The 144,179-nt window shown below is 41.8% G+C and overlaps 1 protein-coding gene and 2 pseudogenes across 5 annotated transcripts in view; 1 reads left to right on the forward strand and 2 right to left on the reverse strand.

Moving 5' to 3' along the window:
- Positions 1 to 28,930: 28,930 nt before the first annotated feature.
- LOC309653403 (diacylglycerol O-acyltransferase 2-like protein 6) lies at positions 28,931 to 48,147 on the reverse strand (annotated as a pseudogene). Its single transcript has 8 exons — positions 48,112 to 48,147; positions 44,215 to 44,314; positions 34,788 to 34,892; positions 34,189 to 34,264; positions 33,616 to 33,820; positions 32,027 to 32,201; positions 29,532 to 29,742; positions 28,931 to 29,085 (listed from the first exon to the last, which is right to left on the reverse strand). The product of its transcript is annotated as a diacylglycerol O-acyltransferase 2-like protein 6 (transcript).
- A 5,463-nt stretch (positions 48,148 to 53,610) lies between these two features.
- LOC309653419 (immunoglobulin-binding protein 1-like) lies at positions 53,611 to 89,948 on the reverse strand. Of its 3 annotated transcripts, XM_082448033.1 has the most exons (7): positions 89,724 to 89,947; positions 89,043 to 89,336; positions 80,643 to 80,838; positions 78,982 to 79,061; positions 78,151 to 78,263; positions 61,832 to 61,914; positions 53,611 to 54,081 (listed from the first exon to the last, which is right to left on the reverse strand). In XM_082448033.1, exons 1-7 carry the CDS (start codon positions 89,912 to 89,914, stop codon positions 53,767 to 53,769), a joined length of 1,272 nt encoding a protein of 423 aa, XP_082304159.1. In that variant the 5' UTR covers positions 89,915 to 89,947; the 3' UTR covers positions 53,611 to 53,766. The 3 variants fall into 3 exon arrangements, with proteins under 3 accessions (XP_082304159.1, XP_082304161.1, XP_082304160.1); XM_082448035.1 differs by lacking the exon at positions 61,832 to 61,914 and having other exon boundaries at positions 53,786 to 54,081; positions 89,724 to 89,945; XM_082448034.1 differs by lacking the exons at positions 61,832 to 61,914; positions 78,151 to 78,263 and having other exon boundaries at positions 53,786 to 54,081; positions 89,724 to 89,948.
- A 49,548-nt stretch (positions 89,949 to 139,496) lies between these two features.
- Positions 139,497 to 144,179, forward strand: part of LOC309653404 (acyl-CoA wax alcohol acyltransferase 2-like) — a 15,811-nt pseudogene continuing 11,128 nt past the window's right edge. The window contains exon 1 of the transcript in view: positions 139,497 to 139,581. The product of the transcript in view is annotated as an acyl-CoA wax alcohol acyltransferase 2-like (transcript). The remainder of the gene's footprint in view (positions 139,582 to 144,179) is intronic.

Here is a 144,179-nt window from a genome sequence, read left to right on the forward strand (position 1 = left end):
TCTGACAACAGTGACAGTTTTACTTCTTATTTTGTGATTTGGATTATATTTCTTTTTCTTCTCTGATTTGCTGATGTTAAAACTTCCAAACTCTGTTGAATAATAATGGTAAGAATGGGCATCCTTGTCTCATTCTTTATCTTAGTGGAAATGTTTTCTGTTTTTCACTATAGAAAAAGATGTTGGCAGTGGCTTTGTTATATATGAGCTTTAATATATTGAAATATGTTCCCTTTATGCTTACTTTCTTGAAAGTTTTTATCCTAAATGAGTGTTGAATTTTTTGAAAGATTTTCTGCACTTATTGAGAGGACCATATGGTTTTTATTCTTCAATTTGTTAATATGGTGTAACACATTGATGATTTTCATATGTTGAAGAATCTTTGCATTTCTGGGATAAACCCCACTTCATCATGGTGTGTGATCCTTTTAATGTGCTTTTGGATTCTGTTTGCTAGTATTTTATTGAGGATTTTGCATCTATGTCCATCAGTGATATTGGCCTGTAGTTTTCTGTCTTTGTGAGATCTTTTTCTGGTTTTCGTATCAGGGTGATGGTATTTTGTAGGGAGAGTTTGTTAGTGTTCCTCCCTCTGTGAGATTTTGGAAGAGTTTGAGAAGGAGAGGTGTTAGCTCTCTCTAAATGTTTGAGAAAATTCACCTGTGAAGCCACCTGGTCCTGGGATTTTGTTTTTTTAAAGATTTTAAATCACAATCTCAATTTCAGTGCTTGTGATTGGGATGGTTTTATTTTCTATTTCTTCCTGGTGCAGTCTCGGAAATTTGTGCTTTTCTCCATTTCTTCCAGGTTGCCCATTTTATTGGCATATAGTTGCTTGTAGTAATCTGTAGCATCTGTTATTCACTTAGACAGGACTGGTTAAAAGTAGAGCTAATTAGGGTGCTCTCGCTCACTCAGGCCAGGGGGAAGAGGGGTACAGAATGTAGGGCAAGCCTTGGACACAGTGGTCAGCATGATGCAAAATGAATGCACAAAAATCTCTTGAATTCCTATACAGTAACGATGAAAAATCTGAGAGAGAAACTAAGGAAACAATCCATATTACCATTGTAACAAAAAGGATAAAATACCTAAGAAGAAACTTACCTATGGAGACAAAAACCTGCATGCAGAAAACTATAAGTCACTGATGAGAGAAATTAAGAACCACACAATCAGTTGGATAGATATACAATGTTCTTGGATTGGAAGAATCAACATGGTGTAAAGGGCTATACAAACCACAACAATCTATACACTCAATGTAATCCCTACCAAACTACCAATGGCATTTTTCAGAGAACTAGTAGAAAAACATTCACAGTTTGTATGCAAACGCAAAAGACCCTGGATAATAAGAGCAAACTTGAGAATGCAAAACGGAGCTGGAGGAATCAGGCTCCCTGGCACCAGACTATACTCCAATGTTACAGTAATCAAGACAGTGTGGTACTTACACAAACACAGAAATATACATTAAGGGAACAGGAGAGAAAGATGGGAGTTAGGCCCAGGCATGTATGGTGAGCTTATCTTGGATAAAGTAGGCAAAATACACAATGGAGAAAAGACAGCTGATTCAGTAAGTTTTGCTGGGAAAACAGAACTGCTACATGTTAAAAAGTGAAATTGAGTACTTCCTAATACCATACACAAAAGTGACCTCAAAGTGGATTAACGACATAAATGGAGGTGCAGACAATTTAAAACTCTAAGAGTAATCTCTAAGCAGAACACTCTATCACATAAATCACAACAAGTTCCATTTGACAAACCTCCTAGAGAAATGGGCATGAAAACAAAACAAACAAATGGGACCAAATGAAACTTAAAAGCTTTGGCCCAGCAAAGGAAACCATAAAGAAGACAAAAAGAAAACCCTCAGTATGGGAGAAAATATTTGCAAGTGAAGCAACGGACAAAGGATTACTCTCCTTTGTAATAGTAATATAATAAATATATAAGCAGCTCATGAAGCTCAGTATCCAAACAAACAGACAACCTAATCCAAAAAATGACAGAAGAGATAAACAGATATTCTGCTGAAGAAGATATACAGATTAAAAAGAAACACAAGAAAGGATTCTCAACATCATGAATCATAAGAGAAATGCAAATCAAACTTAATGAAGTAGCACTGCACATGCTCAGATAAGCTATCCTCAATGTATAAAACACGAATGCTGGAGAGGGTGTGGAGAAAGGGAAACAATTTTAAATTTCGAATGAAGTTAAAGACAACTAAGTGCTACTAGAGCCAGTGTATGGAAAAAACCGAACGAACTTTTTGGCCAACCCAATAGTTGGTTAATTTGAATCAGGATCTAAACAAGGCCCACTGATTTTATTTGGATGTTACGTCTGTTAAGTCTCTCTCTTTAATTGTTCATTGTAAAATAAAACCCAGATACAGAAAATCACCTAAAACAAATATGGCTTAATGAATTATTATAAGACAAATACCTTCTGGCCACAGTTAGGTCAAGAAATAGAAGTTTTTCACCCACCCCGGAAGCCTCCCATGTGCCGCATAACAGTCACAACTCTCTTTCTCCTCCCAAAGGAACCATTATCTTTGACATTTAGAGGAATCGTTCCCTTGCATTTCTATGGTTTTGTTACCCAAACACACTTCCCTAATGACTATGGTTTAGTCTTGTCCATTAAAAAGATTATTATAACCCTTAAAATTTCTTTTTTGTAAACGTTTTATGTGAGAATAATTTTAGATTGATAGGAGAGTTGCAAAGATAGTGTGGAGGGTTGCCTATACCCTTCACCCAGCTTTCCCTTATGTTACCATCTTATGTAACCATAGTATAGTCCTCACAACTAGGAAACCAATATTGTAACATTACTGTTAATTTCACACTTTATTCGAGTTGCACTAGTTTTATTCTACTAATGTCCATTTCTGTTCCAGGGTGCCATCAAGTCCCATGTTTTATTTAGTCATTGTGGCTCCTTAGTCTTCTCCAGTCTGTGACAGTTTCTTGGTCTTTCCTTGTCTTTTATGACTTTGGCATTTTGTAAGAGTTTAGGTCTGTTTTAGTTTCCAGCTTCCCCTTCCATCCCTTTCTTTTCCTGATCATTTATCTGTTGAACAACCCATATTTGACCTGGAAAATCTCCCACAGCCTGGACTCTGCTTGCTGCATGTCTGTATTTCCCCCAGATTGGCAGTTGGATTTAAACACTGGATCAGACTCAGGTTTGAGCCCTTCAGCAAGATCTTCATTTACTTTTAATACAGAACAATACCACTTCCCACCCTCCTTTTTCCCCTGCCATTGACCTGTCAAAGCCTGTTCTCCCTTGGAGTTAGCCTGTCTTCCAGACCTCAGCACCACCTCCCATGAGCAGGGGTGAGCCCCACGTACAGGCCAAAGTGGGGGGGGCGCGTAGCAAAGCCCTCATTCTTCTTTCTGACTCCCATCTCTTACCTTGTTATAACTTCATGCCCAATGAAGCAAATTGAGTTGTTGGTTTTTTTGTTTTGTTTTGTTGTTTGTTTTTGTTTGATTTTCACACCTGAAGTTGGTATGCTTCTAAAGGGATATGGACCATATCTTATTTTTAAATGCATCTTCCTATAATGCCTGGAAAGTCCTAGGCCCTCAGTATTAAATAAACAATCAGTGAGTGAGTATCTTAGTCTGAGGTCTGTGGTTTCTTCTGGGTAATGAGATCACAGGAGTCCTATAGAGGAATGTGTCCTGGGGACATGAATGGGGGGACAAAAGGCTGTGCAGAAATAGAGGATAAGGGGTACGTTGCAAAACAGGAAAAGAAGAATAAGAGGAAGGAAGGCAAGTGTTGACCTTTGAGTCGGTTTGGCAAAAGACAGAGTTCTGCATACTTTGCCTTGTCTGCACCTGGAGGGCTGTCCCCACTCCAGCTCCTCCTGCTAATTGAATATCAGCCTGGCCCTGTAGCAAGCTTGAGCATTCAGGCATTACAGCATCTCCTGCAATCTGTACTGACATCCCTATGCTTGAAGGTGAGGACTAGCCCCTAGCAGTACAAGGGAGATTAGCATTCTGTCTTTCCAGAATAGGATTTTCTGGGGCGACATTAACTCCCTCTCCATGTCCTCTCGTCCTTGTAAATTGTCTCCCTCAGGACTGATCCTAGATTAACTTTTAATAATTTGTGCATTTTCCATTTTTCCCCTTTATTTCCTCCTACCCCCTCACCCCCTCAAAAAAAAAAGAGGTCAGTTGTTGAGAAGACACTCAAGCTACAGAGTGTTGATCTGTACACATATTTTTTTTCCTTCTAACAGCAGATCACATCCTTTGTTTTCATATTTTAATGTTTAAAATGTCATAGACTTCCATATAATAATAGTTGTATTTTTAATATCCATTGATTGAGAAATATATAACAAATGAAAGCACTAAGGCTGTACATCATGACAGTATACATCGTGATATTTGAATGAAAAATATGTGTAAGCATATTTTTTATTCATTCTAGACAGTGCTTGGGACACATAGGGATTTCCATAACCCTTGTAATAATTAAGTTACACCCTGCTCCCCACAGTGGTTTGCTGCTTACAAGTTAGAAACAATGGCTTGTTTGCTTTTTTCAAATGGAAGTTGATTTATTATTTTTCCTGATTATAAAAATAATCCATGTAATTCATAAAAATTTCAGACTATGCAAGGAAACATAAAGGAAACAAAAGTGACTCATAATCTCACAATCCAGAAATAACAACTGTTAACTGTTCACATCCTGGTATCTCTCTTTCTTGACTTTTTCTTGTATGAATATAGAGATAAATATTTTGTCACTGTGAAGAGTTTGGGCTCTTGAGTCCAACATATCCCAGTCTGTACCTCAGCTCTGCCACTTAAGTGAACTATGGCAAATTACTTAACTGCTTAGTGCCTCAGTTTCCTCATCTGTAGAAGATGAGTATAATATCTACTGATACCATTGGGTTGTCATGAGGGTAAGTAATTAGTGTAAAGCTTTTTCTTCAGTGCATTGTTTATTTATATGCTCATATTTAAAGCTCAATAAATGTTAGTTATATGTATAATTTCTTAATCAAAATGAAATCATATTCTCTGTATTGTTTTGTAACCTGTTTTTTCACCCAAGAGTATATGATGGACATATTTTCATGTCAATTTTCTTCCATCACATCATCATTTCATTGTATGGATATGCCATGATTCATTTAACCAATCTCCTATTATGGAGGAAGCACTAATTTTTAGACATACCTCTTTCACTATCTAGTCAGACTTCTAGGTCTTTTAATGGTAGGTTAAAGGTCACTGATCAGAAACCCTCACTTACCCGCAGCCCCTTCAGTGGGACACTGCTCAGTTTCCTCTTTCCCAGCAGTTTTTAGGATTTACTGGTGCAGAAAAGTGGACCACTTCCTCAAGCCTCAGTTAACCCAGGTAAAGTCCAGGGACCAGGTAGTGTGGTCAGCAGAGTCGGTCTCTCTCTGCCAGGAAGTGACTAGGTCTGAAGAAAGGGCTTGACCCTCTTCTCCAAACAGCTCAAGAAACAGGTTTTTTGAAGACCCCCTATATACTAGACCTGGCAGGGCTGCTGCTTAGTTTCACCTCCACTCAAGCTCAGGAATGTTTAAACACAAGCCAAGTCCGGCTCTGAGGTGAAGTGTAGAAAAATGGGTCTTGAAAGGTGTGGATCACTGAGATCAGCCTGTACCCAGGAAAGATCAGTACAAGAAATCTGTTGTATCAATACGTTAGTTTCTATGCTTTCATATTGTTTTCTTTTCTTTTTGAGAAAAAAAAATTTTAATCTAGTCTCACCTGAACTAAGAATGAGAGTGATTGTAATTCCCTAGGCCAGAGACTTCCTTGGCATGTGGGTGGTCCTGGTCACCATGATTTGTATCAGAGAAAATGGAGTGATGGCCAAAAAAAATTAGGAAACCTGGGAATGTGAGAACTGATTGTTAGTAAGTACACCGGTCCTTTCTTTCCTTCCCCCACCCTTTTTTTAAAAAATGACCTCACAGAATTGTACTAATTTTAATCCTTGGTTGATGACGCACTCTCATTGTTTATGGATACCCCCTTCCCTCTTGTCTATCTATCTATCTATCTACCTACCTATCATCTATTTATCTACCTATTATCTATCTGTCTGTCTATCTATCTATCTATCTATCTATCTATCTATCTATCTATCTATCTATCATCATTTATCTATCTACTTTTGCAGTAGGAATTGCCCTCTTAAGCACTACACATGAGAAGTACTGTCTTGCCCCTGTGTCACAACTTAGCAGCTACTCGTCTGGTCTTGGTCTTCACTTCCTTCTCAGACATCTGAAGGTATATTCTTCTTCTTCTTCTTTCTTCTTCTTCTTCTTCTTCTTCTTCTTCTTCTTCTTCTTCTTCTTCTTCTTCTTCTTCTTCTTCTTCTTCTTCTTCTTCTTCTTCTTCTTCTTCTTCTTCTTCTTCTTCTTCTTCTTCTTCTTCTTCTTCTTCTTCTTCTTCTTCTTCTTCTTCTTCTTCTTCTTCTTCTTCTTCTTCTTCTTCTTCTTCTTCTTCTTCTTCTTCTTCTTCTTCTTCTTCTTCTTCTTCTTCTTCTTCTTCTTCTTCTTCTTCTTCTTCTTCTTCTTCTTCTTCTTCTTCTTCTTCTTCTTCTTCTTCTTCTTCTTCTTCTTCTTCTTCTTCTTCTTCTTCTTCTTCTTCTTCTTCTTCTTCTTCTTCTTCTTCTTCTTCTTCTTCTTCTTCTTCTTCTTCTTCTTCTTCTTTCTTCTTCTTCTTCTTCTTCTTCTGTTTATTTTATTGAAGTGTAGTTGATTTACCTTGTTGTGTCAATTTCTGCTATACAGCAAAGTGATTCAGTTACACATATATAACATTCTTTCCATTATGGTTTATCACAGGATATTGAATATAGTTCCCTGTGCTACACAGTAGGACCTTGTTGTTTATCTATTCTAAATATTGAAGGTATCATCTTGATGCTACAGCTTTGGTAATAGAGTTCTTCTTTTCCTTATCTTCAGTCCCTGACCTGGTAAGGATTCATGACAGCAGCATCAAATCCTTAAGTGAGTTCTGTCACAATAGGATGTGGATGGCAAATAGCCAAAGCAGGTCATGGGGAAGGATGGACAGGCATCAATATTCCCTAAAGCTGATGCCTGGTCCTATGGAGAGCTGGATATCAGAAAAGAGTTGAAATTCTAAGATCAGGGAAGTCAGCAAGGTGTGGAGGTCAAGTCAAGAATAAACCAAAAGGCAAGGCCATTCCAAAATGGCCTTATCTCCCAAGTGACACTGCCTGCCTCTGTCTATCTGCCTATTCCTTTCTAAGCGTGTTTTGGATGCTAAAAAATTGGATGAATTCATGCTGTCTGGTGTGTGCAGAAATAGCCACACTGTGGGTGGCAGGAATCAAGGATTTGTTTAATGCAGTGGGAGTGAAAACCAGAGTTTGCAAAGAAAGAACCTGTCATATCACTGAACATGGCTAGGCAGATGCTAACTAGGAAGCTGCTTCAGTTTCCCCGATACCAACGGACTCTGAGGGACTAAGCACTGATCATTCTGAAGAGGAACGGTTTATTGGTTGCAAACTTATGCCTAAGCCACCCTCAAGGGATTCTTTCTAACTCATAAGTCCAAGCACAATTATCTCATACTTCACATTTATCTCATACTTTATGTCCCTGATATGGTCGTTTACCTCGCAAGCCCCCGATGTTGCTGGAAGATTTTCCTTCCCCATTCCTTTTCACCTTTTATGCCAGAGAGTGATAAAGAATCATCAAATTCTTCATCTTATCTTCTAGGAGAAGCTAACTGGTGTGGCTTGACTTTTTCAAGGCCCCACCTTTGTCTTATAAGGTAGAGTACACTTGCTGAAGTTTCTGTAGCTGCTGGAAGGTGGGTGAAGAGGGCTTCCCTCCCTACTGCAGGGCAGTGGGGAATTACATCAGCTTGTGTTGTGCTCTTCTGTTCTAAAAACAAAACTTTGTATAAGTTTTGTTTGGCCTGTGGGAATGGCCAAACAAACCACGTACATGCAGGAGACATGGAGATGCAAGAGGGGCCAAGACCTACAAGATGAGCTACCAGGTGCAAACTCAAATGTCTCTAGGGACCAGGGGTACTAGAAATGAGGGAACGGGCTGAGAGTTATAATAGGGAATGGTGGGGATTATGGTGAACTAGAGAGGGCATGCTCCTTCTAAAGGCCTTCAAAGTTAGTTTTTCCAACTTTTTCTTGTAAAAAAAATAATCAAGCATACAGGAAAGTTGAAAGAATAGTATAATACACACCTGTATATCATCTACCTCTTCAAGTCAACAATTGTCAGTATTTCACATATTTATTTTATCTGTCTCTTTCTGTCTAGGAATGTATGTACATATGTATGTATATATGTATGTGGGTTTTCTTTTTCTGACCCATTTAAAATTTTAAAAATGACAATAACTGGACTGTCTAAACAAAACACAACTGCAGACAGATTTGGTCCAAGGGCTGCTCATTTGTGACCACTGGGGAAGGACTGGACACAGACCAAGTGTGGGGACCAAGAGGAAGTCTTCGGAGTCCAGTTAACACCCAGTTAACACTAAGAGCTCCTACGTGGAGCAAAGGGGGGACCAGCAGAAATGGGCATGGCATTCCCAATCCTCCCCTACTTTTTGTTTCTGAAAAGAATAGATAATCTTTTTCAGATGGGCTAGGGTTCTACTTTTTTGTTTCTACATGTTTTTGTGAGATGTATCATATGTATAAAATAATTGAAATAATAATGAAAATATTAGTATGATATATTGTTCTATATTACTCATTTTTATAATTATAATATATAATAACTAATATTTATATAATAATGAGGACATACGTGTATTTACCACCCAGCTAAAGAAATAATATGCTACCGGTAGCTTCAAAGGCCCCTGAGTGCCTTTCCATAATCTCCTTCCCCTCATCTCCTCCCCTACTTTGAATAACCTCTATGCTGATGTGTTTGTCTGTCATTCCCTTTCTTTTATTTGTAGTTTTATCACATATGTTGTTTAGTTTTGCCTACTTTTGTGTATATATGTGTGTGTGTATATATATATATATATATATATATATATATATATATATACACACACACACACATACACACATATATATGGTATTTCTCTCTGACTTGATTGTTTCCACTCAACACTAAGACTTTGAGTTTCATCTTTGTTGACATATGTAGTTTTGCTTTTTGTATTCCATTGTATGAATATGGGTGGATGTACCATGGTTTATTCATCCATGGTCTTATTTATGGACATTTGGGTTGTTTCCAGCTTGTTTTTGCTATTATGAACCCTGTTTCTATGACATTCTTATCCATGTCTTTTTTTTAAACATCTTTATTGAAGTATAATTGTTTTACAATGGTGTGTTAGTTTCTGCTTTATAACAAAGTGAATCAGTTATACATATACATATGTTCCCATATCTCTTCCCTCTTGCATCTCCCTCCCTCCCACCCTCCCTATCCCTCCCCTCTAGGTGTTCACAAAGCACCGAGCTGATCTCCCTGTGCTATGCAGCTGCTTCCCACTAGCTATCTATTTTACAGTTGGTAGTGTATATATGTCCATGCCACTCTCTCACCCTGTCACATCTTACCCCTCCCCCTTCCCATATCCTCAAGTCCATTCTCTAGTAGGTCTGTGTCTTTATTCCCGTCTTGCCACTAGGTTCTTCACGACCTTTTTTTCCCCTTAGATTCCATATATATGTGTTAGCATACTGTATTTGTTTTTCTCTTTCTGACATACTTCACTCTGTATGACAGACTCTAACTCCATCCACCTCACTACAAATATACAATGGAATATTACTCAGCCATAAAAAGAAATGAAATGGTGGTACTTATCCATGTCTTGTAGTCCTCAAGTGTAAAAGTTTCTCTAGTGTATATGCCTAGGAGTGGAACTCCTGGGTCATAGGTTCTGTGCAGATTCAGTTTTACTAGGACATGTTAAATTGTTTCCCAAAGTGATTATATCATATGCTTTCAGCAGAGTGTGGGTACACATTGTTCCATATCCTAACACTTGGCTTTAACTGACTTTTAAATTCTTGCCAATCAGTTTAGTGTCAAATGCTATCTTGTTGCAGTTTTAATTTGTATTTCCCTAATTACTAAAGAAGTTGAACATCGGTTCTTATACTTATGGGCTATATTTCTTCTGGAAAATATCTGCTTACATTTTTTACTCATTTTTTTATTGGTTATCTTTTGCTTAATGATATATAGGAGCTCTTGACATAGTCCATATACTAATCCTTTGTCAGTTGGGTGCTGTGAATATCAGTATACCAATTTACAATAAGGAATAGCGTACCTGGCCTCTAGGGACATACTGGGTTCAAATTCCAGCTCCACCCTTCACCAACTGTGTGATCTCAGGCAGTTAACCTCTCTGTGCATCAGTTTCCTTAACCTCACCCGTGGAGTACCTAACCCATAGAGTTACTGTGCCAATTAAATAAGTTAATATATGTAACGTACTTAGGATGGTACCTGGTCCCTTTTAATCAACATATGCATTTCAATAGACTGTTCCTTAGGGCCAGGGATTTTGTTTTGATTCGTCTACTCATTTATCCTAGGGACCATTAAGAGTGCCTGGCACATAGTAGGTGCTCAATAATATTTGTTGAATGATCTTTCTCCTCGTTCGTAGATTGTCTTTTCTCTTTCTTTAGAGATTTTTTAAGTTCTTAGTTTTAATGTGAATGTATCAATCCTTTGTGTGTTGTTTTAATAAAAATGTCCCCATATGAGAATATGAAGATATTTTTCTATACTTTCTTCCAAAATTTTAAAAGTTTGCTGTTCTTAAAAAAATTTTTTTAATAACTTTGGGAAAAAGACAGAGATGCAAAAATAGCACGTTTAGTTACTTACAGAAAACGTTAAATCTCCACAAAAGTCGATTTGCGTGCTTTTGAGTCTGTAAATGGGATTAGGCTAAGCCTCTTAGCTCCTCTTCAAGCTCATTCCTCCATGCTCTTAGCCTCAGGGCTGAGTGTTCCATTCTAGGCCTTCTCTCCTCACCTCTTTAGCCACATGTTTTCTCTAAAATTTCTTAAAGTCAATTACTCATAGAAGGACATAAGTAAAATCTATTTTGTATCTCATTCATTCATTCAACAAATACTTATTGTGTGCCAACTATTGTATACAGTGTTCTAAGTGCTGGGGTTTCAGCAGTGTACTAAACAAGGTCCCTGTCCTCATAATGCTTATATTCCAGAGAGGGATGACAACAACAAAAAAATAAATATATAATGCCAAATAGTGATATATTCTGTGAAGTAAAATAAATCAGAGTAAGGGGGATGGGGATGGGGCTGCCATTTTAGGTAGATTGGTCAGGGAAGGCATGTGGCTATCAAGAGGAAGAGCCATTCCAGAGAGAGGGAACAACAAATACAAAGGCCCTGAGGCAGAATCATACTTGTTCAAGGAATTTATTCAAGGAACAGCAAGCAGATACTGTGCCTGGAGTAGAGTTAACAACAACTAGAGAAAAAAGTAGGAATTGGAGTTAACAACAAGTAGAGAAAATAGTAGGAAGTGGAGTTAGAGAGATGGTGGTAAGGTTAACCATGGTAAGTCCCTGAGGAAATAAGTTATCTTGGATCATCAATTGCTACGTGTTGGGTAGAAGCAAAGCCTAGGGCTGGCTTCCTATTCTGGTCTCCTGTTCTCTGGTTTCTCTTCCCTTCTATACTACTACCCACTTAATCTTTTGAGAATTCCTTCTGTACTACCACTTTCAGGGGTCCTCTATTGTTTATGAGATAAGGGCCAAATTACACAGCCTCTGAAACCTTACTCATGCTGTTCCTCTCTCCAGAACACTCTCTCACCTCTTCTTTGCTCAAGGTCACATGATAAATACAGTCAAGACAGAAGCCAGTTGTTTTGACACCAGTCATAATAATCAGAGCATATTAGAATAAGAATGATTTGTTAATTAGGATGTAGGTTTAGTGAATGTGACAGAGATCCCAAATAAAATGTAGTTTACATAAGATAAAGATCTATTTCTCTCTCTTTCAGACCCAAAGATGAAGTGGCTATTGTGCCAGGTTACTCAGTGAAGTTTTCAGGGGTCCAGGCCCCTCCATCCCTACGGTTTTGCCTTTATGTGCATGATCCAAGATGGCAGCCTCTAAATGACCTCTCTGTTTTGGTATTTGTCCTTTTTTTAAATTTAATTTAATTTAATTTTATTATTTATTTATTTTGTCTGCATTGGGTCTTCATTGCTGCATGCAGGCTTTCTCTAGTTGCAGTGAGCGGGGGCTACTTTTCATTGTGGTGCACAGGCTTCTTATTGCAGTGGCTTCTCTTGCTGTGGAGCATGGGCTCTAGGCACATGGGCTTCAGTAGTTGCAGCACACAGCCTCAGTAATTGAGGCACTTGGGCCCACTAAAGCAAACAGGCTTCAGTAGTTGTGGTGTATGGGCTCAGTAGTTGTGGTTCACAGGCTCTAGAGTGCAGGCTCAGTAGTTGTGGTGCATGGGCTTAGTTGCTCCATGGCATGTGGGATCTTCCCAGACCAGGTATTGAACCCATGTCCCCTGCATTAGCAGGCGGATTCTTAACCACTGCTATCAGGGAAATCTGGTATTTGTCCTTTTAAATTCTATTTTTACAAGGCAGCTAGAGGAAGGTTTCTAAACTATAAGTCAGATTTTGTCATTCTCTTGCTCAAAACCAATAATGAGGAAGATTTCGAGACAGACATGAAGTGATTTCCAGGATATACTTTAAGTGAAAAAAGTAAGATACAGAATAGCATATACAGCTATGCAACCTTTAGTCAAGAAGAGGAGGGATATGAATATACATGTGTACATACAAATATATCACATAAATGCTTCTAATTGGAAAAAGAACTCTAGAAGGAACAAAAAACCAAATTAACCTTCCCCATAGAGGCAGGGAAGCAAAAGTTTAGAGGGGGTGGAGTTGGAAGTGAAGCTTATCAATACAGTGCATTATGTGAGCTAATAAGTGTGGACGGGATGATAGAAATAGGAAAACATCATTGTACAGCTTCTGATGAAATAATTGTGACATGTAATGATCATCACTGACTGCTATAGCCATGAGGTGAAAGTTGATGTGGAACGTTACAATGAAAAGATCAAGCTATCACCACCCACACTTCAGATTAATCTCAGAAGCACTTAAAGGGAGATAACCTCAATGTGAAGCATATACCCATTAAGTACTCTTACCTTCAAAACTGAATCTGAATCCAAACAAGCCTCTGGCTAACTTCCAGTTTACAGAAAATAGGAAGGATAAAGGAACAACTTAAAAGACGCCGTGAGGAAGCTAACAGACAAATCCAGAATATGGGACTTTTTATAGGACAATGGTCTAGTTTCTTCAATAAGTCAATGGTTTGAAAAAAGTGGGGAGTGGGGGGAGAGGACTGCTCTAGATTAAAATAATTGATGGGACATCATAAACAAACTGTAAAAAAATAGTTTGAAGGCAAGGAGAGAAATGTGACTACGGACTGAGTATTAGATGATACTAAGGAATCATAGTTAATTTGTTTTGGTGTGATAATGACTTTATTGTTATATAAGAAAATGGTCATATTTTTATATGTGCCATACATAAGGGTGAAATTTGTTTTAAAGCACTTCAGCTTTAAAAAAAAGAAAAGTTGGGATAGATGAAGCAAGTGGCATTATCTTAATAATTATGGAATCCAGAACTTCCATTTATGGAAGTTCATGATTACTATTCTCTCTAGTTTTGTATGTGTTTAAAAATTTTCATACTAAAAAAAAATTAAACCTTCCAACAACTTCTCATCTCATGTAGTAGAAAATCCAATGCTATCACATTGTCTTATGAGGTCCTGCTTGATTAGCCCCTGTCTACCTCTGTCACCTCAGCTTTCATTCTCCTGTTGTTCATTCCACTTCAACCAGTTACTAGGCAATCTTTAAAAAATTTTTTTTTTAAATTGCAGTATAGTTGATTTACAATGCTGTGTTGGTTTCAAGTGTACAGCAGAATGATTCCGTTATATATACATCTATATCTATTTTTTCAGATTCATTTCCCTCATAGATTATTACAAAATATTTAGTATAGTTCCCTGTGCTATACAGTAGGTCCTTATTAGTTATCTATTTTATATAGAGTAGTGTGTATCTGTTAATACCAAACTCCTAATTTATCCCTACCCCCTTCCCGCTAACCCCACTTTCCTCTTTGGTAACCATATGTTTGTTTTCTATGTCTGCCAGGCAATCTTGTTATTTCCTGAACATGCGAGGCTCTTTGTCCTTGCTGGTCCCTCTGTTAGAACTGTTCTCCCCCCCATGCTAATGTGACTGAATGCCTCACTTCATTCAAATGTCTGTTCCAACAACACCTTTCCAGGGAAGGCCTCCCTCACCACCTTAGCTGAAATAGAACTCTCCATCACGCACCGATCCCTTATTGGCTTTATTTTTCTTCATGGCACTTATCACTATCTGAAGATGCTTGCTTGCTTGCTTAATCTGCCTACCCTAACTAGAATGTAAATTCTGTGAGGGCAAGATCTCTGTTTTACTCAGTCCTCCAATCCTAGCATCTAGAACAGTGCCTGTCACATAGTAGGAACTCCACAAAACATTTGTTAAAATGGCAAAAGTATAGTGTCGTGACAGTTTAAAAGCCCTGAGTGACGTGGAACAGATAGCAATTCATGCTGACACATTTGCTGAACTGCTAATCCTCTAGGAACAGCGTGTGCTGTGATGCCCTGTATATGTCATATGGTAGGAGAGATCTTGGGGATAAGGAGTGAGGCATCTCCCAGATTCTGCTTGTCTTGAGGGAGGACTTATTTGAACAGATGTTTTGGGACTGTGTCTCCAGGCCGTTGGGTTTGTCAAGGGGGTGGAGTCCTCCTCCAGCTATCAGCATGTCTGCTCTGTTTTCTGACTCACCAGTTCCCAGTTCTGGGTCATCCCTAACCTCAGTTTTCTTCCAGTTACTGGGGAAATAAGGCAAACTGGTTATTGAGAAAAAGCACCAGGTCCTGAGGCCAGAGATTAGGCTCTAAACATTTCTTAGTTTTTCCTCAGACATTATGCCTTGAGACTGTGGTGGTTTTTGTGGAGGAATAAAAAGTGGGGGGGTCCATGTGATAGCCTTGGACCTGGGGGAAGCAGTGAGTCTGAGGGTCTCTTCCCACCCCCAACAAGGAACCCTGCCCCTCCTCTGTATGCCCTCCAACCTCTTTGCATTGTCCCTCTTGATACCCTCTTGTTATGCAGCCACAGGAGAGATGTGAGCTTCGGCCTGTGGCACTCTTGAACAAAGCCTGTTCAGAGATGTCTGTGCAGAGCCCCCATTCAATTCTTCAGCTCAACAAATTCTGAGGGACCATGGCCACTGATTTTGCTGCACACTCAGACAATAGTGTTTTACCATTGGGTTGAGGCCTAGCTTTAGCCTAGAAAGCACCACTGTCAAGGACAAAACTTCGTAGGCCCTGAGGAAACCCCCTCCATTTTCTCCCAGGGGAAGAGACCATGAGGGAACTGTAAACAGAGAGATGATAAATCCTGTCAAAACCCAAAATTCAACCCAGTAGATCTGAAGATATAATTTGCTTTATTACATGATTCATGAATCTGTCAGCATCCCATCTAGCAGCCAGAAGGAACCTCCCAGGTGCCATACAAGAGGGAAGACTTTTTCTAGGAGGAGGGTTAAAAAGGATCTTGCTGTGATTTATGTCATAGAGTGTTCTGCCTATGTTTTCCTTTAAGAGTTTGATAGTACCTGGCCTTATATTCAGGTCTTTAATCCATTTTGAATTTATTTTTGTGTATGGTGTTAAGGAGTGTTCTAATTTCATACTTTTACATGTAGCTGTCCAGTTTTCCCAGCACCGCTTATTGAAGAGGCTGTCTTTTCGCCACTGTATATTCTTGCCTCCTTTATCAAAGATAAGTTGTCCATATGTGCGTGGGTTTCTCTCTGGGCTTTCTATTCTGTTCCATTGATCTATATTTCTGTTTTTGTGCCAGTACTATACTGTCTTGATTACTGTAGCTTTGTAGTATGGTCTGAAGTCAGGGAGCCTGATTCCTCCAGCTCCATTTTTTGTTCTCAATATTGCTTTGGCTATTCGGGGTCTTTTCTGTTTCCATACAAATTGTGAAATTTTTTGTTCTAGTTCTGTGAAAAATGCCAGTAGTAGTTTGATAAGGATTGCATTGAATCTGTAGATTGCTTTGGGTAGTAGAGTCATTTTCACAATGTTGATTCTTCCAATCCAGGAACATGGTATATCTCTCCATCTATTTGTATCATCTTTAATTTCTTTCATCAGTGTCATAATTTTCTGCATACAGGTCTTTTGTCTCCTCAGGTAGGTTTATTCCTAGAAATTTTATTCTTTTTGTTGCAATGGTAAATGGGAGTGTTTTCTTAATTTCACTTTCAGATTTTCCATGATTAGTGTATAGGAATGCCAGAGATTTCTGTGCATTAATTTTGTATCCTGCTACTTTATAAAATTCATTGATTAGCTCTAGTAATAAAAACAAAAATTAAAAAATGGGACCTAAAGAAACTTAAAAGATTTTGCACAGCAAACAAAACCATAAACAAGACCAAAAGACAACCCTCAGAATGGGAGAAAATATTTTCAAATGAAGGAACTGACAAAGGATTAATCTCCAAAATTTACAAGCAGCTCATGCAGCTCAATAACAAAAAAACAAACAACCCAGTCCAAATATGGGCAGAAGACCTAAATAGACATTTCTCCAAAGAAGATATACACATTGCCCACAAACACATGAAAGAATGCTCAACATCATTAATCATTAGAGAAATGCAAATCAAAACTACAATGAGATATCATCTCACACTGGTCAGAATGGCCATCATCACAAAATCTAGAAACAATAAATGCTGGAGAGGGTGTGGAGAAAAGGGAACACTCTTGCACTGTTGGTGGAGTTGCAAATTGATACAGCCACTATGGAGAACAGTATGGAGGTTCCTTAAAAAACTAAAAATAGAATTATCATACGACCCAGCAATCCCACTACTGGCCCTGAGAAAACCGTAATTCTAAAAGAGTCATGTACCAAAATGTTCATTGCAGCTCTATTTACAATAGCCAGGACATGGAAGTAACCTAAGTGTCCATCAACAGATGAATGGATAAAGAAGATGTGACCCATATATACAATGGACTAGTACTCAGCCATAAAAAGAAAGGAAATTGAGCTATTTGTAGTGAGGTGGATGGAGTTAGAGTCTGTCATACAGAGTGAAGTAAGTCAGAAAGAGAAAAACAAATATCGTATGCTAACATATATATATGGAATATAAGAAAAAAAAAAAGATCATGAAGAACCTAGGGGTAAGATGGAAATAAAGACAAAGACCTACTAGAGAATGGACTTGAGGATATGGGGAGGGGGAAGGGGTAAGCTGTGACAAAGTGAGAGAGTGGCATGGACATATATACACTACCAAATGTAAAATAGATAGCTAGTGGGAAGCAGCCACATAGCACAGGGAGATCAGCCTGGTGGTGGTTTGTGACCACCTAGAGGGGTGGGATAGGGAGGGTGGGAGGGATGGAGACGCAAGAGGGAAGAGATATGGGAACATGTGTATATGTATAACTGATGCACTTTGTTATAAAGCAGAAACTAACACACCATTGTAAAGCAATTATACTCCAATAAAGATGTTTAAAAAAAAAAAAGAGGGAAGGCTTTTATAGAAAGGAAGTTGGAGAGAAGAAGTCATTAGCAAAAGAAAAGAAATGTTGGGGACTTCCCTGGTAGTCCAGTGGTCAAGACTCTGAACTCCCAATGCGGGAAGTCTGGGATCAATCCCTGGTCAGGGAACTAGATCCTGCATGCAGCAATGAAGATCCCGCATGCCACAACTAAGACCCAGCACAGCCAAATAAATAAATAAATATTTAAAATTAAAAAAGAAAAGAAAGGGTTATTTTGGACCAAGATAATTTCTTCTTTTTTTAAAATAAATTTATTTATTTATTTATTTATTTATTCATTCATTCATTCATTTATTTTTGGGTGCAGTGGGTCTTCGTTGCTGTGAGCAGGCTATCTCTAGTTGTGGCAAGCTGGGGCTATTCTTCATTGTAGTGTGTGGGCTTCTAATTGTGGTGGCTTCTCTTGTTGCAGAGCACGGGCTCTAGGTGCGTGAGCTTCAGTAGTTGTGGCATGTGGGCTTCAGTAGTTGTGGCATGTGGGCTTCAGTAGTTGTGGCTCATGGGCTCTAGAGAGCAGGCTCAGTAGCTGTGGTGCACGAGCTTAGTTGCTCCGCAGCATGTGGGATCTTCCTGTGCCATGGCCCGAACCCATGTCTCCTGCATTGCCAGGCGGATTCTTAACCACTGTGCCACCAGAGAAGCCCCCAAGACATCTTCTTTTTGTAAGGAAGGGAACTAGCAGACTGCCTCTTCCTACTCTTTTGGGGCGTGGGGCAGATAGAGAGGGCCCACATGATAGGTTACCTCATTGATGCTGACCAGAAAGTTTCAGACTGGTTGATTAAGATTACATTCCTGGGGAAGGTCAAAACTGCAATTAGGTTGGCTATCTTTGGTTTAGGTTAGTTTTGGCATCATGGGTTTTAGCACAAGTGATGCCATTTTGGGTCTGTGGTTTTTCTCTTTAACATTTCTAATTGGTTATTATTAGTATACAGGAAAATTTGATTGTTTCATATATTATCTTGTATTTAGCCACTTGATTGAACTCTCTTATCAATTCTAACAATTTCTTAGTTTATTCTCTTGAGTTTTTAAATTAAACAATCATATTATTTGCAAATAACTTGTAACCTATTGGTTCCTGGACCAAGTTCAGTCATTAAGCTGTCATAAGGTAAATTCATATCGTACTGGTGCAATATAATACATTCTAATTTGTTCCTGAAAACTCATCTGACACTCAAAATACAAAAATTGATAATGAAACTAAATGAAAAATAAAAGAAAATCCAAATATATGTTTTTAAAAGATCCTTATGAACTATGTAATAAAAAACATAATTAAACACTTTAAAAAAAGCTACATTATAAATGCTTTAAATGCTACATTAGAAATGCTTTTAACACTACATTAAAAATGCTACATGATAAATGCTTCTTTCTGGGGGAGGTTATTTTTTTTCATGGGCTGGGCTAAGATGACCATTGTGAATATATTAAAAAAAACACTGAATTGTACACTTTAAAAGGGTAATTATGTGGTATGTGAAGTATATCCTGATCTCTTAAAAAAAGAAAATATAGTCCTTGAAGTTTGGAATGAAGATGTCATATTTTTCTGCTAAATATCAAGTGAACATAGGCATTTTTTATGACTCTTATGACCCTCCAAGTGCATTTTAAAATAGGGTCATCTTTCTGGAAAGTTTTGTTGCCAATGAGCTGCATATTGACACATGGTAAATGTTTAGAGAGGGATAATTTCTATGGCAACTTGAACAGTGAACCCTTGCTCTCTTATTTCAATAAAATCTTCATGGCTGAGTTCCTTTGAGGACCTAACAATTCAACCACCTCTGCTTTATAGCCAGGTCTTGATTTATATTTCTTGATATTGGAGATTTGTGACAGCATTAGATTACAAAAATTCCTGCTTCATTGATATTAGACACCTGTATGGAAATAGTAGCCTTCCTCTTCAATGATTTCAATTAACTTTCCTGGAACTCCTTCAATGTTTCTGTGCCAGGACCTGCAGATTACCTCTCCCCCAATTCTTAAATCGTAGTAAAATTTATCTTGTTGTAGCTATTAAAACAGAAGTGTATTTTGTTCAGGATGAAATGTTTTCTTTTGATCTCTCTGCCTATTTTTATGTGTTCTTAAGAGAGACAATGTTTTTGTCAAAATTATTGCTTCGCTCATTATGCATTAATGGAGTCAAAATATCACATTTCAATTTTAAGTTATAGTCTCTCAATTCTTTATTGATTTGGCATTTCTTTTCTCATATATTGGCGAAAGGGAAAATTTTTTCAAATTTGAAGAAAACTGATTTAAAAAAGTGATAAAAAGGATCTGATATTGTCACTTCCTCATTCAAAACTTTTCAGTGGTTTCCCATCTCACTCAGAATATTTACCATGACCTCCAAGACCTTATGTAATTGAATCCCTGCCCACTCTCCCACCCTGTTTTTATTCTTCTCCTTGTTCACTCACACCTCAGCTTATTATCAATTGAATTTGTATCAGTGTAAATAGCAGTTTGGGTATTACAGTGGAGATTTTAGTTGTGATAAGAAAGGAATCACCTCTAAACATAATTCTGTTGCCTTCTTTCCCATATTTATTCCTCTCAATTCTGTTTTACTTGTTATTGCTTTCGCCAGGAATCTGAAAATAGTAGTAAGTAACTGTGTTGATAAAAGACATTCTTGGTTTGTTTCTGATTTTAAAGGAAATGTCTATAGGGTTTCATTTTATGATGTCGGTTATTGACCTGAGATAGGTAGCATTTATGATATTACAGAAGTATCTTGTATTCCTAGGTTTTAAAGAGTTTTTAATCAAGAATGGACACTTAATTTTATTTTATGCTTTTTAAGCATGTATTAAGATGATCATACAGTTTTTCTCTGTTGACCTATTGTTGTGTCTTAGGAATAGATTTCCTAATATTTAGCCATATTTGCATTCCTGGAATAAATCTTTCTTGGTGGTGGAGCATTCTGTTGAGGGAACTCTGAATCCAATTTATTCTTATTTTATTTAAGAGGTTTACACCTTTGTTTGTAAGTGATATTATTCTGTAGTTTCCTTTTTGGCATGTGTGTTGTCTCTGTTTTTAATCAGGTACTATCAATGAAAACACTTGAAAGAGATGAACCATCTTGGTGGCCTTCTCTGAGTAAATACAATGGTTGTATTTTCTCAGGGTGGCACTTTATACATAATCAAAATTTATTAATCCCTCATACTTTACACAAAAATTAATTCAAAATGGATCATGGGCTTAAATATAACATGTAAAATTAGAAAAATGTTAGAAAAACACATGGGAGAAAATCTTGGGGACCTAGAGCTTGGTGAAGGACTCTTAGACATGACACCAAAAACAAGATCTATGTAGTAGCATAACTAATGGTTAACCTTAAAGTGTCCATGTCCTAATCCTTGCAACTTGTGAATTTGCACCTTACGTGGCTGAGGACTTTGCATATATGATTAAGAGATGGGAAGATTATCCTGAATAATCTATGTGGGCCCAATGTAATCACAGGGGTCCATATAAGAGGGAGGCCAGAAGGTAAGAATCAGAGAAAGAGATGTGATGCCAGAAGCAGGGGTTGGAATGACATCTTTGCTGGAGGAGGGTCATGAACCAAGGAATTCGGACAACCTCTAAAAGCAGGAAAAGGCAAAGAATGAATTCTCTCCTAGAGCCTCCAGCAGGAATGCAACCTTGCCAACACCTTGATTTTAGCCTGGTGAGAGCCTTTTTCAGGCTTCTGACCTCCAGAACTGTAAGATAATATATTAGTTGTTTTAAGCCACTATGTTTGCTGTAATTTTTTATAGCTGCAATAGTAAACTGATAAAATTCATAAAAGAAAACTTTGATAAATTGGACTTTACCAAAACTAAAAATATTTTCTCTGCAAAAGACCTTGCTAAGGGGATGAAAAGACAAGCTATAGACTTGGAGAAAGCATCTGTAAACCATGTATCCAACAAAGGACTAGTATCCAGAATATATAAAGAACTCTCAATAGCAAAAAGCTAATCAACCCAATTTGAAAATGAGCAAAAGGCTGAAGAGACATTTCACTGAAGAGGATAGATAGATAGCAAATAAACACGTGAAAAGGTGTTCAACATCATTAACCATTAGGAAAATTGTAGTGTAAGTGCTTAATAATCAGCAGTTTTTAAATTGTAATGTAAGTGCCTGTCATTAAGCTTTTGATTGCTGAGGCATCCATTTCAAAAACATTCATCTTGAATAAACACATTGTCAGCTACAAAATGAGATAAAGAGCCAGGCTCTCCCACTCCTGTAGTTCCCCTTTTAGAAAGCTCTGGGTGACCTAGATAACTGAAAGGATGTGTGACCCTGCTTTTCTCTTCCTATGCTTTAATTCCCACTCTTATGTTTTAAATTCACTAATAAAGAATGAACTCGTGAAATCCTGGGCACCTCACCCTTAACCCCAATAAAGGCAGAACCCCAGGTTCACATGCTCTCTCTCTCTCTCTCTCTCTCTCCCCCCATGACCTCTCTGTGTGGCGCTCAGAGTTCTATGTACCATCCAGGACTTATGAGTAATGAACCTCGTTTTTCTAAATTTCCTTGATGGCCTTGCAATCATAATAAGAACCACAAGAGCCGGTCCAGCCACAACATTGGCTCTGGTTAGGGAAATGTCCTTGGGGCTCGCCCACAAATAGTAGAGCCCAGGTAAGTGCCCCCAGGCATTTCTAACTGATAGCATCACCATTGGTAGGCTGAAACTGACCCCCACCAAATGCAGATTAAAACTACAACGAGATATCACTACACGTGTATCAGAATGACTAAAATAAAAACAGTGACAATACCAAATACTGGCTAAGATGCAGAGAAACTTGCTCCCTGATTTATTGCTGATGAGAATGTAAAGTAGTGCAGTCACTCTAGAAAATAGTGTGACCGTTTCTTATAAAACTAAACATGCAATTACTTATATAGCCCATGAATTGCACTCCTAGGCATTTATGCCAGAAAAATAAAACATGTTCACACAAAAACTTGTACATGGATGTTCACAGAAGCTTTACTTGTAATAGTCCAAAACTGGAAACAATCCAAATGTTTTCCATTGGGTGAATGGTAAAACGACCTTTGATACATCCAGACCATGGAATACTACTCGGAAATAAAAAGGAATGAACTATTGATATACGACACCTTGGATGGATCTTAAGGACATTATGCTTAGGGAAAAAAGCCAATTTCAAAAGATTACATACGGTATGATTCCATTTGTATACAGTTGTCTCTTGGTATCTGAGGGAGATTGGTTCCAGGACCCCCCACCCCCCACATCGCTGCAGATACCCAAATCTGCAAATATTCAAGTCCCTTATGTAAAATGATGTAGCATCTGCATACAACTTATGCATATTCTCCCTTATATTTTGTTATTTTTAATTTAATTTATTTATTTTATTGAGGTATAGTTGATTTATAATATTACATTAGTTTCAGGTGCACAACATAGTGATTTAAAATTTTTATATGTTATATTCCTTTTATAGTTATTATAAAATATTAGCTATATTCCCTGTGCTGTACAATATATCCTTGTAACTTATTTATTTTATACATAGTACTTTGTACCTCTTAATCCCTTACCCTATCCCTCTTCCCTCTCCCCACTGATAGGCAATAGTTTGTTCTCTATATCTGTGAGTCTGTTTCTTTTTTGTTATATTCACTAGTTTGTTGTATTTCTTAGATTCGACATATAAGTGATAACATAACAGTATGTGTCTTTCTCTGTTTGACTTATTTCACTAAGCGTAATACCTTCCAGGCCCATCCATGTTGTTGCAAACAGCAAAATTTCATTCATTTTTTATGGCTGAGCAGTATTCCATTATATATAAATATACCACATCTTCTTTATCCATTCATCTGTTGATGGACACAGTTTGCTTCCATATGTTGGCAATTGTAAATAATGCTGATATGAACATTGGGGTTCATGTATCTTTTTGAATTAGTGCTTTCTTCTTTTTCAGATATATACCCAGAAGTGAAATTGCTGGATCATATTTAGTTCTATTTTTAGTTTTAGTTTTTAGAGGAAATTCCATACTATTTTCCATAGTGGCTGCATCAATTTGCATCTCCACTAACAGTGTACGAGAGTTCCCTTTTCTCCACATCCTCACCAACATTTGTTATTTGTGGTCCTTTTGATGATAGTTCTTCTAACAGGTGTGAGGTGATAGCTCATTGTGGTTTTAATTTGTAATTCTCTAATGATTAGCAATGTTGAACATCTTTTCATGTACCTGTTGACCATCTGGATGTCTTCTCTGAAAAAATGTCTGTTAGAGTCTTCTGCCCACTTTTAAATTAGGTTGTTTGTTTTTTTATATTAAGTTGTATTAGCTGTTTATATATTTTAGGTATTAATCCCTTATGGGTCATATCATTTACAAATATTTTCTCCCATTTAGTAAGTTGTCTTTTTGTTTTGTGGATGGTTTCCTTTGCTATGCAAAAGCTTTTAAGTTGAATTAGGTCCCATTCTCATATATTTAAAAATCATCTCTAGATTACTTATATTATAGTGCCTAATACAACATAAATGCCATGTAAATAATTGCTGGCTTGTGGCTAATTCAAGTTTTGCCTTTTGGAACTTTCTGGAATTTTTTTTCTAAATACACTCGAATATTTTTGATGAAATATTTTTGATCTGTGGTTGAAACTGTGGATGCAGAACCCTTGGATACAGAAGGCTGACGGTAATATCCTTGAAATGACAATGCAACAGAAATGGAGAACAGGTCAGTGATTGCCAGGAGACAGGGACAAAGGTGGAGGTATGTGATTATACAGGTGTAGTATGAGGGAGTTCCTCTATGTTGATGAAACAGTTCTATATCATGACGGTCATGGGGGCTACACAAATCTATATATGGGGTCTAATTGTATAGACACACATACCTGCACACATACACACACACACAAATGAGTGTGTATAAAGATGGTGAAAACTGAATAAGGCCTGTAGTCTAATTAACGGTATTGTACCAGTGTCAATTTCCTGTTTTGATACTGTACTACACTTATATAAGATGTCACTATTGTGGGAAGCTGGATAAAGGGTCAAACGAACTCTATTTTTGCAACTTCCTGTGAATCTACAATCATTTCAAAATAAAAAGTATTAAAATTTTTTATTGTGATTTTGAAACTTTAATATAGCTCACACTTTTTCCCTTAAACTAAAAGGCTAATTTTTCTTTGAGATATAATTCATATTGTAACCAAGCAGAACTGTGTGGGGCCCTCTTGGGGACAGACACCCCTCCCCACAATGTCCCCTGCCTGCATCTTATTTGTAGAAGAAGCTTGGCATCTTTGACTCCATAATGTATCTATCTCTTCTGCTGCTTTAATCTCTGAGTCATAAACCTCTGCTTAGCTCTACACGTAGACATGTTAATCATTAAAGGAATTTTGCTTACAGCTTAAGATTTGTGCAAACAGCCTCTCACCTGAATCTTGTTTCCCACAGGGAGATAAGGAAGTATGAACAAAAAAATAACGATTCTCTTGTCAAGATTTAAAGGAACATTGTGACCAGACTCACATCAACCCAAGTCATCTGACCAAGAACAAAGTTTTCACAACCATCCTTGGACCCTTGCTGGTGACCACATGTCACTTCGTGATCTTAACCCTTTCTTGCTTCCTTCTTCCCTACAATAAAAAAAGTTTGAATTCTACCTTGAATTAAGATGGTTCTTTAAGACATTAGTCCGCCATCTTCTTGGTTTGCTAGCTTCCTGAATAAAGTCATTTTTCCTTGCCCCAACACCTTGTCTCTCAACTCAGTGGCCTCTTGTGCAGTGAGCAGTATGAGCTTGAACTCGGTTACAATATATCATAAAATTCACCATTTTAAAACATGCAATTTAGTGGGTTTTAACATATTCACAAGGTTGTCACCACTATGTAATTCCACAACATTTTCGTCACCTCAGAAAGAAACCATGTACCCATTAGCAGTCACTGCCTATCACCTCTTTCTCCAGTCCCTGACAATGACTAATCTACTTTCTGTCTCTCTCTTTCTCTGTATCCACATATTTGCCTATTCTGGACATTTCATGGAAATGGAATCATGCAATATATGGCTTTGTGTTTCTGGCTACTTTTACTTAGCATAATGCTTGTAAGTTTCATCCTGTTGTGACATGTATCAGTACTTCATTCTTTTTATGGCTGAATAATATTTCATTGTATAGATGTACCACATTTTGTTTCTCCATCCATCAACTGCTGAACCTATGGGTTGTTTCCACTTTTTTGCTATTAGAGACTTACCTAGGAGATGTTGTGGGTTCAGTTCCATACCACTACAATAAAGCAACTATTGCAATATAGTGAGTCACGTGATTTCTTTGGTTTTCCAGTGCATATAAAAGTTATGTTTACACTATACTGTAGTTTATTAAATGTTCAACAGAATTGTGTCTAAAAAAATGTACATACCTTAATTAAGGAATGCTTTATTGCTAAAAAAATGCTAACTATTATCTGAGGCTTCACTGAGCTTTTGTAGTAACATCAGAGATCACTGATCACAGATCACCATAACAAACATAATAATAAAGAAAAAGCTTGAAGAGTTGCAAGAATTACTAAAAAAGTGATTCAGAGACACAAAGTGAGGAAATACTGTTGGGAAAATGGTGCTGATAGATTTGCTCCACATAGGGTTGCCACAAAATTTCAATTTGTAAAAAATGCATTATCTGCAAAACATAATAAAGGGAAGCACAATAAAACCAGGCATGCCTGTGTAAATAGTTGTGCTATGGTCATCCATATACAAATTTTTCTGTGACCATGTGTTTTCAGTTCTTTGGGTATATATGTAGGAGTGGAATTGCTAGATCATATGACAACTTTAACTTTTTGAGGAACTGCCAAGCTGTTTTCCAAAGGGGCTGTACCATTTTATGTTCTCATCAGCACTGTCTTAAGAGTTCCAATTTCTCCATATCCTCACCAATACTTGTTATCGTCTGTCTTTTTCATTATAGTCACCCTAGGGAGTGTGAAATTGTATCTCATTTTAGTTTTGTATTATATTTCTCTAATGGTTAACTGAACATTTGTCATTTGTATAGCTTCTTTGGAGGAATGTGTGTATTCAAATCCTTTGCCCATTTTTAATTGGGTCTTTTTGTTGTTGAGTTGTAAGTTATTTATATATTCTGGATACTAGACTCTTATTGGATGCATGATTTGCAAATTTCTCCTGTTCTCTGTGTTGTCTTTTCACTTTCTTGATAGTGTCCTTAGAAGGACAAAAGTGTTTAATTTTAATGAAGTTCAACTTACCTATTTTTTCTTTTGTTGTTTGAGTTTTTGGTGTCATATATGGGAAACCATTGCCAAATCCAAGGCCAGCAAACTACCCTATTTTTTCTTCTATGAATCTTACAGTTTAAGCTCTCACTGTAGGTCTTTGATCCTTTTTGAATTAATCTTTGTATATGGTAGGAGGTAGGGTTCCAACTTCACCCTTTTGCATGTGAATATCCAGTTGTCCCTGCATCATTTATTAAAAAGACTATTCTCCCCTCCCCACATTGAATTATCTTGGCACCCTTTGCAAAAATCAATTGACCATAAATGTAAAGTTTGTTTCTCGACTCTCAATGCCATTATGTCGCTATAAAAAGTTTTTTTAATTAATACATTATTTTCCATGAGGCCTAACCTAGGACCACTTGGAGTAGAATCCATGTCATTTTTACCCACACTTATGAACAAATTTAAGTAGGGTGCCACAGGACCACATTTAGGAAAATGAAGCTGATTACTAGGTCTCTGAGAAATGAGGAATGGGAGGTAACGTGGTTTTTTTGAATTAGAAACAGCTTTGGAATAGAACTAGCAAAACCTGGATTTTGTGGCTTTGGGCAAGTTACTTCACCTCCAGGAGTTTTAGCTACTGTGAAATGGAGATGATGGCAGTCTCATGGGGCTGTGTTAGCATTCAGAGACAGAGGCTGTGAAAATGATGGCATAGTCTCTGGTACTCAGTAGGCTCTTTTATTATTATTATTATTGTTATCATTATTATTTTGTCTGCACCACACAGCTTGTGGGGTCTTAGTTCCCTGACCAGGGATTAGACTCGGACCTTGGCAGTGAAAGCACTGAGTCTTAACCACTGGACCACCAGGGAATTCCCTGCAGTAGGTTTTTGACATAAAGTAGACTCACAGCTGGTACGTGGTCTTGTAGGTGCCCTCCCTCCTCACCCAGGGTGGTTATGTGGGATCAGGAGAGACAGGTTACTCAGGGCATGCCTGTGCCAGTTCCCATGGTTCTGTCCTGTCTCCTACACTGTGCAGCAGTTCTGGTTCCACTCCTCCACCTTTTCTGTCAGCTACAGAGTACAGGGTGGATAAAGAAGAGGAAAATGGCTCTCCACAGACTAGCTTTCTGGCTAGGTTTCAGGGAATCCCAGTAGTGAACCACACAGTAATTAGGAAATAGTCATATCCTGTCTTATATATCTAGAGCTTTGTTTCTATAGAAGAAGTTACATAATTATTTTTAATAAAGTTTTTGCCAGTGTAGAACTGTGTCACAGCTGAGGGAATCGTGTCTGCTTTGGATCAGGAAAGCATAGCTCAGGTCCCTGGTTTACCCTGTGGTGGCCCCCAAATTGTAAGGAAAGGGCCAAGGGCCTAGGAGGAAACAAACCATCCTTGTTCTCAACAAGGCTTCTAAGCTTCAACTTAAATAGTGATGGTGTCACTAAGGCTCAGGAAGAAAAGGCATGGTGTCCTTTAACTTCTTATGCCTCTGATCAGAGTTGGCTGGTGTCAAGGGGCAAAAAAGATCTGTGGACTCACAAGACTCTGCTTACTAAATTGGGTTGTTGCCCACTCTTCCCCATCCCTCAGGTTCCTTCCTCTAAGCTAGACTCATTAAGTACTTTCTGGCTTGGTTGGCCTCCTCACTCAACCCTGAGATCCTCCCCTCTCCCCAGATTCTTCTTTAAATGTGGCCCTACTTCGATCCCTTAATGTTTTGGGGGTTCAACAATGGGGAAATCCAGCTCCTGTTATATGACTGTCAGCTCCTGGGTCTCAGGGAGGCCATACTGTAATTTGTGCTGGTCAAACAGCTTGCACAGGGCGCTGATGTAGAGTGTGTGGTACTTGTCCACTGTCTTTTTGTTTGGCTTCTTAATCTTGGGAATTGGCAGGGGCTCCCCAGCTGTGGGGAAGGAGGAGAGACAAGCATCAGACCTTTCCCCCCACCCAACTCAAATTACCCATTCCTCAGAGGGAGCCACATACTGAGACTCAGTATCTGGGTCCTCTCCACTTCCTTTGTTCTTCCCCTCTGCTCCAACCCCATCCTGTCCCATGTTCTCCAAATACCTAATCTCGTGCATGCTTAAGAGAATGAGAATAAACTCAGAGTGCTGAAGGAATGTATACGAATAATGATGCCCTCATGGCAGCTGTTGAACTGAGTCCCTCGCATGAATGGCGACGGCTCTGATCTGTTTAGTTGTCCTCCCCACCCTGCCCTCAACCACAGCTACTGGAATTCCCATTGCCTGTCCCAGCTGTGTGCCAGGTTCCCTGAGACTTGAGGGATGACCTGGGTGGGGGGAATCAAGGACCAGAGTGGTCCAAAGATGCTGGAAAACTTACCAACAGTGACAGTGGGCCGATTGAAAGGCAAGAATCCCCAGGATCTCGAGTGAGGCCCCGGCCGTGGGAGGTAGAGAAACTTAGTCTCAGGGTTTTTTTGATTTTGTCCTGCAAGGTTTTTTGGAAGAACCTTAACCACGTGCCTTCAGGGAAGTTCTCTTGATTGTGAACCTCATTCTCTCTAAAGGAATAGGAGGGGACAAGGTATGATCTGCAAAGAGACGGGCAGAAGTGTGAGTTCTCCCAGGAAGCTCCCCGCAGTGAAACCCTCTCCAAGGTAGAAAACCTCTACAATCTCCCCATTATAGGACTAGAGTCCAAACACCCAAGCATCTCCAGCCTTGTGTCTCATTTTTGCTATGCTCCACACCCACGTCCCACAAGGGAACCCTTTGAGGTGAGTTGCTGCACCTTGTCTTGTGATGGGAGGAAAGTAATCTCAGGAAATCTAATTGCCCTTATTGTACCCAGCATCCAGAGTGATCTTCCTAAACTGTGCGTCTAGACATGTCACTCCTCTCTTTAAAACTCTTCCAGAGCTCCTCACTTTGTACCACACTGCTTAGCATGGACTTTGTGCTCTAGCCTTGTCTACCTGGCTAGCTTCCCCTCTCCTCAGCCTTTTGTTGCAATCTGCTTAGCCATACTAAGTGTGCCATGTTCTCGCTTGTCTATGCGTCTTTGTACATCCTGCTCCCTCTGCCAGAAATGTCTTTCCTCTGTCTTTACGTGGGTAATTCTATTTCAGCCTTCACTACTCAGCTCCAATTTCATCCCCTTGAACAACCTCCAGTTCTTTGACCCGCTCCAATTCCTTCCACTCCCACTCCCCGTATCTAGTGATTACCTCTTTCCTACACTAACACTACCCCAACTCTGTACTACAGTCATCACCTTGCCTGGCTGACTCCCAGTAGACAGCAAGCAAATCAAAAGGGGGAACTATGTCTTATTCATCTTTGAACCCCAGGGCCTGGCATAGTGCCAGACATCTCAGCATAGGCCTTCACTGAATGCCTGAGTTCTTCTCCCTTTTGGTCTGACTGGTAATGCCTACTAATACTTCAATTCACAGTTCGGATGTTACCTACTTATGAAACTTCTACTTTGGGTGAAAGGCTTTCCATCAATTGGTGCTCTCATAGTGCTTTATACATATGTCCATTATGTCACAGCTTTCATTCAACAAATAGGCATTGAGTTCTTTCTATGTGCCAGCACTTTTTTAAGCCCTGGGGACACATCAGTGAACATAATGCATTATAAAAAACTCTGTACGCGTGGAGCTTACCTTTTATTAAGAGAAGACAGACAATAAACAGTAATAATGAACAAATACAAAACCATATATGTAAAGAAATAAAATTGATGATGTATGAGGAGATAAGTGCAATGGGGAAAAGATCCAGCAGGATGGTCAGGATAGACCTTATTGAGAACAGACATTGAGCAAAGACCTGGAGAAGGTAAAGAAATAAGCTTAAGAGTTATTTGCAGGAATAATGTCCCAGACAGAGGGGACAGCTAGAGCAAAGACCCTAAGGGAGGAATGTGTGGCTTGTTTGAGGGATAGCAAGGAAGCCAGTGTAGCTCTAATAGAGTGAGCAAAGGGGAGGGCAGTGGCTGATGAGATCAGAGAGGTGGCAAGATGATTTAGGGTCTTGCAGGTCCTTGCAAAGACTTTGGTTTTGCTCGGGGTGAAATGGGAGCCACTGGAGCATTTGGAGTAGTGACATGATCTGACTCACACTGAATAGGATCATCCTGGCCATGGTTGAGAATAGACTCTTGGATGTGAGGGAGGCAAGGATAGAAGCAGAGAGAGCACTTAGGAGACTGTTGTAATAATCCAGGGGCGAGACGATGGGCTGGTAAACCACGGGGCAATAGTTGAGATGGTAAGTGGTTGGCTTCTGGATATATTTTGTAATTATATGTGAACATGTCTGTCTTCCATCGGACTGTGAGTTCCTTAAAGGCAAGGACTAGGTCTTATTTATTTTTATATCCTTAATGCCTAGTACTATGCCTGACACACAGTAGCTGTTTAATAACTGCTGAATGAATGCATTCTATTTCTCAAAAAGATTATATGCTCTTTGGGGGCAGTATACATGTCTTTTGCATCTTTGCAATCCGCTCAGCATCAAGCCCTGTGCCTTCCTTGCCCTGGGTAAGTTTTCTCGGCCTCACAGTTCATGGGTTGATATAGGCTAAAGCCCCACTTCCCCAGACCCCCAGCCTACCAGGCTAATGGGCAGAAGGTAAAGGTCTTTTACTGTTTTTTCTCCAACTTCAAGTTTTAAAAGTACCCACCAGAATGTGTCTGGAGGCCCAAACACCCTTAAGGCACAGTGTGAGCGAGTAGAGAAAAGCAATCAGAATGAAGAGGGAACCACCTCTAACAGGTTTCCAAGGAAGGTTACCATTCTGGAGAGGTGCTACAGAGGACCTATGGCACCCTGATGATAGGGCATCAGAACCTAGGGACCCACCCTGTCTTCAGTGCCAACCTCGCAAAACCTTTACACTGTTTAAGGAGGACGGTAGAGGCTCCTGGGTGGCACAAGAAGGCTTCAGCAGCTCCACACACCACAATAACCACAGCATTGCCCGAACCTTTCTTGGTCAGCAAATACTTCAAGGCCAACTCACTCACTGGGCACACACCTGTGAAACCAAAGAGTCAAGTGGTATAACAAACTTGGTGCTTGGGGACGGGATAAGGAGTTCCTCCAGGGTCTTCCTGCTGGAGACAGTTCTTCTGTCTCCTGACTGTGCTTGTTTCCACTCTTCTGTCTTTCACCTCCATATCCTGGGTTAGCCCTGAGGTTGGTCCTTAAGGTCAGCTTCTTGCCTTGCAGCTCTGAGCTACTACAGTTGGGGCTACATTGAGTTCTTCTGCCTAATTTCTCTTAACTCTATAGGATTTAAGCCCATCCCTTCCTTCTCTACCCAGGAACCACAGCTGTCTTCCACTCTCCCCAGGCTGATGGCAATTGAGGCTCTCCAGAGTTCTCTTCCCTAGGAGTAATGAGGAATAGCCACCACCAACATGTTTCCTCCTTAGAGCAACCTGGCAAAGGGAAGCCATTGGCTGGGGGTTCTGGAGAGCAGGCAGACCCAGAATCCTGTCCAAGCCAAATTGAAATGTAGATGAACCGTGGAATGAGGATGACATCTTGCTGCTCTACAACAGTCACAGAGTCTTTCCACACCTCTGTTTTCCAACTTTGCCCTGTGCAAAGTTCTGTTCTCTCTTGGGATGGCAGACATTGGCCCCAGGCCACAGTCCTTGAGATCCATGGTCATACCAACCTCAGAGGGGAGTAGAATCATCCTCTGGGACTCTAGTGGTCCCACCTGGCCCCTCCAGATATCAATGTATCTTACATTTAATGTTTGGCTTTGGTTGTTTTCTGGTGTCCAGAAGGATGGATATTCATCCAAAGAGAAGGACATTTGGCACAGTACCACGGCTTGAAGCCTGGCATGTGGAAGTTGTCCTGGATTCTGACGGATGCCTATCCTTTATCCCTTGATGTCTTATGCAAGTTCAAAGGGGTTCTCAGGAGATGAAGGTCATGGGCCAGGAGGGTACCAGCTAGTATGAAAGACTTAAAAGTGTCTTTGAGACACCCTGAGATGAGAGCTGCTAAATAAATGACTAGTCAAAAGAAGCCAGTTGACATCCCTCAAAAATCAGGCAAAGTTCATCTGAGCTGTCCCATTCATGCCTCATTTTCCCTCTATTTGGTTTTGATATTTGGTTTTTGCTTTCTGCTTTCCACTTTGGCTTTGATCCTGAACTCCAGGCTTCTGCTTCCTCCTCTGAAAGGATCCATGGCAACGCTTATGAATGCATATAACTTATCCTGCTGCATAATCAAACCCTGCCTCTCGGATCTTGGACAGAACCTGAGGCTTGGCCACATATTCCTGTTACTGGCCCAGTGTGTTCTGGACTAATTTTCTACTAAGAAGTCCTCTTCCAGCAGGGAGTGAGAACTGGACTGACTGTCAAGTCTTATAGAAGTTGGAGCCCTGAGGTAGGTCAGAGAATGGAATGATTTCTTATACCCACCCACTGACATCATATAATCTCACACAATTTGGATCCAGAAGATCCCTTCCAAGGTCCCTACATAAAGAGTGATGGCTGGGAAATTCTGAGCAAAGCCAGTGGCCTCAGTGGCAAAGTTGATGAAGACACCATAAGAGAGAATGCCGTGGGGGTGGTTGGCAATGATATAGTTGTGTTTGGGACAGAGGTCATGAGTCTTCACCAGCTGTTAGAGGGAGATTGAATCAGAGTAGTGGATAGAAGGAAGAGAGGACATGTGGACTCAGATCCCAGTAGGTAGCCTGTGTTGCCCTTGGGGAGCCCCAAATCCCTATTCACTGGGATGTCTTCACTGCCACAGGATTGCCAGGGATTATGATGCTCAGAGAGGCTGACCTGGGTCTGCCACTCTGAGGCAAGGTGTTATCCATTTGTCTCCCCACCTGCCCATCCATCTTAGGTCCCTATTCTGCAATATGCCTCTGGGCCTTTATGTCCACTGCTGGCCACCAAAGCCTTTGAAACCATGGGGCTGAATAGGGAGGAAGAGTCTGTGTAAGAGGGAATGAGGGTACTCAGAGGTAGCATTGTCACCTTTACTGGGAAGTAATTTGGAAATAATTCCAGAGCGTCCAGTTTCATACCCAAGTTGAACGCCTACCACCAGCAGGTATGGAAGGGAAGGGAAGACTGGGTGAGATCTTGCCAATCCCTCTACTTCTCTCGGAGGTGGAGGGTTCTTCCTAAAATCTTCAGGTCACTAGAGGGGCCTCCTTCTCACATTTCCATATCTTGGGCACAGAGCTATAGGTATTGTCCCTAAATCCAACTCCCAAGGAGACACAGGAAGGCCCGGCTCCTCTGGAGCAGTCAGAAAGGTGGGAGGGAAGTAGTAGGATGCTGGGAGCACCCTCCCAGAAACCAGGCTCAATTCTTCCTGGGAAACCTGGCAGAGACCTCTGTTCCTTGCTGGGCTTTGCCCTCCTGTCTCCCTTTGCCTTCCTGTGCTCCTCTCCCTCTCTCCTTCGCTTCGCCTCCCTGACCTCCTTTCCTTTCTCTTTCCTCTTCTTTCCTCTCCCCACCTCTTCTCCATCTGTTTCTCCCACTCTCTCCTTCCACCCCCACCCCATCCCTGTGGTTCCATCCTTGGTACATACAGGGACCACCACTCTTCCCCTGTTTCTTACCTGGACTGTGGGTGTTTCAGTCATAGGCGAGCCAGGCTAAGGCGAGCACGCACAGCATCCCGAATTTAGTGAACACCAGAAAGTAGGGTATAAGAAGAATAGGAATAGCTCCTGAGGGGACACAAAGGGTTCGTGCCCTTCAGTTCCCTTCAAGTTTAATACACCTATCATAACCCCAATCTCTGCTCTGTAGTGAAGGAGCAGGTCGAGGCCGGTGTGAGACTCTTCTCTCCTCATCACACCCCCCCAACACCCTACCACACTCCTAGCTCTGCTGTGGTCCGGGATGACCTCTGAGTCCCTGGATCTGGGTCCCCTTGATGGCTGGTATCTTAACTGAGGAAACATCAGATCCATGACGTTCTCAGAGGAGCTCCTCAGCTGGGGTCAAAGGACAGCACTACTTGGCAATTGGAAGGAAACAGCATCTTGGGCCGGTGGCTTACATCCCCATTCTGGGACCTCAGGAAGTCCTTTCTGAAAGCTCAACCCTCCTTCCTTTGTGCAAATGCTCTGTCAGCACATTCCAGTGGAGAGGGGCAGCCTGCAGTGTATGGGCTGTTTGATGCTGAGAAGAAAACACATATTAGAAACTGCTTTACTTTGTTCAATTTTGTCCCATTAGAAATCTCTCAAAAGTTCAGAAGGGAGAAAAATCATCTCTGTTAGCAAAGGGTCACAGCAGGCTGTGAAATGCAGACGTGATACATCTTACAGCAGTGGAAGTTGAATTCCATTTTAAAATCTGCATTCATGAGAATGAGGGGCTCAGTACAGATATTGTGAATTTAAAAATACCCAGCTAAAAGAATGACTTCTTTGACAAGATAATATCATAGTAGATAAAAGTTTCAGAGAAGGGGAAGAAACTCAAGAGTTACCTGCCAGCAGGTTTGTCTCTCGCATTTTGGGCTTAGATGAAAATAACAGGAAAAAGATGGAATGGAAATTAAAAAAAAAAAAAGTCGTGTTATGGAGTAAAAGAAACCTTAATGATAGGCTGAATTCCCCTTACAAGAGCTGGCTGAAGGGGTTGTTGTAAGCATACCAATTAAATAGGAAAAATAACAGGGGGAGGAATTTATGGGAAGATTGCCATGGATACAAATCTTGCTACCTCTGACCCTCATAAAAGATGAGAGTAAATTTGCTGGGTAAGCTTCAGAAGAAAACTTAGGTAAGGTTAAATATGAATCATTATTATTATTTTTTCAACTTCTTTATTGGAGTATAATGGCTGTATAATGGTGTGTTATTTTCTGCTTTATAACAAAGTGAATCAGCTATACATATACATATATCCCCATATCCCCTCCATCTTGCATCTCCCTCCCACCCTCCCTATCCCACCCTTCTAGATGGTCACAAAACACCGTGCTGATCTCCCTGTGCTATGTGGCTGTTTCCCACTAGCTACCTATTTTACATTTGGTAGTGTATATACGTCCATGCCACTCTCTCACTTCGTCCCAGTTTACCCTTCCCCCTTCCCATGTCCTCAAGTCCATTCTCTAGTAGGTCTGCATCTTTATTCCAATCCTGCCCCTAGGTTCTTCAGAACCATCTTTTATTTTTATTTATTTTTTTTAGATTCCATATACATGTGTTAGCATATGGTATTTGTTTTTCTCTTTCTGACTTACTTCACTCTGTATGACAGTCTCTAGATTCATCCATGTGTCTACAAATGACCCAGTTTCATTCCTTTTTATGGCTGAGTAATATTCCATTTTACATATGTGCCACATCTTCTTTATCCACTCATCTGTCGATGGACACTTAGGTTGCTTCCATGTCTTGGCTATTGTAAATAGTGCTGCAATGAACATTGGGGTGCATGTGTCTTTTTGAATTATGGTTTTCTCAGGGTATATGCCTGGTGGTGGGATTGCTGGGTCATATGGTAACTCTATTTTTAGTTTTTTAAGGAACCTCCATACTGTTCTCCACAGTGGCTGTATCAATTTACATTCCCACCAACAGTGCAAGAGGGTTCCCTTTTCTCCACAACCTTAGAGGGATTTTTTTTAGTAGATTTTAAAAGTATTTAATTTAATGGGATTTTCTACACAGATGATCATGTCCTCTGTGAATTAGGAAAGTTGTATTTCTTACTTTTCAATCTGTATGCTTTTCTTTCTATTTTTTTTCCCCTCTTGCTTTACTGCACTTGCTAGGACTTTTAGTATGATGTTGAATACAAATGGTGAGAGTGAACATCCTTGCTTTGCTCCCCATCTTAGGGAGAAAGCTTTCAGTCTTTCACCATTAAGTATGATATTACCTGCAGGTTTTTTTTTTTTTTTTTACAGATGCTCTTTAACAAGTTGAGAAAATTGCCTTCTATTCCTAGTTTGCTGAGAGATTTTATCATGGATTAAAGTTTGTCAAATGCTTTTTCTACATCAACTGATATAATAGTGTGTGTTTTTTCTCCCTTAAGTGGTTAATATGTTAGGCTGTATTGATTGATTTTCAAATATTTACACTTGCATTCTGGGACAGAGCTCACTTGGTCATGGTATATTAATCTTTGTTTGATTTGCTTGTATTTTTTTGAGGATTTTTGCATTTATATTAATGAGGGATATTGGACTGTAGTTTTCTTTTTTGTACTGGTTTTTGTCTGGTTTTGGTATCAGGGCCTGGCCTAATAAATGAGTTGGGAAGTGTTCCTTCCTCTTGTATTTTCTGAAAAAGATTGTTTAGAATTTGTTGATATATCATCTTTAAAATGTTTGGAAGAATATGCTGTTGAAACCAACTGGGTCTGCAGATTTCTGTTTTGGAAGGTTTATAAACTTCCAAAATTAAAATTTTCTTTAATTAATAGTTACAGGTTATCTATTTCTGTTGGGTGAGTTTTGGTTGTTTGTGGTTTTCAAGGAAGTCTTCAAATATAATTGTTAATTTGTCTATTTTTTTCCAGTTCTGTCAGGTTTCACTTCATATATTTTAAAGCTCTATTGTTAGGTGCCTAGAAATTTAGGATAGTTATGTCTTCTTGGTGAATTGACCCTCTTACCATTATGTAATATCCTTTTTCACCCTTGGTCTTGATTTAAAAAAAATAAATTGAAACCTGTACACCCTCACATTACTAATGATTACTAGCTTAAGTTAATGATGGTACCAATATGAATCTAAGTGGGTCCTTTCTTCAAATCATTTCTGATTCATTTTGCTTGCTCACTTTTCCCATATAGTAATAGTCAATATTTACTGTACACTCATCATGTAAAACTAAGTATTTTATAAGTGTATTTTATTTAATCTTCATAAAACACCCATTAGGACAATAATCATTCTCATTTTGTGAATGAGGAACCCAGGTTCAGAGAAGTTAAATAACCACTTAAGGTCACACAGCCAGCTAGTGGGTGATCCAGAGTTAAGAACTCACACTCTTCCTCCAGAGACTGTACTCTTTGCCACTGAGCTCTAATTATTGCTTTCCTTTAGTCAATTGTTAATTCCCGTCAGTTCTGTCCTCCAAACATCTTTCAAATTATTCTATTCCCCACCTCCATGCTACCATCCGGTGCAAACCACCATTCTCTCTCTCTAAGCTGACTGCCAATGTTTTCCCAACAGGTTACCTGCTTCAGTTTGAACCATGATGCAGCCAGCATGCTAAATGCAAATCTCTGTCCTTCTATAGTCTATAATCAAGAACATGGCTGGTTTTTCAAAGAGACATTTCTGTGGTCCTGTGATTACTTAATGGATCAAAATTAGTGATAAATGTGAGAACCTATGGGGGTTAATGGTAATTCAATAATTCAACAACTCACATGTCTTCCTATGACTCTTAGGATGCAGTCCAGTCTCATAACCTTGGTTCTGAAGGTCCTCGGTGATGGAGCCCCTGGCCATCCCCTGGTTCTCTGCATGCCACCATACTGTTCTTCTGTCAGTTTCTTCAACTCATTGTGTTCCCCAGTCTCTGGGCTTCTGTGCATGTTGTCCCTTTTGCCTGGAAGACTCTTTCCTCAGCTCGTTGCCTGGCTAGCTCCTATTCATATTTCAGGCCTCAGGATAAATGTCACAGTTTCAACATTTTGGAGCTATCTTTAACTTCTCTCTCTTTCCAAAAAAAAAAAAAATCTCTCCCATTCATCCTCCTGCCTCTGTCTCCATTGCCACTGCTGTGGTCCAGAACTTGATCTCCTCTGGTCTGGACTGCAGCCTCTTGTCTATTCTTGCCTGCTGGTCTCTTCCCCTCCAGTTTATTTTCCATGCCGCAAATATATTTTTAAGGCACAGTCATAATGTTGTTTGCCTCCTCTGAAACCTTCAGTATTTTCCCACTGCTAACAGGATAAAGTCCAAACATGTTAGCCTGCTGTTTAAGGCCCTCCATGGGCTGGCCCCACACACCTTCTTGGCCTCATCTCTCAGCACCAGCACTCACACCCCTTATGATCTAGCATGAGGTGATCATAACCACACTACTGTAAGGACACAGGGTGATCTGAAGTGGCTCATGGATGGAAAGTTATTTTAATGTGTAGTGAATAAAAGTGAATTCATGGTGGTAATGTAAAGTTTCCTGTTAGAATATATTAACTTAGGTTACAGGAATGAGTCAATTTGGGGAAAAAATGTTAAATAATAATAGCATAAGTGGTACTCAGCTGTGGGAAGAACCAGAAAGTGGGATGCAAATGGCTGAAGAATGGGAAACGGGGGTCCAACCACCTTAGTCTACTCCCCATTCTTTCAACTCACCGTGCAATTTCACCTCTCCATGCCTTTGGTGATGCTGTTCCCTTATTCTGACTACCCACTCTCCAACTTTCTGTCTATATCAAAATTCTCTCAGCCCTCAAAGCTTAACTCAAATGATACCTCCTTGATGATATTTTTGCTTATTCTCTGGTCAGAATGAAGAGTTCCCTCCTCTACACACCCACAGCACATTAATTCTGCATCTATTTGGCCCTGTTTTATTTTGCTGCTTGTGTAGTTAGCACCTTACATGGCTGGCCCTTTGCCTTTTAGACAGTAAGCTTCTTTTTTTTAAATAAATTTATTTATTTTTGGCTGTGTTGGGTCTTTGTTGTGGTGCACGAGCTTCTCATTGCAGTGCCTTCTCTTGTTGTGGAGCATGGGCTCTAGGCACGCAGGCTTCAGTAGTTGTGGCTCTCGGGCTCTAGAGCACAGGCTCAGTAGTTGTGGCGCATGGGTTTAGTTGCGCCATGGCATGTGGGATATTCCCTGACCAGGGCTCGAACCGTGTCCCCTGCATTAGCAGGCGGATTCTTAACAACTGCACCACCAGGGAAGCCCTAGACAGTAAGCTTCTTGAAAACAGCCTTCAGCACAGTGCCAAGCACAGGAGGATGACTCAGGATAAATATATTTGTTACATTCAGTTGTAGCACAGGGAAGTTTGATTTCAAAATTCTCCAAGTGACAGGTGAATGTTAACAGGGAAAGAAACCACCAATGACCTTATTCCAAATAAAGAAAGGCCTTCTGAGGTTCCAGGGTGTGCATGAGTGTGTAAGGCTATGGACAGCCTGTCATTTCTAGTGTAAAACGAAAACCCGGCGTCTTAATCAGTGGCTCAAAGCCTTCAGAAATCCAAGAATGTGGCTGGTTTGTCAAAGACGAGTTTCTGTGGCTTTGTGATTACTTATTGGATCTGTATTACCATAAATATGAGAACCCGCGAGAGTAAAAAAAAGATAACTTAGTAATTCAGCAAACATAGACGAAGCATACCTCATGTGAAATATCTGTGCTAGAAGCAATGGGGGCAGGCTTGGGGCCTGGAAGGAGGACGGTGAAAAGCATAAGTATGAAAATGATGAAAATAACTTAAGTATGGTTACTGATAAGTTGTAAGAGCATTTATTGTCAACAAGCACACTGTTCAGCACTTAATGTACATTAGCTCATTTAATCCTCTCATGACCCTGAAAGGTAGATAATTTTGTTATCCCCATTTTACATATGAAGAAACTGAGGTTCAGAGACATCACATATCTTCATTTCAAGCTTTGGGGAAGAAAGTAGGTAGCATTTGTTGAGTCTTTATTATGAACCAAGAGCTACTTTAAGCACTTTGTGTATGTTTAATTAATTTTAAGTCATATTAAGACATGTAAAAAATAAAGTTCCTGCTTTCCAGAAACTCATAGTCAAGAGGGGAATACTGACACTATAAATAATGGATATATCCTAGAGGGTGAGAACAATACAGTTAGGGTTCAAATGTCATTTTATGGGGACCAAAGTAGAAGGCCATTCTTTACTACCAGGCAACCTAGAAAGCCTTCTTGCAGAAGGTAAGAGTTAAATTGAATCTTGAAGGAAGAGTAGGGTTTTGACAGATGGATTTGTGCTGGAAGGGCCTTCCACGCACAAGGAAGAGCTCAAATGAAGGCCTGGAGATGGAAGAGTCCAAGGTCTGTGAGTAATACCATAACCTGCAAAAGTACAGGGAGCATGGGAAGCCATGGAACAGGAGATGACACTGGGAGAGAGCAGGGGAGCTCAGGTCCCATGTTGAATGGAATGAGCAGCCAATGATTGTTCTTAGCAGAGGAAGACCGTGATTATATCTGCGTATCAGTAAGATCATCTGAGACGACTGTACGAGCAGGAGAAACGGTAGGCAGAGAGGTCAGCTAAGAGTTGCAGTGACTTAGATGAGAGGCAATGGAAACGTGAAATCAGCCACTACTTCAGAAATCAATTTGAAAGATACTATGGAGGCAGAATTTTCAGGGGTTTGCAGTTGACTGGATGTAGGGGGTGAAGGAGAGGGAGTAGTGAATGATGCCTTGAAAGGGCCTGTGGGAATGCTCGGCAGGTATCAGAGTCTCTGTTTGCCTCATTTTCTAGGATCTAGTTACTCATTAGTCTTCCTGAAGGTGCAATAAATTTAGAGTCTAGGGTGCCTGTCTCAGAAGTGGTAGTCACTCTTCTGTTGATCAAACGTCTTCTAAGCTGGGGTGGTTGGGCTCTGATGTCAATTTCTATAACAGAAAGAAAATGAACATCTACTGAGGGTTTTCTTTCCTCTTTGATTTTCAGAATGGTCTTGAGAGCTCTGTTCTACAATGGTAGAGGGTGAATGACTTACTTGCACAAGCTCACACAACAAGTAAATGGCAGACCTGGTCTGTCTGACTCCCAAGAGTATGTTCTATTTTTTGTATTATCAGCAACCAGAGATAGGAGGCAGACACACACACACACACACACACACACACACACACACACACACACACAGATGTCCATGAGAGAGAAAAAAGAACAAGAGGTGGACTTAAAGGTCTTTACTGAGGAGAAGAAACCTGAAAGAATCAACAGTGTTAAGCTTGGTCTTGCAAGAAACATAACAATGACAAGACGTGGCTCCTGTTTCATGGAGCTTACTGGGTAGAGGAGGCATAGGGTATAAAGGCTGCTATGCAACCAATTTTTCCAAAGTGCTTTGGACTTTCAGAGATAATGTAGTCTCAGGTTGCCAGGAAAATGTTGCAGAGAAGGTATGACTTGAGCAATATCTCAAAGGAGGGGTTGTCCATGGATAGTCCAGGAAGGGTGTTCAGGGAATCTTTTAAGTGGAGGAAATAGAGCAGAGGTGAAGGAGTGAGAGAGTAAGTACCCTACACATTTGTTCTGTGAATAGATTGCCTGGAATATGAGCTTTGCCTAGGGGAAGAGTAGGGGGATGAGCCGGTAAAGAGTTCGAGGCAGAGAGTGCAGCAGTGCTTTGAATGCCCAGGATAACACATTTGTACTTCATCAAGTAGGCAAGGGAAAACCGCTGACTATTTTTGAGCAGCAAAGGGCTGTAATCAAAGATGCATTTGAAAGACTCTCCTGGTTGTAGGCAGTGGAATATATGGGAGAGGGTGGAGAATAGAAGGCCAAGAAAGAGGATATTGCAACAGTTTAGATAGATGGCAATACAAGCCCAGAAAAGAAGAGACAGATGGAGAGCCATCTTTTAACTGGAAGCTGGGCCTCAGAGGGGCTCTCAGGAGCATTGCCTAATTCCAAGGGTCATGAATATTTATATTCCACATCTCCCCCAAACCATCTCTTCATTCTTCTCTCCTCGCTTCTTTTCTCCTTCTTGTCCCTCTGCCTTTTCTCTCCCCCTCTTCCCTACTTTTTCCCCCATCACTCCCAGTAGTGTTCAGTAATCAGCCATGATTCTCAACATCATTCAGGAAGGAGGAGAAGCGCTGAGGGAGGCTCTGAGCAAGACAGAAAGAATGAAGGAAAGAGGGTGAGAAAAAGAAGGAAGAAATGAATTAGGAAGGAGGAAGGGAGGGAGGAAGGAAGGAAGGACACTTTTCTGTAAGGAGCATTTACTGGGAACCAGGCCATGGACCCCTTTGGCAGTCTGGTGAAGCCCTTTTCTGAAAAGTATTTTTTAATGCACAAAATAAAATACACAGAGTTACAAAGGAAACTCATCATAGTAAAACACCGTTATCAAAATATTGCCAAAAATGTCATACAGTAACATGGGCTTCTGATTTATGCATTAAATAAGCACACCTAATGGTAATTCCAATAACCTTTGGAATTTGGACGTGGTAACGAGCATAAATGAACTTTTGAGATGACTGCAACAACTGGCATGTGAAATGTAAATCTCTGTGATGTCTATTATCGACAAGTTCACAGGTATTTCTGTGGTTTGCTGCCTACATTCATCATTTCAATATGAAGTTAGTGAAAATAAACAGGTAAGTTTTTCCATCCAAATTCAACGTTGTCCCTCCCTGCCTCATTCTAGGTCTATAGGTCCTTAGTTAAGAACCACTGCTCTACGGGGTCATATAGCTTCCCACAGATTGGACTTGGCAGCCTCCTAACCTGTCCCATCCTTCAGGATGACATTTCTCCACGTCCAGTTTCCAAACTTGCCCCTGTAATTGGCTGCTCACAAAGCCCTGGTTTCTGACTGAGAAAAGCTTCAAGCTCTCAGCCCATTTGCCCAGCACCGATGACTGTCATTCTCTGAGTCCATTGAAGAACTGGCCCTTTCTCAAAATTCTGTCTAATGAGTCACTCATGCAGCCCACAGATTTTCCATAATTCTCTCATCATAGTCTTATCCTGGAAAATCACCTTACATCTACCAGTAACACCAACTCTGCCCCTGCCCCCGAATAGGTCTCTTTTCAGCTAGTTCACAGGGGACAGTCCTGAGAGAAGGTTGGGGTAATCTTTAAACCAGGAAACCTGCAGCCTCACTCCTGGTCTTCATGCCCCTCAGATGGGAGGAGAAAAATCTAATGAACTCAACAGTAGCCATCTCTCTGGGTGGAGAGGCACAGTCCTTCCCAGAGAGAGAGGACCAATGAAATGATCTCTTTGGAGCCCTCCTCATCTGGAGATTCCTGGTCTCTTTCTTCATCTGTTCTCTTGTGTTCTCCAGCCCCTGGGGTTCACTCACCTACAAAGACATAGGCTGGGATCCACTGCAAAACAGAGAGTGTTTGGAGGCTTTCCTGAAGATACCGATGGGAGAGAAAGGCAATGGCCACGGTGCTGTTCTGTTATGGTAAGAAGGCTGGTGCCTCCAAAGCTGAGCTGATTGCAGGTGCTTTGCTTTAATCTCATCACTGAGTCCTTTTATCTGCTGGAGGTTTTAGCCTTGACTTAACGTTTCTCCAGTCTTCCCTGTTCTCTTCTCACCTCAACTTCCTACACACACACACCAGGCTTTAGATCATACTTTCTAATCTCTCTAATATGCATCCTTTCCCCACAGATGCTCAATTGCCTCGGGCTGGTTCTAGCTGTGTGTGTGGGAGGTGGGGTGGGGAGGAGGGGTCCCTCACAAATTAGTGCAGGAAAAGGGAATGGCTTAGGCCTCAAATAGGATCTCTGAAAAGCAGTCTGCTCTGGTGGATGCTCTTTGACTCCTCCTGTCTTCTGCTGAGAGCCACCTAGTCGACTAGAGCCTTTTTTTGCATGAATATCTAGACTTCTCAGATCCCTCCTTGTGCCTCTGTTCCCAGGGGTTCTGTACCAGTGGCCAGTGGGAGAAGCATTGCACAGAGAGCAGACCTGGCTTTCGGTCCTGGCTCCGCCAAGTTCCTCCCCGGACGCTGTGGGGGAATCGCTCTGTTTCTCTAGATCTGTTGTTGGGAGGCATTCTAGTTGCTAAAGGCATGGACTTTAGAGCCAGATAGCTGGGGTTCAGATCTCAGCTCTTCCACTTACAAGTTGGCAGATCTCTGTGGCTCGGTTTCCCCAACTGTAAAATGGGGATAATAATGGCACCTGCTTCATAGGGTTGTTCTGAGGATTGAGTGAGTGAATGTAAAGCACTTAGCACAGGGCCTGGCACACAGGAGGTATTACTGTTAAGTGTTTCCTATTATTATTCTTCGTTTAATTAAATGAATGACTACTGAACATCTATTATGTTTCAGGCTAAAAGGCTTGCTTCTGCACACCAGCCTTTTCAAATTTAAAGATTGTCTCCAGGTCCCAGGCCTGTGGATTCCTTTTTTCGGTAACTATCTGTTGAGTGATTACCGTTTGCCAGGTTCTGTTCTAGGTGTTGAGGATTCATTGGGGAAGAAGATGGGCATGATTCCTGCCTTCGCTGAACTCACAGTCTAGTGGAGGAGACAGACATTAAAAACTTACAAAACTGTCTATACACTTGAATTTCTGATAAGCATCCTAAAGGAAAAGGCCAGTAATTCTCAGCATAAGGCTTCTAATGTAGGTGCTCAAAAAAATCTTTTGAATGTAATCAAAAAGGTTGCTAGGAAAATCAAATACAAAAAGGTATCAAGTGTCCTACAAGTACAAGGAAATATTGATTCCTTAGCCTTTTCCAGGAATATTAGTGGAACTCTGTCTCCCTCCCTATCTCCCACTCTGGCTTGGGCCTCCTCGATTAGACTGACTAATATGAATCTTCGGAGTTTAGCTTAGGGGATGGTTTTGGTGCACCTTGGGATGTATTGTCCTCCCCCAATGTACCCTCCATGGCCACTTGACATGCCACCCTTCCTCCTCTTCCTCTTTCTTTTCTTCCCCTTGGTTAGCTGGGGTTACCAAACTGCTTCTTGGGGGCTAGTTGGCCACATACAGGGTGAGACATATAAGAGCACATCTGCTCAGAATCTGCAGGGGAGAAGGGAGAGAGGTAAGAGGTGGGCCTGGGCTCTTCCAAGGCAAAGCACAGATGTGGGGAGGGCGAGAGTATCCTGGATAGATGAGTTCCAAAATGCTGCCAGCTCCAAGGCTGCTTACAAATCAGGTCTCTACCCCGCTTCACTTTCAGATGGGTAAATGGAAGAGGCCTAGAAAGGGCTCACACATGGTGCTAGATGCAGGGCAAAGACGCACGGATTTCTATTTCTGTCTCCCTATTGTCCGGTTCAGGGCCTGGTACAGTGTAGGCATTCAAGTAAATGCTTGTGGAATAAATAATGAGGTCTGGTTTCCTGGTTCTTTAAGCAAGATGGACTGGCAGGGCTGGGCCATGACCCTGATTTGCCAGCCATTTCCCCCCCAAAACAAAGAGCATACCATCTGAGCTGGAGCCTCCCTGAGCCAACAGGACAAGGATAACACGAACACCAGTGAATGTAGTAAAAGCAGGAAGAAGAGAAGTAGGTGACCAGACAAATCCTGAATAACCAGCACTCATGATTTCTCAAGTACAATCCAACCAAGCAATAAGCAAACCCTTAGCTGCCTCGGAGTAAACAGTATCAAAGGAGAGGTGGCTGAGAAGCACAAAAGGGTCTGGTAGTTTCCTTCATAGACATTTAGGGCTGATATGATTCTAACCCTCAAGAAACTCACAGTCCAACATGTGAGGTGGATGGAATCACAGACACCCGAATGGGGTGCCGTGGGGTGTGCAGACACAGATGAGAGAAGCATCCGCCAGCCTGAGGAGGACAGGGAAGCCTCTATGGAAGCAGAGGTGCTGCGGTGAGGAGAAAGGGTGCAAAAGGCATGGAAGGACAGCACGGGGAAGACTGCAATTAGCTCACCAAACCAGAAGCTAAGAAGCTTTGCAGGAACAACAGAAAACCAAAGAAGACTGGAAGGAAAAGGAGAGCAAGGGCACTTGGGAGCTCAGGAGAAGTGGGTGGAAGTGAGGGAAATGCTGAGAAAGAAGCAGCCCTAGGATTCCTTCTTCCTGGATTCTGAAGGTTCACCCTCAGCCTTCAGAATGACTCATTTCTAGAAAGCTTTGGATAGCTGAGGTTCGCCATAATGTGTTTTCTTCTGATCGTTCCCCTTCAATCATACTCTTACTTGTTTCGGTACTGCAATTTCAGCAATAGGAGAACCTATTTAATGCCAGTCAATGGGCTAGGTACTATACAAGGGACATACATAGTCCCTTCTTTCACCAAAGTTTTATTGAGGTTCTACTCAAGCCTGGCATTATTCTAGGTTGATAATCATGTGTGTGGTGGGTCAGGGGGCTGGCAGGGAGTGAAAAGTACACACATCATCAACACAAGGATTGGGGCCATCAGAGAAGTATAAAGAAGACGGAGGGGAAGGCTAGTACCTGTGTGACCTTGGACAAGACACTTCCCTTCTCTGAGTCTTGGTTTCCTTCTGTGGAAAAAGGGACTAATCATATTTATTTGCTGTGAGGAGTAGTGGTAATGTTTGAAATGTTCTCGGGCAGTGTCTGCCACTCAGAAGCTTTTCCATGGTACTGGTACTCAGCTGTGCGGGGGGGTGGCATTTGCAATGGGCTTCAACAGGCAGAGAAGTAGGAAGAGCGATCTGTCTTGTGGTGGCTGGGGAGACACAAAAGTCTGCAGGTTTGCTTTGTTAGAGGGACTAGTTTCATTTGATAGGAGCCTCAGGTTTGTGGAGGGGAGCAGAAAGACAGAAGATTGGACGTTGGCAAGTGGGGATGTCTTCCTCATAAATCCCTTTATGTCTGGAGATCAGCAGCTCTAGAAAGAACCTACAGAAAGTAAATGAACCCAGGAGTAGTGGCTGGAGGTGGGGACCGAGGAGGTAGAGGGTGGGACAGAACAGTGTATTTCAAAATCTCTTGGAAGTCACTGGATCACTTCTCAGGGCAGGCAGGCTCTGGGGAACAACAGCATATAGTGCCTTGGTTCAGGCTAGAATGACCAACTATGTCTATTTGCTAGGGGCTGAGGAGTTGCCCGGGACTCAGGACTTTCAGTGCTAAAACCAGGGTGGTTTGGGACTTATTGGGACAGCTTGTCCTCTAGTTCAGGCCTTTGTCACTGTCTCCTGGACTTCAGCAGGCTGCTCCCCACTGCTCTACCTCCCTTTGGTCCTTTGCTGCTAGAGGATTGCTATCAAACACAGCTCTTACCCTCTGCCCTGTTTCTAAGCCTCCAAAGGTTCCCATGGCCTCCGGGATCAAGTTTGAACCCGAGAGCCTGGCCTCCAGAGCCCTTGCTCCACTGGTTTCTGCCCTCCTTGAAAGTCTCACTTCCCATAACTTTCACACCACACCAGATACAGCCTCCTTTCCCAACCAGGAAGTGCCCTTTGCTATTCTGGGCCTTTGCCCACGGTGGTCTCTTATCAGCCTACGCATGCTTAGCATGTCCTACGCATGCTTCAAGTTGCTGTGAAAATGTCACCGTCTGAGATTCTCCACCCTGCTCTCTCCTCTGGATTCCCAAGGTACATTATACAGACTTTTGGGAGAGCAAATATTAGGAAGTTAGTTTGAGAGTGTAGACCCCACTGCTATATCCAGCTTCTAGTGAGATGCTTCATGTACAGTAAGCTTTTGGTATATATATCTTGAATAGTCAGCATATTCACATGATTCAAAATTCAAAAGGGTCTATGGGGAAATTCAGTGAAAAGTCTCCTTCCCACTCCTGGCCTCTAACAATCCCACACCCCTCCTCCTCCTCCAGGGAAATTTTATGCGTGCCCAAGCAAATAAGGTAATTTGCTTTGTTAAATGAATAAAGGAAATAACAGTAGAAATCTAGAAACAATACAAATGTTCAAAATCTGGACCTGGCTAAGTAAGCAATTATATAGGAATCTTATAGACAATCTGCAGTCATTAAAAGTCATAAAAATTATTATAAGGTAGACTCAGTAGTATATGACATGGTAAGCTTTCAAAGCAGAGTATAAAGCAGACCTCTCCACTGAATACACTTTGTGAAGTGATAGGATGAAAGGGGGTCTGAGAGAGAAATGATTGCTGCTTTAAGGTGAAGGGATTCTGGGTTTCCTTTTATGTAAAGTTGTTTGAATATGAAAAGAAAGAGGCTGCATTATTGTGAATCTGCCTGACGAAGAAGCATGATTCATGATGGGACTCATTCATTCAATAATTCATTCTGCAGACACTGAATGCTGGCTTTGTCAGGAGAAGGCCAGAAACAGTGCTGAGCTTCCCAGGAAGAGCACTAAGTAGGCGACAGGCCCTAAGAAACTCTAATGGAGCCAGAGGGGTGGGGAGTGTGATGAGTTCATTGCCAGGCTGTTGAGTTCGAGTTTTTGTTCATCAAGAGGAGTGGTGTGGTAGATAGATGATAGGATATGGGTCAGGGAGCTCAGCAGAAAGGTCAGGGCTAGTGCTGGCCATCAGCATACATGTGGTGTGTCATGGAAGCCGGAGGTGGGGTGAGCTCACCCAGGCAGAAGGTAGACAAGGAAAGGAGAAGACAGGTTCCATAAAGCGGGTGAGGAGTATTTCTGCCAATCTCTCAATGTCTCTGAGCCGGGGACAAGGGCACCAGGGTAGCAGAGGTGGTATCTGTTGCTGAGTGTGGGAGGGCCTCAGAGTTCAGGCAGAAATCCTCCCTCCCAGCCCCTGGCTGCCAAGTCTCATGCGCTCACAACCTGGGTCTGGTCTTAGTAGTCCAAGAGGGCCTGGTAGATCAAGAGGGGGGGCTTTGACGGGCTTAGAAAATGTGTAGGAACCCTTAAGTGAGAGGGTGGAATAGAGAGAGGGTTTAAAAGATTCACTTGTACCAAGATTGGATGGGGCTGGAAACAGGTGAGCCTGGCACTGGGAGCAGGAATGTTCTACAGGTTGAGGGATGTAGGGCCCCAGGAAGGGGAAAGTTCTGAGTCCGGGGTATTCCCCTAGTGAGCAGGTCTCATATGTGCCCTTAAAGGGCCTGGCCAGCAAAGCTGATAGAATCATTGCTCAAAATTTAGACAGAGAAAAGGGAGGGGTGATCCCCAGAGCAGTGTGCCAGTGTGGTATTTCGCCCACCTTCATATGTCCCCCGTGATTTGTGCTTCCCAGGGAATGTGGCAGACTGGAAGGACGTGGCCTGTGGAATCAGGCCCACCTGGAAGCCAGGCCCAGCTCGACACTTAGGGCTGAGTGATCTTTGGGAAATCCCTTCTCTGAGCCTCAAGTTCCTCATTTACAAATTGAGTCAATAATAATATCTACCTTGGGATGTTGTTGTGAGGATTAGAAATAGTCAACTCCTAGTATACAGTAGGTGCTCAATACATGAATTCTTGTTATTTGTGCTACCAAATGGGAATAGGATGGCCTAAGTCATTGCTGAGTTGTATTCTCTTGGGGGGATTTATTGCCAGTTGGGACAAGAAACTGAAATCTTTTTGTTTACCATCTTTTCACATATGTTTGTCAAAGGCGGTCTGGTGGGCAGATAAGTAAAAACCGTTCTCAATTTCCACTGCAGGTAACAATTCTCTCCTGTGCTGGTCATCTCCAGCACACAAAGAAAAGCATGTTCACAAACCTTTTCGCTGGTGGTGATATATATAGAAGACTGAGAAAGCAATAGGGGGGCAGGGGTTAAAATAAGTTGTGAAATACTGAATTTAAAAAACAATGCATCCCCTCCTCTGGCCGCCAAACTTACAAACATTTGCGCCATGTTTTCTAATTGTTCAAAGTGCTTTTCCATATTTTATTTCATTTGTTTCTTACTCTGGCCTGTGAGGTAAGTAGGCCAGATGTTGTCAGCATCTGGGAGGCGCTAAAACTGAGAGAGCTGGTATTAGAACCCATACCTCCTTGCTATGGAGCGTGAGTGAACTGAGCCAGGTTAAACCTTGGATGAATAGGTGAAAAGCAATCTGTGAGGAAATGATGTGCAGGTGTTGGAAGGAGCTGTTTTGCAAGGAGACAAAGGTCACAGTGCCATCTTGTTGTTGGGTGTCTGAAAGAGCTGGGTGGCAGTGTATCTTTTGTGCTGATGAGCAAACCAGAGGCCCACAGTAAGGAGAGGAGGACTTTGGAACTCAGTTGACATAGAGAGGTGGATTTGGGTTCAAAAGTTTTATCCTTTGCACGTTGTTTTAAATGACAGCAGTGACCCCGGTGACCTGGGTGGCCCCGGGTCACCCGGCTAGGGAGGGGCAGAGCACTGAGGATTGAGACTCAATTCAGAACCCTTAACTCCAACTTTTTGGGCTTGAAATCAGCTCATTCAGTCCCCTGCCCTGTCTTTCTTACAGGGGTGTTGAAAAGAATAAGAGTGGAAAGGACAAATCACCACATGATGGCATTAAAAGAAGTAGTGCCCAGCGTTCACCTTTTCCAAATAACTAACTGGCCTCCATGTGAGAGCTACAGAGGGCAAATATTTTGGCTACACTGATATGTTTGCACGGTCTACGTATTAGCCGTGTGCTGAAGTAAGTCACTCACTGTGTTTCCCCAAGCCAGTTTCTTTCCCTGTAAAACGAAGGCATCATCTCCTGCCTGACGGGTTGTGAGAACGAACTATGCAGCATACGTGAAATAAGCATAGCGCAAACGATGAGGCAGTACTGTTATCTGTGGAATGCTTTGAGTCCTCGCTTGCCGCAGTCCACCACACTCAGCTCACTCTAGGACCCTGAAACGGCTTCTTCTGGTAGGAGTAGAGAAGGTGGTTCTCTTTTTGTTTTCTCTAGCCGCCAGGCAGGCAGACTGAACTAGGGAGGAAAATGGAGGAAGATGGGTTTGCTCACCGCCTCTCTCTTCTTGTCCCCCATCTGAGGGGGAAATGGCAGGGGGGAAGCAGGGTGGCATAACCTTTTCTTCGGTGAGTCAGCTAAAAAGGAATTTCTAGAGCTCCAATGACATATAAGTGGTGGTTTGGGTTTGGATTTTTCAAGCTGCTCCCTCTTTTTAAGCTGCTTTGAGATGCACAACTAAAAGCACATGCAATTGGGAAGCACATGGAAAATGACAGAAGCACAGCTTGTTACCAATGTGAACTTGAAGAAATCACTCAGCGTCTCTGGCCCTGTTTTCTCATCTGCAAAACGGGGACGATGCTACCTATTTCGCAGGGTCATTGTGAGTATTAATAGCATGTGAAAGTGCCGGGTCTGGTGCCTGGCACAGAACAGAGTTTCGAACACCTACCTTTCCATTCCCTTTCCCTTCCTAGTGGACAGACCATAGTCACTGAGCTCAGAGGAAAACACTTATTATTCAGCCTATTATCATGGCTGCCATTATTCATTTAATTCTCACAACAACCCTATGAAAAAGCTCATCTATGAACATAGAGAAAACAGAGGAGCAGTTCAGAGAAGTTATATTGCCCAAGGTCACACAGCTTTCAACTTTTAAAGCCAGGATTCAAACCCACTTTGTCTAGTTTGCCTCTTCGATATCAGAATGTGAGGGGGCTTCATCAGGCTGGATCTTCTGGAAAGACCATCTTTAAATAGACTCAGACCAAGGGGATAACCCCAACCTGGCCCATTTTGGGAATGAGCTCAGGGTGGAGTTTCAAGGGCACGAAATAGGCCATTGCTAGGGACAGCCTGGCAACAACTGGAAGAGAACTACAAATGAATGTTTGATTCCCAAATCTGTGGGGAAGTTAACCTGTGCTCTGCCAGTTTCAGGAGCTTATGCTGTGAGGGTGACATGAATTCTTTATTAAGCAGTATATGTTTAGCAATAAATATATCATTGGTAGTCTTCTGTCATCTCTCACTAAACATAACGTCCTATTCATCGTCTGACAGCCCTCCATTTACCACGCTACAAAGGAGAGGGATCTGAGTCTCCTTTTCAAACCCCTGTCCGAAGCTAGACTGCAGAAGCTAGAATAGGAAGGCTGAGTCATCTTCTTAAAAGAAAATGAAGTGTACCAAAGCCACATAGAACAAAAGTATGTTTTCTATAGGTATCATTTGTTTTCACACATGGCTTCTTTTCTAGGGTATTAACCCGGGAGCTGAGGACGTGTCTTCTCTTTACCGCAGAAAGTAGGTACCTTTCCTTGTCATCTGTGCTGTCCCCCCTCTTTCACCCCCAGTTATTGGCATGACTGCAGGTACCTTATTAACTAGCAAAGTAACTGCCACGGCACACTGACCGATTGGGACTGTGCCAGGTATGGCACAGCACGGGCAAAGAGGGCCAAAATGGTCTTCCAGCAGCCCACTTAAGAGCTAGGCTATGGACTGAGCTGCTCTTACCCTCAGGGTTCTAGATAGATCCAGAGTAAAGGCCCCGGCCTCAGATGCTCACACAAAGATGGCTCTCATAGTGCCTTATCGGTTTCCTCATTTCTCATGGCTGAAGCAAGGAAGATTGGGTAGATAGGATTGTTATGTTCTGTTCATTCACAGCTGTAATTCCTGAAAATAGAGCCGTGTGGCAGGGCAAGTCCTGGCTTTTGTGCTTGTCCCTTGTAAAGCAAGTGTTGGGTTAGTTCCCAGCACTGGGGTAGAAAGGAGAAAGCAAGCTCCAGCCAGTCTGGGCAGCTCTGATGCTGGGTAAATCACTGCCCACATCAAAGGGAGATGACCAGGATCTCTCCATAAGCCCAGGGAACCACAGCTGACCCCCTCCCCTCACCCCCTGGAAGAAAGCAGCTGATACTCATATTTCTGCACAGGCTCACATGATAGAGGGGACTTTTCTTTTTCAAAGAGAATTCATACAGCCATTGATTATACAGAACCATTTCTTAGTACTCTTTTCTTTCCATTTAAGAAAAGTGGAATATACCATGATGAGGATTCTAATGCCAAGACAAGATTGCTGGCTCATCATCTAGGGTACAAATACACACTTAATTGTTTGACATTTTAATGAACGCAAAGCAAGATTAAGCATCTCTGCCTTCGTTGTACACAGCTGAACCAGGAGCCCAGGGAGGGGAAGACTGCACAGCTTTCCTTGGTGGGGAAGACAGAAGCCCCTGTAGTCCTGTCTTGTTGTGGGGAGACTAACCCATGTTCTGTCGGTTGCCATAGCCCCTAGGATGGGTGTCCTTCCAGTCATCCCAATCCCGAGCTCTGTGGAGTGCACATTCATCATCCTCTTCCTCCTGTTCCTGATCTTGTCGCTGAGCTGCTGTTCTGAACTCTGCCCAAGTGGAAAAATGAGAAAGCAGGGTGAGGCAAAGAGTGACTGATACGGGCCCCAGCTCCACTCTGAATACAACCACATAACAAGAGAACAAAGAATATATCCCTAGCTGCCTACCCTGGGGCCAGCAGAACTGGGAAGAGTACTTACTATTACTTAACAGGTGACATGTTAAATAATAGTGAGACAGGATCCTCTGAGTGGTTTTCATGAGAAGGCAAAAACATATAAGTTGCCCCTCAAAATGAATTCTATTTTGGGAAAGAATTCTTGCTAAAATGGCCAACCCCTCACAACAGAAAACAAAAACACCAACTGACCAACAGTACCCCAGCAAACCAGAAACACTGAAGTGTTTCCATAGTATAGTGGTTATCACACTTGCCTGACAAAAACACTAAAGTAAAAAATATTTATGGTGTTATGATTTGTGATTTGCCAGGGAGGTGGGACTACAGGTGACTTCTCCTTCATCCATTTCCTTTATTACAGTTCTACAATTCTGTGTGTGTATAAAATTGGAAATCACGTGGCAGTTGAACCTACCAGAAAAGAATGTGTGTTATTTTGCACGTTTGGAACAGGGTGTGAGGTCCAAATGGCACTTGTCATGCAGTGTACCAAATACTACGTCTCTTTTGCACGATTTCTTTCTTTCCTTTGTGAGGTAAAGGAACAATTTCCTAGCTACTTTGAATTTGCCCACGAGAAATACTCTCATTACCATGATAAAGGATGAAATATGTGGGGAATCTGATCTCTCCTTACAGCTTAAGAGTCTTGTGTTCTGCTTTATTTAACCCTTTATTGTAAAATATAAGATACTGGAAATCACACAAAAATATATATAACTTAAAATTTGGTAAGGAGGCTATACCTTTATAGCCTTCACTTGGGTCAAGATATATATTTTCTGTACCCATCCCCAAAGTTTCTCCATGAGCATCTACCAAATGACACACTGTGCTCACTGGCAGTTAATTCCCATTCCTTCCCTCCCTGGAAATCACCAATCTACCTTCTATCTCTATAGATTTGCCTATTCTGAACATTTCACATAAATGGAATCATGTAACAAGTGGTCTTTTGTGTCTGACTTCTTTCACTTAGCATAATGCTTTTGAGGTTAGTCTTACCCATTTTCAAATATTTTGGTATATTTTTAATCTACAGGTTTCTTCTTCCAGCCCTTTCTTTCCTTACAAGTTCTCTACTGAAGAGGCAGGGGCATTTGACCTGTAGTTTCCCCAAATCTGGATTTTGCTGACTGCAGTCGTGATGGAGTCCAACATGTTCTTCGGTATTTCTGCAGATTGGCAAGTGGACACAGAGCTTGATATGACTCAGGGTTGATCCCTTCGCATGAATACAGGTGGTGCTGTCCTCCCCCAGCAGGTGGCACATAGTATCTGTGTCTCCTATTTGTGATGTTAGCAGCTGTTGATGCTCAATGCCTAGATTCGTTAATTTTCCCAGGGTTTCAAAATGGTGATACTCTTTAACATTTCCTTTTTTATTAAGTAGAATGCTTTTTATAAAGAGAGGCTTTCCCTCATCTACTACTATTTACAGGAAAAGAAAACAAGATTAATGTTTGATTCTTCTGCTTTAATTTACCATTTCTCAAGGTAATAAATTGGTTCCGTATCATCCTCTGAAATCGAACAATTTTTGTTTTAACTATAGTTATGAACTCATGGATTTAAACATATTTGATGAGTTTCAATGAATTGCAATGATATCTAAAAAATATTCAAATAAGCTTTCTAATTTTAGTTTTAATTTACAGAAAAATTGAGAAGATAGTACAGAGTTCTTATACATCTGTACCCAATTTATTTTATTGTTAACAGCTTACATTCCTATGGTTTGTGTGTCATAACTAATGAACCAATACTGATACACACATAACAACTAAAGTTCATACTTTATTCAGATTTCCTTAGGTTTTACGTAATGTCCTTTTTTTTGGGTTCCAGAATCCCATCAAATATTCCATATTACATTAGTCCTCTGTCTCCTTCGTCTCCTCTTGGCTGTGAGAATTTCTCACTTTCCTTGTTTTTGATGACCTGGACAGTTTTGAGGGGTACTCATCAGGTATTTTGCAGAATGTCCCTCAACCTGGGGTTGCCTCATATTTTTCTCATAATTAGACTAGGGTTATGACTTTTGGAAGAGAATAACACAGTGAAGTTTCCTCCTTATCACATCAAACCAAGGCTACACACCACAAACCTGACTTATCACTGTTGATGTTAACTGGGATCACTTCAGGTAGTGTTTGTAGGGTTCCCAACTGCTCCCCCCTCCTTCTATACTATAGTCTTTGGAAGCAAGTAACTAAACATAGCCTACACTTAAGGGGTGAGGAGTTATGCTGCATCTCCTTGAGACAGGTGTATATACACAAATTATTCAGAATTATTCTGTAGGGGAGATTGGTCTCTTCGCCCCTATCTATTTATGTAATCATTTATTTCTATCACTATAGACTCACGGACACATTTTATTCCTTGTGTTATAATCCAATACTGTTATTTTCCTGCTCACATTCTTCCAGTTTTGGCCAGTAACAGTTCTTTCCAAAGGCCCTGTGTCACATTAACATACCTCAATATTTTTTTGTTTGTTGTTATTGTTTTTTGAGTGCTTCTTTATTTTCCAGTACTACAAGATATTTCAGGTTCATCTTGTATATTCCTGGTCCAGCCCTAGAATTATCCATTTCTCTAAGGAGCCCTTTAATTGGAGAATAGTATTAGAAACCAAGATTTGGGCACTAGATGTGCTCGTTGCTACTGGCAATTATCCTTTTTCAAGCCAAACTGTCTTTGGCCAGTGGAAACGTCTTCAAAGTGGCTTCTGAGTCCCTTTGACATGACCATAGCAGTCTTTGAAAGCTTCTTTCCTATCCTTTATGACAAGATGTTCCAAGCTCATCTTATTTATTTCCTGCTGCAAACTTGGAATTAGCTATTTCTCTAAGACATCCTGGTTTATTTTAATGGGAATGGTATTTCAAGAACAGAACCTGGGTTACTAGGTGTGTTCATTGCTTCTGGGCTGGTCATTGTTTCTAAGCCTTTTCAGTGGAAAAAGCAAAAGTGTGTGTGTGTGTGTGTGTGTGTGTACTTTTCAATAAAATGTCTCATGAGTTCATATTCAGGACTACAGGGGTGTTTTGTTTCTAACTCAAATTCGTTTGAGTTACATCTGTGTTCTTCCACACTAAAAGTCTTAGCTCTCAAAGACAGAGGATGATGGAATTTGAATATCTCATAATTACTCAGTTAATATTATCTCACATTACACAGTCCTGGAATAACATTAATACTGTTACCAATATAATTGCTGAGAACAGTTCTTTTTTTTGCATATTCTTTCCCCATTTCTCCATGGGGAGATCTACATTACCAGAGCACTGGGCATATAGGCATTATTACTTTCTCTCTTTCAAATCTCATTTAGTCTTAGTTCTACAAGTAACTATATATTTAATGCTGACTGATATTACTTATATCAATGTCTCTCACATCACTTTGGTTGTCTTAAGCTCATTCTCTAGCAAATTTCTCAGAAAGGGATCATGGGACCAATATTTCCTGACTTCGTGTATGTTGATAAATACCTGTACCCTTTATACCTAAAAGTCAGTTTTACCAGATATAATGTTCTTGGCTCACATTTTTTCCCCTTGAGTATCTTAAATGTTACTCCATTTTCTTCTGGCATAAACTGTTGGTGTCAAAAAGTTTGAAGATGATTGAATTTTCCTTCCTTTACAACCCACCTGCTGTTTTTGCTGAAGTATCCAAGGCATTTCTTTTAAAAAAAAGTCTAGTAATTTTATTAGAATGTGTCTTGCTGTTGGTCATTCTGGAGCAAAATTCTTAGGTACGCGGTGTGCTTTTTAAAAGCAAATCTAAAGTTTCCTCAATATTAGTTTTTTTTAAAAAATATCTTTATTGGAGTATAATTGCTTTACAATGTTGTGTTAGTTTCTGCTGTACAACAAAGTGAATCAGCTGTATGTATACATGTATTCCCATATCCCCTCCCTCTCGCATCTCTCTCCCTCCCACCCTCCCTATCCCACCCCTCTAGGTGGTCACAAAGCACTGAGCTGATCTCCCTGTGCTATGCAGCTGCTTCCCACTAGCCATCCATTTTACATTTGGTAGTGTATATATGTCCATGCCACTCTCTCACTTCATCCCAGCTTATCCTTCCCCCCCACCATATCCTCAAGTCCATTCTCTACATCTGCATCTTTATTCCTGCCCTGTCACTAGGTTCATCAGTACTGTTTTTTTTAGATTCCATATATGTGCGTTAGCATATGATATCTGTTTTTCTCTTTCTGACTTACTTCACTCTGTATGACAGTCTCTAGGTCCATCCAATATTAGTTTTAAGCATTTTTTTCTTTTTCCTTGCTTCGGTATCCTTCTTTAGATAATCTTATTATCTATATGTCAGGTCTTCTTTGCTATCTTTCATATTTGTCACTTTTTCTAGAAATCTGTTCATCTTTGCCTCTTTTTGATTTAAAACATTTTCCTTTTTACTTTAGAAAGGCATTTTCTGCTATATTCAATCATTCTTGTTTTCTTCTAGTTTAGCCTTCATTTCTTTTCTTTTATTCAAATTGAAGTCTAACTGATTTACAAGATTAGTTTCAGGTGTACAACATGTTGATTTAATATTTTATATATTATATTCCATTTAGAGTTATTATAAAATATTGGGAAGATGGTGGAAGTGTAAGAAGTGGAGATCACCTTCCTCCCCACAAATACAACAGAAATACATCTACATGTGGAACAACTCCTACAGAACACCTACTGAACGCTGGCAGAAGACCTCAGACTTTCCAAAAGACAAGAAACTCCCCACGTACCTGGGTAGGGCAAAAGAAAAAAGAAAAAACAGAGACAAAAGAATAGGGATGGGACCCACACCAGTGGGAGGGAGCTGTGAAGGAGGAAAGTTTTCCACACACTAGGAAGACCCTCCATTGGCAGAGATGGGGGTGGGGGGGGAAGCTTCAGAGCCATGGAGGAGAGCGCAGCCACAGGGGTGCAGAGGGCAAAGTGGAGAGATTCCCGCACAGAGGATCGGTGCTGACCAGCACTCACCAGCCTGAGAGGCTTGACTGCTCACCCGCCGGGGTGGGTGGGGGCTGGGAGCTGAGGCTCGGGCTTTGGAAGTCAGACCCCATGGGGAGGACTGGGGTTGGCTGCATGAACACAGCCTGAAGGGAGCTGGTGTGCCACAGCCAGCTGGAGGGAGACCAGGAAAAAGTCTGGAACTGCCAAAGAGGCAAGAGACTTTTTCTTGCCTCTTTGTTTCGTGGTGCCTGAGGAGAGGGGAATAAGAGCGCCACTTAAAGGGGCTCCAGAGATGGGCGTGAGCCAAGGTTATCAACGTGGACCACAGAGACGGGCATGAGATGCTAAGGATGCTGCTGCAGCCACCAAGAAGCCTGTGTGTGAGCACAGGTCACTCTCCACACCTCCCCTCCCAAGAGCCTGTGCAGCCCGCCACTGCCAGGGTCCGCTGATCCAAGGACAACTTCCCTGGGAGAACACACGGCACGCCTCAGGCTGGTGCTACGTCATGCCAGCCTCTGCCACCACAGGCTCGCCCTGCATCTATAACCTTCTTTGCCCCCGACCTCAGTGAGCCAGGTCCCTTGTATCAGCTGCTCCTTTAACCCCGTCCTGTCTGGGCAGGAACAGATGCCCTCAGGCGACCTACACACAGAGGCGGGGTCAAATCCAAAGCTGAACCCCAGGAGCTGTGCGAAAAAAGAAGAGAAAGGGAAATTTCTCCCATCAGCCTCAGAAGCAGCGGATTAAAGCTCCACAAACAACTTGATGTACCTGCATCTCTGGAACACCTGAATAGACAATGAATCATCCCAAATTGAGGTGGTGGACTTTGGGAGCAATGATATATATATATTTTTCCTTTTTCTCTTTTTGTGACTGGGTATGTGTATGCTTCTGTGTGTGATTTTGTCTGTATAGCTTTGCTTTAACCATTTGTCTTAGGGTTCTGTCTGTCTGTTTTTTGGGGTTTTTTTTAGTATAGCTTTTAACACTTGATATTATTGGTGGATTTGTTTTGTTTGGTTGTTCTCTTCTTTCTTTTTTCTTTTCTTTTACTACTTATCTAAATTTAAAAAAAATTTAATAATTATTTTTTATTTTAATAACTTTATTTTATTTTTTCTTTCTTTCTTTCTCCTGTTTATTCTAAGCCTTATGGATGACAGGGTCTTGGTGCTTCAGCCGGGCATCAGGTCTGTGCCTCTGAGGTGGGATAGCCAACTTCAGGACACTGGTCCACAAGAGACCTCCCAGCTCCACGTAATACCAAATGGCAAAAATCTCCCAGAGATCTCCATCACAACACCAAGACCCAGCTCCACTCAACGACCAGCAAGCTACAGTGCTGGACACCCTATGCCAAACAACTAGCAAGACAGGAACACAAACCCACCCATTAGCAGAGAGGCTACCTAAAATCAAAATAAGGTCACAGACACCCCAAAACAAACCACTGGATGAGGTCCTGCTCACCAGAAGAAACAAGATCCAGCCTCATCCACCAGAACACAGACACTAGTCCCCTCCACAAGGAAGCCTACATAACCCACTGAACCAAACTTACTCACTGGGAGCAAACACCAAAAACAATGGGAACGAACAACCTGCAGCCTGTGAAAAGGAGACACCAAACACAGTAAGTTAAGCAAAATGAGAACAGAGAAACACACAGCAGTTGAAGGAGCAAGGTAAAAACCCACCAGACCAAACAAATGAAGAGGAAATAGGCAGTCTAGGTATTTCTGAAAAGAATTTAGAGTAATGATAGTAAAGATGATCCAAAATCTTGGAAATAGAATGCAGAAAATACAAGAAACATTTAACAAGGACCTAGAAGAACTAAAGAGCAAACAGTGATGAACACAATAAATGAAATTAAAAATTCTCTAGAAGGGATCCATAGCAGAATAACTGAGGCAGAAGAACGGATAAGTGACCTGGAAGATAAAATAGTGGAAATAACTACTGCAGAGCAGAATAAAGAAAAAAAATGAAAAGAATTGGGGACAGTCTCAGAGACCTCTGGGACAACATTTAACGCACCAACAATAGAATTATAAGGGCCCCAGAAGAAGAAGAGAAAAAGAAAGGGACTGAGAAAATAATTGAAGAGATTATAGTTGAAAACTTCCCTAACATGGGAAAGGAAATAGTTAATCAGGTCCAGGAAGCACAGACAGTCCCATACAGGATATATCCAAGGAGAAATAAGCCAAGACACCTATTAATCAAACTATCAAAAATAAAATGCAAAGAAAACATATTAAAAGCAGCAAGGGAAAAGCAACAAAAACCATAAAAGGGAATCCCCATAAAGTTAACAGCTGATCTTTCAGCAGAAACTCTGCAAGCCAGAAGGGAGTCACAGGACATAGTTAAAGTGCTGAAATAGAAAAACCTACAACCAAGATTATTCTACCCAGCAAGGATCTCATTCAGATTTGATGGAGAAATTAAAACTTTTACAGACAAGCAAAAGCTAAGAGAACTCAGCACCACTAAACCAGCTTTACAACAAATGCTAAAGGAACTTCTCTAGGCAGGAAACAAAAGAGAAGGAAAAAAAACTACAATAACAAACACAAAACAATTAAGAAAATGGTAATAGGAATATACATATCAATAATTACCTTAAATGTAAATGGATTAAAGGCTCCAACCAGAAGACACAAACTGGCAGAATGGATACAAAAACAAGACACCTCCTTCAGACCTAGGGACACATACAGACTGAAAGTGAGGGGATGGAAAATGATATTCCATGCAAATGAAAATCAGAAGATAGCTGGCATACCAATTCTCATATCAGACAAAATAGACTTTAAAACAAAGACTATTACAAAAGACAAAGAACGACACTACATAATTGATCAAGGGATCAATCCAAGAAGAAGATATAACAACCATAAATATTTATGCACCCAACATAGAAGCACCTCAATACACAAGGCAAATGCTAACAGCCATAAAAGGGGAAATAGACAGTAACACAATCATAGTAGGGTACTTTAACACCCCACTTTCACCAATGGACAGATCATCCAAAATGAAAATAAAAAAGGAAACACAAGCTTTAAATGATACATTAAACAAGATGGACTTAACTGATAATTATAGGACATTCCGTCTAACAACAACAGAATACACTTTCTTCTCAAATGCTCAAGGAATATTCTCCAGGAAAGATCATATCTTGGGTCACAAATCAAGCCTTGGTAAATTTAAGAAAGTTGAAATCGTATAAGTATGGTTTCTCACCACAACGCTATGAAACTAGATATCAATTACAGGAAAAAAACTTTAGAAAATACAGACATGTGGAGGCTAAACAATACACTACTTAATAACCAAGAGATCACTGAAGAAATCAAAGATGAAATCAAAAAATACCTAGAGATAAATGACAATGAAAACATGATGACCCAAAACATATGGGATGCAGCAGAAGCAGTTCCAAGAGGGAAGTTTATAGCAGTACAGACCTACCTTAAGAAACAAGAAACATCTCAGATAAACAATCTAACCTTACACCTAAAGCAGTTAGAGAAAGAAAAACAAACAAACAAACAAAACCCCAAAGTTAGCAGCAGGAAAGAAATCATAAAGATCAGATCAGAAATAAATGAAAAAAGAAATGAAGGAAACAATAGCAAAGAGCAATAAAACTAAAAGCTGGTTCTTTGAGAAAATAAACAAAATTGATAAACCATTAGCCAGACTCATCAAGAAAAAAAGGGAAAAGCCTCAAATCAATAGAATTAGAAATGAAAAAGGAGAAAAAACTGACACTGCAGGAATACAAAGGATCGTGAGAGATTACTACAAACGACTATATGCCAATAAAATGGACAACCTGGAAGAAATGGACAAATTCTTAGAAAAGCACAACCTTCCGAGACTGAACCAGGAAGAAACAGAAAATATAAACAGACCAATTCCAAGCACTGAAATTGAGACTCTGACTAAAAACATTCAAACAAACAAAAGCCCAGGACCAGACGGCTTCACAGGCGAATTCCATCACACATTTAGAGAAGAGCTAACACCCATCCTTCTCAAACTCTTGCAAACTATAGCAGAGGAAGGAACACTCCTAAACTCATTCTACGAGGCCACCATCATGCTGATACCAAAACCAGACAAAGATGTCACAAAGAAAGAAAACTATATGCCAATATCACTGATAAACACAGATGCAAAAATCCTCAACAAAATACTAGCAAACAGAATCCAACAGCACGTTAAAAGGATCATATACCATGATCAAGTGGGGTTTGTCCCAGGAATGCAAGGATTCTTCAATATATGCAAATCAATCAATGTGATACACCATATTAACAAATTGAAGAATAAAAAAACATATGATCATCTCAATAGATGCAGAAAAAGCTTTTGACAAAATTCAACACCCATTTATGATAAAAACCCTCCAGAAAGTAGGCATAGAGTGAACTTACCTTGACATAATAAAGGCCATATATGACAAACCCACAGTCAACATCGTCCTCAATGGTGAAAAAATAAAACCATTTCCACTAAGATCAGGAACAAGACAAGGTTGCCCACTCTCACCACTATTATTCAACATTGTTTTGGATGTGTTAGCCACAGCAATCAGAGAAGAAAAAGAAATAAAAGGAATCCAAATCAGAAAAGAAGAAATAAAGCTGTTAATGCAGATGACATGATACTATATATACAGAATCCTAAAGATGCTACCAGAAAACTACTAGAGCTAATCAATGAATCTGGTAAAGTAGCAGGATACAAAATTAATGCACAGAAATCTCCTGCATTCCTATACACTAAGGATGAAAAATCTGAAAGTGAATTTAAGGAAACACTCCCTTTTACCATTGCAACAAAAATAATAAAATACCTACGAATAAACCTACCTAAGGAGGCAAAAGACCTGTACCCAGAAAACTATAAGACACTGATGAAAGAAATTAAAGGTGATACAAATAGATGGAGAGATATACCATGTTCTTGGACTGGAAGAATCAACATTGTGAAAATGACTCTACTACCCAAAGCAATCTACAGATTCAATGTAACCCTTATCAAACTACCACTGGTATTTTTCACAGAACTAGAACAAAAAATTTCACAATTTGTATGGAAACACAAAAGACCCGGAATAGCCAAAGCAATCTTGAGAAAGAAAAACGGAACTGGAGGAATCAGGTTCCCGCGTACTTCAGTTTAGACTAAAAAGCTACAGTTATCAAGACAGTATGGTACTGGCACAAACACAGAAATACACATCAATGGAACAGGATAGAAAGCCCAGAGATAAACCCATGCACATAGGTCACCTTATTTTTGATAAAGGAAGCAAGAATACACAATGGAGAAAAGACAGCCTCTTCAAGAAGTGGTGCTGGGAAAACTGGATAGCTACATGTAAAAGAATGAAATTAGAACATTCCCTAATACCATACACAAAAATAAACTCAAAATGGATTAAAGACCTAAATGTTAGGCCAGACACTATCAAACTCTTAGAGGAAAACATAAGCAGAACACTCTATGACATAAATCACAGCAAGATCCTTTTTGACCCACATCCTAGAGAAAGGAAGTAAAAACAAAAATAAACAAATGGGACCTAATGAAACTTATAAGCTTTTGCACAGCAAAGGAAACTACAAACAAGATGAAAAGACAACTCTCAGAATGGGAGAAAATATTTGCAAACGAATTAACGGACAAAGGATTAATTTCCAAAATGTATAAACAGCTCATGCAGCTCAATATTAAAAAACAAACAACTCAATCCAAAAATGAGTAGAAGACCTAAACAGACATTTCTCCAAAGAAGACATACAGATGGCCAAGAAGCGCATGAAAAGCTGCTCAACATCACTAATTATTAGAGAAATGCAAATCAAAACTACAATGAGGTATCACCTCACACCGGTTAGAGTGGGCATCATCAGAAAATCTACAAACAACAAATGTTGGAGAGTGTGTGGAGAAAAGGGAACGCTCTTTCACTCTTGGTGGGAATGTAAATTGGTACAGCCACTATGGAGAAGAGTATGGAGGTTCCTTAAAAAAGTAAAAATAGAACTACCATATGACCCAGCAATCCCACTACTGGGCATATACCCTGAGAAAACCATAATTCAAGAGTCACATACCACAATGTTCATTGCAGCTCTATTTACAATAGCCAGGACATGAAAGCAACCTAAGTGTCCATTGACAGATGAATGGATAAAGAAGATGTGGCACATATATACAATGGAACATTACTCAGCCATAAAAAGAAAGGAAACTGAGTTATTTGTAGTGAGGTGGATGGACCTAGATCTGTCACACAGAGTGAAGTAAGTCAGAAAGAGAAATACAAATACCATATGCTAACACATATATATGGAATATTAAAAAAAAAGTTTTAAAAAAAAGGTCATGAAGAACCTAGGGGCAGGATGGGAATAAAGACACAGACCTACTAGAGAATGTACTTGAGGACACGGGGATGGGGAAGGGTAACCTGGGACAAAGTGAGAGAGTGGCATGGACATATATACACTACCAAATGTAAAACCAATAGCTAGTGGAAAGCAGCTGCATAGCACAGCGAGATCAGCTCGGTGCTTTGTGACCACCTAGAGGGATGGGATAGGGAGGGTGGGAGGGAGGGAGATGTTAAGAGGGAAGAGATATGGGGATATATGTATATGTATAGCTGATTCACTTTGTTATAAAGCAGAAACTAACACTCCATTGTAAACCAATTGTACTCCAATAAAGATGTTAAAAAAAATTGGCTATATTCCCTGTGCTGTACAATGTATCTTTGTAGCTTATTCATTTTATACATAGTAGCTGGTACCTCTTAATCCCCTACCATCTTGCCCTTCCCTCCCTTTTCTCTCCTCACTGGTATCCACTAGGTTGTCCTCTGTATCTGTGAGTCTGGTTCTGTTATATTTTTTATTAGATTATTTTTTTGATTCCACATATAAATGATATCATACAGTATTTGTCTTTCTCTGACTTATTTCACTAAGCACTAATACCCTCTAGGGCTAATACCCTCTAGGGGCCATCCATGTTGTTGAAAATGGCAGAGTTTCACTCTTTTTAGGGTTAATACTTCACTGTATATATAAATATCTATATATTTTGGATATTAACCCCTTATTGGGCATACCATTTGCAAAATATTTTCTCCCATTCTGTAGGTTATCTTTTCATTTTGTTGTTGGTTTCCTTTGCTGTGCAGAAGTTTTTAAGTTTAATTAGGTCCCACTTGTTTATTTTTGCTTTTGCTTCCTTTGTCTGAGGAGACAGATCCATAAAGATATTGCTACGATTTATGTCAAAGAGTGTTCTGCCTTAGCTTTCATCTCTATTATTTTTATTTTTATTTTTTGGCCACACCACACAGCATGTGGGATCTTATTTCCCCAACCAGGGATCGAACCTGTGCTCCCTGCAGTGGAAGCATGAAGTCTTAACCACTGGATCACCAGGGAAGTCCCAGCCTTCCTTTCTCTTTTCTTTTCTTTTTTAACTTACTTGGCTGCGTTGGGTCTTAGTTGCGGCATGCTGGCTCTTTGTTGCGGCATATGGGCTCTCTAGTTGTGGCTCATGGGCTCTAGAGTGCATGGACTTACTTGCCCCACAGCATGTGGGATCTTAGTTCCCTGACCAGGGATCGAACTCACATCCCCTGCATTGGAAGGCAGATTCTTAACCACTGACCACCAGGGAAGTCCCTCAGCCTTCATTTCTCAAGTGATTCTTTCTTCTTACTTCCCCCAAGTTGTCACTACATTTCTGAGTTTTTCTAATCCTGCTTTGTATTGTTCTTTCATGTCTTATTTAATTTTCTTAATGTCTTCCAACTCATTTTTAAACAGTATATTTTAAATTTGTTGTTTTCTGAATGTGTCTTTCTGGAATTTTTTCCCCCTTTTTCTCTTTTTTTTTAGTTGAAGTATAGTTGATTTACAATACTGTGTTAGTTTCAGGTGTACAGCAAAGTGATTCAGTTATGTATATATATATATGTTTTTTCAGTTTATATCCTTTATTATCAATTACATGTGGAATCTAAAAAATAATACAAATGAAACTATATACAAAACAGAAACTGACTCAAAGACATAGAAAACAAATTTATGGTTCCCAAAGCAAGGAGGGAGGGAGGGACAAATTAGGAGTATGGGATTAAAAGATACAAACTACTATACATAAAATAGATAAGCAACATGGAATGCTTTTGATTCTCTCCTTTTTCTCCTTATAATAATTTTGTGAGGGATCTGACCTTGATTAATTTTCCATTCATTTTTCTCACAGTTTTATTGAGATATTTTTCACATACCATAAAATTCACCCATTTAAAATGTACAATTCAGTGGTTTTTAGTATATTCAGAACTCTGCAACCATCATCACAATCTGTTGCTCATTCTTATGTGTGCTAAACTTTCCTGAACTTTTAGAAAGAACTATGGTTCAGGGTGGCTTTTCTAACTTCACAGAGGCTCCCTTTGTGCTGTTTTTATGTATGTTAAAGGAATACGATGACTTGCTTCATTAGAGTTCTTGGTTCTGGTCCTCTCTCCCATTCTTATTGAGACCTTTTCTTTCTTTATTCTTTTTTGTCCCTGTTCTGCTCAATTTGAATTCTATTCTCAGCAGTTTCTCCTCAGTGTGAGACTGTGTATGAGTCGGGAGATCTGGTGGCTCATTTTCAAGAGTTCATTAAGGGTTAGCTTGCTCCATCCCTTTCAGACCTTCTGACCACAGGTTCTTTGTATTCATTCAGTTTTTATTGGAGGGCAAAACCCCTCCCATTTCAACTAATATTCTTAAACTGAACTGCCACACTTCTATTTTTTTCATTAAAAATGTTTAATTGAAGTATAGTTGACTTACAATATTTGTTTCAGATGTACAACATAGTGATTCTATATTTGTATCAATTATGTGTCATACAAAGTTAATTTAATATTATTGATTATATTCCCTGTGCTGTGCATTACATCCCTGTGACTTACTTATTTTATAACTGGTAATTTGTATCTCTTAATCCCGTTCACTTATTTCACCCATCCTCCCATTCTCTCAACCACTAGTTTGTTCTCTGTATCTATGAGTCTGTTTCTGGGTTTTTTAGGAGTCATTTGTTGTATCTTTCTCTGTCTGACTTATTCACTTAGCATAATACCCTCCAGGTCCATCCATGTTGTCATAGATTGCAAGATTTTATTCATTTGTATGGCTTAGTGGTGTTGGGAAAACTGGAGAGCTACAAGTTAAAGAAACTAGACCATTTTCTCACATCATTTACAAAAATAAACTCAAAATGAATTAAAGACTTAAATGTAAGACCTGAAACCATAAAACATCTAGAAGAAATCACAGGGAGTATTCTCTTTGAAACTGGTCTTAGCAATATTTTTTTTGATCTGTCTCCTCAGGCAACGGCAACAAAACCAAAAATAAACAAACGGAACCATATGAAGCTAAAAAACTTTTGCACAGCAAAGGGAACCATCAGCAAAACAAAAAGGCAACTTAACTGAATGGGAGAAGATATTTGCAAATAATACATCTGTTAAGGGGTTAATATCCAAAATATATAAAGAACTCATACAACTCAGTACAAACAATCTGAATAAGAAATGGGCAGAAGACCTGAATAGACATTTTTCCAAAGAAGACACAGAGATGGACAACAGGCACATGAAAAGGTACTCAACATCACTAATCATAAGGGAAATGTAAATCAAAACCACCTCAACTGCAATGAGATACCACCTCACACTTGTCAGAATGCCACGCTTTTTAGTGAATACTTGTTTGTTGTTTTGGAATTCTCCTGTTTGTCAGGCCTTTCACATGGTCTGTCCACTCCTTGTGCTTTCTCCTACACAGATGTCCATTCCTTGTTGATCTTGTGGCTATGAATGATTTGCCCTTACCTGTTTTTATTTTGTGTTTCATGAGGATACACTGTCACTTAGTTTTGCTGTAAATATTATCCATGAATTTTTTGTCTTTTTACTGAAATATAACATACATGCAGAAAAATACACACAGTATAGTTCAATCAATTTTCACATCTGAACACATCCATGTAATTGGTTACCCAGATTAAGATACAAAACATTACTAATTCTTCAGAAGTCCCCCTCAGATCCAGTTCCATTCATGATCTCCCACTAAGGGTGAGCACCATACTGGCTTTTAACCAGCATATACAAGTTTCAGCCATGTCTGAACTTTATGCTCTTTTGTGTCTGACTTTTTTTACTCAAATTATGTTTGTAAAATTTAGCTATATTTGTTACTTATAAGTAAAGAACTATAGTCTGTTTAACCTTATTGCTAAATAGTATTTCACTGTGTGAATATGACAAAATTTATTTATCCATTTCTACTATGTATGGGCACTTAAGTAGTGTTCAGTTTGGGGCATTACAAATAGTGCTGCTATGAGCATTCTTGTACAAGGCTTTTGAGGAAATATGGTCTCATTCCCCTTAGGTATATACCTGGGAGTGAAACTGCCAGGTCATGAGGGTATACACATGTTTGACTCTTGTGCAACAGTACAACCACCAACCCCCCCGAGGTTCTCAATCTTTATTGTTTCCTTTCTTCCATATACTTTAAGCTTATTTTGTTCTTGTTTTCTCCAACTTCTTAAGTTAGTACCTTAGTAACTGATTTTACCTTTCTTTTTTCTAATATAACTACTGAAAGTTATACCTTTCCCTCTCAGCACTGCTTTAGTTGTATCCCACAAGTTTTAATGTATTTCATTACCATTCAGTTAAAAATACTTAATTTTCTTTGTGATTTCTTCTTTGACTGATGGGTTATTTATAAGTATGTTGTTTAATTTTAAAATATTTAGGGACTTCCTATATGTCATTGATTGCTAACTGAATTAGACTGTGGTCAGAGAACATAGTGCAATTTCAGTCTTTCAGAGTTTATGGAGGGACTCCCCTGATGGTCCAGTGGTTAAGAATCCACCTTCCAATGCAGGGGACAAGAGTTCGATCCCTGGCTGGGGAAATAAGAACCCACCTGCCATGGGGCAACTAAGCCTGTGCACCACAACTCCTGAGCCCACGCATTCTAGAGCCCATGCGCCACAACTAGAGAGAAGCCCGCGCGCTGCAATGAAGAGCCCATACACCACAACAAAAGATCTCACATGCCGTGATGAAGATCCCACGTGCCACAACTAAGATCCAATGCAGCCAAATTAATTAATTAATTTTAAAAATAAATTAATTAATTAAAAAAAAGAAAGTTTATGGACACTTATTTGGTGGCCCAGACTATGGTCTAAGTTAGTGAATGTACCACGTGCATTTGAAAAAAGGTGTATTTTGCAGCTATTGGATATATTTTTCTATAAATGTCAAACAGGTTAAGGTGGCTGTGAGTTTTCTCCAGATCTTTTATGTCCTTACTGATTTTCTGTCCAGAAATTCTTTCAGTTACTGAAAGAGAAGTATGAAAATCTCTAACTATGGCTGTAGATTTGTCTATTTCTCCATTTAATTCTGTCAATTTTTCTTCATGTGATTTGAAGATTGTTATTAGTCACAAACATGTTTATGATTGCTATGTCTTCCAGATAAATTGCCCCTTTTATCAGCACTAAATGTCTTTTTGAAAGTCCAGTAACACCTTTTGTCTTGAAGTCTACTTTATCTGACATTATATAGCTTCTGCAGCTTTCTTATGTTTACTGTTAGCATGGTATATTTAAAAAATCTTTTTACATTCCACCAATCTGTATCTTTATATTTAAATGCATCTCTTGATAGGAGATCAAGAGGGTGGTGTAAGAAGATGTGGAGTTCACCTCTCCCCATGAACGCATCAAAAATATATCAACATGTAGAACGATTCTCACTGAAAACTAACTGGAAATTGGCAGAAAGACTCCTGTACAACCAAGGTTGTAAGAAAGATACACAGAAGTCCATAGAGAAACCTGGGCTCCACTCATGAGTACTGCATGGTAGATTGTCCCCAGGTAGGGTAGAGAAACCAGCAGTCTGCTGCCCTAGGCTACTGGTTTCATGCAACAGCCATGCTGTGCTCTCCAGCCAGAGTTGAAAGTATGTTCTAGCTCTGCTCACTTCATGCCACAAGCATGGCACTGGATCTAGGGTGGCCAGGACCTGAAAAAAGACTTGACCTTGAGATGGAGAGGTGACCTGGCCCTAGGGTGGAGCCCACGTGGGGCAACAGTGGTGACCATTGCTGGAATTTACTCAAGAGGTGCCCCAGAAGCAGCCCAGACTTCTGATGGCAGCAGAGCTACTGGGTTTCCCACAGCTGCTTTGCTGCATGTGTACCCCAGCCCCAGCTGAATGTTCTGGCCCTGCTCACTCCATGCCACAGTGTGGCACTACAAAAAAAGGAAAGTACAGGCCAGTATATTTGATGAATATAAATGCAAAAATCCTCAACAAGATATTAGCAAACCAAATCTAAAAATATATAAAAAGGATCATACACAACGATCAAGCTGAATTTATTCTAGGGTCACAAGGGTAATTCAATATATGCAAATTAATCAGTGTGATACACCACATTATCAAAAGGAAGGATAAAAATCACATGAACATCTCAATAGATTTAGAAAAACCAATGTGACAAAATTCAACATCCATTAATAATAAAAACTCTGAAAGTGGGTATCGAGGGAACATATCTTAACATAATAAAGGCCAATTAGGACAAACCCACAACCAATGTCATACTTAACGGTGAAAAGCTGAAAGCCTTCCCGCTAAATTCTGGAACAAGACAAGGATGCTCATTCTCCCCACTTCTATTCAACATAGTATTAGAAGTCCTAGTCACAGCAGACAAGAAAGAAATAAAAGGCATCCAAATCAGAAGGGAAGAGGTAAAACTGTCATTATTTGCAGATGACGTGGTACTATATCTAGAAAACCCTAAAGTCTCCACCCAAAAACTATTAGAACTAATAAATGAATTCAGCAAGGTTGCAGGATACAAGACCAATATATAGAAATCTGTTGCATTACTATACACTAACAATAAAATATCAGAAAACAAAACAAAAAAAATCCTGCTTAAAATTGCATCAAAAAGAATAAAATACCTAGGAATAAACTTAACTAAGAAGGTGAAAGACCTATACTCTGAAAACTATAAAACATTTATAAAGGAAACTAAAGATGATACAAAGAAATGGAAAGATATCCTGTGCTCTTGGATTAGAAGAATTAATATTATTAAAATGGCCATGTTGTCCAAAGCAATTTACAGATTTAATGCAATCCCTATCAAAATACACATGATATTTTTCACAGGACTAGAACAAATAACCCTAAAATTCATATGGAACCACAAAAGATCCTGAATTGCCAAAGCAATCTTGAGGAAAAAGAACAAAGCCAGAGGTATAATGCTCCCAGGCTTCAGAATATACTACAAAGCTACAGTAATCAAAACAGCATGGTACTCACACGAAAACAGACACACAGATTAATGGAAGAGAACAGAGAGCCCAGAAATAGGCTATGGTCAATTAATCCATGACAAAAGAGGCAAGAATATATAATGAAGAAAGGACAGTCCCTTCGGTAAGTGGTGCTGGGAAAATTGGACAGCTACACGTAAAACAGTGAGATTAGAACATTCCCTCATACCACATACAAAAATGAACTCAAAATGGATTAGGAGACCTAGATACAAGACCTGAAACCATAAAACTCCTAGAAGAGAATATAGGCAGAACACTCTGACATAATCGTAGCAATATTTTTTTTTGGCTCTGTCTCCTAAGGCAAAAGAAGTAAAAGCAAAACTAAACAAATGGGACATAATTAAACTTAAAAGCTTTTACACAACAAGGGAAAATATTGACAAAATGAAAAGACAACCTATACAGTGGGAGCAAATATTTACAACTGATGTGACCCATAAGGAATTACTATCCAAAATATTATGAACAGCTCATACAATTCATCATCAAAAAAACAGACAACCCAATAAATGGGCCGAAGACCTGAAGAGACAGTTTTCCAAAGACATACAGATGGCTAACAGGCACATGAAAAGATGTTCAACAAAACTAATTATTAGAAAAATGCAAATCAAAACCACAATTAAGTATTACCTCACACCTGTCAGAACGGCTATCATCAAAAAGTCTACAAATAACAAATGCTGGGGAGGATGTGAAGAAAAGGGAACCCTCGTACACTGTTGGTAAGAATGTAAATTGGTGCAGCCACTATGCAAAACAGTATGCAGGTTCCTCAAAAACCTAAAAATAGAACTACCATATGATCCAGCAATTCCACTCTTAAGTATATATCTAGAAAAACTGAAACCACTAATTCGAAAAGATACATGCACCCCGATGTTTATAGCAGCACTATTTACAATAGCCAAGAGATGGAAGCAACCCAAGTGCCCATCAACAGATGAATGGATAAAGACGATGTGGTATATATATATATACATATATATATATATATATACACACACACACACACACACACACACACAGAGAATGGACTATTACTCAGCCATAAAAAAGAATGAAATTCTGCAATTTGCAGCAACATGGATGAACCTAGAGAGTATTATGCTTAGTGAAATAAGTCAGACAGAGAAAGACAAATACTGTATGATATTACTTATATGTGGAATCTAAAAAGTAATACAAATGAATGGATATGAAAAACAGAAACAGACTCAGAGATATAGAAAACAAACTTGTAGCTACCAAAGAGGGCGAGGAAAGTGGGGAGGGACAAATTAGGGGTATGGAATTAACAGATACAAACTACTATGTATAATATAGATAATCAACAAGGATATATTGTATAGCACAGGGAATGATACTCATTATCTTGTAATAACTTATAATGGAGCATAATTTACAAAAATACTGAATCATCTTGCTGTACACCTGAAACTAATATTGTAAATCAACTATACTTCAATTAAAAAACAAATAAAATGAACCTCTTGTAGACAGCAGGTGGTTGAGTCTGGTAATCAATCTCTGATTTCTAATTTGAAGGTTTACTCCATTTATATTTAACATAATTACCGACATGGCTGTATTGGGATTTACCATTCTGCTATTGGTTTTCTGTTCATCTCATCTGTTTTTTGTTTCTCCATTCTTTCTTGCCTTCCTCCCTTTTAATCTCTCCATTGACTTTATAGCTTTCTCTCTTTGCATTATTTTTTAAAAATAGGCCTTAGTTTTAGAGCAGTCTTAGGTATAGAGTAAAACTAAATGAAAAGTACACAGCGTTCCTATATACACCCTGCCCCACAAAGACACAGCCTCCCCATACTATCAACATTGAGCCACAGTGGTACATTTGTTATAATCAATGAACCTACACTGATGCATTATCATCATGCAAAGTCTACAGTTTATATTAGGGTTCACTCTTGGTGTTGTACATTCTATGGATTTGGGCAAATGTATAAAGACATATATTCACCATTACAGCATCATACTGAGTAGTCTACCTGCCCCAAAAATCCTCTGTGTTTTGCCTATTCATCCCTTTTCCTCTAATCCCTGGCAACCACTGACCCTTTTACTCTCTCCATAGTTTTGCCTTTTCCAGAATGTCATGTAGCTGGAATCATACAGTATGTAGCCTTTTCAGATTAGCTTCTCTCACTTAGTAATATGCATTTAAGTTTCCTCCATGTCTTTTTATGTCTTGATAGCTCATTTGTTTTTAGCAATGAATATTATTCCATTGTCTGTATGTACCACAGTTTATCCGTTTGCCTACTGAGGGCATCTTGGTTGCTTCCAAATGTTGGCAATTATGAATAAAGCTGCTATAAACATTTGTGTGCAATTTTTGTGTGGACCTAACTTCAACTCATTTGGGTAAATACCAAGGAGCATGACTGCTCGATACCATGGTAAGAGAATGTTTAATTCTGACAAACTGTCTTCCAAAGTGTCTGTACCATTTTACATTCCCACCAACAATGAATGACAGTCCCTGTTGCTCCATTATCTATGCCAGCATTTGGTGTTGTCAGTATTTTGGATTCTGGCCATTCTTATAGGGGTGTAGTGGGATCATGGTTGTTTTAATTTGCAATTCCCTAATGACATATGATGTTGGGCATCTTTTCATATGCTCATTTCCCATCTATATAATCTTCTTCAGTGAGGTGTCTAAGGTCTTTTACTCATTTTTAACTTGGGGTGTTAAGGGACTTCCCTGGTGGCACAGTGGTTAAGAATCTGCCTGCCAACGCAGGGGACACGGGTTCGAGCCCTGGTCCGGGAAGATCTCACGTGCCACAGAGCAACTAAGCCCCTGTGCCACAACTATGGAGCCCATGTGCCACAACTACTGAAGCCCAAGCACCTAGAGCCTGTGCTCTGCAACGAGAAGCCACCGCAATGAGAAGCCCACACACCACAACAAAGAGTAGGCCCCGCTCGAAGCAACAAGAGAAAGCCTGCACGCAGCAACAAAGACCCAATGCAACGAAAAATTAAATAAATAAATAAATAAAATTGGGGTGTTTAATTGAGGCATTGCTTTACTATCTCTGGGACCCACTGTTTCAAATGGGAAGGTGACAACAATTCAAATCATTGTTCTTCTGTGTGTAATATGTACTTTATCTCTGGCTGCTTTCAAGATTCTCTTTTTCTTTTGTTTTTGGCAGTTTGACTACGATGTGCCTATGCTTGGTTTTCCACTGTATTTAAAACCTGCTTAGTTAGGGCTTACTGATATTTCTAAATTTGAAAATTTGTGTTTCACAGATTTGGGGAACATATCAGCCATCATTTCTTCATTTTTTTTTTAATGGCCCCTTCTCTCTCTTTCTTCTCTCCTACTGGTATTCCAATTGTACATATGGTAGAACTTTTTACATTGTTCCACAGGTCATTGAGGCTCTTCATTTTTTACCAATCTTTTTTTTTTTTTTTCAGATTGGCTTATATCAAGTTAACCAACTCTTTCTCCTGTCATTGCCTATCTGTTATTAATCTCATCCAATTTTAAAAAATTGAAATATAGTTGATGTACAATATGTTAGTTTCAGGTGCATTACAGTGGTTTGACATTTGCATACATTATGAAATGATCACCACCATAAATCTGGTAACCGTCTGTCCCTACACAAAGTTATCACAATATTATTGACAACATTTTTTATGTTGTATATTACACCCCTGTGGCTTTATTTATTTTATAACTAGAGGTTTATAGCTCTTAATCCCCTTCACCTATTTCCCCTCTCCAACCTCCCTCTCCTGTGGCAACCACCCATTTTTTTGTCTGTATCTATAAGTCTGGTTTGATTTTTAAACTTCAGATATTGTATTTTTCAGTTCCAGAATTTTTTGTGCAGTTTCAACTTCTCTGAGATTTCTTACCTTTTCATTCATTACAAGTATATTTTCCCCTATGCCCTTGAGCATAGAAATAAGCTGCTTTAAAGTCCTTATCTGCTAATTTCAACATCTGAGTTATCTTGGGGTTGGTCTTCATTGATTGCTTTTCCTCTTGACTATAAGTCACATTTTCTTTTTTTTTCTCCCGTACGTATAGTATTTTAGGACTGAATCCCAGACTTTGTGAACGGTTATGTTGTAGAGATTATGAATTCTGTTTTGTTCCTCTAAAAAGTACTGATTTTTCATTTTAGTTAGTTTTCATTTGTCTAGAATGAAAATTCCAAATTCTGTTTCCTCTGCATTGGGCAGTAGCTAGATTATCCATTCAGTTATTTTACCTCTATCGAGGGTGCTTGGCGTCAATCCTGTATAGCTTAGTAGTCTGCCAGAGATTTGGGCAGGGTTTATACAATTAGGGCTCCTCCTCTGTGGTTCTCTCCTGGGATATCTTCCCAGTTTTCAGTTGCTACAGTCACCCTGAACTCATTTCTCTCCTTCCTCATCCAATAAGACTGGTTTCTATCCAAGTTTTACCTACCTCCATATAACAGCAAGTGTAGCCTGCCCATGGGTGAAAAGCTATACAAATAACAGGAAACCTTTTCAAATGATCACTCTTCTCTTTGCTACAGTGGAAACAGCATTGGAAGTGGGAATTTTAGGGCCTGTATTAAGACCCTAGCCTGGCCACTTTCTAGCTATGTTTACTTTGGGTTAGTTCTCAGACACCATTTCCTCATTCTAAAATGGGAGTAAGAATGTTTGCTTCATGGTGTTGTTAAGAGTATCAAGTGAGATAATACGTGAGATAAGGAAAATAGGCTAAGAAGGGCTAGATGATGTCCTATCTAAGTGGTAGGAGTAATTGGTTACTCCAGATCTGTCCATGCTTTTTCTGCTATGCCATATTGCTTCCATCTTTCTAATGACTAGCAGCTCCACCTTTCCCTCCCAAAGACACTTCCAAGTACCTACCATGATCTAATTACCAAACTGAGCACCAAGAACACAGTAAGCCAAAGTCCTTGTCCTCAAGAAGTTCCAAGTACCGTTCCCTTCTTATAAGTGTTGACTGTCCTACAGTTTATGTCTGATTTTGGTCACTCTCAGTGCCTTCAGATAGCTGTTTTGTTATATTCTGTTCAGTCTGTAATTGTAATCTATAGGAGGGGTTGGCCTGATACAACCTATCTACTGTTACCAGAAGCAGAACTGCTATCTATGGATTTTTGGCTTTGCTATCTAGCTGCTCAGTCTGTTTTTATGCCATGATATTTAGAGAAATTAGAAAACTATGCTGTCCCACTGCCTCCATCCTCCCAAAATCATGTGCTATTTATTTTAATAATAAATGAAATAAAATACTGACTAGAATCTATTACTCAGAATCCTTGTCCAGATTTCTTTTGCTTCTAAAAGGCAAAAATACTTGGTCTGAATTTAATTGCTCCAGAGTTAGGGACCAGTAGTGTAGTAGTATAACTACCCTCCTCCCACCCCTCCATACCTGATGTTTTCTTGGCTATACCCTGATCGGGTAATGTTCCAAATTTCCGATGCTCTTCATACCAGTCATTCACTGTCATAGATGCCAGACTTGGGTAACAAGCTCCAAATACTCTGCAAGAATCACACTGCATTTAGAAAAGTAAACATAAATAGCTCTATTAAAAAGCCTCTTCTCTTTAGTGATAAATCCTGTGTCTGTTTCATCCTTGCTCCCCTACCCAGCTATCTTCTGGGGGATTTGTGCAAACTGCTGTTAGGATATGTAAAAAGAGGCATCCAGGAAGGAGAATTAAAGGCAAGAGCTTTCATGAGAAGATAAATAGCCCAGAATCATCTCTCAGTAAGCAATCCTGGAGGCTAACGCCCCACAGAGGAGTGATGATACGATGGAAGGAGTATTTATACTTGGAGGGTATAAAAGATACACAGAGGAAGAAGACTCTTCTGCCACCCTATGGAAAAGCATCCCAAAACTCAGAATTAAAACCTAGATAGGCAAACATGTCCTTTTGAGAACTGTAGCTGAAGGAAACAGTGGGAAACAATTTTAAGGTCTACAATTCTCCCTTAGATTCTTTACTTCTTTCTGTTTTTAATTAGTTAATTAATTAATTTTTGTTGGTTTCCTTTCTAGCCTATTTTTAAGCTCGAGTTTGTGAGAGAAATGTCTGATGAAGACAGACAGAGAAAGTATCAGAAGAGATAATATCCCTCTGATGAAAGAACAGCCTCCCCAGGTGAAGCCATTACCTTCTGTTACTCATGCACTGTAAATGAACCATAAAAGCATGGGGCTTGCAAAGGCAACCCACTTTTTAATACTACCTACTTGGCTTGGACCATGTTCCGAGTGAGAACAAACGGTTTCACTGGACGCCTGTCCTGACGAGATGAGTGAAAAGTTGATGCCTAAAAAGGAAATTAATTATCAGAAGTGTACTTGTCATTCTGCCCACCCCACTATGCAGGCTCTTATGTCTTTAGGTGCTTGAAAAGCCCTATTTATCAGTCTCTAAAATATATCTGCAGAATACTAATGGTGGAGGTTAGTTAGCTCTCCTGAGGTGGCCCAAGTATCTTGCTGGAAAGGAAGGAAGAGAAAGCTCTCCCAGGAATCATTTCACCACAAGTGAAAAATTACTTGACTTTAAAATACTCCCCTCCAAAGAGGAAGATTCCAAAGCCTTCTTCCATGTTCTATCTAAAACCCTTGAGCTGAATTTGAAGCCCCTTTCCTTAGCCTGGCCTTCAGTGCTAAAGCTGAATTATGAAGACCCTTCTGCTAAAACCTTGTCCAATGTAATTTTGCTATTAACTGTCATGAGCTCCCTAGGATGTTTTAGAAATGGATGTTCCTAAATGCAAGGGGGGGGGGAAGAATGGGTTAGTATCTTTCATATATAGGTGTATAGAAATGTTTCAAGGAAACTTGGCTGTCCAGGGGCACACCAAAACAAAGAAAAGGTCAAAGAAAAGATGTTCACTTGGTTCTAAACTCCATCACTTCCAGAGCCAATCCCAATACCAAATGAGAGAGCATAAAAACAAAAAAACTAAGGAGATGGGAGGATCCAGAAGAGTCCAGCCTCATGATGCTTGAAAACCACTGATTTAGATATGCCCAAGGGGCCTTAAGGCTTTAGAATACTAATTGTTCATTCTTTGATCCTTTCACACGAGAAACTAGGTTGATGTTACCCTGAGGCAAAAGCTCCTGGGCTAATCAGTGAAAATCGAATTAGCAAGAGGTTTCTCTGAGGACTTAAATGCCTGCGACTAGCTGATAAATTGAACTCAATTCATGTTATATTGTGAACCAAAAAAAAAGTGGCAGCAGAGCCTAATATTTTGAAGTAGCAGCTCCAAAACACATTTATGATCTTTAGAGACAGCCAAAGTGCCGTTACAACAAGTTTTCTTTACCAATATGCCCGACATTTTGTGCACAGAGATGTCCTTGCTGTGTTTCATACTTGGGTGACCTAAGGTGTGAGCGTGTATCATTGTGTAAGGTTAAATCCTGGTTTCTCCCCCAACCTAAACACATTCCATGTCTTTTGCTTTATCTTCTTTTTACTCTTTTCTCTTTCTCAAGTTACACTCTTCTTCTTCATTCCCATCCTATCCCTCTTCCTGTTTATTACAGTCAAGTACAGGTTTTCAAGGCCCACCTCCCTATGCCTTCCTTCAGCAGTCATGACTGCTCACAGCCCAAACCAATTTTCACTTCAGAGAAGCCTCTCTCCCTCCTGGCATGTCACAAAATTACAAAAGACTGGAAGTGTGTTACAGGTTAGAAAGCAGTGGGAAACAATACTATAAGCTAGAAAGAAAGCTATCCTAGTGAACCTTCAGCCTTCCTCCACTAATCTTAATAAGAACAATGATTTTATGGAGACTTAAAAGGATTTTAATTCGATTACTCTCCTCTAGAAGATTCAAATCTCTGACAGTAGCTTTTTTAGCAATATAGACAGTGACGAGGCTTACCTCTTTTGAAGAGTCTTTTCCTCTCAACATCTTTATCTCCTGGTCAATGCTCTCAATCTCTTCTAAGCTGATACAAATCCACCTTCGAAGGTGAAGGAGGTAATATTCACGAACACGCTCATCATCTGCTTGACCACTTTCCACAGCAGATTTCAGTGCAGACAACCTATGCTCCACCTCCTTCTTCTGCTTGTATCTGTTCCACAGAAACGCATTACCATGAACTTAAAAATAAAGAGGTGTTCCTTCAAAAGAAGGCCACAATACAATTTTAACGTTACAAATGACCGGGTACACCGATTTCCATTTAGGCAAAAATACAGATTCTATACCTCAGAATTTGCCACCAAGGCAGTTCTCTCAAGACTACAAGGCAAGGAAGGTATCAGCAGAAGCTGAGAAATACATTCTGAAACTAGAAAAATATCAAAGTAACCTGATCTGAGCAACTCTTCCCATCATATTTTGAGATGGGAGTGTCTTAGTAATTTTATGACATCAACCTTTACTAGGTTGGGTGCTTAGTATATACAATGTCTATTTGGGAATTACAGCTTCAAACAGTCATAGAATCTTAGGGGTCATTTACCTGCCATTGATGCAGGAATTCCTTGTGAAACAGCCTAAAAAATGGTCATCTCTTCTTTTCTTCTGGGCAAAACATTTCCAACTCCTCTAACTCATCCTAGTATAATCTGAAGACTCATATCCACCCTGCCTGCTTTTTTCAAGATGCCTTCTAGTATGTCACCTATCACTCACTGGACAACTATTTACTGAGTACCTATTGCGTGACAGGTACTGTTCTCAGTGCTTGAGACACAACAGTGCATACAAGAAAGTCCTTGCTCTCCTTAAGCCTTCAATCTAGTGTGAGAAGACAGACAAAAAGAAATAGATGAGTCAGGTGGTGGTGAGGTGCTCTGAAGAAGCAAAAAAAGCAAGGTAATGTGGATAGAGTGATGGTGCGAAAGTAGGGGTGATCAGGAGAGACTTCTTTGAAGACATGACATTTGAGCAAAGACTTCAAGGAAATAAGGATGGAAGCCATGCCAGTATCTGAAACAGTGTTCTAAGGGGGAAAAGCAAATATGAAGGTCCTGGGGTGGGAGAGTGCTGGCCTGACATGTTTGAGAAATAGCAAGGAGGTCAGTGTGGTTGGCATGGAGTGAAGAATAATAGGAAGTGAGGTCAGAGAGATAGTCAGGGCCATAATTTGTAGAACCCTGTAGGCCAAGAAGACACGAAATATCAAACGTCATGATATTTTGAGAAGAGAAAGCCACTGGAAGCTTTAAAATAGAATACATGAAATGAACATTTTTTTAATGGACTACTCTGTTGTGTGTAGACTTGAGGGGGTGGGAGGCAAGGGTGGAGCAGGAAAATCAATTAAGAGGGTATTGCCACAATCCAAGTGAGAGACAGTGACTTGAAATAGGGAGGTGGTGAGATGTGGACATAATTAAAATATAACAGTATTTGCTGATTTATTGGATGTAAAGTCTTGAGGCAGAGAGGAACCAAGGGAAAACTCCACAACTTCCAAGAGAAGTATCTTGAAATATCTATGTCTGGAACCCCACTCTAGACATCCAGAACCAGACGCTCCTCTGTGGGTGTTCACCCAAATCTGGAGTTCTTAACCTGAGGTCCATGGACAGAGTTTGGAGAGAGGGGTGTTCTTGAACTCCCCCAAATTTTGTATAGAATTCTACGTGTATGTTTCTTCTTCTTCTTTTTTTTTTTTTTTTTTTTACTGGGGAGAGCTTAAGGAGGACCACGACCCACAAAAAGTCAAGAACCTCCCCTCTGGAAACATTCTTTATTATAAAAACTTTGAGGCTCTTCTGCTTCTTTTAATCAACAAGTGGGCACTTTATGTAATGTTACAAATAACTGTCACAGCACCATCACAGGTGGCCTTCTGAGTCAAACACTACACAGGTCAATTCCTAGTTCATGAATGCTATTACAGATATCACTTGAGAACACTTAACTCTGGTGCCACTCCTACCCCCACCCTCTTTCCTGGATGCACCTAAGTCAGGGAAAAAAAACTATATATATATATATATATGTGTATATATATATATATATATATATATATATATATATATATATATATATATATATATATACACACACACACACACACACACACACATACACACACACACACACACGCACGCACATACATATATTAGAATGTATGTAATCAAGGGTATATTCTTGGTTAGTCTACTGGGCCTTTGAATAAGGTTCCTGTGCTTCCTTTCCCATCCTCTGCATGCATGTGGTCTAGTCACACTCTCTGGTCTTTCCTTCTTCTCTACTTCCTTTGTTTCTATGACTTTGCTCCTAGTCATCTTTGGGACTTCTAAGTTCCTGAACTCCTATTCTTTGAGGCCAGTATTTTTTAAACCTTTCTGTCTTAGCAGAAGAACCCTTTCTTCTTATGAGAGCTTATAGTAATAAAAAAAAAGTAATAAAAGATAAAATCCGCCCTGTTTAAATCAGAGGAGGGCTCCCAACATGCCCCCTACCCAGGCACTGTGGTGGAATCTTAGGGCTCGAAGGAACAGATTGTAAACCACTGTCCTAGACCTGTGTTACTGTTCTAGATTTCCTATGGTGAGACACTGCATGCGAACACTCCCTATCACCCTAGAATTCCCCACTGCCTGTCACCCTTCTGACTCTGGGCAACTTTCATCATTCATTCCCCTTTTCTGTCCCCAAGCTGCTGAAGAGAGGTAACGAATTACAAATTTGTGTCAAATGAGTCAACCACAAATTCATATGATCAAACTTCAGTGGAACGGTCACTCTTGTTCAGCTTTTTGTTCATCTTTTGTGGATTCCATGCCACCATCATGCTCACCAGATGGCCAGCCAATGTAGAAATTCAATTTCCCTTTTTACCTTAAAATCTCTATAGCTTCACCTTTCCTCCTCTCCTCTTGCCTTTAAGGAGCTACTGTTGTCTTTACCATTCCACTTTGGCTATAAATCCTGTCCCCACCCACATTCTTCCAAGCCTCACTCAATCAATCATCCGCCCTGTCATTAGCAGTTACAATTTTTCACTCTACTGGTGCCTTTCCCCTATCCTAGAAACACCTTCCCTCAATCCATGTTCTGCCTTTTCAAATGACCACTCTTCTCTCTTTTCTAAACAGCAATAGAACTGGGAATTTGAAGACCTGAGTTTAATGCCTGGCCACTTACCAGCCATGTAACTTTGGAGAAGTCAGTACTCAGAGCCTATTTCCTTATTTCTAAAATGGGATAATATCTGCTTCACGGGGCTGTTAAGAGGATCAAATGAACAATATTCATGAAAGTGCTTTGTAAGCAGCAATATATTGTTATCTGATGGGAAAAATTGACGTTAAGGAGGGCTAGATGATGCCCATCTACTAGGTGGCAGAAATTGGACTGGTCACCCCAGGTCTGACTCCAAAGCCCAGGCTTTTTCTGCTATACTATATTGCTTCCATCTTTCTGATGACCACTCTGTCCTTCCCAAAGATACCTCAAGTACCTACTATGATACAATTACTGGTTGGGTACCCAGGATATAATTAGGATACTAAGGATATAATTAGTTAAGGTCTCTGACCTCTAGAAGTTCCAAGTCTAGAAAATAACAGATTGTTATGCCCTTATAAGTAACATAAACTAAGTGCTACAGTATCTGGGAGGGGAGACAGGTAGAGAGAAGCTTCAAAGAGGACATGACATTTGTTCTCTCTCTTCCCCAGGCTTCTTTCTATAAGTACTTTTACCTGTATCTTGTTGAGTCTCTTACCTCTGCTCTTTCTTTCCTCTTCTTTCTCCCTTAATTTGCCCCAAGGTTTTGCCCTTGACTTTTTTTTTTTCTCTCTACATGTTTTTTCTTGGCAAACTATCCACACCCAGTGACACTCCTGAATTTTTAGCACTAGCAGCAAAACAGTCTGATAAGTTTTAGTTACACATTTACATCTGTCTATAGACATGGCTGTCCAGTTGTCACTTTAGGACCTAAATTCAGTAAATCTAAAACTAGACTCATTACTTACCCAGCTTCTACTTCTCCATTTCTGTCGAAAGAATGTAGGTAGAGTTAATCAAGACTTATGCCTCAAAGATGGGAATTAGAGTAGAGAAGATATGTGAAGAAACAGGTTTTGAGGGAGAGAGAGCACATACCATTCAGGTGTTTTATGTAGGATGGCCTCAGTGTGTAAAGTCCTGAGGTGGGGGATGGAGGACTTACAGAAATTAAATAAGGATTTGAACAATTTGTTTTCTAATCATATAAATGCTTCTTGCAAAACTAATATCTCTGATAGTTGTAACTTCATTTCTATCACTTCTTCCCAGTTGAAGTACTCTTATAACACGTTAACTTGTCTTTCTGCCCCTCTCTTCCCTTTCAATGTCCCATACACCTCACGTCCTTACAGTCCTCCAACCATACTACTCTTAGGTTCTGACAAATCAGACTATTCTCCATTTCCTGTACATACCTCCAACTACCCTGCCTTGGGCTTTTGCTCATATTGTTCCCCCCTGCTTGACAAGAATAAATACTTTTTGAGCACCTTCTATATACCAAGCCCTGTGCTAGACATACCACAGAGAACAAGAGAGAAATGGCTACTGCTTTCATGGAGTATACATTCCAGTAGGGGAGAAAGACAAAGCCCAGAAAGACAGATAAACGAAGAGCATCCCATGCAAAGAGAACAACATGCACAAAGACTCTGTAGAAGGAAAGGACTGGATCTGTTCGGAACTGAAAGAAGGCTATTACGGCAGCAGTCTAGTGAACAAGGGGAGTATGATATATGACGAGATTGTAGAGAGGCAGATGCCAGATCATCCAGGTCTTTATAGTTAACGGCTTGGATATTTCAGGTGAGAGATGCTGGTGGCCTAGAGGAAGGTATGACAGTGGAGAGAGAAACAGAAGGACATAAGGTACATTTTGTAGCTAGAACTGGCAGGCCTTGTTGATGGACTGGATGTGGCAATTCAGAAGGGAGGAACTGAAGCTAACTCTGAGGTTTCTGGTTTAAAACCTGGGTGAGTGGTGGTCTGCTTATTGAGATGGTAAAGACATAAGTGTGGGGGCACATTTGGGGATTAAAAAGCCAGCCGTTCAATTTAAGGCATGTTAAGTTTGAGATGTCTGTGAAACATTCACGTATGGTGTTCAAAGTCAGGAGAGGTCTGGGTTAGTGATATAAATATGGGAGCCATTAGCGAAAAGATAGTGTTGGTATCTCATCTGTCAGGCATTAAAAAAAAAAAAAAAAAGTTCAAAGATCAAGCTTTCTAACCAAAGAAATGCAAATCAAAACAATGAGGTATCTTTCCTGCTTGCCCATCTGGATTTTCTAAGTGTTGCCATTCAGTACTGTTGCAGTGGGACATACTTTGAAACTTTGTTATTGTGGAAAGCAATATAATTACCATCAAGAGTCAAAATATTCAAACCCTTTGATTTAGCCACTGGTTCTTCTAGAAATCTGTCCTACAGGAACAGTGACAGATGCAGTTATGTTTCCTCGTAACATTACTTAGAATAGCAAATAAAACATCAACCCATAAACAGGCTAAGCATTTGACAATATTAGTTTAAATAATTATGATATGACTGTTAAGCTGGAATACTATTTAACCATTAAATACCATGGCTTCAAAAGACATGGGGAAATCAAAACAGGATGTTAGGTTTAAAAAAAAGGATTAAAAAAATCTATATTTATGGTATTCTTCCGAATTTATTAATTATAATAACTATATATCCGGAAGGAAATAAATCAGATAGTTAACAAAGATCATCTCTGAGTGCTAGGATGAAGACTTATTTTTAATTTAAAAAATGTTCTGTTTTCCAACTTTCTACAATGAGTATTATTACTTTTACATTCAGGCTAACCTGTATTTTGCAATGTTTAACCATCCTTCTAGTCTCACCTCAAATGCCACTACATTCGGAAACCTTTTCCTTAACCCTCCAACCAGATGTGATCACTCCCTGGTCTTTGTCCATAACACCATTTGTATCTCTCTAGTGCATTTACAGTCTTTTTTTTTTTTTTTTTTTGGATATATTATGATTATTTGGATACCAAACTCACTGTTTAAACTACCTGTTATATCCCAAGGGGCTGCCCCTACCTTCTTACAAAGGACATGATACTGAATTCCACTTCATATCAGTCTATCCCATTTCCTCAAAAATTATTCTCTGTCACTCACTAGCTCTTAACCATACTTTATTATTCTTTAAAGCCCTTACCACCTAAAATCACATTTTTATTTACTAGCTTACTGTCTGCCTCCTCCACCAAAACAAGAGCTCCATGAGGGCATATGGACTTTGTCTGGATCTCCATTACTTAGCACACAGTAAAGTCTCAATAAATATGTTAACTGAATCAATCACTTTTCAGCTCTCTAGACCAGGCCTCTCCTCTGAGCTTCATGCTACAGATACCTTGACTTGAATGTCTCCTAGGCACCTTAAATGCAACATGTCTCAATATACAACTCATACTCTCCCCTATCTGTTCTTCCTCTTCTATCCCCCCATCTCAATGAGTTCCACAGCCAACCACCTACATCAGAAACGTGGACATCTTCCTTGCTGCTTCCTTCTACCCTACCTGTCACAACCAATTGATCGTTTTCTGCAGATTCAACCCTATAAATAAATATATCCCCTCCATCCCTTCTGCCATTGCACTAGTAAGGTCTCATCACCTCTGTGACCTACCCGGATCTAATCTTCTCCCTCAGAATGCTTCCTAACTGCTGCCAGAGTATGCTAGTTAAAATGCAAATATGACCTTGCTACTCTTTAAGGAAAAAAAAAAAAAACAAAAAACCTCCAGTGGATCCCTAGTCACCAAACAAATCTCAAGCTCTTTAGCATGGCCTAGTAATAGGTAACATTTATAGAATATTTACTAGGTAATACATACTGTGCTAGCTGTTTTATGTGGTTTATTTTATTAATGCCTCTTAACCCTATGAGATAGGTACCACTGTTACTTAGACTTCACATATGAGGAAACCTGAGACTCAGACAGGTTACATAAGTTACCCAAAGTCCAATGGCTTATAAGTAAAGCTGGGTCTCAAACCCAGGTCTCTCATTCCACGACCTGTACTCAGCTACAAAGATATGACAATAGCTGACTTTGAGTGCTTACTGTATCAGACAATGTAAGAGCTTTTTATGCATTTCTCTTCTATCTTATAGGACCTATTATTATCCAATTTGACATCTGGGGAAATTAAGGCACCGAGGGATTAAGCGACCTACGCAAAATCAGAATGATTAAATTTTGGAGCTGGGATTCAAACCCCCTTCCCAAGTTCTCAGGAACAAGGTCGTTCTTTCACCTTCCTCACACCCTAAGCTCTCCTTGGTCTGAACCCTACAAATTCTTCAGCATCATTCTTTCCCCTCCTTCACCACCCACTTTGTGTTCTAGCATCACCTAATTGCTTATGGTTGTTCCCCACCCCAGCACTGCGGTCTTTAATGTCCCTGTAGCTTTACTAATGCTATTATCTCTGCTGGCTAAAGCCCTCCTTTCCTCTTCCTCTAGATGATACTCCTATTTATCCTTAAGCAACTCATCACAGGAGTCACCTCGTCCAGGGAGACTTCTCCTCTCTCCTGCTCCCTCTTTGGTTAGGTGCCCCTCCTGTCTGCTCTCATGATACCTTGTGCATTTCCCTATCACATCATTTTATAATTTATACTGTTTCTATGCCTCTTTTCCTCACCACACCGTATGCTCCTCCAAGGCAGAGACCACCCATATTCATACAAACGCCCATACTCAGTTTGAATCCCCAGTGCCTAGCAGAGCTCCTAAACACTGTGAGCACTCTTTTTAAAAAAAACTAAACTAAGAGAGTAAGCAAGGTGTTCAAGGTCACATAATGAAGCTATGCCAATACTAAGATTAGTTCAGGATGTTACACATCTCATCCAGTATTGTTAGAACAGAGCTTCTCAATCAATTGACCATAAGTGGACTATAGCTACAAGATATTTGTGCCCTTCAGAGATACTTACCTCACTGTACCATGTGGGTATTGCTGTGCTGTGATGTGGGAGAGACTGGGAGACACTCTGCTAAACTACATTGCTGTTGTTGGCAACCATAAGGTGCTAGGGGTTTGACAGTTAGGTATGATCATTTCAACCAAGGCAGAGGTTTCTTGAAAAACTCAGGAGTTTGCTCTCACCAGGGCCTATGCTAAATAAGAACCCAAGAGTGACACACACCATTGTTTCCCACCACCCCAGGAAAAAAAAAAAAAACAAACATGCACCCCTCCCCCGCAACAGCACTGCCATTGGGCAGTCCTCAAATGACCCACCTCTCTCTTCTAGCCTGTCTCTGAGATGCCATAGCAACGAGGCTAGAATAGGGCAAGGAGGAATTAGCAGTGTTATTTTCAGCGGAGTTGGTCTTGGTTTTGGGCAGCTCAAACTCTGCCACATGATAGTATTGGCACTGAGTTAAGTAGTTTAAAAAGTGTTCTCGAGCCCACTGCAAATGATCTAGGCGCTTGCCGGGGTTGACTTGTTTCATGGCGAATGCTCCTTGAAATGCTGGCACCATCAGGTACTTCAGATCGCAGGAGGCAATCTCTTCCAAATCTTCATTTCGGCTGGAAAGAGCAAAGAGGAGGCTGTGAAGTCTGGCTGGGCATTCAAACTCTGGCCCTGGCTTCCTGGGGGAGGGAAGGGCTGGGGTGGATGTGGGGGTGGGACAAAGGGAGGAGGCACCGGGAACAGCTGCCAGTTTTCTTCATTGACAGTGGCTGAGCGCTCACACCCAGTGCCTATGCAAATAGCCAACACTAGGGAACCGAGTCGTGTGATATTAAGTATCTCGGAAGAGACGTGGAGAATGTAAACAATGTACACAAGGTCGCAGTGGGAGGAAGGAAAGAAAGGCTCCGGGTTTTAAAGTTCTCCTGCACCCAGGATCAATGGTTCCGCCCTTGGTAACTATTATTACCTACTTTCTCAGTCGTACTACCCTCTCCCCATACCTGAACAAGTCGAGCTCCAATAACATTTCGGCAGCCTTCTTCAGGAGGGCCAGTCCCTTGAACACCTTAGCTTGGATGATCTGGGAGCCGGCGGGTTCAGTCGCGACTTCCACTTCATCCAGAAGCTGCTTGCTGGTTTTGAACAGCTCGGGGAGCCGCGGCAGCGGTAACGCGCCTACGGCCGTTGCCATCTTGGGGCAAGGAAGAACACAGAAGACCTCACTTCCGGCCCTGGGACAGATGGGCTGGGCTGCCAGCAACGAAACCGGAAGGGGCGTAACATTGGTCCAGTGGCTCCATTGTTACCTAAGCGTCGGACAACTGCCAGAAGCCGCTGTTAGCTAAACCTAGCAACCGTTTCCATGGACTCATTTTACCAGGCTGCCTATTACCGGTAGTAGGCATCTGTTACAGACACACAACGCGCAAACAAACAAGCAAACCCTAGGTGCTGCTTTACGCGTGTCTACTCGTCGCCGATGTGCTTTCAATGTAAAATATACACCGGATTTTGAGAACTTATTACGAAAAAATAATGTAAAATATCTCAATAACTTTTACACTGACATGTTGAAATGCTAATGTTTTGTACATAGTGGGTTAAACATATTATTAAAATTAATTTCACTTGTGTCTTTTCACTTTTTTAATGTGTCTACTAGAAAACTTAGAATTACGTTTGTGGCTAACAGCTACTGTACGGCGCTGATGTAAAAATATAATTCCAGGACTTTGAAAGAAGGGACCTCACTGCTTTGAACAAATCAATATAAATATGTACTGATTACCATAGGACACACCCCCAGTTGTCCTAGGAGATTTAATTTAAGTAAAATGCATGTTGCCTGCCCTGGAAAATAAGCTTTTAAACTAAATGTAGTTTACACTATCATTGAGAAGAAAACAATTTTCATGTAAAAACAACTAGAGGGCAATATAGTACAGTATATAACTAGGGGATATGCTGTACTGCATAGGTTGTTGGAAACCCAAGAAATGACAAATCATTTTATGTTAGGAGTAGTCAGAAAGCTTCTTAGACATGACATGCAGTCACAGAATTTCAAAGTTGGAAGAGGATCTCAAAAATCAGAGGAAAAAATCCGGAGACCAGATAAGTGACTTGCCCAACGAGTTGTGACAAAGCCAGTGTCTTCTAAGTTCAATTGTTTTTACTCCATCTATCTTAAATTGAGTAGGATTTAAAAAGATGGAGAGGCCTTTCATGTGGGACAGAATGAAGCCCCAAGCTAAACCAGTGCTTGGCAAGAAGGAGAGGAGAGTGGGGCGTAAGTGTGGGTTGAAAAAGCTTCCCAGGTGATTCTAATATGCCTTCCCTTGCAACCTGCTTTAGAAGCTGAGGAGGAAAGGAAGCTCTGGTGAATCACGAATTTCATTTGTCTGGAACCTCTAATGAGTCTTGTAAACTGAACTTTCAGGGTCAGCCTTGGCCAAGAATACAAAGAAGAAAGATAGTACTTGTGAAGGAGACTTAGAAACAGTAATTGTGACACTAAAGATAATTCGTTCCTGCACATTTGCTTGGATTAAGACATAGTTTTACTGTTGCCCAAGAGAGAAAAAAAAATATGCAGAATTTGAATTTGGTCTTGAACTTTGTAAGCCATTTTTCTATGGCTTTCAAAATGACAGTCTTCATGAGAATCACCAGTTACTTTCAGAGTGCATATCATATATTCACATCATCATTTTAAGTATTGCATTGCATCTTACTGAGATAATACCAAGACTAAAAAGTGGTTAGAAAAAAAGTGATAATAAAAATGAGTCATTTATTGTGTTTCTGTGTGTAAACACTTTATCACATTAAATCCCTGTTGTGTATGAGAGATTTTTTTAAAAAAATCCTAGTTTAGGGGAACCAGAGGGGCCCTTAGAAATCTTGTAAGTAAAATGTCACTTAAACTTTTTGTAGTAGCAGAACTCTTTTTCCAAACCAAATTTTAGACAGGCCCATAGTTTTTAAAAGGGCTGCTGTGTTTGAAGTAGATACACAGAAGCCTGCCAACTCAGCCCATCTTTTCCCCAACTTGTGCAGTGGCACCGAAGGCACCAAAGCACTTCTGAGGGACACAAGGGCTTAAGTAGCACAGTATTAAAAGCACTAATCTAGCACAGCCCCCTCATTTAGCAGATGAAGAAACTGAGACCCTGAGAAGTTAAGTAACTTGCCCAAAGTTGCAGAGCTAGGATGACTAACTGGTCAACAGTATATAGAGTGAGTCGGAATGGGGAGAAACTAAAGTCCAGGAAAATAGTAGAAAGCATTTTAAGTAATCTATGCATAACTATAGAAATGAGATGACCTTTCAAGTATTTCCTATTGTGACTCCCCGATCGAAATGATGTTCATTTGTCATGTTTGGATGAACACAGATTTTTTTCTCTTAGATAAATTTTGTGAGTCATGAGATAAATGGTATAGTAGACATTTTCCTGCCTGTCTGAATTAAGGCGTTCGGCAATTTAGACCTTCTTTGGTCTACTGCTGTTTTGTCTTGAGTGAGTAATGTTCTACTGCTATGTGTACCTGTAATGCCAGCAATAACACTAGATGAGATCAAATTGCACACAGTGTAAAGCCAAGCGCAGGCTGTAACTTGCCAAAAATTATATATGGAATAATGACTTAATCCTTAGTGTTCAAACTATCTTCACTAAGTATTTCTGAGATTTGAATTTGCCTGACTAGTAACAAGAAGTTCATTAAGCCATGAAAGGAAAAACTCTAGTACAATGAAGACTGAAGTAAATGAAAGATTTAAATTCCTACTTTTATATCCAACTCTGAGGAATGTGGTAAAACAGTTAAAAACACTCTGGAGACTGATATTTGAGTCCTACCTCTGCTACTGAGTAGCTGTGTGTCCTTGCAGAATTCCCTTCCTTTCCACATTAGTTATGTGCTACCTAAATCCTAGGCACTGGAAATTCAAAGAACAAGACACTGGGTTTGAGCTCTTAAGGGGCCCATAGTTCAATGGGAAAGACCAGTAAACAAATAATCAAATAGGAATTTGGTAAGAATGGAGGGAATAACTTTAGCCCTGAGGGGGGCATTCTGTTAAAGGTCAAACTCCATACCTGACTTTCTGATCCTTTCTGACTTGCTGCTGACATCCTTTCCATTCTGTTCACCCGTGGATCCTAAGCTCCACATTTAGTGGACTCTCCTAGTTCTCCAAACTATCATGTCCTCTTAGGCCTTCATGCATTTACATGGGTCATGCCTTCTGCCTGCAATGTCCTTCTCTCCCTTGTCTGCCTGGCAAATCTGTATTTAGTACTGACACCTTAGCTGAAGGATCACTTCCTCCAGGAAGCATTTCCTGATCATTTACCTGCAGGTGAGGTGCCCTCCTCTTAGCTCTTCCAGCACTTTATTCATCTCCCTATGACAGTACTGGACTATGGTTTTCTTTATCCACAGTTGTCTCTCAGTAGCCTGAGAGCTCCTTGAGGTCAGGGAGAGTGTCTTGTTCGACTTTGTTTACCTCAGCACAGCACCTGACACTGTGGGGTCATTAGGTAGGGACTCAATGTTAAATGAATTACAAAACAATAATACCTTACTTTCTCTGAGTGCTCATTTCCTGCCAGATGACTGTGCTAAGTATTTTATGTGCATTTTCTCGATGAATCCCTACAACTGCCCTAAGAAATAGGTATTGTTATATCCTGATTTTACAGATGAGGAAATTGTGGCTCAGAGAGTTTAAAGTAACTGGCCCTTTAGTGTTCCTTTACCATGGGATTTGAACCCAACTCCATTGAATCCAGATCCTATTCCAGAGCCCATGCTTTTAACCACTGTACTATACTACAAAAGAGGGGGGAAATTACAGACCCAGTGAAGAATGAAAGGGGAAATGAACATGTAACAGGTTGTGCTAAAAAGTAAAAGGAAACAAGGCTGAATCAGTAGGCTGGCCCACATTATGGAAGATGTGGAGTCAGACAGAAGTGTGTAGACTTGATGTGCTATAAGCAATAGGGAGGCATTTGGTTTAATTCAATATTTATTGAAGACCTATTATATGCCAGCCACTGTGCTAGCTGCTGGGATATAAATATGCGTAGTCTTTGCTCCCGAAGCTCTAACTGCCAGGTGAGGGAGACAGACGACAAGTCAATGTAAAGTGGTATATGATTTTATAGTGATACATAGTGATACATTGAGAGTGATACATCTCAAAGGAGATGATGCCAAAACTGAGTCTTGAATGGTGATAGGATGTGTAGGGAACTTGAATCATTTCACTATTACTGGAACTTACAGTTGGATGCAACAAAAGGTAGGTAATTAATTCATTCAACATGTATTTATTGAATGCCTGCTATGTGCAAGACACCATTCTAGGCGCTGGAGCGAATGAGACAGACAAAACACCTGCCCTTGTGGATCGCAAGGCAAGCAGTAGCTACTGCATGCCCATTTGTACAGCACTTATTTCCAAAGAACTTAGATAATGTCTTAACTGTGCCCCACAGTAGCTCTGAGAGAGACTACAGTAGGTATACTGGTCAGTCTTTCCAAAATGTGGAGGCATACTGGTGATAGAGAGATGAATTTAGGTGGTACATGGAGGACCACTTAAAACATTTAAATAGCTCTAAGCAATACCCCTAGCAACCTTCTAGCATCAGAGATAGAAAGCTTCACCTCCCGCTGTTCCCTAGGTGACTCCACCTCTTCCCCATCTGTTGCCATGGAGATGAGTGGTTTCACTTCTCTAATTCCCCTACCTCCACCCCTAGGTGAGACTCAGAGAGCCCCCTCCCAATCTCCAAGGAAAGAACTCCATGATCCCCAACCTTTCTTCCAAATCACGTCCTGCTTCTCAGGCTGTCACCATAGAAACAGAAATGTCATCCCCATCCACCCAGGCATCTCCATGGTGACCCTCAACCTTACCCCCAGGACATAATCAGGATTAATCCCTACTAGAAGTCTAGAAATCAGGGGGCGCTGGAAGGAAGGTGAGGTTGACTCCCTGCTGTGGCTGCAGTCTTTGTCTCTTTCCCTCTGGCTTTGAATGAAGGCATGGGGACCCCTCTCTCAACAAACGGGTTAGGGAAATTACAGTTTATAAGTACCAGTTAGGTGCCAGGCACCGGGCTAGGCACTTTACATACTCAACCCATACATTTTACAGAGTTTAAGGGAGAAAGGCTCACAGAGGGGGAGGCACTTGACCTTGTTTCCCCTGCTGAGCCTCTTATCATCCTCACTGAAACCGGGAACCAAGAGGATTTTATTTCCACCATTCTTCTTTGCTGTATGACCTTGGGCAAGTAGCCTCCTGTCTCTGAGCCTCATTTTCCCCATCTGTAAAATAACAGTATTGGACTAATTGTCACCTTGAATATCCCCTTATTAATGTCAGATCATAAGTAGTTCTGATCTTCTCTTGAGGAATTGATTTTTTTCTAGGTATGAATGCTAGTAAATCTGTTAAGGTGTTTTTGTTTTTTTAAACGGACATAGTGGAGGTCTTCAAAAGTTTTTGACTGAATACTCTATAAGTTTATTGTTTAGAATCTCTAATGGTTTCTTCTAAGGTTTTTTGTTTGTTTTGAAATTTCTATTTTGAAGTAATTCACAGGAAGCTGCAGGGAGGACTTGTGCATCCTTTACCCCACTTCTGCCAATGTTGGCATCCTAACTACCAGTATAATATCAAAACCAGTCAACGGACATGGATACAATCCACAGAGCTTATTCAGATTTCACCAGTTTTACATGAACTCATTGGTGTGTGTGTGAGTGTGTGTGTGTGTGTGTGTGTGTGTGTGTAGTTCTAATGCAATTTTATCGCATGTGGAGATTCATGTATCCACAGCCTCAGAAGACACAGCGTTGTTCAATCACCACAAGGAATTCCTCGTGTTGTCCCTTTATAACCACACTCACCTACTTCCCTCCCTTCATCCCTAATCCCTGGCAACCATAAATCTGTTCTCCATGTCTACAGTTTTGTTATTTCAAGAATTTTATAAAAATGGAATCATATAGTATATAACCTTTTGGAATTTCTTTTTTCACTCAGCATAATTCCCTGGGGATTCATCCAAGTTGTTGCATATATCAAGAGTTCATTCTTTTTATTGCTGAATAGTAAGTATCTGATGGTATGGAGGCACCAGTTTGTTTAACTATTCACCTGATGAAGGACATCTGGATTGTTTCCAGTTTTAGGCTGCTATGAACATTCATGTCTTTTTGTGTGAGTCAAACATGTCTTTCATGAGCAAAATGTTTAATTTTGATGAGGTTCAATTTATCAATTTTTACTTTTATGGACTGTACTTTTCGAGTCAAGCCTAAAAACTCTTTGCCTAGCCCTAGGTCCCAAAGATGTTCTCCTATTTTTTTCTAAGAGTTTTATAATTTTATGTTTTATATTTAAGTCTGTAATCCATTCTGAGCTCATTTTTGTATAAGGTTGCAGTTTATTTTTTGCCTATGGTTGTCCAGTTGCCCTACTACCATTTGTTGGAAAGACTATCCTTCCTCCATTGAATTGCTTTGTACCTTTGTCAAAACTCAGTTGGGCAGATTTGTATGGGTTTATTTCTGTGTTATCTTTTCCACTGGTCTACGTGTATATCCCTGTCAGTGCAGAGCACAGGCTTTTGAGACAGAATGCCTAGTGCCAGTTGCTAGCTAGGGTGATCCTGGGCAAGTTACCCTTCCATGACTTCCTACCTCATTCAGTATATAAGAAGGCCTTCCGAGCCTCACCTGATCTAACCCCGGCCTACCTGTCTGTGCATATCTCCTATTACTCCTCCCCTTATTCACTCTGTTCCAGCCACACTGGTCTCCTGACTGCTCCTTAATCACATCACATATGTTCCCACCTTAGAATCTTTTCTGGGCTATTTCCTTATCTCAGAACCTTCTTTCCACAGACATCTCGATTGCTACCTCCCTTATCTCCTTCAAGACTTTTCTGAAATTTCATCTTCTCAGTAAGGCTTTATTTAAAATGGCAAAGCCTTTGCCTCTCCCCTTTCCCATGTGTTTTTACCTCCGCAGCATTCATCACCATCTAATACACAATATCATCTACATATTTATTCTTTGTCTGTCACCCACCACTAGACTACGAGCTCAAGGAGAGCAGGCATTTTTGTTTTGCTCACTGCTGTATTCCCGGTGCCTACACTGTGTCTGGTACAATACACCTTTGTTGAATGAATGAAGAAATGAGTGGATAGATGGATGGATGAATGAATGAGTGAAAGAATGCTGTGAGCCAGGGCCAGCTCACTTGAGCAGTCTCTGCCCTGTAGCTTGTGCCAAGACAGGGCTCCAGCCAGCCCCATCCACTTGCCTTTCTAAGGCTGACCACCAGGTGGCAGTTGGAGCCTGAACTCTGGCTACATTTGCTTGCAGCACCACCCCCACCCCCGCCCCCCACCTCTGGCTTTCTCCCTGCTGCCTGTCAGTCTTGCCCAGGACTGTTTGACCTTCTCTGCCAAGGCTTGGCCAGGGGATTTTGTGTGAGCTGTTGAAGTAGGCAGCATTAGTACCTGAAGCTTTGCATCTTTTTCTCCTTAGAAAGGTACTAGTTTCTTTCCTATCCCCTTCTGCTTTCTGTCTCAAATGGAAGAAACCATAGATAGTAGCCACTGGGCTGCTCCAAGATCACTGTCTGCAGCCTCTAGGACATCAGGGAACATGGACCTAAAGAGATTATATCTCCACTTCTGCCCAGCCCAGCAAGCCTCTCCCTTAAGTGGTGTTACTACACTCCTTAAAGGGGTAAAGGCTAGGTACTTTAGTGCCAGGGTTAAGCCTTTTGAGTCAGCCTGGGTTTCAATCTCTACTGTGCTGCTTATTAACCCTGTATCTTGGGTGATGTTGGGTAACTGACCCAGATTCTTCAAGCCTTGGTTTTTTCAGCTGTAAAATGAGGATAATAATGGTTCCAAATTCACTGGGTGGTAAGAAGATTCAATGCGATAATGTGTGTATACAACATTAGCAGAGTGCCTGGTATGGAAGAAGGCTCAATTGAAGAGAAATCAGGGGCAGCGGTGGGGATAAATAAGACCAAACATGACGAAAACTGACCAGGGAGTATGAGGAGGGTGCCGCTTAGGTTACTAGCAGGTTGAAGCCAAGAGAAGGTGAGAGATCCAGGAAGTCTTTGCATAAGAGACCATGTTTCAGCTGTAGCTCATAGGTCAGGTCAAAATCTGCCAGACAGTCAAGCTGGAAGGAGAGTCCCAGGAAGAAAGAGTGGTATGTGCAAATAAAGAAAGGCACAAAACAGTATGTGCATATCCCTGACTAACTGTAAGTAGTTAAGTATGGCTGAAATACATGTTTCCTGTGGGGAAGTGACAAGAAATAAAGACAGGGCCCAGATCACAAAGGGCCTCATGGAGAAGAAGATTGGGACTTGATCTGGCATGCAGTGGGGAGCCATCAAAGAATTTAAAACAAGGAAATGATGGTTACACTTGCTGGCTTGGAGATTCAGCTGCCTTGAAGGAGGGCAGAGACTGGAGGCAGGTGAGAGATTAGCTGGGCTTAGATTGGAGAAGATGTAGTGGGGATAGAGAACAATGGATGAAGACCATGGCTTTATTTCAGAGAAAGAAATCAGCAACCAGGTTTTTCTAAAAGCTTGCCTGAAAAAAGAAGGAGTGCTAGGTCCAGAGAAGGAAATTATGGTACAGTTTTTTTTTTTTTTTAATACAGGTGAGACTTGAGGCTCTTCTATTCCCCGTAGCACCTGACACCAATTAATTGAATGACTGGAGGGAGGGGCACATAGCCCAATACCTGCCAAGCGGTAGGGGCCTATCCCAGATTCAGTGGGGACCCCATCCTCTGACTTCCCTCTCATCTCTAAGCCGGAGTCCCATGACACAAGTGCTGAGAGGCTGGTGAATTTACTCAGAGCCTGGATTTCTCTTCCACTTAAGGGACTTCCCTATAATGGTCCCCAAGGACTGAGGGAAACTTATAAGCCAGCCAGAGAAGGTATCCCACTTTGTTCATTTCTTGGCACGTCAATATGTTAGGAAAGCCCAGCAATTCTCCTCTGTTTCTTTTTCACTTTCAAAGACCTTCACCCCCTTCTCTGCATTATCTTTCCCCAGGGAGAATTGTTGGTTCTTGATTTTCCCATCTTTTATCAATACTTCCTACTCAGCATGGGACTATTTAAAACTACCCAAGGTCCAGCCCAGGCCCACAGTTTGGAAGAAAACTAAAGGAGTCCAACAGCAAAGGCCATTCAGAACTCAGCCTGCTTTTGGCCTTGCTGTTTGTGCACCTCATGGGCAGTAGTAGAAATTCTGCCCCTCTGCCCCAAGGCTGCTATCTTCTCCATGCTGGGGACTTTTGCCTTCCTGGCCCATCTGGGGTGAAAATACAGGAGTTTGTGGTGGATAAGAAAGGGACAAATGAATACTTATATACGGGTACTTTGTGTTAAGTGTTTTGTAGATGTCATTGCATTGCATCTCCACAGCAACCCGATGAGGGAGGTATTGGTGTCATTATTTTATGGATGAAACTGAGGCTCAGGGAAATGGTAGAATTTGCCCAAGATTATTAGGTTAGTTAGTGGTAAGTCAGGAATTAAACCCATGTGTTTTTAACCTCAAAATGCATTTGTACCCAGTAAGTTATTTTGCGGGGAGAGTGGGGTGGGGTTGGGGGTGGGAGGAGAACCCCCCTGGTTGACCTTGTTTCTAAGAGAAAAGGCTAGAAATAGGTTTCTCCTGCCCTGAGTGGGTGCCACATCTCCCAAAATAAAAAAATTTTAAAAATTAAAAAAGAGTAACCAGGGGTAGGCAGTGTCTACCTAAGGAATCTATACATGGATTCATTGTTGCCTCTCCCTCCTTTCTTCACCCCCACTTGGTGAGCTCCTGGGGAACAGGGTGAGCGGGCAGACTCAGACGCAGGTTTGCTGTCCCCTCGGACAAGTCTCTTCCCCTCTCTGAGCCTTTTGTTGTTCCAGCTATAAAATGAGAGTATTGTCAGAGAGAAATGGTCTCTAAGGTCTCTTCCAGCTCTAACATTCAAGGATTGTATTGATTGTATTGTACTGTAGGATCGCCTGATTCATTCATGTATAGAAACAAATTTCCTGTTGCCATAGAGAACAAGGGCTTTTTGAACTAGAAAAAGATATGCTCAAGGAGGCAAGATAAATAGTGGAAAGGGCATAGGCTTTGAGTCAGCCAGACTTGGGTTAAAATCCTGTGCACTGGGCAGGTCACTTTGCTTCTCTGCACTTCTTTCATCATCTATAAAGCAGGAAAAACTACTCCTGTTTCTTGGAGTGAGGTAATGTATATGACAGTGCCAAGGGAGGTACTCAAGACCTTTTGTGTGTGTGTGTGTGTGTAAATGGGGTTTGGCTCTTCCTCCCCAACTCCACCCCACTCTGTCTAGCTCACAGGATATTCTTCTCTCTCCTCCTCCCTGACAGCCAGGCTGAGTGTTTCCTGCCAGGGCCTCGGCTTCCAAATTTTTCTGGCAGGGCTATCAGGAAGTGTGTAACAACTCGACCTCTCTCACAACCTTGTAAAAGCCCTAAAGGGGATGGTGCAACTGAGACCCGACCAAAGACTGGACTTTAGGTGTAGCTAGCTGGAGGCTCTGGCCTCAGAGGCCCTCAACCAGCTTTGTTGGCTCAGCTCCCTCACCCTGGCCTCCAGTCTCCTGGACCATAACTGCCTGGCTAATGACAGAGTGCGCCAGTTCTTGTGTCACCCTCAGGTTCTGGACCTCTCAGCCAATTGCCTCATCAGTGACATGACTGCTTACCAGGTGACCAAACTCAGCTCACTGGAGAGCCTAATCTCTCAGACAATCACATGACTCACCTGGCTTGGGCTGCCTTCTTGGATCCCCTTTCCTGTTGGGCATCAACCCGAGCAACAGCTACATTCTGGAAATTTGCTGGCTTGTCCATGCTGTAGGAGCTCATTTCGGCCAGGAATTCTCTTCATTGAATATCCACCTTCAGCCTCCCAACCTGTGGCAGCTCCACTTGAGCCCCAGTGGCCTGCAGTTATCCATAGCTGAGGGCATACTAGTTTCAGGTATTAGACCCGAGTCATTACTGACTGAGTACCTTCCCACTTCTACCCACCCAATACCATCTCCTCTATTTTAACCTCTTTGATGACTCCCTGGCCTTCCTAGAATCAAATCCCCTATCCCCAGCTTTGGGGGTTGCAGTTGGTACCATGATATAACATCCAACCTGAACGCATTATCTTGGCATATCCCACTTGACCTAAGTAGGCAGCAATCCCATGAGACTTCCTTGGTAGGCTTCTTGCCCTTCAGCACCTCATAATGGCCTGGAACTGTTTCCAGAATGTGACAACCCTCTGCCCCATGGCATCACCAGTTCTGAGGCCGGTCCCTACTTTTCCACTGTCCTTCTGCCCTTGACATCTCTGGATCTCTGGGGGAATATTATTTAGTCATTGCCCACCTGGTTCTTTGAAATTATGCCCAGGATGGAAGCCATGGACTTGAGGAACAAGGGGTTCACCTGTGTTGGAGGCATGGGGCCACGGGGGAAGAGCCCCTCAAAAGCCCCACCCCACCCCCTGCCCAAAGTCTTTTCAGGGCAGTCTTCCTAGTGAAGCATCTGGGCCTTCATGGAAGAAGCCCAGGGTCTTACATTCAGGAATCTGCCCCTGCCACCTTTTGCTCCCTGGATCTCTCAGGTAATACGGGGCTGACTTTAACTGCAGGGACATTCCGAGGCCTGCATTTCTGTTCATGGACGCTCTCTTTGTACGGTACGGCAATAGCATGACGGACTCCCAGGCACAGCCTCCCTGCCTCTAGGAGCTCAGTGCCTTGACTTCTCTGGCTACAAGCTGAGCAGCTTTCTCAACCAAGGGCTTTGGCTGTTATCCCTTGGCCAGTCTGGACCTTCATTACCAGAGCCTGCAAGCTGTGAAAGAGTGACCCTGAGGGTCGTGCCTGACCACCTCACAAGCTTGACCACTTCTAGCAATCTTCTCCACTGCTGGATGCTCTGCTTAGGGCCAGACCTAGAGGAAGGCCAGAGTATCTATCTATCTTGGTAGCAGAACAGCTGCTGGGCTTGACTAATGGGTGACCACAGTTTACCGTGTATGAGGCATGGGAGCCTTTGGACTATGTGGACCTGGCTGGTGGTGACTGGCCTGTTGGTCATCCGGTGTGGTCTGACCACCTTATTGAGAAAGAGTCATTGCTTGGCTTTTGGTCTGCAGTTCCACAGCAACAGTATCAGCCCAAGGCCTGAATAGGAAACTATGGGGAAAGACTGTGGGTGGGATTCTTTTGCAAGGCACGGCCCAAACCTCTTGGAGAGGGGTAAGAGAAATGAAAAACATGTGAAAGAAAATAACCATAAGCAGGCCACAGGGGGTTTCCTGTGTACAGACGGAGACATGTTTCTCTCTAGCAGCTGAAGTGTGGATTCACAGAGGACTTTAAAGGTATCACATTTGGGTCTTTTTTTTTTTAATTTATTTTTATCTGCATTGGGTCTTCATTGTGGTGCATGGGCTTCTCATTGCGGTGGCTTCTCTTGTTGTGGAGCACGGGCTGTAGGCGCACAGGGTACAGTAGTTGTGGCACGCAGGCTCAGTAGTTGTGTCTCACGGGCTCTACAGCACAGGATCAGTAGTTGTCATGCACGGGTTAATTGCTCCACGGCATGTGCGATCTTCCCAGACCAGGGATCAAACCCGTGTCCCCTGCGTTGGCAGGCGGATTCTTAACCACTGCACCACCACGGAAGTCCCCATATTTGTGCAGCCAGAAAATGGAGATGTGCCAGTCCGCTGGCACTACAAGAGAACTTTAGACACATCCTCCCCTCCCCCCTTCCTGAATGGTCATGCAGCCTCTGCTTAGACATCCCTCTCCCTTCCCGGGAAGCCTGTTCTAGCCATGGACTACTCTGAGTCCTAAGACAGATTTTCTTCCTTGTATTGAGTCCAAGTCTGCTTCCATTCCTGGGTTCCAGCTCTGCCCTCTGGGGCCACATCCAAATTCATCTGTTCTCTTGGACTCTGACAGAAGTCTGAAGACAAGAGACCCATGAATCCTCTCTTCTTCAGGCTAGACAGTCCTAACTCTTACAATAAATCTTCAGGTACTAAACTGTCACCAAATGTAACTTCTCTGTGTCTCAGTTTCCTCACCTGTAAAATGGGGACTAAACCAGATAATACAAGCAAAAATCTTGTAACAGTGTCTGGCATATTGGAAGCAGTTGGTGAGTGTGGGCTATAATTATTAAACTCATATTGCTAGATTGGATCACTCTGTGAAGTCAAAAGGCTGTGCCTTATTAATCTCGGCATGGCCAGTGCTTAGTCCAGTGTCTTGCACACAGTCAACACTTAATTCATGTCATCTGTGAGATGGTGACATGGTCTCGAGTCCCTGTTCCAGGCTACTCACTCTCTTCTGGATATATTCTGGTTTGTTCCTCTTAATGTATGAAGCCCAGAACTGAATACTGTCGGATTATTTCAGGTTCAAGTAAGTTACAGGCATAAAATCCCAGAATCCCAGAATCTCACAACAGGGATGGACTTTAAAAGTCTGTTATCTATTCCATCGAGTCTGTCTTCATCTCCCAACTCCTCCATCTGATTCTACCTGCCCCAGGAAATTGTCATCAAATGCGTGAATAACGCAGTGAGCCAGGTTCTGGGAGGACAGCAGTTTCTGTGGGAACTCAAGCCCTGTGATCTCAACACACACCAGAAGAGGTGTTGGGGACTTCCCTGGTGGTGCAGTGGTTAGGAATCTGCCTGCCAATGCAGGCAACACGGGTTTGAGCCCTGGTCCGAGAAGATCCCATATGCCGCGGAGCAACTAAGCCCGTGTGCCACAACTACTGAGCCTGTGCTCTAGAGCCCATGAGCCACAACTACTGAGTCCTCATGCCACAACTACTGAAGCCCATGCGCCTAGAGCCCATGCTACACAGCAAGAGAAGCCACCACAATGAGAAGCCCATGCACCGCAGTGAAAAGTAGCCCCCACTCGCCTCAACTAGAGAAAGCCCGTGCACGGCAACGAAGACCCAACGCAGCCAAAAATAAATAAATAAATTTAAAAAAAAAGAAAAAGAAAAAAGAAGAAGAGTTAAGGGGTTTGGTTTAGCATCCTGACTGAGGCAGCATCTGTGCTCTGGGCCAGATTCCTTTCCCTTCATTTCTAAGTGAAATTACCTTTTTAAATGTGTGGGTTTGTCAAAGGGAAAAAATGGGTGTTTCTGTATCTGGGCATGTGAAGTAAGCAGTGAAGAAAGAGTGAGAGAGAGGAGAGAGGACACACAGACAGACAGAGACAGAGCGAGAGAGACAGAGATGAAAAGAGAGAGAGAGGAGACAGAGAGAGGAATGAATAGTGGTGGAAGAGAAAGGGGGAGAGAAGAGAGACTGAGAGATAGTGATGCAGAGAAACTAAAGAGACATGTGTACATACATAGAAATGAAGCAAGAGAGGAGAGAGAGACTGAGACACAGAGAAAGACAGAAAGAAAAGAGAGAGAGAAAGGAGAAAGAGATGGTATATAAGTATACACACACTCACACACACACACACACAGTTGGAGACAGAAACAGTGCAAGTGAGAGACAGACAGAGAGACACACACACACACACACACACACACACACACACACACACACAAGCCAGTAAGAACAAGTGAGCATGAGATTCAAGCTGTCTGTGGAGCCTGGAGTCCTTTCCCACCTGAATGATGGTCCTGAAGCCTTTGGGGCAACCCAGAGATCAGCAACCTAGATTTTTCCACCTGGAAGGACTCCAAAGGTCAGTTGCAGACCCTGTAACTGGCTAGTTTCTGGTCTCTCTACTATCAGTCACCCACCCCCCCACCCCAAGTGTGATTCCTTCAAGTCTTGGTCAGTGGGTTGGTAATCATAGGGAGCGCCCAGATGGTCCTTTCTCCAGCCACCCCATGGCAGAAAAATATATACAGGCATCTCTAGTGATGGTGGCCCACAAGGAGTGTGCCAGTGTCCCAGACCAGAGTGATGCTAAGGTGCTTGGACCCACTGCCAGACAGAAGTCACCTACGCCTACATTCTGGGGAGCTTGGACTCACTGCCACATATTGGCCCATACACCACCTGGACTGGTCTGGTCTGTGGCTCCTAGATCTTTCATTCTCAAAGAACCCTTATTAAACACCTTGGCAGGGCTGGGGCTGGGGCAAGCCCTGCATGAAAGGAATCCAAAGCCAGGCCTAGGCTTACAGAGGGGAACCAGAAACAAACAGCTGAAAGGCTGCATGTGATTAACCAAGCGAACAGGTAACCAGGGCAGAATGAATAATCGACAAACACATCTACATTATGTACAAGAATAAGGATAAATCCATACCTGACAGCAGAGAGAGAACAAGAGAATAGGCAGGGCAGAGCCAGCAAATTGGCCGCTCTTCTAACTAATCAGGAGAGGCTCTCTGGATAAGGTGGAATTTCAGATTTCTGAGCATGTCTGCCCTCTCTGTAATGTGATTAAAATTGGTTTAGAAATTTATGCTATATTTCAAGTGAGTGCTGTGCTTAAAGTGTAATTGTGTTTGGCCTCATATCTGACATTCTTGAAATTAGAGCAGCTTGCATGCAATAAGGAAATTTGTTGAGAATGGAATTTGATTTTTTAAGCCAACACACAGAAGAGCAGTTGCAATCTGAGCCTCTGACGGATGGCTCCTTCAGGGCTCCCTCTCGGCTGTCTCTCTCTGTGCTGAACTTCCTGTTCATTCTGGAACTCTCCTCCAGCTCTCAGCAGGAGGGAAGCTTCTTCACCTCTGACTCCAGAAACCATATTTCTCCTGGCAGTCAGAGTCTGAGCTTTCGTGACTCTCTGATCCAGGCCTCTCCTACACATCTGCCAGCCTCAGACTGTATGCCAGGTTGGGCAATTAGGGACTTCATCTTTGTCACCCAGGACTTAGGACCTTGATCTGGGATCTGAAACACCCAGAGCTGGTGCTATGTGTATCCTGGCTTGCTCTCCTTTGTCAGAACTCAACAGAGCTGTTAGGATTGCTGGCTAATTCTCCCTCTCCACTATGGCAGAGGCTGAATGGCTGCTCAAGATTCTGTTACCACCTCAATAGAGATGGTGATGAGAAAGGAGAGAAATAGAGGGGAAAAAAAGATGTCATATTTCAGGGTATCCCAAACCCTGCTCAGATCTGACTCTGGCTAATTAACCATGGCCTTGCCATTGCGAGTTACAGAGGAACAGCCTACCTGTGTGACCCTAGAATCCTAAGACTGAGAGGGACTGCAGGCATCATCTAGTCAGTCAACAAATATTTTGAGCACATACCATGATGTTGGGGTTATAGAGCTGAACAAAACAGGCCTTGTCCCTCCCTCAGGAGCTTCCAGTCTAGAGGCGAAAACAGTCTTTATACAGAAATGTGCAATTGTTTCATTACTTGTCGGTGTGCAAAGTGCTCAGGGAAAGTACAGCTACTCTGCCTAGTTTAGTAGTCTGGAAGGCTTCCCTGCAGAATTAATGTTTCAGGTCAAGGCCAGCAGGAGGAGAGGTTAGCTAGGAGAAGGGTGGGGGGGGCGGTTTGTGGGGGCTCCATGCAGGAGGGAGCAAAGTTCCAACTACTTCATGGGCTAATTAACTTCACATAGGAAAGCCGCTCCTCAGGCCAGCTGTCTTGCAAATGACTGCTTTTGGTCACAAGAAGACCAGACTATGACAAGCCTGGCATAGAGGTATTACTCCCTCAAACATGCCCATGGATGGATCCAAGAGGATCAACTATGGATTTGATGGACAGGACACTGTTATGCTGGCAGGCAGGCAGACAGCAGCTTTGTTTAACCTTCTTCTGGTCTTATTTTTGTTTATTGGGCATGGTATATAGAGGCCTCCAATTTGACACCAGTCCAAGGGATAGGGCTGGCCTCTGTGGATCGCACCTGTCCTCAGTAAACATATTCTGCCAAGCCAAGGAAAGGGAAGAAACACTTATTGAGCACATGCTCTGTGTCAGGTGATTTTACAAATACCTCATTAAATCCTCACGGTACACTTAAGAGGCAGGTACCTCTCTGTTTTCACAGATAGGGAAACTGAGGCACAGAACAGTGAAGTAACTTGGTCAAGTTCACAGAGCTAGAAAGTGGGGGAGCTGAACTGCAACCTAATGGGACTGATTCCCAAAGCAAGCTTTTCCCGCAGTTCAACACAGTTTCTCTGCAACAGCTGGACGTTCCTACCAAGCAGCAGTCCACCTGGGAGTAGACCCAACTGGGTCGTTCTGGTTCTCCATACTGGGGCCTACCTTCATGCCCGGCTGGGGCTGCCATCACTATTCTCATCACACCTGTGCAGGGCCAGCTGGCAGACATCTCGGCTTCTTTAAGTTCTAATCAGCCTTGATCCAGCACAGAGGTGCAATTAAGGGGGAGGGTGTGGAGAGACAGGCTGGTAGAGGTCTCACTTGATGCCCCTGGGGGGACAGACTCCCCCTATGTGTCCAGAGCAAAGCGTGACAGGCATACATCCTAGAGCCTTGGAAGCAGTTTCTCCTTCTCCCCAGGGGAGGCAGCTAATTCTCCGAGTGCTTCTCCCTTCTTGCCATACTCCATGTTTCCCACTCTTGGCTCATTTGGTTCTGTGCCCCAGTCGTGTGCAATGATGGGCTGCCCACTCTTGAAAGTTAGCACAATCCCTTTCGGGGAGGTATTGGTGCTTGCATCATGAAAGAGCGCTGGGGGCCGTGTGAGAAAATGAAGCACAACATCCTGTCTCTTCTGTAGAATAAACTGGGTTTTACTCTCCAGTGCCACTTCCCAAGGGTACCAAGGGGGTTGAGGTGGGGTTTCCTATCCCTGATTATAGACCTGGGCTTAAGTCTGCTGCCATTTTTCTTACTGGATGGGCCTCTTGTGGAAGAACAATACTTTCACTGAGAACTGTGAATTCTAGCACCTGACCCTGACAGAGGCATTAGGCCTTGAAATCTTAAAGAGCTCACATTCCCTTAAGACTACCTTATACCCAGGAACTGAGCCCAAGAACAGTGTTTTCCTGGCAGATAAAATTCTGTTTGGGGAAGAAAGCTCACTCAGGAAAATAAAGGCCAACTCAAAAATATGTTTGGGGAATAGAGAAGACATTAAGGTGTTGCTGGGTGTGAGGTGGCAGTGGTGAGCTGGACTAACTGGCACTCTCTAAGATCTCCTCCATCTGGGAGATTCAGAGCAAAGGCAAATGTTCACAGGGATCCTTTGATCTGGCTTGACTGACAGCTTGAGAAATCATCATGTCCCTTTCCAAAGGAGTTTCTCTCCCCAAACCTATGGACAGAGTACTGGTCTGGGACTCTCCTGCGGCCCAGAGCCTGACTCTCGCCTTTGCCCAGTTCACCTCTTAGCTCTCTGACCTGGACTCTATTCTGTGGTCTACTGGCCAAAAATGACTGCAGCAAACCTTCTGTTTAATGTACATGTGGGGGGGGGCGGGGCTTGAAATAGAGACACCCATTGTGAATTGTGTTGAATGTAGAAAAATGAGCCCTCTGTTTTGAAGGGAGAAATTTGAGCAAAGTACCAAGGAGGCCTTCACTTGGGCAAAAAAGGGGGTGCTCTAGGCCCCAGGGAGTCCAGAGGCACCTGAAGAGCAACTGAATTCACTTTTTGTTCCCCTCTCAGAACCCCTGGGACCTCTACCAAGCTGACATCAAGATGAGAAGATTCTCACAAAGAATTACACACACATGTGGAGTGGATGTAGACTCACAGAGCTCCTGGACTGGTGGCTGCTAGGTGTTTACCCTTTGTAATTGGTACTATGCTGGGTCTCAATCGAAATACTTTAGAATTCATTGTCTTACATCTTCCTTCTCTCACCCATTTTTATTAATGCTGATGGGCATTTGAGCTTGCAACTCTTTTTTTTTTTTTCTTACAAGGAGGAGCCATTGCCTTCCTGGCCTTTTCTTTTCTTTTCTTTTCTTTTTTAAGACACCAATTGTACACCAATTGTACTTGAACATTTGTTACTTTTTTTTAAAAATTAATTTATTTATTTTTGGCTGTGTTGGGTCTTTGTTTCTGTGCGAGGGCTTTCTCTAGCTGCGGCGAGCGGGGGCCACTCTTCATCGCGGTGTGCGGGCCTCTCACTATCGCCGCCTCTCTGGTTGCGGAGCACAGGCTCCAGACGCGCAGGCTCAGCAGCTGTGGCTCATGGGCCCAGTCGCTCCGCGGCATGTGGGACCTTCCCAGACCATGGCTCGAACCCGTGTCCCCTGCATTAGCAGGCAGATTCCCAACCACTGCGCCACCAGGGAAGCCCTGAGTTTGCAACTCTTATTACACCTCTGCCACAGAACGATGAATGATAATCACAATGATAACTATAACCACAGCAACAACCCTTCAATTTGTATAATGATTTAGATCCATGGACTGGCAGCATCAGCAGCACCTGGAAGCTTGTTAGAAATGCAGAATCTCAGGCTCCCTGAACCAGAATCTGCATTTTATTTATTTAATTTTGGCTGTGTTAGGTCTCTGTTGCTGTGCACGGGCTTTCTCTAGTTGTGGTGAGCAGGGGCTACTCTTCGTTGTTGTGCACGGGCTTCTCATTGTGGTGGCTTCTCTTGTTGTGGATCCCAGGCCCTAGGTGCACAGGCTTCAGTAGTTGTGTCTCTCAGGCTCTAGAGCACAGGTTCAGTAGTTGTGGTGCACGGGCTTGCTCCGCAGCATGTGGGATCTTCCCAGACCAGGGATTGAACCCATGTCCCCTGCATTGGCAGGCGGATTCTTAACCACTGTGCCACCAGGGAAGTCCCAGAATCTGCATTTTAACAAGATCCCAGGCGACTCGATTCACACTAAAGTTTGAGAAGCACTTGTTTAGTAGACCATGGACAACTGCCATGGGAACTTGGTCAAAGTTCTTGGGCCTCTGGATTACCTGCCATATTTCCTGTTTTGTCACCTTCTATCATTGACTCTATACCCTAAATCCTAAAGTGCCTATGAGTCTGTTTCAGGGACAGCAAAAAAGCTGGGAACTAGAGCAGTGTATCTGACTTTGTAGGCAGTCTGGGCGGGGAGAGGTGATGGTAGCTAGAAGGGAGAGACACGAATGGACCCACATGGGGCCTACGACAAACTCACAGTGCTCCCCAATAACCATTCCTTAGTATATTTAGATGTGACCTGGTTATCGGATACTAAAGCAGGGTTAAGAACACCAAATGGTTATGGAATGAAACCAGGCTGTTGAACACAAGCACAGAACAAGTGTTTTAGCTGTAAAGTTTAACCAGACATTTCAGTGTTCTCTGCTATCAAGTTGTCATCCAATCTCAGCTTGCACTCCAGTGACAAGGAGCTCATTACCGCACAAGGTATCTATTCTGATTCATGGGTGACCAGTTCTGTTAGAAAGTCAATTCCTTGTGTTGAGCTGAAATATGCTTTCCCACAGTTTCTGTCCATTTATGGGTCCTGGCTCTGTCTCTTGAGGCCTGTACCCCATCTGCTCTTGCTGTCCTGTAACAGCCCTTCAGAGGTATGGAAACCACACTGCCTTTGGTCTTCTCTTCTCCAAGCTAAACAGCTCCAGCTCCTTCAACTGCTTCTCATGAGACCTGGGTTCCAGTTCTCTCCCCAGCCATCTGGGCTTCCCTTAACTGGAACCCTAGCAGGATTAAGTGCAAAGGTGCAGAAAGAGAGATCAAGAGGCTAAGCAGCAGCCTGAACCCATGGCTGAAGATTGGGATCCAAGTGCACGTCAAAGAGGCTCGGCTTAGAATCTAATGGCAGGCCTTTAGTCAGTTGAATAATAAAGGACTTTTGTTCTTTTGAGAACATTTTTAGAACCTGGTACTTCCCACCAGAGGCAAAACAAGGCAGGTTTTAAGTAGTTAGTCCTTGATGCAGTACTGGTTCCTATCCACCTGGAGAGGGTATACCAGCACTTTTATCTCTCTGCCACTCCCACTGCCCCCAGCGCCTTCCTTCACTACCTCTGTAGGATGTAGCTCCAGTACACCTGGTCACTGACTGTCTTTGCCAGCCAGGGACCCTAGTAAGACCCGCCAGGAGAGGGTACAGCTCTCATTTTGCCACTGTTTTCCTGTCTCCTCGTGAGCTCTTCTCTGGTCACAAGACTGTCTTTTCTACTCTTTGGGTGCTTTTCATGAATCTGCTTGAACATCCCATTGCCTAAGCTACTTTTCATAGATCATACTTTCAGTGGCCTTGGGCCCCCCCCAACTATGGTGAATAATAAAAATAGCAACATTAATAGCTAATATTTATTGAGCATTAAGTGTTTATTATGTTTCAAGCACTTTACATACATTAACTTATTTAATCCTCACAACAACCCTACGAAGTGGGTACTATCTATTATTAGCCCCATTTTTCCAGATGAGTAAATTGAGGCATGGAGAGGTTAACTAACTTGCCAAATGTGCAATGGGAGATATATAGTAGTATGCAGAATCTAGCTCCAAAGCCCACATGCTTAGTACTGTCACTATAGAGGCCAAATTTCCCCAGTGTATCCACAGACCACCTATATCAGAATCACTTGGAGAGCCTTAAAAAGTTCCAATCCCAGGGAAAACTATGCCTTCATGCTGTCTCACAGGGTGGATGGACCATCTTTCCTTCATCTTCTGAGGCCTGTGGACCTCATAAGCCAGTATGTCTCTCAAACTCAGGGTTTATCAGAACCCCCTTCAGAGCTTGTTGAAAACACAGGCACTGGGGCTCCACCTCCAGAGAGTCTGATTCAGCAGGCCTGAGGTGGGATCCAGAAATGAGCAATTGCCATCATTTTAACTGTCATAAACACTGAGTAATCCTCACTGCAGGTTTTCTCCAGCTTTCTTTACCCACTCCGGGCCTCCTTCTGGCTCAGCAAAGGCTCTCACTATCTCCTGATGTGAGGCTCTCTCGGCTCTCCACTGCACAGACCTCGCCTTTCTTCAGATCTTCAGGGCAAAACTGTACAAATATGGGTTCTTGATCCATCCCCTTCTGGCCTCCTGGGGGAGGACCAAGCACTTTTGCTCTCTTTCCCCCACTCTCTCTGTCTTCTCTCCTCGAACCATAAATACACTCAACCCTGCCTAAAACAACAGAAAAACAAAAAACAAACCTTTCTGCTTTCTACATGAATTACTGTTCTCTCTTCTCATTCACTATACACTTCTAGAAAGAGTACTTTATAACCTCCTTGGACAAGTTAACCACTCTTTACATTAGTTTCCTCATCTGTAAAATGAGGATTATGATAGTACATACCTCATAGGATAAGGAAAGATTAAATTTATGAATATATGCAAAGTGCTTTGAGTAATTCCTGGCACGTGGTAAGTGTTCAATATAATAATAATCAGCCATGTACATGGTAGCTATTATGATTATTCACAATAGCCAACAATCTAGTCTCAGTCCTCATCCTGAAATTCTGTGACCTTCAATTCTGTTTGACTTCCCTATTTTTGTTTTTAATATTATTTACTGAAGAATAACACACATACAGAAAAGTGCCCATTTCATAAGCGTACAACTCCATGAGTTTTCTCAAGTGAATATACCTGTATTGCTAGTGCTCAGATTAAGAAATACAGTAGTAGTATCATTACCCTCAGAAGCCTCCCCCCACTCTCTTAGACACTTCTCCCATTGTAAAAATTTATTTTTAACATTTTTGGTTTGTATATGACACCTAAAAATTTAGAAGGATAATTAATTTTCTTGTAAATTACCTATTTATTTGTATGGTCTCATTTTACAAATTACTTTGCAGCTTCATTTTTCTAATGAGTACTTAAAATATGAAGCTACTTTTAGGAAAACACTGAATTAAATTTTTTTTAAATTTTCAATTATTCATTATAATGATTTTCTGTGTTTCAAGAAAGATTTTAACTTTGAATCATGCTAGCTATTGTGTATGGAGGTAGCACTACAATACTGAAACTTTTAAAATTTAACATTTAGAACAAGCCTGTTAGGGAAGTTTTTATTCACTGGAAAAAAATCATTGCTAATTGGTTTTTTGTTAAAAAAAGAAAAGCATTTGCAATTTTAAATGATTTTTTTCTTAATTAAAAAAAGGTCTTTTGTTTGCAGAAAAAAATACTACAAAATGATTTTAATGAGTCTCTTACAGTATCTAGGAATCTTTATACTGATTTGTTTTTATTGAAATACAATATAAAACAAAACTTTAATATATGCGCACTGTCAATAATCTGGAGAAATTAAATCCCATAATTCCACTGGGAGAAAACCTCTGTTAACATTTTGTGTTTTTTCTTACCATGCCTATTCTACTCAAATAGAACTGTTAAACAAAGAAACAACAGGCCCAAAATGAAGTCGCTTGTGCTATGCCCCACATCAGTAAACCAAGACGTAACATGTAACCAAATTGCAGTTTTAGCCCATCCCATGAAAGTGTGACTTTAACCAGTCAGTCTGGAATTTCCTGGCCAGCACTAGTGAGGTAGTCTGCCACATAGACCCCTGCCTTCCCGAAAAGGAAGGTGACCTTGTCTGAAATAACCCCTTCTTTTGTTTATGACTTCTTTGTCCCACCCCTTCGCTGCCTTTCAAAACCTTCCATTTTGTACAGTTCCTTGGAGCTCCTCTCTACTTGCTAGATGGGATGCTGTTCGATTTATGAATTGCTGCATAAAGCCAACTGATCTTCAAATTTACTCAGGTGAATTTTGCTTTTTAACAGAACTTTAAGTGGTGCTCCCCGCCATCCTGTCTGTCTATCACTGTCCCCACCTTGGCCTCTGGGGACTTCTCTTCTATCTTCAAAGATCAGTGAGGGAATACATCAAGGCTAAAAATTTGACCCGGCTCAAAGTAAAAAATCAAAAAAACAAACAACAAAGCAAAACAAAAATTCTTAAATTTCAAAGTTTCTGTGGCAATTTCTTTGTGTCACCAAGGTTTAGTGGTTCTGCTTTTAGACAAGGCATTGTAGTGGGCCTCAGGTCTCTGCATAAGTAGAAGCAGAAGAAAGAAACAGGAACTGCTTTGCAAATGATGCAAAACTCAAAATCCATTGTGGGTCTGATTTCAGGAAAAAATTATACTGCTTTTAAAATGTGGAATTAATGATCCCCTCATCTTATCAATGAAGGAAGGAAGTGTCAGAGAGGGGGAGTCTTGGGCTGATGGTCACACTGCAGAATTCCACGGCTGACTCATCTGTGTCACTTTTCCCACTGCACTGTGCTGCTACCACAAGCAGCCTTGACATGACTGTTGTCTGTAAGTCAGGCAGAGCAGTCCCAACATAGCTTCTGGGGCCATCGGGAGGAATCCCTTATGAAACAGCCATAAATTCATCTATGAGATTCAAAGAGACCTTGTACATGCCCTCTGACAATGCCCATGTGTGAGCAAGAGACTCTTTATGAGCTCTGCAAGCCTGAAATCACCTTGTAAAGGTGGAGGGCAGGGCTGGAGAGGAGAAATTCCTGCTGTGGAACACACGTGCATCTGCCTCTAGTGCCTGCCTCCTCCTTGGCCAAAGCAAAGAGCCTGTTCAAGCAAACTCAAATGGATTTAAAGAAACACACTTATTTTTCCCTGGAAAAGTAATGTGTTCGGGCTTCCTTGGTGGTGCGGTGGTTAAGAAGCCGCCTGCCAATGCAGTGGACACAGGTTCAAGCTCTGGTCCAGGAAGATCCCTCATGCCACGGAGCAACTAAGCCCGTGTGCCACAACTACTGAAGCTTGCGCGCCTAGGGCCCGTGCTCCACAACAAGAGAAGCCACCGCAATGAGAAGCCCACATACTGCAACCAAGAGTAGACCCCGCTCAGGGCAATTAGAGAAAGCCGCATGCAGCAACAAAGACCAAATGCAGCAAAAAAAAAAAAAAAAAAGTAATGTGTTCATGACAGAAAAATTTTAAAATGAAGAAAAATGCAAAGAAAGTAAAAATCTCATAATCTCACGATTCAGACTTCACAATTCATTGTTGACATTTGGCTTATAGCTTTTTAGTGTTTCTTTTATATATGCATGTATCTGTATGTATATGTACTGTATAAATGTATATGTATACATATGTATATATTATATGATTCTTATTATAGTAAAATAAATACAATTTACCATTTTAATGAAAAAATGTGGAATTTAGACTTTATTATCTCTGAGGATTATTTGCTTTCCTTGAAAGCAGTGGGATGTGTATATGACACAGAGAGAGGCTGTGAACTGTGGTCAAATAGTTACCTACTAGAGAACTACAGGAGGAAGGATGTAGAGCCCTCCCTGTATTGTCCTGATGAAGCTCCTGTCTTATTATTATCAACTGAAAAATTCTGAGCTTGGTGACAGTACTGATGGGTGACGCACGCTTGTCTTGCTACTGCTTTTATTTATTTATTTATTTATTTATTTATTTATTTATTTGGCTGTGCCATGCGGCTTGTAGGATCTTAGTTCCCTGAGCAGGGAATGAACTCGGGCCCTTGGCAGTGAAAGTGAGGAGTCCTAACCACTGGACCACCCAGGAAATCCCGTACTGCTTTTATTCTTAAATTTTGATTATATAGTTAAATTTTTAAACTATATTTATATTTTGAATAATCAGTGCATTCACACTCTATTGTCAGCTGCTGAGTTTGTCTCCTTGGAGTTTCTTGTGTATCCTTTCTAAGATAGTCTGTGCTCACTCACACGCTCTTTTCAGTTTGGCTCAGATGTACAAAAAGCTTTAGTGTACAAAGGTTGTATACGTGAAACTGGGGACACTCTACTTGACTGGTAATTGAAGGGATTTTTAAGAGTCTATCTCAGTGGACCATTTCCTGAGTTACTCCAGCCAGAAACCAGGGAATCACCTCTGATCCTGTCTTTGTCTTTACCCTCCACATAAAACAAATGTTAATTCTACTGCCAGTGTCCATCACTTTGGTCCCCTGTTCTCTCCCTGCTGCCACAGCCCCAGGCCAGGTCAGCGTTGTCTATCATGGATTAAAAGACAACCTCTCAAATCATCTTCTTGCCTCTAATCTCTCTCCTTGCAATCCATTCTTTCCCCTAGGATTCCTTATCTCTAAAGCATAGCTCTGATGTCTCGTTCCTTCTGAAAAACAAACTTTTAACAGATTCTACTCCCTCTAGGGTAATTTTCAAACTCCTCAGTACAGAAGATTTTTTCCACAAAGGATGGACCAAGTGGCAGAAATATTCTCTCTTCTCGGGTGTGGCTGGTCACTGAATCTGGGCCCTACGGGAAGGCAGCTCATGATCAGAAACTCATGACCGGGATCAGAAACCGGTTACACCCAGGACCCCTCAGTGATGCTTGCATTCCTGGGAATGGACAAACACTAATTCACATCAGACTGCCACAGGCCCCCGACTTCTCACTTACTTCTTAGAGAGCCCACTCCCCAGGGGCTAGAATACCCCGAGTAGCCTGTTCTTGGTTTCAAGGTAGCTGAGAAACCCAGATAAAGCGGTTTCGTGGACATGGGAAAACACTTTTGTCGTGACCCATTTCCTTCCTCTTTTGTTTCAAACAAAATTCTGCAGTGATTTTCCAAGAACGCTGAACTCACCTCCAATTCCAGGAAGGCCTTATTAGCCTCTTCCTAGGAGGTGATTCAGTTCGGTGATGAACCTTGGTGGCTTCACCTCAGCCACCCTGCTCACTGCAGTCCCTCCCCCTCCAGCTCCCACAGACGCAAGATGGCGGGGGCTCTGGATTTTGTTTCTCACAGGTTCAAAGGAGGAACAAAGCGCATGTGCTCATGGGCTTCACTCTGATTGGGCGGGCCCAAGCCATAGAGTCAGCTTGAGCCAATCACTGTGGCCCAGAAGAATCGGTGCTTTGATTGGCAGACCTGAAAGGAGAGGGTCTTGGAGGTGAACTGCTGTCACCCCAAGAGGGTGACAGGGGTTGGCACCCCCAAAAGGAAATTGGAGGCTTTTGTGGTAATGGAGGGAAACAGACGCTGGAGATGTGAACAACCCTTCTTTACTCGTGTCTCGCCCACTGCCACCTCTGGTGTTTGCCTACTGGGGTCCTCACAGCCTGGGACGCTCTTCCCTTTAGGGCTTCCCCCCTAAATCTGAGATGAGCTTTCCAAGCTTCCCGTTCCCTCTTCCTCCCTACTCCAAGCTGGCCCAGAGCATTCCCACTTCCTTTCCTCATCTTCTTACTGGACCACAGCACTTAAGGGTGGGCCTTGGGTTGGCAGTCACTTGGATTTGTGTGGTTCTCTTCTCCGAGGCTGTGAGGCTGCTGTGGAGAGCACAAACTCAGTCTTAATTATCTTGTGGCCCCTACCCTGGCCTTCCTGGGCCCCTACCCAGCCAGCAGTGCCTGCTATTAGAGACACTCAGTGTATTTGGTTGAACTGATTAGGATCAGTTAAACTGTTTTAAAACTTAAACAGTTTAAAACTTAAACTGTTTTCAAGTCCCCTCAAATATGTCAGAAGCACTATTTACACTCTTGAGAATGTATTCCAGTGTTTCTAGGCTATTCATTAGAACAGGTCCCTTGGGCAACTATCCAAGCCTGCTGAACCAGTAGTTTTGCACTTAGGAACAAGGGCTGGAGTCAACATTGCAGTTGTGGTGTCTCTACCTTAGGCTATTCCTGCAGCTCCACAGTACTGTTGTGTTCCCAAACTCAAAACTGATCAGGGCCTGGGGGAGAGACGAACATTTCTGTGGTTCTAGAAAGAAGACTCAACTGAGTAAAAGAGTCCTAGCAAATCTCCTTTAGTGCTCCCCCAGCTCCCAGCCCAGGTTTCCCCATGCCCAGGGGCTTCTGTGGTTCTCTTCTGGCTCACTCCCCACCTCTAAATGCAAGAAACCACTTTTGTTTTCAGATTTCTTCTAAATCCCCTTGAGATGCTTGAATGGCCTGAAAACCTCTGAGGTGGTGATTATCCAGCCTGGGCTTACACATATCCAATAACAGAGAACTCACCACCTTGTGAGATGGTTTTTCATATCTTTGAATAGCTCTGATTATCAACACATTCTTTCTTACTCCAAACCAAGACTGCTTCCCTATTCTTTCTGCCGTGTAGTGTTATGGGGTCATATGCAATGTTCAGAAACAGGTCTTAGATTTGTGTGTGTGTGTGTGTGTGTGTGTGTGTGTGTGTGTGTGTGTGTGTGTGTGAAGGAGAGAGACAGAGAGATAGAGAGACAGAGAAACCAAAACAGACACAGAGGGAGCTGAAGGGCCTACAAAAATCATCTAGGTTAGTGGTTAACAAAGTGTTTTGGCAAGATTAATTCAGGAGCAATAAACATATTTAGGGGGCATATTTTTCCCATTCAAAGTCAAGTTGGGAATTGATGGTTGAGTAAATGTGCATATGTATAATCCCCCTAGGGGATACCCACCGAAATAAAAAATAATCAAAATGAATAAGAAGATGTCTTTTTCAAACTAGGAACAGGCCACAGATGCATAGCACAACCTTGGTATCTCCATATGCAAAATAATTTAAACCAAAGTAAAAATGAAGACGCCAGGAAAAAAAGGCACAAGCTACCTGGCTCCCCCCATGACCTCCCCGACCCCATGACAAAAGGCCAGTTCACTATTTCTGTTTCCTTTGTTTTCTATCTGTTGCTCCAAGGGCTAGGTATTCTCTTTCCTTTAGTCTTTTTTTTTTTTTTTTTAATCTTCTAAATGGGAGCATAGGCAATTCACTTTTAGTTCTACTGGTGGTTATTTTTATGACGGTAAGCACCCTGCTTAAGCCTATAATTCTCAATTTTTCAACTTCAAAAGTGAAATGGTACCTTTGACTCACCCTCTGAGAGATAAGAAAAATTTCACATTTACTCTTTACCTCCTGATTTTTTTGTCTAATTTTTGTCCCTATCTATTTTAGATAAATTATGGTGGTTTTACACAGCATAGCTTTTCTTCCAAGGACTGTACCTGACTGTCAAAGAGTCTCACTTCAAAAAAGGGCCCAGGCCCAGTTTCACAAGTGAATGGACTATTTCAAACTTTAAAGGAGCACATAATTCCTATGCTATTTAAATTATCCCAGAGGAAGCGGAAGAAAGGAAATAGTGTTTTGAAATCATTTTTTCTAGTTTTTAGATGATATATAGATAAAAATTTCTACTTAAAAATTCAATGATATAATGGATAAACAAAATGTGGTATATACACACAATGGAATATTATTCAGCTTTAAAAAGGAAATTCTGACACCTGCTGCAATGTGGATGAACCTTGAAGACATTATGCTATGTGAAATAAGCCAGTCACAAAAGGACAAATATTGTATGATTCCACTTATATGAGGTACATAGAGTAGTCAAAGTGAGAGACAGAAAGTAGAATGTTGGTTGCCAGGGGCTGGCAGGAGAGAGAATGAGGAGATATATAGCCTTACAATAAAAAAATTCAACTATATCGAAGTACATAGTTTAAAAGTAAAAGCTCAACACCTTCCTCCTTCCACCCACCCATTTCTTTCCCTCTCCCTAGAGGAAACAATTCATATGGATGATCCAAAATTTACTCAGCTAGTCCTTACTGAGGATATTTAGGTTGTATCTAGAGTTTTACTTGGACAAACAACACTCTAATGAATAACCTTGAAATATACTGCTGTATAATACATATATCTGTAGTATAGATCCCTGGATATAGACTGCCAGTTCAAAAGCTATGTGCATTTTATTTAGTGAGCTAGGTTTAGATTTATTTATTAACTCATATAGTTCAAAATATCAGCTGTTTAAGAGATTACACAGTGCAAAGCTCCATCCCATCCTTTTTTCCCAGGAACTTGGTTCCCCTCCTCAAAAGCAACCAATAGTATCATTTAAAATATATTCTTTAGTCATGTACAAGAGAAACAGTATGTTTGAGAATGCCTGTTTCTGCATTCTCCCATCAACACAGCATATTATCAAACTTGAGTTCTTTGCTAATCTGACTGATGAAAAATGGTATCTCATTTAATGTGTATTTATTTAATTTGTAATATTATGAATAGAACCAATGGTTACTAAAGCTGGGAGACCATGCCAGCCTCCCTCTGCAGCCTCTTTCCCACAGCTCCCTCACCTCTCACCTCTATCCTCCAGCTCCACCGAACACGGAGACACCCTGTTCTTTCACTCCTGCCTTTGCTCTGGCTGTGTCCTCGGCGAGCTCCTCCTAAGCCTCCCTGCCACCCCAGGTCTGATGAAGTGTCCTTCCTCTGTGCTTCCTTTCATCACAGCACTGGTCATGCTGCTTTCTGTTTATTTCTGTCTATTTTCCTATCTGCCACCTCTACTAGACGGTGAGCGCTGGGACTGGATCTTTATCTCTGTACGTCTATTGTTTATCACCATTCTCTTCAGTAAATATGGAGTGAATGGATGAATGGATAGCTGGCAGTTTCACATGGAGGTCACTGGAATGCAGTTATTCTGTGTGACTGACTGAAATGAGATTTACCCTCTCATAAGAATGTAATATACGTGGAAGGTGGCACTTCAATTCAGTGGTGAAATGGTGGATTATTCAGTAAGTGGTGTTGGGCTAACTGGTTAATTACCATAATTGGAGAAAATCAGTTTATGTCCTTATCTTACACCCAAGTAATTTCCAGGTGGATATGTTAAATAGTGTTAAATATAAAGAGAAAGCATAAAAATCTTGAAAGTATATACGAGTATTGATCCAACCTTGGGATGGGGAAGCCCTTTCTAAGCAAGACACCAAGACAGAAACCATAAAGAAAAAGATTGCTAGATAGACTCCATTACAATTTTAAACTTTAGCATATGCAAAAAGTCAGAAACAACACTGAAAGGCTAATAATGTACAGGAAAATCTATTTTTAAAAAATATCCGAATGAAAAGTGGAAGGACCTATTAAAAATCCATGAGAAGAAGACAAACTTACCCAGAGAAAATTAAGCAAATGTCAGGAACAGGCAATAAATTAAGAATTATTTGTTCCACCATGAATGAAATAGACATGCTAATAAATACTTAGAGGAATATTCCACCTTACTAGTAATCAACAAAGGGTCAACTAATACAGCATTTTTCACCTAACAAATTAGCAAAGATGATAATTTTCAGTGTTTGCAACTATATGGGGAAATAACACTCTCATACCCTGAGAGTGTAAATTGGCTCACTCTTTCTGGAGGGCAATTTACCAGTATGCATTAAAAGCCTCTCCTTTTGACCGAGATCACTTCTAGAAATCTTATCAAAGGGAACTAATCAGAAATATAGACAAAGACTCAGCTACAAGGATATTACAGTGGCATATTTATAGCAGTAAGAAATTGAAAGCAATCTAAATGTCCAGCAATAGGACAAATAAATTATGGCACACAGGCTAGAATGCAGGCATTAAAATCATCGTATTGAAGACTAAGGACAGAGGGAAATGCTTATAATGTATTGTTAAGTTAAAAAAAAAAAAAAAAAAAGTAGTTCAAATAGAATGATACCAGTCTGGTTTTTAAAAATATGCATGTCTGTGTGTTTGTGTAGAAAAAGCATGGAAGGAAGGAAGATACTGACTGGCCTGAGGAGTCCCTGCACACAGGCCACCCTGTCTTCAAGAGGGCACTTTGGTAAGCTCCAGTGGCTTTTGCTTTCACGCTGCAGCCCAAGAAGTTCTGGTTTCCACTGTAGGACCTGTGGGAAGAGGCCAAGTGGCTCCAAAAGTTACTGTAGACAGAAGGAAGGGGTGGTTGCTGCCACAGCTGATAGTGTTATAGTCTTAGGCTCCTAGGTAATGATACATTTATTGCACATTTTATACATATTTCCATTTAATGTACCTAACATCCCAAGAAATACCTCTAAGACAGGTATTAACTGTCCCATGTTACTGATGAGGAAACTGAAGCCCAGAAAGATTAGATGACTTAATCCAAGTCACAAAGCTAGGAAGTGGGTATATGAGCTGGGCTTCAAATCCAGATAGATATCCTTGTCTTTGGCTGCTAAGGCAAAAGGGCATGATAATGAGTAAATGAAGAATAGTAAGTAAATGAATGAAGGTTGCTTCTGGAATTGAATCCCTTTGGGAACAGTACCCCATGGCTTTTGCACACAAAATTGCCCAGAACAGTCACTGTCCTCAGTGACTGTGGTCACTGTTACAAAATGGAACAGACTGCAAATCCCTCGTGTCCTGCCAGATCCCACAGCGAAGGCCCCTTCTTGGCTTGTGCTCTGGGCCTGGTTGGAATCTGGCCTGGGTTTACTCTTTCCTGTCTTTCCAGCTGAAGGCAAACCCAGTGGAGGAAGCTGGAACAGGTCCAGTGAGATCTTAAGTATTCCCTAGACAGAAATAGTTATTTCTCTTGTATTTAGGGAGAAGCCTGTAAAATGGGGCTCTGCTGGTTTGTTTGCTGCCTTCTGCCAAAGAATTCCGTGGGCAGCACCAGGCCTTCTCCCCACTCCCAACAAGGCCCACATTACCAGGCAGTGCCCTCTTCACCAACCTATGCCCTCTTCCCCATTCAGGGCCTCTGCCCGGTACATGCCCCCTTCCTTGGCCAGTGCACCCTGCCCTCACAAGAGTGTCCCATTTGCATCCAGCCCCTCCCAACTTTATGTGCAGATAACTTCCCTAGCGAGTGCCTCCTCCCCTAGCCAGATGCCACTCCCTAGCCCTTCCCCATTCAAAAGCCAGGAATCCCTTTTTCCCCTTATACCAATTCATACCCTATACCAACAAGGCCCCTGGTCCTTGTCACCAGCCTATTCCCTCTTCCTCACTTCCCTAACCCTGCCCCTCAGTCTATACACCCTTGGAGCCAGGGCCCCTTCCCCAGGAAGTCCCATTTCCCCACATTATGCACCCTGCCCCAGCAGATAAGCCATCCCCCATCAGAAGCCCTTAACCTGCCTGTGCTTCTAAGCCAGCCAGGCCCTCTTCTCAGCCGGCCTCTCTTTGTCCGTTTATACCTTCCTCCCCAGCTACCTATGACCCTTTCCCTGGCCAAGGCTAGCTCCCCAGCCTGGTTCCCTTCCCCTCCTAGGCAGGCTTCCCCTATACCCATCTAGACCCTCACCCCAGCAGAGTCACATTCCCAGCCAGTATCCTCTTTTGCAGCAACCCTACCCAGGCCCCTGCCCCAGCTTGTTACCCACCCACCCCCGCCAGCCCGTGCCCAGGCTCCCTGACCTAACTTGGTTTTCCTTTCCCAGCCTATGTCCCCTTGCCTGGCCAGGCCCCTTTCCCCAGCCAGAGCCTCTTCCTCAGCCTATGCCTCCTTCTTTGGATTAGCCCCCTTTCTAAACCAGCCATCTTACCAGCCTGTGTCCAACTCTCCAGCCTCTAGCCACTTACCTGGATGTTTTCCCACCCTGGGCCACAGCCCAGCCTCTTTACCATCCTATGATGCCAGGCTCCCCTCCCCAGGCAGGCCTCAACCCAAGCCTGTCGTATTCCCCATGCAGGACCCTTCTGCTCGCAGGCCCCTCACACAGCCAGGGCCTTTTCCCCAACCTGAGACCCTGTTGACAGCCTCCTTAGCCAGACTACCCTTCCCCAGGCAAGGCTCCTTTTCAACCCTTTGTCCCCTTGCCCTCACGGGACCCCTTCTCCAGAAAGGGCCTCCTTCTGACAGCCAGGTGCTTGTGCCCAGCCTTTTCCCTTTTCAGCTGGATCACTTTTCCAAGGAGTTCCCCCTTCACTGGCCTTTCGTAGCCAGTGCCTCCTTCCCTGGCCAAGCATCCTCCTCTCTCAGCTCTCCATCACCAGTAAAGTACCCTCCCCAACCATGTGACGTTTCCCTGCCAGGACCCCTTCACACACACATGCCCCCAGCTGGGAACTCTTTCCCAGCCAGACTCCTCCCCAGAACCAGGCTCTCTTCACCCAGGGACCTACAGCCTTTCCCCTTGTCTAAGCTCATTTTCCCAGGTGGGCCTCCTTCCCAGTAAGGTCCCTTTCCTCAACCGGTATACCTCTTCCTCAACCAAACCCCTTCCCTAGCTTATTCCGCCTCCTCAGCCAGATCTTCCCCACATCCCTTGCCTGTGCCCGCAGCTAGGTCCCTTTCCTCAACCATGTGCCCTCCCTCAGCCAGGAAACACACCTTCGTTCCCAGGCAGGATCCCTGCCCTAGCAGGCCCTCTCCACCTGCTAAGCCCCCTCTTCCAGCCAGGTCCATCAACCCGCCTATTATCCCATGCCCAGACTATGTCCGTCTCAGCATTCGAACCTCTCCTGCCACCAGGTTCCTTTCCTAGCCTGTGCCTCCCTCCCAGGCCCCATTCCCCTGCCAGAGCCCCTCCCCAGGCAGGCCACCTTTCCCTGCCAGGATATTTTCACCCCCCAATCTCCCCCAGCCCAGCTAGTCTCCCATCCTCAGCTTGTGCCACCCTATCAAGTCTGTGCTCATTTTCCAAGACAGGCCCCTTCCCACATCCAGACCCCTTCCCCAGGCTGACCCTCTTCCCCAGCTTAGGCCTTTCTCCCCAGCTTAAGCCTACTTTCCCAGCCAGATCTCTTTCCCTGGTCAAGTGCCATTCCCCAGGCTTTTCCCCCTTTAACAGTCAAGGATTCCTTTCTCATCCTTTGCCCCTAACTCAACTAAGCCTCTTTCCCTTGACCAGCCAAGTCTTCCTTCCCTAAGCAGCCCCCACTCCATTATCCCCTTCCTAGCCTGGCCTCCTTCTTCACCCTGTGCCCCAGTCCACACAGGTTCCCTTACCTAGACGTCTCCCCTTCTTCTGCCTGTTCCCCTTTCCCCTGCCACATCCCATTCATCCTCCTAGACTGACCCCTTCCCAAATTTTCACCCTTTTTCCCAGCCAGGCCCCCTTCTACAGATTATGCCTCCCTTTCTGGCCTATTCTTCCTTCCCCAGCCAGCATTCTCATCCCTATAAAAGGCTCTCCTCTCACAATGCGTCCAAATACCTAGTTTTCTCAGGGACTTCCTCTTCTCAGCCAGCTGGCTATCTGAAAATGTATCTGATGCACACATTTACACAGTGACCTATCTGGCAGGATATCTATATTTGTATTTTGGAAACAGATTCCCCACCCCAAACCCTGCCTTCAAAAAAAAAAAAAAAAAAACAGTGACACTTCTTTCCCTCCTACAACTAGCCCTGGACTGACAAGTTTTTGAAAGTGAGAATTCTTTTTGTTTTTTTTCCTCTTTTTATTGATTTTATTTATTTATTTATTTATTTATGGCTGCATTGGGTCTTCATTGCTGTGCGTGGAGTTTCTCTAGTTGCAGTGAGCAGGGGCTACTTTTCATTGTGGTGCGCGGGCTTCTCGTTGTGGTGGCTTCTCTTGTTGCAGAGCATGGGCTCTCAGCACTCAGGCTCAGTTGTTGCAGAAAGTGGACTCAGTAGTTGTGGCTCACGGGCTCTAGAGCACAGCTCAGTAGCTGTGGCACACGGGCTTAGCTGCTCTGCAGCATATGGGATCTTCCCGGACCAGGGCTTGAACCCATGTACCCTGCATTGGCAGGTGGATTCTTAACCACTGCACCACGAGGAAAGCCCGATCTTCTGGTTCTTGAGTGATATTTGTCTGAAATCTGGGCATTTGGGTATTATGTCATTATGTCATGGAGATAAATGAGACTCTGAACCTCACTTAAACCATCTATTTTAGCTGGCCTCCTCTGACACTGCCACCAATAGGGAAGAGGGCTGTCACATCATTACTACCAGGTGGAAGTAGAAGTCTAGGTTTCCCACTTGGCCTCAACTGATCCAAAGGAGGACTCCTCATTACTACTGGGCAGGGTTGACAGTTTCTGCTCCACAGTGGGCTTCCACTGATAGCTTCCTGCCTGGGAGGGGTCAGAGTGTCAGGTTATTGCTTCCTTTGTTACTACCTCCTCTGACACTTGGGTGGGAGGTTGACCTCTTTACCATTGGACAGTGGTGAAATTCCTGACACTCCATTAGGTCTTCTCTGACATTATGTCAGGGCTGGAAATAGGGGGCACCTCATTACTGCCTGGTGGGGTGGAATTGTAGACTCCCCACATTGTCTCTACTGACATAGTGTGTGGGTGGCCTGTGGGGATGAAAGTCTCTTCTCTGTAATTGGCCTTCTCTGACACCACACCAGCAGGCAGGGGGTTGGAGGTATTGGGACATATCATTACAGCCTCAGGAGGGGTGGAAGTCCAAGCTGCCCGCGTAGCCTTTACTAGAATGGGTGGCAGCAGGGCCACAGTTTGTTCTCTGGTTTGGGTTGGAGCAGAGTGGTTAGTGCGAAAAATTTCCTGTCTTGCTAGGTTGATCTTTCCCTAGTCCTTTGGCTAGAGAGACAAGGTTTTGGCTGGGGCTCTTTTTGTCTGTGCCTGTTGGCATGTCTGGGTTGCTGGTTTCTTCGACTCGAAGTATGGGAAATATGAGACAAAAAGAAAATTCATGTCTTTCCTCCCATCCTGAGGACTAGGGTGCCTGCCTTCTTCTCTCCACCTGTCAGAGTCTTCTTATGTTTGTTTTATACACAATGTCCAGGGATCTTAGTTGTAATAGCAAGAGGAATAGGGCAAAGTACAGTTATTCTATCTTCCCCCATCTTATATTAAATAAACAGAAATACTTCACACTCTACCTTACTGTCATTTTCATGTTTCAAAGAAGTTAAATACCGTGACTTAAAATGAATCAAAGAGATGATAATTTTAGAAAACCACTATGCTGATCGTGAAAGAGACATCATTTGGACTTTGATAACATGATAGAAATGGTCTCATAGAGTCTGCCGTTTGCAGCAATCAAAATTGCTTTTTTAGATGCTGCAGAAGGGATGACAGGTCACTTTGTATGTCAAGCCCCATTACGTGGCATTGCTTTTATGGCCCGAAGTGCAGAAAAACCAGCTTTGCAAATGTTGAGCTTTACTGCCTGTAGTTTGTGTTGAGGAAACCATAGTTATTATAACATCCAATGTGCCTTTTCCAGCTCTGCATTGAAGCCTACCACCCTCTCTACCTCCACCCACTCCACCCCTCCTCTACCTTTCCCAGCACACACTCGCCCATCTAGAGATTACGATCCAAATTCCCTGGCACATGCCCTGCCTTGTAGAGCCACGCAACTTCAGCAGTCGATGGGCTGCCTGTTTTTCAGGCAGCTCTGTATGACTATCATTTCTCACGGCTGAGTTGTTGTTGTTGTTGTTTAGATTGGGTGGGGCACATGAACCTGCATTTTTTTGAATATTTGAACTGAATTTAATTTATTTTTTTATACAGCAGGTTCTTATTAGTTATCCATTTTATACATATTCGTGTATACATGTCAATCGCAATATCCCAGTTCATCACACCACCACCCCCGCCCCCCACACCACTTTCCACCCTTGGTGTCCATACATTTGTTCTCTACACCTGTGTCTCAATTCCTGCCCTGAAAACCGGTTCATCTGTACCATTTTTCTAGGTTCCACATATATGCATTAATATACGACATTTGTTTTTCTCTTTCTGACTTACTTCACTCCGTATGACAGTCTCTAGATTCATCCACGTCTCTACAAATGACCCAATTTCGTTCCGTTTTAATGGCTGAGTAATATTCCATTGTATATATGTACCACATCTTCTTTATCCATTCCTCTGTCGATGGGGATTTAGGTTGCTTCAATGACTCGGCTATTGTAAATAGTGCTGCAATGAACATTGGGGTGCATGTGCCTTTTTGAATTACGGTTTTCTCTGGGTATATGCCCAGGAGTCGATTGCTGGGTCATATGGTAATTCTATTTTTAGTTTTTTTAAGGAACCTACCTAATGTTCTCCTTAGTAGCTATATCAATTTACATTCCCACCAAGAGTGCAAGAGGGTTCCCTTTTCTCCACACCCTCTCCAGCATTTGCTGTTTGTAGGTTTTCTGATGATGCCCACTCTAACTGATGTGAGGTGATACCTCATTGTAGTTTTGATTTGCATTTCTCTAATGATTAGTGACATTGAGCAGCTTTTCATGTGATTCTTGGCCATGTGTACGTCTTCTTTGGAGAAATGTCTATTTAGGTCTTCTGCTCATTTTTGGATTGGGTTGTTTGTTTTTTTAATATTGAGCTGCAAGGGCTGTTTATATATTTTGGAAATTAATCCTTTGTCTGTTGATTCAGTTGCAAATAATTTCTCCCATTCTGAGGGTTGTCTTTTTATCTTGTTTGTAGTTTCCTTTGCTTTGCAAAAGGTTTTAAGTTTCATTAGGTCCATTTGCTTATTTTTGTTTTTATTTCCATTTCTCTAGGAAGTGGGTCAAAAAATATCTTGCTGTGATTTATGTCAAAGAGTGTTCTTCCTATGTTTTCCTCTAAGAGTTTTAGAGTGTCTGGTCTTACATTTAGGTCTCTAATCCATTTTGAGTTTATTTTTGTGTATGGTGTTAGGGACTGTTCTAATTTCATTCTTTTACATGTAGCTGTCCAGTTTTCCCAGCACTACTTATTGAAGAGACTGTCTTTTCTCCATTGTATATCCTTGCCTCCTTTGTCATGGATTAGTTGACCATAGGTGCGTGCGTTTATCTCTGGGCTTTCTATCCTGTTCCATTGATCTATATTTCTGTTTTTGTGCCAGTACCATATTGTCTTGATTACTGTAGCTTTGTAGTATAGTCTGAAGTCAGGGAGTCTGATTCCTCCAGCTCCATTTTTGTTTTACCCTCAAGACTGCTTTGGCTATTCAGAGTCTTTTTTGTCACCATACAAATTTAAAGATTTTTTGTTCTAATTCTGTTAAAAAGGACATTGGTAATTTGATAGGGGTTGCATTGAATTTGTAGATTGCTTGGGTAATATAGTCATTTTCACAATGTTGATTCTTCCAATCCAAGAACATGGTATATCTCTCCATCTGTTTGTATCATGTTTAATCTCTTTCATCAGTGCCTTATAGTTTTCTGCATACAGGTTTTTTGTCTCCCTAGGTAGGTTCATTCTTAGGTGTTTTATTCTTTTTGTTACAATTGTAAATGAGAGTGTTTCCTTAATTTCACTTTCAGATTTTCCATCATTAGTGTATAGGAATGCAAGAGGTTTCTGTGTATTAATTTTGTATCCCACAACTTTACCAAATTCATTGATTAGCTCTAGTAGATTTCTGGTGGCATCTTTAGGATTCTCTGTGTATAGTAACATGTCATCTGCAAACAGTGAAAGTTTTACTTCTTCTTTTCCAGCTTGTATTCCTTTTATTTCTTTTTCTTCTCTGATTGCCGTAGCTAGGACTTCCAAAACTATGTTGTGTAAGAGTTGTGAGAGTGGACATCCTTGTCTCGTTCCTGATCTTAGAGGAAATGGTTTCAGTTTTTCATCATTGAGAATGATGTTTGTTGTGGGTTTGTCGTATATGGCTTTTATTATGTTGAGGTAGGTTCCTTCTATGCCCACTTTCTGGAGAATTTTTATCATAAATGAGTGTTGAATTTTGTCAAAAGCTTTTTCTGCATCTATTTGAGATGATCATATGGTTTTTATTATTCAATTTGTTAACATGGTGTATCACATTGATTGATTTGCGTATATTGAAGAATCCTTGAATCTCTGAGATAAATCCCACTTGATCATGGTGTATGATCCTTTTAATGTGTTGTTGAATTCTGTTTGCTAGTATTTTGTTGAGGATTTTTGCATCTATATTCATCGGTGATATTAGTCTGAAATTTTCTTTTTTTGTAGTATCTTTGTCTGGTTTTGGTATCAGGGAGATGGTGGCCTCATAGAATGAGTTTGGGACTGTTCTGTCTTCTGTAATTTTTTGGAAAAGTTTGAGAGGGATAGGTGTTCGCTCTTCTCTAAATGTTTGATAGAATTCACCTGTGAAGCCATCTCGTCCTGGACTTTTGTTTGTTGAAAGATTCTTAATCACAGTTTCAATTTCATTACTTGGGATTTGTCTGTTCATATTTTCCAGTTCTTCCTGGTTCAGTCTTGGAAGGTTATACCTTTCTAAGAATTTGTCCATTTCTTCCAGGTTGCCCATTTTCTTGGCATAGAGTTGCTTGTAGTAGTCTCTTAGGATGTTTTGCTTTTCTGTGGTGTCTGTTGTAACTTCTCCTTTTAATTTTAATTTTATTTATTTGAGTCCTCTCCCTCTTTTTCTTGATGAGTCTGGCTAATGGTTTATCAATTTTATTTATCTTCTCAAAGAACCAGCTTTTAGTTTTATTGATCTTTGCTACTGTTTTCTTTGTTCCTATTTTACTCATTTCTGCTCTGATCTTTATGATTTCTTTCCTTCTGCTAATTTTGGGTTTTGTTTGTTCTTCTTTCTCTAGTTCCTTTAGGTGTAAGGTTAGATTGTTTATTTGAGATTTTTCTTGTTTCTTTAGGTAAGCTTGTATTGCTATGAACTTCCCTCTTAGAAGTGCTTTTGCTGCATCCCATAGGATTTGGGTCATTGTGTTTTCATTGTCACTTGTCTCTAGGTATTTTTTGATGTCCTCTTTCACTTCTTCAGTGATCTCTTGGTTATTTAATAACGTATTGTTTAGCCTCCATGTGTTTGTTTTTTTAAGATTTTTTTCCCTGTAATTCATTTCTAATCTCATGGCATTGTGGTCAGAGAAGATGCTTGATATGATTTCAATTTTCTTAAATTTACTGAGGCTTGATATGTGATCCAAGATATGATCTATCCTGGAGAATGTTCCATGTGCACTTGAGAACAAAGTGTAATCTGCTGTTTTTGAATGGACTGCCCTATAAATATCAATTAAATCTATCTGGTCTATTGTGTCATTTAAAGCTTGTGTTTCCTAATTAATTTTCTGTTTCGATGACAGTGTAAGTGAGGTGTTAAAGTCCCCCACTATTATTGTGTTACAGTCGATTTCCTCTTTTATAGTTGTTAGCAGTTGCCTTATGTGTTGTGGTTCTCCTATGTTGGGTGCATATCTATTTATAATTGTTATGTCTTCTTCTTGGATTGATACCTTGATCATTATGTAGTGTCCTTTCTTGTTTCTTGTAACATTCTTTATTTTAAAGTCTATTTTATCTGAAATGAGTATTGTTACTCCAGGTTCCTTTTGATTTCCGTTTGCATGGAATGTCTTTTTCCATCCCCTCACTTTCAGTCTGTATGTGTCCCTAGGTCTGAAGTGGGTCTCTTGTAGACAGCATATATATGGTTCTTGGTTTTGTATCCATTCAGTAAGCCTGTGTCTTTTGGTTGGAGCATTTAATCCATTCACGTTTTAGGTAATTATCAGTATGTAAGTACCTATTACCATTTTGTTAATTTTTATGGGTTTGTTTTTATAGGTCCTTTTGTTGTCTTGTATTTCCCACTTAGTGAATTTCCTTAGCATTTGTTGTAGAACTTGTTTGGTGGTGCTGAATTCTCTTAGCTTTTGCTTGTCTTTAAAGCTTTTGATGTCTCCATTGAACCTGAATGAGATCCTTCCTGGGTAGAATAATCTTGTTTGTTGGTTCTTCCCTTTCATCACTTTAAATATGTCATGCCACTCCCTTCTGACTTTTAGAGTTTCTGCTGAGAAATCAACTGTTAACCTTATGGGGGTTCCCTTGTACATTATTTGTCATTTTTTTCCCCTGTTGCTTTCAATAATTTTTCTTTGTCTTTAATTTTTGCCAAGTTGATTACTATGTGTCTTGGCGTGTTTCTCCTTGAGTTTATCCTGTCTGGGACTCTCTGCGCTTCCTGGATTTGGGTAGATATTTCCTTTCCCATGTTAAGGAAGTTTTCAACTATACTCTCTTCAAATATTTTCTTCAGTCCTTTCTCTCTCTCTTCTCCTTCTGGGACCCCTATCCACAACATAATGTGAATATTGTTGTGTTTAATTGTTGTCCCAGAGGTCTCTTAGGCTGTCTTCATTTCTTTTCTTCTTTTTTCTTTATTCTGTTCCATGGCAGTGAATTCCACCATTCTGTCTTCCAGGTCACTTATCCGTTCTTCTGCCTCAGTTATTCTGCTATTGATTCCTTCTAGAGTATTTTTCATTTCAATTATTGCAGTGTTCATCTCTGTTTATTTGTTCTTTAATTCTTCTAGGTTTTTGTTAAATATTTCTTGCATCTTCTCGATCTTTGCCTCCATTCTTTTTCTGTGGTCCTGGATCATCTTCACTATCGTTATTCTGAATTCTTTTTCTGGAAGGTTGCCTATCTCCACTTCATTTAGTTGTTTTTCTGGGGTTTTCTCTTGTTCCTTCATCTGGTACATAGCTCTCTGCCTTTTCATCTTTTCTATCTTTCTATGAATGTGTTTTTTGTTCCACAGGCTGCAGGATTGTAGTTCTTCTTGTTTCTGCTGTCTGCCCTCTGGTGGATGAGGCTATTTAAGAGGCTTGTGTAAGTTTCCTGATAGGAGGAACTGATGGTGGGTAGAGGCGGCTGTTGCTCTGGTGGGCAGAGCTCAGTAACATCCACAGCTGAATTTTTGATAAGGATTACATAACAGAGAGTTCAAGGTTATCTTTTCCAATAAGAAGCACTGGGAATGGTGATAGTTCATCTTGTTGATTAACAACATATGCTTTGCCAGTTGGTGAGGTGAGAGGGGAAGGAATTAATGCCTATCTCGTAGGGGGCTGTGATGATCAAATGTATGTCAGGCACCCAGTTCAGTGTCTGGCACTGAAGAAGACAGTAATAAACGGAAGTTCCTTTCCTCTACCTTACCCCAGTCCCTACTTCCCAGCTCCTGCCCCTACTCCATTCTCACACATCCTCCCCTTTCCATTTCACCACAGCCGGTACTCCTCCCCTTCATAGGCCAAAAGAGATAGCAGTTTCCATGGTAATCAGCATACTCATTAGTTCAGAGTTTATTGGTCCTTAAGTGTCTGCCTGGACCGGGGTCCTAGCTCACATCAGAGGGAGCTTTCCAGTGAGCTCAAGGGCTGTTGAGAAATTGTCAAATACAAGCCATTATATTCAAATTTTCCTAATTAGAAACAACAGCATACAATGATATTTTGGTGTAAAGAGAGGAGTTGTGAGGAAATCCTCTCATCCTGGATGTTCCAGATCCTCACAGCTCCTAGGCATCTGGAGAATCACTCCCCAGCCCTCACAGATTCAGGATTACATCGCTGGGGTGTAGGTGTTGGAGTGTGAGTAAGGAGGCCGGGAGATTGAGCAACAGGGAGCCAACCTCACTGAAGGTATTCTGGGTATCTTTCTGAGGATTTTTTCTTTCCTCATCCTCCCACTTGTCCCTCCAGCCTCTAAGGTCATAAGAGTTTGCTCCTCTGTTCATGCTGGGTTTCTATACTGACCCCAACCTTGTCCTTGACTGTACTCTTATGCTTGAACTGCTTTGCTCATTCGGTCAGCCACCATTTATCAGTCCTATGAGATGCCAGGCACTGTGCTAGGCACTGTGGGTATAACCATGAACACAGTAGACAAAGATCCCTAACCTCAAAGAGGTTACAGCCAAGTAGGGCAAGACAGTCAAAGAACAAAGAACTGCAGAAACGTATGGTTTCAAGGTAATGGCTTTTTCTGCAATTTGCCTGGGCAGAAGAAAAGTCTAATTTAGAAATAACACCTATCTCTTCTTTAAGCCCGTACGTTATTAGGGCAGCATCTTCTGGAATTATAGGAAAATCAAATGTATAGACTATATAACTACCGATCTCACTACATCGATAAGTTCTGTTCACCGAGTACTTTCTCTCTTGTGTGTGTACCCTCTGCTTTTGGAAACATACCTTGCATGGAAGAGTTTGTACATGGTTTCAGAATTTTATTGTTATGATGTTTGTCTACTTTGCAGATTTCATGGCACGTAGCACAGCTGAGTGAAGGCAGTGGGGCAAGGTTTTCCCTGGTGAAAATGAAGTGCTCTTTTGAGCATTTCTTACATTTCATTGATTTTCTGAGGTGTCCTTGTATTCTTACAACTAAAAGTACATAGGCATGGCTTAAATACTTCTTGACATTCACCCCATGGTTAAAAATATTGGCCATCCTACGGGAGGGATATTTAAATGGAGGGTTCCAGGAACAAACCCTGCTGATGTGAGATACATGACAATCTCTTTAAATTCACACTCCACACGCCCTCATAGCATCTTGCCATTATTGCAGTCTAAAGGTTAGCCTGAGCGTCCTGCATCTCTTCGTGTCTAAGTTTGCAGCCCCAGGAGAGACAGAAACAGCTCTCAGTGCCCGTGAGGTCATGGTGTTCCAAGCTTCTCCCTTGTTGGAAGCACCAGAGTCCCCAAAGCAGAAGAGGAGAGGACGCCTATGTCATTTTAGGGTCATTTTAGGGCAGTACTTTAAAGGATGTTAAAGTGAATCCTGTATGTTAGGAAAAATATCTCTTACACAAATATATTTATTTGTCAAAGGTGTGTATGTGTGTCTGTGAGAGTTGAGTGTATGTGTGTGTGTGCATGTGTCAATACTGTGTGCATGCACAGTGTGTGAGAGTGTGTGTCTGTGTCCTATCTCATCATGTTCCTGTTCTCCAAACATGGCAAGGTGTGTACTGTCCCACTGTGTCTCTTTGGGACCAGAACTGCATGTATCTAACCTTGAATTCAACTTCCTCCATGAGCCCCTTCTCCCCTCCCTGGCAAGAACTGGAAGACAGGACCTAGTGAGGGGTTAGAAAAATGCAGAGAAATAAAACTGTGCAGGAGGCGGCAATGAGGATGAAAAACCGTAATTCCGACTGGAAGAAGAGTAGAACCACTGTTGGCGTCTTGTATTACTCTTATGAATCTGGATGCCTCCCCTATGCAGAGTTTAAGTCAAAACCCCAGGCTTAATACTAAAAAAGGAAGCATAGTTTGGAAAGATAGTTTTGAAAAAAATCAAGGAAAATTCACATAAGTCTTAAGAAAGTGGTTTCATTCTATGATACATTACTGAGAAATAAAGTTCTTAAATCTGTATAACTGTTATCAGGCAACTTACAGGTGTTTCGTCTAGTACTGGGACATAAGAAGAATAACTGGAATAAAAGGAATACAGTAGCTGGCTTTAAATTAGAGCTTTTTAAGGAGAAAACTGTGACAAGATTGTATGCCCACTCAATGAGATTTATTTTCTAAGCAAGAGCTGTTTGAAGATTCAGAATAAATATGAAAATCTCTTCCCAATAGGGGGTGAACCTGCTTGCCCTAAGGCAGTTTTCTTCTCTGAAACAGAAGCATATCCATATAGTCTTTACTCTAATGTATATTCTTTATATCTTGTACTTAGAAGGTGATAATTATGCCTTGTATATATGATTGTGTGCCTTGCAATAAAATAAGAACTGTACCTAAAATTAAAAAAAGAAAAAAACAAGGAACTTCAAAATAGCATGCAAAATTAAAGCTGAGCTTTTGAACAATCTTGCTCTTGACTAGGGTTCCAACCCTGTTTCTCCCTTTTTCACTCCTAATCAATGGTGTATATACTCAGTGTAGCTTCTCCTTCCTCCTCTGCTAAGGGATCACATGCGTTCACGTAGGAGAGTGTGAGACTCGTTACTGTCACCAGTAGCATGAGGTTAGATGTAAGGGTGAGTCTTCTTGGAGAAATGGCCATGTGAGCCCCTCAAATCCTGGTATCCCTTTGGAAATAGACAAGGTCTCTGTTGCCCACCAGGGCAGAGGAGAGCGGCCATCTCCAGTCCTCTGGCACCTTCCAGCTGAGTCAGTCTTGGCCTTTCCTGCCCCCATCCCTAACGTCTGTTTTGGTCTCTTGGTCAGCCTCCATCTCCTGATCATTCTTAGTTTGCCAGCTGTGAGAAAGGGAGACTGGTACTTGAACCAGAAAGCCCTGCCCAACAGCAGAAGAGTTGGATGGGATGGGTGTGCATGTGAAGTGTGCAGGAAAAAAACCCTAGCATAGTGAGGACACATTTGAAAGAATTTAACTAAACTGTTAAGTGCAGAAGATGGGAACTACCATGATCTCTGGGTCAGCTGAGTAATTGGAGGTGACCCATGGGCCTTCGTAAGTCACTGAGTGGGTTCTGTTCTCTGGATGTGACAGAAAAAGTCAACTGCTGACCAGGTGACCCTGGGACTGAGGGTTGCCAAGATTAGCAAATAAAGACACAAGACTCCATTGAATTTGAATTTCAGATGAACAATGAACAATGTTTTAGTATAAGTATGTCCCATGCAATATTTGGGACATACTTATACTAAAACATTATTCGTTGTTTATGTGAAATTCAGATTTAACAGGCATCCTGTATTCTATTTGGGAACCCTATGGGGGTGGGGTAAAAACTGCTATCTTAGGGAAAAACTAGCTTTGTTTTTTGTCCGCTTCCAGGGGAGTACAGTAGGACCAGTGGAGAGCTGGGCCTCGGTCTGAGAGCAGGAAGAAGGATTTCACTGGCAGGGCACTCGATGACAGCCATGAGGAGCCCTCTGTGAGTAACTTGGAATTAGAAATTTTGGAGATTCCTTCCATCTCTGACAGTCTCTGAGCCTCAGACTCTCTAAGGATTTTTATAGGTTGGGGTGGGGGGATGATGGAGGAGGATAAGACTAAGAATTAGAAGCTGCCAAAGAGCCTTCACCATTTTTCTCTTTGGTGTTAGGATGGTGGGATCCATGCAGATGCACCAGCTGGGCACATGACTTTCTCTGTGCAGATGGGAAGTCAGAGTTTCTATAATATTCCAAATATTCCTGCTGTCATTGATTCTGCTCTTATGTTTTTGACACCCATTTTCCAAGGTAACACTGCTTGGTGGGAAACCCATCCCAGGGCAGGCCCAGTTGAACTCTGGGCTTTCTTTCTTCAGTGCCCATCCCCTCCTCTTAATGACAGTGACAGCAGCAACCTACATGTGAACACCATTTCACAGCTCACAAAGTGACTGACCATCCGTTCCTTGTCTGGATTCTCACAAGTCCGAGAGGGAGTATTCATCTCCTATTTACATTTGAGGAAGACAAACCCCAGAGATTTGCCCAGTGCCAGGCAAATGGGTCAGGCCTCCACCTGCTCAGGCATTTTTATAATGAACACCAGTGCGTGCCTGCCATGTAGCCTGTGTTAGGGTCTGAGCACGTGAGAAAAGTAAGACCCAGTGCCACCCAGTTTCTGCCCTTGAGAGCTCCCAGACCAGGGCAGGAGCTGGAGAAGTCAAGGTCTGTGGATGGACAGATGCATGAAGAAGGAAGAATAACAAAACCCAAGTCCTCAGGACTGGGCTGAGTATGAATGAGAATCGCCCTCAGGGCCAGCTCTGTGGAGACAGAGACTACTCAGTGGCCAGGCATTCTTCCTCTGTGGCGGGCAGAGGGTCCTCTCTTTTCGGGCTGGCTTCAGTCTCCACTTGCTGCCTTGCCTCTGCCCCCGGACGTGTGCCTGGGCCCCGTGTATTTGGCCCACAGCCCACCTGGGCCAGATGGAGGCAGCTTCTCCTTGACAGGGAAGTGCAGATCTTTTCCCTGCTAGGCTCCCCGGGGCCTCTCGGAGCCTTCTCCTTCCCCGCCCCAACTCCCATCCTTTTGTCCAGTAGAATCTTTCCTGGAATTCCAATTGGAAGCAGAGTAAAAGAGAGCTGGTGCTCTCTTTCAAGTGGGAGCTGGCAACTCCATACCCCTTTGCTCAGCCCCCGCTGCAGTTGCCCCTGTAGCAGGTTTCTGGAAGCTCGGGGTCAGCAGAACACACTTTAGAAACCGGCAGCTAGCTTCATGTGACATCACAGGGCCTGCTTGCTCCACAGGCACCTCTCACAAATGGTGGCCCGAGCTAAGCTTCTAATTTGCTCTGTCAGCCTTGCAAGAAGTCTCGTCCTCTTGCATTTCCTTCCCTGCTATCCACCCAGAGACCGAGTCAGAACCTTGGCCATTACCAGTGGCTCCTGTCCCCAACCCCTTGCACACCAGAGGGCCAGGCAGGACTGTTTCTTTTCTTTTTTTTTAAATTTTAATTTAAAAAATTTTTATTGAAGTATAGCTGATTTACAATGTTGTGTTAGTTTCAGGTGTACAGCAAAGTGATTTGGTTATATATGGGTATATATAGATACATATATATGTGTCTGTGTGTATATATATATATATATATATATATATATATATATATATATACACACATATATTACATATATATACATATGTATATATATACACATTCTTTTTCAGATTCTTTTCCATTGTAGGTTGTTACAAGATATTGAGTAGTGTTCCCTGTGCTGTCCAGTAGGTCCTTGTTGATTATCTGTTTTATACATAGTCGTGTGTATCTGTTAATCCTAAACTCCTAAGGGGGACTATTTCTTACCTGCCAGAGCTGTTTCTGTCCCTTGTTTCTCACCTGTGTTCAATGTTTATGGAGCTTTGTTCCCCGATGGGGGATAGTCTCAGAAAGTTTACTCAACAGGAATCTGGATAAGGAGTGGGCTGCCCTTACCCCAAACAAAGAAGTCAGTCTAGCAGGGCAAGAGATCTGGGCCAGCAGGCCTTGCAGTGCTGGGGAAAGTCCCCGTGAGCCCATCCACTTACATTATGTGGCTGCAGAACGGGGCCTGCAAGTAGGTATTAGACAGGAGGAGGGGGATAAGCCTGTGTGTCAATCACGGGGTCAACTAGGTCCTTGGGCCCTGACAGTCACCCTGGATCTGACAGTCGTCCTTCTGTGGCATTTGGCACAAGTCGCCATCCCTGGTCAGAAGCTGATGGCACCTCGTCCGGGCCCCCAGGATTAAGCCCAAACTCCTCATTCCCATGTCCTGACTCGGAGATTGTCTCTGTTGCCCTTTTCAGCCTCCCTTCCCAGCAACCCCTTCACCACCATTCCACCCAAGCAAGTGAGCAGCACCCAACACTCTCCACACATTTCCTGAAGGACTGGATGGGACGAAACTGAAAGCAAGGAAGGTTTGCAGGCCAAGGCGGAGTGCATGGTGGCTGCTTACCAGCGAGGCTCCCCTGTAGAGGCCTCTGAGCCTCAGAGAGGACAATGCTTACGTGGGGCCTCTGTGTCAGAGGAGACACCCAGAATCCAACCGTTTCCCACCATCCTGACTCCCGCCAGTCTGCCCTGAGCCACCGTCATGTCTGCATGGATTATTGCCAAACTTCCTCAAAAGGCTCCTTCTTCTTCCCTGGCCCTTTAAAACCAGAAGGCAATCCTTTCCTTTTTCTGCTCAAAACCCCACACTGACTCCCCATTTCAGTCAGAGGAGAAGGCCAAGGCCTTACACCCTCTGGCCCTGCCAAGCTCTCTGACTTCACCTCCTCAGCTCCTCTCACTCACTCCGCTCCAGGCTTCTGCTCCTCCGCGCCCCACCTGTGACCTCCTCTTCTCCAATCACGTTGTCACCGAAAGACCATAGACAGCTGGGGCTCATAAACCAAAATGTAGGCTCGGGGTGCCATGTGTGCCCTGGGCTCCTCCCTGTCCCCTCTCACCCCATCCACACTGGCTCTGGAGACCTCTCAGCAACCCCACCCTCACCTCCACTCACTTCCCACACCAGAGCTCCATCTACCCTTCTCTGCACAAGTGCGCAAGAGGGTGTCACAATCACAGCCTAGGCCATTCCGCCATTCCCAAGTGGGTTAAGTGCAGGTAGGTAGATGGCTGGAAGGAACTGGACAAGCAGACGCAGCATGTAGTCCTGTGGTCCTGTGGTGGGGGGAAGGCAGGTTAGGGGGTGGAGACTAGGCAGGGGCTGAAGAAGAAAGCACAAAGGGAGGAAACCCCACCAGCCCCTGAGCAGTTGGGGCTGGCCAGCCCAATTGCACTTACTGGTAGCCACCAGGATCCTGGGCATAATGCCCTTGCCCTCCAAGAAGGACCTCAAGACTGCCCTGGAGTTCTTTGCTCTTTTCCAGTGGGCCCTCAGCGCCTTGGTTATTGGTGAGTCTTTGGCCTTTGGCAGGGTGACCAAAACTCCTGGTTTGCCTGGGACTGAGGGCTTATAGGGTTTAGCGGGACTCTCGATGCTGAAATCTGGGTTATCTCAGGCAAAGCAGGACAGTTGGCCACCCGGGCCTCTAGCCTGACATGCTTGGGCATGGTCTGCGTGGAATCTGTGAGTGTGCATGTGGGTATGGGTGCCTGCTTGTGCAGGAATGTGTGTGCACGTGTGCATGAGCCAGCCCTGTGGCCAATGTGTGTAGTGAGCCCTCCTGGGTCGTCAGTGGGGCCTGGAGGGCATGTCTGGGGAAGACGAGGAGCAGTTCCACTGAGGCCTGCCAAGGAAATGGGTTTAGCTGCAACCCTGGGGACCTGAGCAGACCATCAGTGTGAGACAGTTGTCCTGGTGGCAGAGGGAGCTCTGAAAACCTCTTGTCCAAAAGAATTCATCCATTTACCCATACATTTTCCCCTCTATCCACACCACAAATGCTTTGCGGAAGTTCCTTAGATGCTGGCTATGGTACTGTAGGTGCTGAAGCAAACCAACCCTATGGGGGGGGGCCTGGAACAAAATTCTCATTTTTTAAGTGGTTTAGGTGAGTACTTGTCTGGAGACAGGGTCATGAACTAAATGAATCTGGAAGATATCTGGGAAGGAAGAATGCAGGTGGGCCCTGGGAGCCTGGGACTTGCCAGTCAATAGGGAGAGTGGGCTGGAGAACAGGGATTGGGGGCCCAGATACCTGCCTAGGTTGGGTATCAGGATGTCTGAATGCTAAAAAGAGCAGTGTTAACCTAGGAATTATGGGCAATCAGAGCTGAAAGAAACCAGGAGAAAGGAATCCATATGTACCAGCTACTTACCTTGTGCCAGGCATTTTCATACCTATGGTTTCATTTTAGCCTCCTGCCAACCTTATGAGGTAGAAGCTATTATTATGCATAATAATACACACTGATAACTACACACATACATAATGATAACTTGCACTCATATAGTATTAGCTAACACCTATTGCACTTTTTTTTCATGCCACTGTTCTAAGCACCTGACATGCCTAATCATCTCCATCGTACAGATGAGGAAGTTGAAGTACATGCAGTATAAGTGGGCCATCCAAGATCTCACAGCTAACAAGTGGAGGAGCTGGCCTGGGAGCTGAATCCACAAGGGCTTGATTCTGACCTATGAGCTCCTGTCCCTAGCTCCTGCATCTCCTTACTTACTGCTGTTTGGGAGGCTGGGTGTGGACGTGGCCCTAGAGTGCATGTTAGGCCAGAGAGGAAGGAGGAAGCCAGGCCTTCTGCGTATATAAACATTCTCAACTGAACGGGGAAAAAGATCAGCTCCGAATGGCCTCTTGCTGAGGACCAGGGCCCCAGCTGGTCCTCTGCTCTTTCTCTCCATGCAGCCCAGGCCTTGGGGCCCTCTCCTCAGTGAGAGCTGAGTCCCCTTTCTTGAGTTCTTGTCCTATCTTCACAGACTTGCCTCATTACCACCGCCTCCCCTCACTGCCACCATGTTACCATGAGAGAGCAGAGTCCCTAAGGCCTAGGAGCTGACACTGCGTTGAGGGAGAAGTATGACCATTATGAACGGCCACCCCAGGCCAGGCCCACCTCGGGGGATGGAGCTTTTACACTGGTAGTTCCCCTTCCTCAGTCTTGTCCAGAATGTTGCTCCTCAGAGGTAACCACTGTTAACAGTTTGTGTGTATGTAGCCAGAGATTATGGATATAAAAATATATATATTTCACCACATGCATGTGTGTGCATGAACATACACATATAGCTGAGGGGCAGAAAAATATGGATGTTAAAAACACAGTCTTTGAGCCAGACTGCCAGTGTTCAAATCCCAGCTCTACTCCTTACTATCTGTGTTCCTTTAGCAGGTTATTGATTTTCTCTGAGTCTTGTTTTCTTCATTTGTAAGAAGAGCGTGTGAGAGTGTATTAATTGGCCTGGCCATTGTACGCTGTGGTAACCAAGTAACGTGGAGAACTCAGCGGCTTAACTCAATAAATGCTTATTTCCTGTTCACGTTAAACAACCAACACAGGATGGTAGGAATCTCTGCTTTCCGTGGACACAAACGTTCAGGCTGATGGAGGCCCCACCAAACTGTGATGCTGCAAAATGTGGCTTCACAGATGACCACCAAGTTGGCAGGAAAGAGAACAGAGGTCTCATGCACACTCCTTTCTGCCACCACCAGAATGGCAGGTGTAAACAACAATGAACCTTATTGTGAACTTCGTTAATTATGAGGTTGAGATCTTTTCATGTATTTATCAGCAATTAGTATTTCTTTTTCTGTTAAGGGCCCATTCATGACTTTTGTCCATTTTTCTATTAAATTTGAGTTGACTCTTAGAGGACAAATAAGAAATAAATGAAGAAGGAAGAATGTTCAAGGTAGAGACTGGGCAACAGCTGAGAAGGCTGGGATGAGGGGAGAGCATAAAGCATTCAAGAAGTAACCAGTGGTTAAGTGGGGTGAGGGGGTAAGAGGCACAGAACTGACACTCAATACATAGTGAATGAAAGAATGAATGAATGAATGAACGGGAGAAAGAAGACAGAGGAGACTGGCAAAAAAGGCAGGGGACAGATTGTGTAGGGCATTGTCAACCATGGAAAAGTGTTTGGACTTTTTCCATGTGGAGCCATGACTGGGTTGGGCAAAGGGCAATGGCATCAGATTGGTGTTTTTGAGAGATCACTACAGTTAATTCTGGGTAGCCAACTGATTATAGGACGAAGCTTTTGCTCTAGTTCAGGTCAGAGATTGTGGTGATTTCAGCCAGCTCAGAAGTAATTGTGAAGGGGAGAAGAGCAGAGATTCAAGAAATTCGAGTAGAATTAGAAGGACTTGATGATCAGAAGATGTGGGAGAGAGAAAGAAGGGAGGCGAGACTGAGGGTTCAGGTGCTGGAGCCCAGTATCCTCCTGTTACAGTTTGGTCTCATGCACCACTGTCACCTCCAGGGCCCGTGAGACACCTTGGGTGCACAACTTAAGAAGGTATTCATTTTCAGGGTTGTACAAGGGTTGGATCAGTAATTGTCTGACCCTGAGAGTGAATGTCTCCTTGAATTTTGTGCCCTAGGCACCTTGCTCTCTTCACCTTAGTCCTGGCCCTGCTCACTTCTTTCCTTTGTTGGATTTCTTTACCTGAATCCCATGCCATCCTGCCTTGCTTTACTCCCTCATTTTGGTGAGCACATCCTCCAGTCGTTTCCTGAGAAAGGAACGTGGGAGACAAACCCTCTGGGACTATATATCCGAGATTGTCTTTATTCTCTATTCATACTTGAGTTAAAAATTTGGATGCATATAGAATATCTTAGCTATGTGCAGTGTAAGTATCTGAGTCTAGTGTCTCTTTGGTTCAGTTTTTCAGAGAATTATCCTCCCATCGCCCAGCTGTGTAGCGGAGGGAAAGGGGTCTGGGGTTTTAATTACTTCTTTTATTTATTTTATTTATTTATTTATTTTTTTCTAAACATCTTCATTAGAGTATAATTGCTTTACAATGGTGTGTTAGTTTCTGCTTTATAACAAAGTGAATCAGTTATACATATACATATGTTCCCATATTCTTCCTTCTTGCGTCTCCCTCCCTCCCACCCTCCCTATCCCACCCCTCTAGGTGGTCACAAAGCACCGAGATGATCTCGCTGTGCTATGCGGCTGCTTCCCACTAGCTATCTATTTTACATTTGGTAGTGTATATATGTCCATGCCACTCTTTCACCCTGTCATATCTTACTCTTCCCCCTACTCATATCCTCAAGTCCATTCTCTACTAGGTCTTTGTCTTTATTCCCATTTTGCCATTAGGTTCTTCATGACCTTTTTTTTCCCCTTAGATTCCATATATATGTGTTAGCATACTGTATGTGTTTTTCTCTTTCTGACTTACTTCACTCTGTATGACACACTCTAATTCCATCCACCTCACTACAAATACCTCCATTTCATTTCCTTTTATGGCTGAGTAATATTCCATTGTATATATGTGCCACATCTTCTTTATCCATTCATCTGTCGATGGACATTTAGGTTGCTTCCATGTCCTGGCTGTTGTAAATAGAGCTGCCATGAACATTTTGGTACATGACTCTTTTTGAATTATGGTTTCTCAGGGTATATGTCCAGTAGTGGGATTGCTGGGTCATATGGTAGTTCTATTTTTAGTTTTTTAAGGAACGTTCATACTGTTCTCCATAGTGGCTGTATCAATTTACATTCCCACCAACAATGCAAGAGTGTTCCCTTTTTTCCACACCCTCTCCAGCATTTATTGTTTCTAGATTTTTTGATGATGGCCATTCTGACCGGTGTGAGATGATATCTCATTGTAGTTTTGATTTGCATTTCTCTAATGATTAATGATGTTGAGCATTCTTTCATGTGTCTATTGCCAATCTGTATATCTTCTTTGGAGAAATGCCTATTTAGGTCTTCTGCTTATTTTTGGATTGGGTTTTTTGTTTTTTTTTTTATTGAGCTGCATGAGCTGCTTGTAAATTTTGGAGATTAATCCTTTGTCAGTTGCTTCATTTGTAAATATTTTCTCCCATTCTGA

This window comes from Balaenoptera physalus (genome assembly GCF_965194825.1).
Source record: "Balaenoptera physalus genome assembly, chromosome: Y".
Lineage (NCBI taxonomy): Eukaryota > Metazoa > Chordata > Mammalia > Artiodactyla > Balaenopteridae > Balaenoptera > Balaenoptera physalus.

Coding starts and splice junctions, on each gene's coding strand:
- LOC309653419 (XM_082448033.1), bottom strand. CDS start 89,914: ATGGCAACGGCCGTAGGCGCGTTACCGCTGCCGCGGCTCCCCGAGCTG. Junction 89,337..89,723: donor TTGGAGCTCGACTTGTTCAG/GTATGGGGAGAG, acceptor TGCTCTTTCCAG/CCGAAATGAAGATTTGGAAG. Junction 80,839..89,042: donor AGACAGGCTAGAAGAGAGAG/GTGGGTCATTTG, acceptor TCTGTGGAACAG/ATACAAGCAGAAGAAGGAGG.